The 121896-nt window shown below is 41.0% G+C and overlaps 2 protein-coding genes across 3 annotated transcripts; both read left to right on the top strand.

Moving 5' to 3' along the window:
* The first annotated feature begins 3162 nt into the window (after nt 1–3162).
* Nucleotides 3163–16007, top strand: Hint3 (histidine triad nucleotide binding protein 3). Its single transcript, XM_052751284.1, has 5 exons — nt 3163–3522; nt 5870–5987; nt 9394–9463; nt 10902–11028; nt 12881–16007. Exons 1-5 carry the CDS (start codon nt 3346–3348, stop codon nt 12911–12913), a joined length of 525 nt encoding a protein of 174 aa, XP_052607244.1. The 5' UTR covers nt 3163–3345; the 3' UTR covers nt 12914–16007.
* A 5323-nt stretch (nt 16008–21330) lies between these two features.
* Nucleotides 21331–74504, top strand: Trmt11 (tRNA methyltransferase 11 homolog). 2 transcript variants are annotated; one of them, XM_052751282.1, is made up of 13 exons: nt 21331–21460; nt 24770–24835; nt 28786–28859; nt 33526–33607; nt 33695–33787; nt 34001–34135; nt 34954–35110; nt 44062–44142; nt 47672–47836; nt 49066–49138; nt 49259–49390; nt 60774–60894; nt 73468–74504. In XM_052751282.1, exons 1-13 carry the CDS (start codon nt 21389–21391, stop codon nt 73597–73599), a joined length of 1383 nt encoding a protein of 460 aa, XP_052607242.1. In that variant the 5' UTR covers nt 21331–21388; the 3' UTR covers nt 73600–74504. The 2 variants fall into 2 exon arrangements, with proteins under 2 accessions (XP_052607242.1, XP_052607243.1); XM_052751283.1 differs by lacking the exons at nt 21331–21460; nt 24770–24835; nt 33526–33607 and having other exon boundaries at nt 28833–28859.
* The last annotated feature ends 47392 nt before the right edge of the window (nt 74505–121896 follow it).

The raw sequence follows: 121896 nt of genomic DNA, 5'->3' as shown, positions 1-121896 counted from the left end.
ATTCTTTGTTTTATATAAATACCGTTCTAGTTAGGGTTACTATTGCTGTGATGAAACACCATGAACAAAGTAACTTGGGAAGAAAAAGTTTTATTTGGCTTACACTTACACAGCACTGTTAATCATTGAAGGAAGTCAGGACAGGAACTGAAATAGGGAAAGAACCTAGAGGCAATAGCTGATGCAGAGGCCATGGAGGGGAGCTGCTTACTGTCTTGCTTCCCATGGCTTGCTTGGCCCATCTTCTTATAGAACTCAGGACCAGCAGCCCAGGGATGGCACCACCCACCATGGGCTGAGCCCTCCTCACTGATCACTAAACAAGAAAATGCCTTACAGCTGGGTCTCAATGAGGCATTTCCTTAACTGAGGCTCCTTCCTCTGATGACTCTAACTTGTGTCAAGTTGACACACAAAACCAGGCAGTTTTGAGACGGAGCAGTGAGAATGAATATACATACTAAATCAAATGAATAAAATTTAAATATATGTAACATATTATTAATTAATTTTAAATATGTGGAAAGTGATATGCAATAGAAAAAAATAGAACAAGATAAAGAGGAAGGGGTTAGGTGGAGGTTGCAAGGTTAGTCAGCATTGACCTTAGTGAGGAAGAAAACACTTTGGTAAGGAACTAAGAACTAAAGAACTTTTGCCCTATAACCATTGTTTGCAAACCTCTACCCCAAGACAACCTCCACGAATGCAGACAGGTCCCTAAATGCCTAATTCAAAATACCAGGCTCTGTTGTTTGTTGCAACCAATATGAGGCAACCTGATATGAGGCTCCTGATCTTTACTTCTTTTAGCATTTCCTGAAAAGGACTTCTATTTGTGAATGTGCATCTCTCATAACTCAAAAGCATTTTTGTTCCTCTGGGATTTGAAAGTCTTGCTTTTGTTCATCAGATAGTGGTAAAATGTCTACTTATCCCTTTACACTGTGATAGCATCAAGAGTGAAGATTGAAGCCCCTGCCCTTCCCAAAGCCAAAGTTAACTCAAAGGCTTTAAGTGTCAAGAAACCCCTGCTGAAAAGGTATCTACAGCCACAAAAAGATCTTCACATCACCTCCCTTCCCATGGCCCAGAGGCAGCACAAGTACCTATGTACACACATGGAAAAGTACACACATACACACACACATTATATATGGTAAGGAACTGAGAACGAAAGAACTTTTGCCCTATAACCACTAATATAATATAATATAATATAATATAATATAATATAATATAATATAATATAATATAATATAATATAATATAAATTACATACACACAAAACACAAAAAAGCAGAGTGATATGAAGGTTTAATCACAGACACAGAAAACAATAATACTTAAATTTGGCAAGGTTTAAATCTCTAATTCTGAATCCTGCCTCAACTTATAATGATTATCCACCCAAGTGGCTAACTACAAAGTGAATGAAGTGTGTCTCAAGTGTGTATGTACTTTTGCCTAACATGTGCTACTGTTTTGAGTGACAGCATAATTCACTTAAAATCATTACTGAATTCAAAGTCACACTAAGTAATTATTAGTATTAAATCAACAAGCACCAATGTCACAACTATTATAATAAATGATTCTATGTAAAAATTCAGCATCAAAAGAGAAGTGTGGCCAGCACAGTACTAGGAGGTTTGAGGCAGGAAGATTCCCAAGTGAGGCCAGCCTCATCTACCCATCCAGATCTCATCTCAAAACAAAAGTGTATAAAAAAAAATGCTATGGATTCTAGAGTTAGTCATTTGAATTCTGTCATCATTTAGGTGAGTGACAAGAAAAAACTTTGAATCTATTTCTTTCTGTAAGCTGCAATAAAAAAAATTCAATCTTGGATGGCTTTCACAATTAAGAGAAACAGTGCATATTTGGTGCTCAGCCATGTATTGTAAAGAGCTGAGGTCAAATCACACCTAAGAACTGGTACTTTTTCTTCGGGCATGACTGCTGTGGGATGTTCTGTATGTCAAATGTGTTGCTGATTAATCAATAATTAAAACACTGATTGGCCATTGGCTAGGCAGGAAGTGTAGGCGGGACAAGGAGGAGAATAAAGCTGGGAAGTGGAAGGCTGAGTCAGAGAGACACTGCCAGCCGCCACGATGAGAAACAGCATGTGAAGATGCCGGTAAGCCACGAGCCACGTGGCAAGGTATAGATTTATAAAAATGGATTAATTTAATCTGAAAGAACAGTTAGCAAGAAGCCTGCCATGGCCATACAGTTTGAAACCAATACAAGTCTCTGTGTTTACTTGGTCGGGTCTGACGGCTGTGGGACTGGCAGGTGAGAGAGATTTGCCCTGACTGTGGGCCAGGCAGGAAAACTCTACCTACACATGACTGCTACCAAATGGTTTTTTTCTAAATTGTAGGGAAAACAAGAGAAATTGTTGCAATGAACCAACCAGATCAGACATACCAAAGAGGGGGCAGAGAACTTCTCAAGTACTGTCTTTTCTTTGTATGTGACATATATGTGATAGGAAAGACCCTTACTTTGATTTACTACATCCGTTAACAACAAAAAGCAAACAGATGTGAAGTTCAGTGTGGCCGTTTTTAGTTTCAGATCCTAAAATTACCGTGGCTGAACAAGTACACGGAAAACACTTAACACTGACTTCGCCCAACAAGGCTCTCTCTACGTTTTACTCATCCAGTTACATCCTTTAAAAAAAAAAAAAAAATCAAACTTTAATACTGTTTCTTTCTTTCTTTCTTTTTTTTTTTTTTTTTTTGGTTTTTCGAGACAGGGTTTCTCTGTGTAGCTTTGGCTATCCTGGAACTCACTCTGTAGTCCAGGCTGGCCTCGAACTCACAGAGATCCACCTGCCTCTGCCTCCCGAGTGCTGGGATTAAAGGCGTGCGCCACCACCGCCCGGCTGTTTCTTTCTTTTATAATGGCAGCGTGATAGACTATAGAGAAGCCAGAAACAATGTCCTTCGGCACTTTCCGCCAAGGTTGGCGACCACTCCCAAACGCCTGCATTCCGCCCGCAGGGCGCAAGCAGGGAACACGATGGTTGCGCGGCTGCTCTTCTGCGGCTGCGCCATACGTCATCACCGGCGCGACGCGCGCGGGGGCGGGGCGGGGCGGGCGGGGCGGGGCGAGTCCGAAGCGGCGTCCTCGCGCGCCCTCTCATGGCCCGCCGGTTTCCGGAGCGCCGCGCCGTCGCTTGGCTCCCTCTCCCGGAATCCGGCGCTGCGCGTGCGCCAACTTCCTGCCGCTGGGTCGGCCCCGCAGGGGCGGCGGCCACGACACCGGCGGCGCACGCGATCCCGGCCTTCCCCCAGCTCGGCTGGTCCTGAGGTCGCCCACCCGGCCGCCATGGCTGAGAAGGACTTCGCGGGGGAGCCGAGGCCTGCCTCTGTGGTGGCCTCCAAAGCAGGACTTGAGGACCTGGCCTCGCCTGGGACCTCGGAGTCCAGGGACTACGACCGCACCTGCGTGTTCTGCCGCGTGGCGGCGGGCCAGGAGCCCGACACTCAACTCTTGCACTGCGAGGTGGGCGGCGACAGGCCGGGGTGGGTGGGGACCCGAGCGCCCTGCCTTGCCCGCTGAACCCTGGCCCTGGGTGGACCAGACTTCTCTCTGGGACCCCAGACGTCAGCCGCGGGCCCCTTGGCTGCTCGGTCGGGGAGAGACGGTAGCGGTAAGAGCCCAGGCACCCTCGCCCTCCCTCCGCATGCGGTGTGCAACACCACTGCACTTCAGGGCCCTGGCTTTTGTCCTAGGGAGTCTTCCTCTTCTCTCGACAGTCGTTTTTTTTTTTTTTTTTCTTTTTTGTTTTTTGTTTTTCGAGACAGGGTTTCTCTGTGTAGCTTTGCGCCTTTCCTGGAACTCGCTTTGGAGACCAGGCTGACCTCGAACTCACAGAGATCCGCCTGCCTCTGCCTCCCGAGTGCTGGGATTAAAGGTGTGCGCCACCACCGCCCGGCGACAGTCGTTTTTAAATTCTGCATACTTCTGCTAGCGGGAGAGAGGAAGACAGCTGGCAGAAAAAATAAGATCATGGACGTGGTGAAGAAGTGTGAGGTTTGGTTGAAAATAGGCTGGCGTGGGGTTTCCGGGACCGGATCGGAAGTCAGAACTGTTACTTGATCAGCTCATGGCTTGTAAGTGGCTACACCACTGAAGAAAATGTCTCTTTCCTCTCCCATCACCCATGAGTCAGGTTCAGTCCTGTGCAGATCAAGGGCAGATAATCCGCAGCTGCTGCGAGTTCTAGAGTCCCACGGCCTTGCCATGCCTGGAAATCATTATTCCGTAAAACTCCCCCTTTCCTCTGGCTCTAACTTTTTTTTTTTTTTTTTTAAATCCCATCATCCCGAATAAAGAGTTAATCAGTCCTTTTAGAGGGATTAATCATCTTGCACTTAAAATTCTCAGTGCACATATATTTGTTGTAAACATCTGAACCGATTGGACATATATAAGGTGTGGTATACTTACATAATTAAGTATAGAGTAAATTATTTGAGTTGGAATAATCAGAGTTACCAGCATTATGAAGAATTTGCTTGGGAAACCTTCCCAACAAAAGACAGAGAAAATTTCCCAATTCACAGATCTCTGTATGCTTTTCTTACTGTATTTTTCAGAATTCATTTAAGCAAAGAGTATTACCACATATTCTTAGCGGAGAGCATACCAGTTCCGTTCCAAAGACAGTGTCTTACTCTTTGTGTATGAAACACAGGTGTACATGTAATATACATAAATATCATGGATGGCGTTCGTATCTCATGATATTGACTTGCATTATCTTTAAGGGCTCTTAGGAACAGCTGGGCAGTTGTGGCACAAGCCTTTATATATACAGAGTGAGATCAAGTACAGCCAAGGCTACACAGAGAAAAAGGGGGCGGGGCTCTTAGAAATGGGAAATGGAAAAAAACGAGAAACCCTAGATTAAATTTCGCCATGTTTGCACCCATGCTTAGCAAATATCTCCGTGCTGATTTAACTCCTCTTTGGTTAATCATAATTGTCTTGACACCTTAGATAGCATGGTACTAAGAGGGTCTTTCATTTGTGCTTCCTTGTTTTATACATCAAGGTACAATTACTGGGAAGAAATTATTGTAGCTATTTTAAGCCAAATAGCCCATGGTGTGGTGGTTTTATCTTAACCTTTTCTAAAATATTCCATTGATAGCCGTGCTTATCTGCCACTTAGGCTGAAATAAAATGGATCACAATGTAGTTTTTGTGCTTGTTATCTTAGATGACTAAGATTAATAGTATAGGTATGAGGCTCTCATGACATTGAATTCTAATTTCTAGAATGGAGAATGGGTGGGTAACAGTGTATCCAGGGAATTTTGCTGAGAAATACTGTTTATTGATTTAACTTTTAATTTTTACTGAAGAAAGCTTACAGTAGAGATGGGAAAATGTATAGTGAAATTTAAAGCCAAAATTTCTTTTTTTCTTTTTGGTTTTTCAAGACAAGGTTTCTCTGTGTAGCTCTGGCTGTCCTAGAACTCTCTCTGTAGACCAGGCTGGCCTGGAACTCAAAGAGATCCACCTGCCTCTGCCTCCCAAGCGCTGGGATTAAAGGCATGCACCACCACTGGCTAAAACTGAGATTTCTGGTAAAGAAGTTTTAATGAGTTTTACTTATAACTGTTCCTTGAAATTGACTTAATATAATTGATAACTCATGACAGAAGCTAAATCTTGTTTTTTGTGAATTTAAGTAAGGCACAGTCATAAAATTGCTCATTAGGCATAAATTGTAACATTAATGCCATTTTCCTTTCGTAGATTTATAGTGCTTAAGTCACAACAGAGCAGAATATGTTGAGACTTTTTTTAAATTTACTAACAAATATGCCTTCCTCTTTAGAATGAAGACCTAGTTTGCTTCGAAGATATCAAACCAGCGGCACTTCATCATTATCTTGTGGTGCCAAAGAAGCATATTAGAAATTGCAAGGAACTAAACCGAGATCAAGTAGAAATGGGTAAGATGATAACAGTATGCTTCGTGGCTATATCACATTGAATTGTCTTTAAATATGGCAATGACAGTTAATAAGAAAAAAGTCTAGTAAAATTATCAAGAAGAAACTAAGAACTTTTCAAACATTCCTTTTTTTGTTTGTTTGTTTGTTTTTTGTTATTGAGACAGAGTTTCTCTTTGTAACAGCTCTGGCTGTCCTGGAACTGGCTCTATAGACTAGGCTGGCTTTGAACTCACAGAGATCCACCTGTCTGCTTCCCAAGTGCTGGGATTAAAGGCATGCACTATCATCGCCCTGTGAAACATTCTATTAAAAAAAATAGAAATAAAAAATAACTATAATCTCCATGTAATTGTTACACCGACTTTAATGATTAACTTGTGGCCATGCTAGATTTGAAGCAAAGTTCAGGTATGGTAATGTTTAATTGTTAAAAATCTTTAAGAGATAATGAATGGTACTTTATATTTTGAGGCTGGCTCTCAGTATGTGGCTCTAGCTGGTGTAGAGTCCACAGAGACCCACTTGCTTCTGCCTCAAGAGTTCCGGGATTAAAGGTGTATGTGTGCCACCATGCCTGGCTTTACTTTATGCTTTTTTAAATGATAATTTTCTTGACTTTGAAATTGGAAGGTGCAATGAAAAATTCTAAACAAGTTCTGATATATTATGTATATAAGCTTACTTTGCCTGACAATTACAGATGCAGATAACCTAGCACTAGAGTCGAGTTTATCAGGTTTTGGGTTTGAACTTTTGACTTCTGAAAAGGAGATTTGAGTTTTGTTTCTTCCAGAATTATTCTGTATTTCCTACTCAATGCCTTCTTTAACCTTTTCTGATCTCTTTTCCTAAAACTTTTTTTCAGTTTATTTCAAGTCTTCTTAGTAGCCTTTCTAACTAACCCTGGTCTGGGATTAGTATTGTATGGTAGCCGACAACATAGCTACATTAGGCCAGACCTTCTAGAGGTGAATAAGAAAACTTTTAGATAGAAATCCTGATGTAGTATTATTGTACATGAGCATGTAGATGACTGAATTACCAGTTTTAAATGTGTTTCTAAATACTATGAAATTCTTTAGTTATCTGAAGTTATTTCCATGTGCTTTAGAACATACATATTTATAACCACAAGCTAGCATTTATGCTTATAGAGATACTATTAAGCCTATATTTACCTGACCGATTGATTGTGTATTTGTTACTAAAAGTCTCTATTTCATCCTTTGGCTATTTCTTAGAGAGCATGTAACCTCTTAGGAAGTTTAATCTTCAAGGCAGAGGTAACATTATGGAAAATAGAGGCTGCTGTAATTATTAGTAATAATTAGTAGTTATAAACTATTTATAGCTGATGCATATCAAATGTTATAAATATTGAAGCTGATAGGATTGGAATTTCATTATATTGTTCCCTTTCTCTGCTTTTGTTTGGATATTTTCATATCAAAGTCTTATTTGATATTTTTATATCAAAGTTGTTGAACTTAACTTTTATGTAAACTATAAACTGAGAGAAGTAACATAGATGTGGAAGGACATGGTAACAGTGCCAGATCCAGCCATTGCAATTGACATTTGCAGAGTGCATGCTTTTTAAGACATGTGCACCGAAGTAGGTTGTATTCTTAGCATCAAAGCTCGTAGCACTTAATGTATTCGAAATCTTATAAAATATATTATCTGAAGGCGATGGAATTAAATTAGATATTTGGCACAGCAGTAAATATTTTTAAGTTGAACAGACTTCTAAATAGTTATTAAATAAATATGTCAAAGAAGAATTTTTTAAATTTATTTTTATTTTTATGTGCATTGATATTTTACCTGCATGTGTGTCTTTGTGAGGGTGTTGGATCCCTTGGAACTGGAGTTACAGACAGTTGTGTTCTGCCGTGTGAGTGCTGGGAATTAAAACTGAGTCCTCTGGATGAGAAGCCAGTGCTCCTAACCTCTGAGCCATCTCTCCTGCCCTCAAAGAAGAATTTTTAAATAAAATAACACTTTTCTAAATAATTCTAAAATAAAGAAAATGCTGAGTTTATAAATAAATAAAAACACAATATAATAAAATTTGTGGAATATAGCTAAAGTACCTACAGGGAAATTTGTGGCTTTCAATGCTAATATTAAAAATAAGCATTTTGGGGGTTGGGGATTTAGCTCAGTGGTAGAGCACTTGCCTAGCGAACGCAAGGCCCTGGGTTCGATCCTCAGCTCCAAAAAAAAAAAGCATTTTGTTTTTTAAATAATTTATTTATTTTTATTTTATGTGCTTTGGCATTTTGCCTTCATGTTTGTCTGTGAGGGTGTTAGATCTTGGAGTTACAGACAGTTGTGAGCTGTCATGTGGGTGCTGGGAATTAAGCCTGGGTCCTCTGGAAAGAGCAGTCAGTGCTCTTTAAACACTGAGCCATCTCTCAAGCCCTAGAAAATAAGTTTTAAGGAGCTGGAGAGGTAGCTCAGTAGTTAAGAGTGCTTCTTGCTCTTCCAGAGTGCTCAATTTGTTCCTAGCATCCATGTTGGGTTGCTCACAATTGCCTGCAACTCCAGCTCCAGGGGATCTGACATTCTCTGTGGGCACCTTCACACATGCAGCATATACACACAGGCATACACACATAAACAAAAATAAACCTTTTTTTTTTTTTAAAAAAGAGAAGAAAGTGAGTTTCAAAATCATCAAATTAAGTGTCTACCAGAGAAAAGGGTGCTGTGGATATCACTCTGTGTAAATAAAATGCTGATTGGCCAGTAGCCAGGCAGGAAGTATAGGCGGGACAAGCAGAGAGGAGAAGGCTGGGAAGTGGAAGGCTGAGGCAGGGAGACGCTGCCAGCTGCCGCCAAGAGAAGATGTTAAGACACCAATAAGCCACGAGCCACGTGGCAGCTTATAGATTAATAGAAATGGGTTGATTTAAGATAGAAGAACTAGTTAGCAAGAAGCCTGCCACGGCCATACAGTTTGTAAGTAATATAAGTCTCCGTGTGTTTACTTGGTTGGGTTTGAGCAGCTGTGGGACTGGCGGGTGAGAGAGATTTGTCCTGACTGTGGGCCAGGCAGGACTGGAGAAAACTCTAGCTACAAAAGGAAGCTGAAGAGATGGCTCAGAGGTTAAGAACACTTTCTGCTCTTCTAGAGGACCTGGGTTTGGTTCCCAGCACCTACATGGCAGCTTACAACTATCTATAACTCTAGTTCCAGGGGATCTGACACCTATTCTGACCTCTGTGGACTGTCAAATGGTGCACAGACATACACATACAATAAAAAATAAAAGTAATTAATTAAAAAATATCAGAAAGAGACAAGCAAAGACAAAATAAATACCCAAAAGGAAGTAAAGTTTTAGTGAGCTTACTGTATCCCATAATATAATATAGTTTCTTTCTTGTCTTACAGTTGAGAGCATGGTAGCTGTTGGAAAAGCCATTCTTGAGAGAAATAATTTCACCGACCTTACAGATGTGAGGTAAGTATGCTTTGCATAGAAACCAACATTAGTTATTAATTTTTATGACATTTGTTTTCCATGAAATAGGAAGTAACAGTGGTAGCGTTTATACTTCAGATGCAGTATTCCTGGAAGTGAAAATGTTGTTCATTGAAGTATAAACTTAATAAACCTTCTGTTTATGCCTCAATATATTCTGAAAACCTTGACTTGTACTTTGGACAGACAAATGTATCTCAACAATAAGTAGGTAAAATAGAAGTCCCCTTTTTGTTCTATATCTTAATTCCTTTAAAATTGGGTAATGTGAATTTACTTATGCAAACTTTCATGGTTTAAAAATTCATTGTTGGCCTGTGTGGTGGTGGTGCATGCCTTTAATCCCTTTAATGCACTCAGGAGGCATAGGCAGGTGGTTTACAGAGCAAGTTCTAGGACATCTAGGGCTCCATAGAGAAACGCTGTCTTGAAAACCAAAAGAACGAAACAAAACAATAAGGAGATGGTTCTGTGAGTAACAGCGCTTGCAGTACAACCCTAAGGACCCAGGGTTGAGTCTCAAAATTCGAGTAGAAACCCAGCATGGCTGTAAGCTTACCTGTAGTTCCAACAGGTTAGGAGCAGAGACAGGAGGATTTCTGGGGCTTGCTGGCTGCCAGTCTATCTTCAAGACTCAGAAAAAAAGTCCTGTCTCAAGACAGATGATAGACCAGGACACCCAGTGTCATTTTCTGGAGATGCTTGAGTACACATACCGGCCACACATGCACACACATACACAACATTATTAGGCTTCTAGCATGAAATTAACTTGAATTCACTGCTTACTGAACTGAACTCTAGCATTTAACAAAGTTTGAGCAAACACCCATAATATTTAACTGATTTTTAAGAGTTTAAATGTTTTCTATTTAAAAGAATAATCTTATAAATGTTTTATAAGGCAAGAAATTATTGAATTATTAACAAATAGTCTAAATTCTTTTAGTATTTAACAAACTTATCTGATGACAAGAAGCTTTTTTTTTTTGGTGATGATCAGATTGCTCTTACTACAGAAATGTTGGTAACTGTTTATTTTGTTCGAGGCAAAAGCCTGCCATCTACTGGCTATGTCTTAAAGTAAAGGTCCATTACCTGAATGTCTAGTACATTTGCTTTGAGATTCATTACAGGAGCATATCTTTGCAGAAGTAAGCTTATGGTAAGTACCGAAGTGACTGGTGATAATGCAACTTCCACTTTCTAGAGGATGTGTGAGGCTTTCTTTGATAAATGGTGTGTATTGTCTATGAACTTCAACACGAGGGACTTGGGGAATACTCAAGAGTATAACGAAAACAAAAACAATCCGTGAATGGTAATTTGCTCACCTTTGGATAGTTTAATCTTATGTGATTTACAAGTAATTTAAAACTCCTCGAAAGTGATTTGTCAATAACCTCTTCTGTTTCAGAATGGGTTTCCATGTGCCACCATTCTGTTCCATTTCTCATCTGCACCTTCATGTCATAGCACCAGTGAAACAGTTTGGCTTCTTATCAAAATTGGTTTACAAACCAAACTCTTACTGGTTTGTCACAGTAAGTAATACAGTCAAATATTGTTATACCAGCAGCATACCAACGTATTTAAAGTGGTTGTACCTTTTTTTTTCTTTCTTGATAGCACTGACTAGACACACAGAGTTCTGTTTGGCTTGAACACTTGGAACAAACGGACATATCCAAAAATGTATACACTTATTTATTTATTTTGCATTGATGAATGTTGAACCAGGGTGGTCTTACGCTAGTAGGCAGGATTTTCTTCTGTTGATATATCTCAAACCCCCTACACCCCAATTTTGAGACAGAGTTTTGTGTGACATCCAGATGGGCCTTGAAATTGGAATCCTCCTACCACAGTCTTCTAAGGATCTGGGATTGCAAGCTCATGCTACAATTCCCACTTCCAAATAGTATTTTTAATTTGAGGGAATTTTCTGGGCAATCTAATTCTATAAGATGAGAAACAGGAAATATATAGAAAAACAGAGCTTTAAGAATTCAGATCTGGATATAAATGCAGGCTTTTCTCACTTGAAAGATCATGTACAGATTTTTTTTTTTAAAGCTCATATTCTTTTTGCTCTGTGGTACTGGGGGACTGAGTGCAGTTCAGTATTTTCATATTTCCTCTGCTGGTACATACACGCAGTCTTCGTCCTATCACATCCCTACCATAGTGGTCTGCTTATTGTCATCAGAGAACCAACACTGACACATCATCACTATCCAAAGTCCTTAGCTTACTTTAGGTTCCACTCTTACTGCTGTGTTTCCTATAGGTTTTGACAAATGTATGACATGTATCCATAATTGTAGGTTCACACACAATAGTTTTACTTCCTTAAAAATCCTCTTTGCTTTGTGTCTTAGTTAGGGTTTTATTGCTGTGAAGAGACACCATGACCACAGCAACTATTATCAAGGAAAACATTTAATTGTTGGGGGCTTACAATTCAGAGGTCCATTGTCATCATGGTGGGAAGTATGGCAGTGTGCAGGCAGACATGGTACAGGAGGGGTAGCTGGGAGTTCTACATCTGGATCTGCAGACAGCAGGGAGGTACAGTGAGCCACTAGACCTGCCTTGAGCTTTTGAAACCCCCACCCAGTGACACACTTCCTCCAACAAGGCCACGCACCTCCAATAATGTCACTCCCTATGAGTCTATGGGGGCCATTTTCATTCAGGCCACCACACTTTGCCTCTCCATTTTATCCTTCCTTCTGTTCCTTAGCTACCACCGATCTTTTTAATGTCTCCAAAATTTTTCCTCTTTTAGAATTTATTTCCTTCCTTCCTTCCTTCCTTCCTTCCTTCCTTCCTTCCTCTCTCTCTCTCTCTCTCTCTCTCTCTCTCTCTCTCTCTCTCTCTCTCTCTCTCTCTCTCTTTGTTTTGATTTTTTGAGACAGGGTCTCACTATGTAGCTCTGGCTGTCCTGGAATTTAGACCAGGCTAGCATTGAACTCACAGAGATCTGCATGCTTCTGCCTCCCGAGTGTTGGGATTACAGCGTATGTCACTACACTGAGTTTTCAGAATTGCTTATAATTGGAATCTTACTGGATATAACCTTTTCAGATTGACTTATTTCATTTGGTAATAATATGTACTTGTTTCTTATGTACCTCATTTAAGAAATCTTCAATATTGCATTAATTTTTCTTGTAGAAACTTCTTAATATTTAATTTAGCCTGTTTTTATAGAGTTCTTTTATTATATATTATAAAAGTATTGTATTTTCTTTTTGTAAGTTACTTTTTAAGAATAAAACTTGTAGTTCCTTGCTCTTTGATGTCACAAGGACACAGTTATCTAATAGAGGCAGTAGTAACTAGAAAGAACCATATGTTCATCTTTGTTCTTTTATCTTATTATTGTTATAGGTTGATCATTTGCTTGAAACACTAAGAAAGTAAAAATGCGAACCATGGACAAGTTCCTTAACCTGACTGAGGATGAGCTACAGTTTTTCTCTCTTTGGAGTCTAACTGCAGTCTGAAGGTTTGCTGCTATTCACAGCACTACAACTGAAGAGCCTTACCGTTTTCTTGAATGTCTGTTTTTTCAGATCTGTAATACAGTTGAGTACTGAGTCACTCATTTCTTTGTTTTGATGCTTACCTATGTAAGGTTTTACACTTGAGATACTGTAACTAAACGTTTGTTTAGTACAAATTTTGCTAATCAAGATGCATCCTATATTTTTTAAAGTTCAGGTTTCATTTATTAGTAGTCTTAATTTATGATGAGTAAATTGGCATAGAAAATTGAAACCTTTTTACTGTGAAGGAGAAAAAATTAGAAATCTTATGATAGTTTTATAGTCTTACACATACATTTTCAAATTAAAGAATACCATGCTACCAATATTCTGATTTGATTATAGAAACATTTATGTATGTGTCACTTTTTACTGGTTTCAGACACACACACAACACACACACAACACACACACACACACACTCATATAATATATTAATTTCCGTTAGCTATAGGGAAGATATTCTCTGAGTCTCTCAGTGAGTACCTGAAACCCAGGATAATACCAAACTATAATGTATCCTGTGCTTTTTCTTTATGTGCATACCTTAGACAAATAGTTTATAACAGGCATAGTAAGAGATTAATAACAATACTAATAAAGCAGTTATAAGAAGGTATAATTAAAATACTGCTGATGTTCTTGGTTGTGCTTTGTTGCCATATTAAGTTGAATACAACTACTATGATGCTGTGACAGTTAATCTGATTACTGTAAGTGGGTAATGCATACAGACATTGTGGATGATTCGTATCACAGGTGAGATAGAGTGGAATGGTGTGAAATTTCACTTTTCTGTTCAGAATTGAATACAGTGTAAGATGTATGAATTGTTAATTTCTGGCCCTTTGTCACTTGATATTGTGGGTTAGCCATAGATAACTGAAACTGTAAAAGCCAGGTCATAGACGGTGAAACTTTAGATAAGAGGGAACTACTTTCATGTAATTTTAAATGAATATAGTAACCAGCAACATGGTTATCTTAATAAAATTTATGTGTAATTTTACTTGTCAGGAGATAAGGAAGAAACACAAATTAGTAATGTACGAAAACTGACAGAAACTATTGTCATAAGGTATGCTTTTGTATCAAAGGAAAATGAAAGTAACTAGTGCTTAGACTCAGTCTTATTATGAAAAAAGACTTCATTTGAAAGAAGAAAGAGACATACATAGGGAGTTTATCTTGCTAAAATAGTGCTAATATTATTGGTATATCATTTAGTGAAGAGTGTTTATTGGGAGTTGTCCTTTGGCTGTGTCTACAGACACAGTAGTGACTGAAGGTAGATGAGATGTTGAAAGATGTTTCTGCATTGTTCCAGTGTCTAGTAGTGTTATGTATGCAGCAGGAAAGGAACATGAAGACTAATGCATTGTAGAAATCAGCTAAGATTTCTAGTTTATTGTTTCGGCATGATGTTAAACGATTTTAAATAACCAACCATTTGTTGCAAGCTTGATTACAATATCTGTAGTCAAGTGTTGTCTAGTTTGATTAAAATTCATTAATTCAGCAAATATTTTTTAATATTTAATAAGTGCCAAACATGATTGGTATCCAGAACTAAAGACATGATAAAGGTCATTTGCCAATGCTACGGGGTGAGGCAAAAATAATTCATTAGATTTTAGTGTGTTAAGTGTGGTCATATCCAGAGAAGAGGCCTTGAAACTGAGACCACTACTGAGAATAGGTAGTAGGGAGCCAACACCTAAATTCAAGACTCAGTGTTAGGCAGGCAAATAGTGGTGGAAAGCTGAGAACCTTGACATCTGTTTCCACTGTTAATCTATACAAACGTTTGAGTTTCAGATTATTCACTAAAGGTGGAGAAAGGAATTTGCATGTAGAGGCTACTGGCACCCAAAATTAGATTTTTAGGTTCTACAGCACTGCCTTGTATAATAGCTTTCTGATCATTTACATAGCTAACAATCACAATGTTTTCTATACAGTAGAGCTATGACAAACTTCAGGAAAGGTGCAACCTTTGAATGTTTCACTCTGAACTTGTAAGTGATGTAATTGACCACATGATGATAGTACTTGAAAGGTGGTCAAGGGACTTTTCAAATGCCTTTAGGGACCTTTAAAAATTTAATTAGTAGGTTGATTGCATTTGTATAGGTTTATCTCCTCTCATGGGGGGTGGGGGGCAGAGTGGGTAAAGGTGTTTACTGCCCGATAGTGAAACCCTGAGAACCTGTGTTTGAATTTATGTAAAGGTGGAAAAGAAAAGAAAGGAGCCTCCAGAGTTGTCCTCTGACCTGTACACATGACCTCTGTGGATCTCCCCATCCATTATAAATGCACTGATGATAACAAAATTGAAAAATAAAATCCTTGAAAGAACATTTTTAATGTTTACTTATGAAGATGAATAATCAAATTACAGTTAATATCCACTTAGCCTTTTTGATAGCATTTGGCTCCTTGTTAACTACCCACAACATCAATTCAAAGCCAAGCTAATTAATAATGTGTCTTAGTCACTGTTCTATTGCTATGAAGAGACACCATGACCAAGGCAACTCCTAGAAGAGAAAACATTTAATTGGGGCTTACATACAGTTTCATAGGTTTAGTCTGTTATCAGCATGGTGGCATGCAGGCAGCTCAGGAATAGTAACTGGGAGCTGCATCCTGATCTGTAGACAGAGAGGCACTGGGCCTGCCATGGGTTTTTTGAAACCTCTAAGCCCACTCCCAGTGACACACTTTCTCCAACAAGGTCACATCTATTCCATCAGGGCCACACCTAATCCTTATAATTCTTCTCAAACAGTTCCACTCCCTGGTGACTAAGCATGCAAATATATGAGCCTATGGGGTCCATTCTTATTCAAACCACCACATAACTTGTCTTTAAAATGAGATTATTTATGCATGTGATGCTAATGTGTAATAAAGCTATTATGATAAAGTAACTAGAAGAAAATGAAAATAAAAACGAAGAAGTAATATGTCAAATTTTCTTTCTCTGCACTCTAAGTATTACTAAAATTCAGAATTCAACTCAAAGATGTTTAATAAATTGGTTGACCTGTATAAAAAGTTTTATCATTAGAGATGGAGACACACCTTTTCTCTCATATAAAGAATCAAAGATCAAGAACTATCTTAGTTATTATTCTATTGCTGTGAAGAGACACAATGACCAAAGGAGCTCTTATAAAGGCAAACATTTAACTGGGGGCTTGCTTGCAGTTTTAGAGGGTCAGTCCATGGTCATCATGGCAGGAACCAGACTCGTAGGGTGCTGGAGCAGTAGCTGAGAGCTTTACATCCTGATCTTCAGGTAGCAGGCAGAGAGGGGGATACCCTGAGGCTAGTCTGGGCTATTCCAGTGACATACCTCCAAAAAGGCCACACCTCCTCCAACAAGGCCACACCTCCTAATTTTTCCTAAACAGTACTAACTAGAGACCAAGCATTCAAACATAAGCCTGTGGGGTCTATTCTCATTCAAACCACCACAATAACAGTATTTTATTACTTTATTTTGCAGTCAGATACTTTGGGTTTTAAAATTTCAGTATGTACTAGATACAAGTATGCCAAAGCAGTGAAATGAAGCTGATACTTGCTTTTTCATCTGTTTATACTAAATATAAATACAAAAAAAGATCCTTATTTCAACTTAAATTAACCTAATGAAAATGGCTGAGTTCATCTCTGATTACGAATCAACTCCTCACTGTTTGATTAGCTAGTTAAAACTTCACAAATAAAAATGAAGCTTTGTTCATTAATCATGTATTAATTAAACCACTGCATAAGCTAGATACCATTCAAGTAGTATTGTACTTGGATGTTTCCTATCCTCAATCCATTCTTTTGTTTTCCCTGTCTTTGCCGTTGACAACTGCAGTCTTTCAGTGCTCAAATCAGAAGTGTTGGACTCATTGTAGACTCTTTTACACCTATATCTAACCTAGTACCAGATCTGTTGGCAATATATTCATAATTTGGCCACTTCTTACCAGTGCTGTGATCATGGCCAGGTTATCATTTCTTACCTAGACTATGATAGAAGCTTCCTTCTGGTCTTCCAGCCTTTTTTCTTGTTCACTCTACAGTCTATCCACAGCATATCACACCAACAAACATAATTGTTTGCTTGAATGTTCTCTTATGTCTCCTAGCTCCCAGAGTCTTTGCCCTCAGATTTGTGTAGGTTTGGGTTCCGTGTATTGTCATGATGGGACCTGGACTAAAAGTTGGCTCATTGCTCTCAGTTCCAGTGTCTGTGTTTGCAGACACTCATCCTTTCTCTTTTTGAATATTCCTAGACTCATCACTGGCCTCTATGCCTCCACTGTCTCTCTTTGAGAGTTTTCATCAGAATTTTTACTAAATCAAGTGACTAAATTACTAAGTTGGATTTAGGGGTGTAGTTCAGTGGTAGAATGCTAGTTTAGTGTTACATGAGGTCTTCTGTTCAATATACACACACTCACCAAATTGATCATGTACTTTTCTTGCTCTTCAAGACTTTACTTTTTATCCTCAAGACTATTCGTTAGGCTTTTTAGCTTTATTTTCTGAACTTACATGCCACGTACCAGTCATTTTTACTGTTACAACAAAACCACTTCTTTGAAAATCATTTACCCCTTGAATGCCAAGTTCACACCTGACTTTGAGAGGTCTTCTCTGGTACCTTTCATTCCAAGATGCAACCATACACTTTTGCAGCTCCCATACACAGTATTTTATTTTCCTAGCATAGGCTTTCTATATAGTATAGCCAAGATATGATGGGGGTCCTTCTTGTCATTGGATTTTGACGTCTTTTTGCAGTTGAGGGAGTTACCTTTTTACTTTATCTTTCTATATCTATTACTTTAGTATTTCATGTATGTATCCCTTTGAGTACCTTATGATGCAGATAAAGTTACCGTAACACACTCAAGTTTTACTGAGGAGCCTACTATCAGTGTATTAGTTACTTTTCTATTGCTGTGATAAAACACCATGGACAAAACAACTTACAGAAGGAGGTGTTTATTTGGGGCTTATGGTTCCAGAGGGTTAAGGGTCCCATCACCATCACAGTGAAGAAGCACGGCAGCAGAGAGGCATGGCGGCTGGAGCAAGCTGAGAGCTCACGTTTTAAACTTCAAGCAGAAAGTAGAGAACTTGAAATGGGGTACATTTTTAAGTTCTTAAAATTGGTCCCCAGTGAGCAAGGCCACACCTCTTAAGCCTTCCTCAAACAGTGCCACCCCCTGAGAACCAAGCATTCAGATGCTCCAGTGAAGCCATCACAATCAGGTAACTTTCAACCAAAAAATCAGTGTGATAGCCTGCATGTAGGCTGATCTTCCTAGTCTTGTTTACTTGGTGGTATCCATATCTATTATACATTGTGTGAAACTGTAGAGTTTCTAAATCTAGCCACACTAGATATTTAAAGAATTTAATAACCAAATTGACAAGGCCATGGGCAAGTGTCATATAGCTCCTTCACCTTGCTGACTTTTCTTCTCAACATTCCTTTAGAATAAGTTCCTCTTTTCATTAGACTTGTTTTTAATATTCTTGGAAGCTTTAATTGTAGCCAACGTTCCTGGCCCACATGAAGTCATGATTTTGGAGAAGGTTCTTCCAGCTTAGCTCAACCAGACAGACATATTTGTAAATTTGTAGTCTTCAATTTATTATTATATTTGAATCATGGCAGAATTGATTGAGAGAAAGCTGACTCTTCAACTCCTCCTCCTCCTCCTCCTCCTCCTCCTCCTCCTCCTCCTCCTCTTCTTCTTTTTAACACACAGAACTTTCTTTACCAGTAGGGAATTATCAGGGTTTGCAGTGAGGGCCTCAGATTTGTTCTGGGGAGTCTTGAGACCAAGGGATGGGATTTATTGGCATGTGCCTTCATGCCTGTGTAAAATTTTGGCCCTAGGGCATATGAAGAGAACTTTTCTTCTCATTGGTTCTCTGTGATGCCCAATCCCTTTTCAGGTGTTGGGTGCTCAACCTGAGACACATGCACGCATGGTTTGGCATTACTTTATGACTTCTTTTTTGAGCACTTGTTAACTTTTTAGTTCTTTGATTTTGTGTCCTATTAGTCTCATAGCTGAAGTGGCATGTTATAATTACAACACAGACTCCTCTCCAGTTCCTGAGTTCTAATAGGCAGCTGTGCCAGGGTCTTCACTGATTATAGAATATCAATCTTGAAGAAGTAGTCAAGTTTCTAAGAGGACTGCTGTGTCTCCTTCCCAAATTCCCCATCTTAGCAGTTTAGGACACAAAGCCCTTATGTAATAAATACTTTGGGGCTCAAGACTGCCATCTTTTTCTAATTCTGGACTCAGTCTCTGTCTTAGGGTTTCCATCGCTGTCAAGAGACACCATGATCACAGCAACTATTATCAAGGAAAACATTTCATTGTGTATGTGGGGGGGCTTACAATTCAGGGAGCCATTATTATTCTGGTGAGACGTATGGCAGTGTGCATGCAGACATGGCACAGGAGAGGGAGCTGAGAGTTCTACATCTGGACTGGCAGGCAGCAGGAAGAGACAGTGAGCCACTAGGCCTGCCTTGAGCTTTTGAAACCTCAAAGCCCAGCCCCCCACCCAGTGACACACTTCCTCCAACAAGGCCATACCTACTCCGACAAAGCCATACCTAATAGTGCCACTCTCTATGAGCTTATGGAGACAGTTACATTCAAACTACCACAATCACATTGCTGATTACCTATATTGGTACAACTCTCAAAGTTCTGAGAGAAGCAGTCGCCAGCCACCACCCCAGGGAGAGGAACCTGGTGCCTCCTGCTCATCTGTGACTAATGAACTCCAAGCATCTAATAGTGATAGTGGGCCAGAATAGTCTGCTTCCCATACTGAAAATCATGGCAAGACCTGGAAGATGTCGTATGATATTGGGGAAACCCAGATTACCTGTTAAGGTTCTTGGTCTCATTAATAAAAGAATTGAAGGGCAGGCAAAACCCACAAGCTTGAGCACAAAAAAGGAGCTCAAACAGAACCTTGACTATTGACACTTCAAAAGAAAACTTACAGGCAAGTTGTAAGTCTTGAAGCCACACAGAGGAGAAAGGAGGTCTGCCACATGGAGGTAGGCAACCACGTGGTTGGGAGAGGAGCTTTAGGAAAAGAGCAAAGTAGCTCAAAGCATTTGTTAAGAGAGTTTAAAAGCATACTTAAGCTCTGGCCACCACCTAAAAGAAAAAGAAAGAAAGAAAAAAGAAAGAAAAAAAGGGAATTTTGCGAAGGCAAAGTACATACACCTCCTTGACTGCAGGTAAGCCCTCATCCTTGCTCCGTAAAGGATTTTCAGGTGTAGCCTGTTGGGGTAGAAGCACCCACAGTCATGTAAGTAAATCGTCACTGATGCTCTGGAAGGAAACTCAGTAAACTCATTGGTTTCCTAGAGTGAATTTTGGTGATACTGTGCCTTGATTGTTTCTTGGTATTTTGGGAGACAGGGTAGATGTTGCTTACATGCACCGTGTGAAGGAATTTTAGCAACACTAACAAACACAAATCTCTCTCTCTCTCTCTCTCGCTCTCTCTCTCTCTCTCTCTCTCTCTCTCTCTCTCTCTCTCTCTCTCTCTCTAAAGCAGGAATTCTCATTTAAACAAAACAACCAAAAACTTTCTCAATGCTATTTATTGACCCCATGCAATAGGCTATATTTTGAAGTGTGAATATTATTACACCTAATCCTTGTAATAGTCACTTGTAGGCGGCAATATTCCAGGTTTTATAAGAAAACAGAGGCTCAGGGATGTTACAAAATTTGCCAAGAGCACAGGGATGATAAATGGTGGAACTGAGGTTTGAGTTATGAGGGTTACCACACTTTGTGGACTGTTTTGAGCACTACCGCTAAGCATTGACTGTTTCTGACACATGGTGCTCTTGAAAAGTTTTTGCAAAAATCACAAAAAGCACACTCAATGTTAAAGCCTGGTGCAGGCGAGGCCTAGCACTTTGGATAGTTAGAGGAGTCTACACAGAACAGTGAACTTTCGGTCCAGTTTTGAGTTGGGTTGAGCAGGGAGTCTGAAGTACTCCAAGTGGAGCATCACTGGGAACCGCGCGGGATGACGGCGGCCGGCCCCTAAAACAAGGCACCTCTCCCAAAGGAAGCATCTCAAGGAGGCGCGGCCTCTGGGAACCGCAGGATCTAGGTCTGCCCGCTACTCCCACTCAACCCGAACCCAGCCCCGGGCCGTGCGCTCCAGGCCGAGCTTCCGCTTCCGGCCCTGGGCTCCGCTTCAGCGGAAACTTGGCTCCTGGGACGAGGAGAGGGCGGGCCCGCGGAAGCCGCGCAGGCGCACGGCAGCCGCTGCAATGGCGCTGCCGGGCTCCTTGAATAGGTATCTGCTGCTCATGGCACAGGAGCACCTGGAGTTCCGCCTGCCGGTGAGCCGTCCTGGGGTACCTGACGCGGAGGCTCGCACGCCGGCTTCGGGGGCCGGGGGCAGCCGCGTGCGCCTGGATTGGGGCGGGGGGTGAGGCCGCTGGTGGGACTGAGCTATCTCGGGCAACCTTCCGCGGGGACCAGACCTTGTCATTCAGCCCCCTGCACGTGCGCCCGGCGCCGCCGTGAAGCAGGAGAACCTCACCAGGCCCCCCAGGACTCTTCTTCCAACGGAGGACGCAGACATCCCCCGAGGGCGCTCGGTGGCGTGTGAGAAGTGTCAGAGTACGAAGTTGAGGCATGGTGCAAGGCTTGAGGGTGGTCCTTGATGCCAAGTTGGGAACCAGCTTTTTATTGATTCAAGACACATTTTTCCCAGAGCGCCCTTAATCGCGTGATCCGGGCGGTGAGGATGTGTTTAACTGATAGATAGCTCTGCCCTTAAAGAGCGTACTGTTGTTCATTTAGGCTGGGGGCCAGCAGACACCTAAGCACGATTGTAACGTTGTGAAGTGCAGGGATGGGGTGACCAGCACGGATGGGAGCTTTTAAAGAGGGAGTCTTATCCACTGAGGGACGGGGGCTTTCAGTGGTTTCGTTGAGGGGATGACTCTGGAACTCCAGAATTAGTTAGCTGGGCCAAGGAATTAAGCACAGTAGAAGTATAGTATCAGCTGTTGTCCATTCCTGGTCACCAGTTAAGTGGCAGAGAGTGGTGAGGAGAGAGGAGAAGTAGGTTGATGGACCAGAAAAAAGCAGGCTTGAGAACTCTGTAACTTGGAAGAGGGATTAAAGTGTTTGAAAGTAAAGGGACAGAATTAGATTGTTTTTAATAGAAAGCAAAACGGAAGGGTGGACTTGCGAGGAATAAGCCTGGAGTTGAGAGTGTTTAAGAATCTGTTGGAATGTTAAATAATTAAGAAATTAATCTAGTGTGAGCAATAAGAAGATAGGATAGAATGGTAGTGTAGGAGATGAGAACAAATCTGGGCTTGTGATAAACATTTGTGTTTGTTTTGCGTAAGAAAACTAGGAAAGGATGGGATTTCTTCAGCTGTAAGCTCTAAAAGTGGTGAGCCAGTGGAGCTGAAGAGATGCTCACTGGTTAGAGCACTCATTGCGCTTCCGGAGGACCTGAATTTGATTCCCAGTACCCCTATCAGGAAACTGGCCTACAACCATCTGTAATACCAGCTCTGGGGGGGACCCCACACTTCTAGACTCCGTAGGCCATTAGGCCTTCCTTACTTTTGTAAGTGTACACACAGGTTTAAAAAAAGTGGTTGGCCAAGTACAAATGCTTGGAAGCACTGACGTTAGCGGACACCTGGAAGAGGAGACTGCAGGGTGACAGACATAAGGGCCTCAGACATGAGGAGAGCAAAGCTTTAGAGAGCGGAGACCAGTAGCATTGAATGCATGTGCTTTGTGGTTCAAAAGGAAGTTATTCTCTGTGAAGGTAACGAGGGAAGGGAAGGTAGATGTCTCATATATCAGAATATAAGAAGGGAGAGTACAAGATGAGTTACAGTTTGAGGGGACCTAGGGAACAGACTGAAGGAGAGAACGGAACTTCAGTCACCACCATCTTGATTACCATAATATTTCTGATCTCTGCACACGACATCTACCCCGTTGGGTAGCTGTGATAATGTGCATGTGAAGAAATGGAGAGCCAAATGATATGGTAGTATTGAGAAGATCTGAAAATCAAATTGTAGTCTTACTCCCCATGTTTCATAATGTCTCCTATTCAAATTTGTGTTATTCATGTTGTAAAGGAGCCTTTGGGCTGTCTTCACTGATTTACTTATTGTCTGTGTTAGTTTGTGATACACACACACACACACACACACACACACACACACACACACACCTCTTAAGAATATTTTTATTCTTTGAAATTTTCATGCAATTTGTTTTGATTTTGTTCACCTCCAATTCCTGCTAAAACTCATAACCTTCTAATACAAGAAACAATTTGATGCATAGGCAAAGGAAAAGTAGAAGTAGCGTTTGTTGCTCCAATCTCCCATTCTTTTTGGTTTGGAATGGGACACTTGATGATGTGGCAGTCTTTCTCTCCTGATGGCTGTGAGCAGAGTTGTTAAGACCTTCCAGCAGGGAGGAAAGGAGAATGTCTGCAACCAGCAGCGGGAGCACTTAGTTCTTCTTAGTTACTTCCTCCCCAGGGCCACTGTAAAGGAGTAGAATCCATTTGCTATATATTATTTAAGGAAACAAATTGTCAGTGTTGCAAGGCAAACTATTTGCGTAGTCATCCTGTGTTTGTCAGTACAGAGGGATTCCTTAGAAGGATGTATGTACTGTTTGATCAGATTTCCTCTTTGCATGCATGTTACATTTAAAATATCTACTGTGGACAGGTATGGTAGCACACTCCTATGATCCCTACCTTTAGGAACTGGAGGCAGGTGAATCAGGAGGTCAGAGCAGCCTTGGCTCTAGGAGACGCTGTCTCAAAACATAAACAGACAAAAATAAAAGACTCACTGTATTAGTCATTTCTAGTTTTATTACTGTTGGGAAAGGAGGTTAACCATGAACTTGTACATACTGACTTCACAGTTATGCTCCCTAGCTAATTATTTCTTTTTTCAAACGTCTTCAAATCATGTTTAACAATTGATTTTATTTTAATTAGTTGATTGTCTTATTTACTGATCTGTAGCATCTGTAAACTTTTTCTACCTCCCAAACCAGGACAGGACAGTTTCTGATGAAATCCTTTTGCAGCTCATGTATAAAATTTCTCAGAAATTGCTTAATTATGGTTAGGATCGCAAAGCTCTCTTCAGAACCCCACATTTAATTGCCTGACGTTGAAACCTAAATTTCTCAAGTAGATCTCAGCCTACTCTTTTATTTCTATTATTAGAGGTGTTTTTCGTAGCAGCCTGAATTTGAAGTGCTTAACGTGCATGCGGGCACGCTTCTTTGTGGTGTACGAAATAGCTGACAGAAGTCACAAAATGGCACAGAGCTTTATTCTGACTCATCACTTGAGAGAGTCTAGTTGGAGGCATCGTGGAGTGCCTTAGTCTGTGGCGGGATTATGAGGAAGCCGCCTGTTCACTTGACACACACCAAGAAACCGGAACAGGTTGGAATCATGTGGGAATAATCCGCAAATCCTGCCTCTGAGTGAAGGACTTAGCCATCCTGCCCTCTAAATGTGTCAGCATTCAAAGCAGCTCCACAAGTTAAGGGCTGAGAGTTAAAACACAAGCCCTTGGGGCCATTTCTTAATCAGACAATAACAGTGTATGTTTTCTCTATTTTCAATGCAGGAAATAAAGTCTTTACTGTCACTGTTTGGAGGCCAGTTCACTAACAGTCAGGAGACTTATGGAAAGGTAAGATTTTTTTTTTTTTTTTTTTTTTTTTTTTTTTAAGGGAATAGGTAATTTATTTTGGAGCCATTTTGAATGACCAATGGCCTGAGAACCCAGATTTAGGTTATCCCAAATTCCATGTTCCAGTGTGGAAGCTTCATGGTTTTACAGAACAAAGGAAGTCATAAATCAAGGTGAGGTTAAAATCTGTTGGTCGTTGCATCAGAGAGGTGGTTACTTCAGGATGGGGGAAGACTCGCTGGAGGCCTAGAGTGCTGTCTGGTGCCGTTCTTAGTTTCGGATTGGTGGACGCTAGCAGTCTGCTGAGTTAATAGATTGCAAAGGGTTTCTATCGGTTGGCCACAGGATGTTAGTTTTGACACAGAGGTAGACCAGGCTAAAGCTAAGCCCAAGATGAGGTACTGCAGTTCCATTAGTACTCAGTTTCTGCAGACACAGCGTCTTCCAGGAGCTCTTCACAGTTGCCCCCGTTGGCCAAGCTTCACGTTTTTGCTCGTGCAGGGGCTGTATATTATTTATAAGTCCCTTTGTAGCTTGGAAGGCTCATTCCTAGTATCTGCTGTAGATGGGGCTGAGGAGTGGGCAGGACAGTAGTTCACGGGAGAGGAATAAGCTGGTAAAGACCTTTAAGGAAGAAACTCCTGGATTGTCTCAAAATATTAATCATCATGATCTGGATCTGAAGTGTTTCCTTTTACTCTTTCTGGATCTGGTACGACATTTTCATGTGACATATAGTAGGGTTCTTGTACCTAAAATTAAGTAATTAAGAGCAGTTTGGCCTAATGGAGCAGAGGTGAGAGATGAAGGGAGATATATTTAAGAATAACTAAAATGTACACATTTTCACCTAGATTGACTATGATTTCCCCTGCATTTACAGTTATTTGTGCTCTATGAACTGTCTTATATATATTTCAAAGTTAGAAATGGGTTAGAAATAGAAGGAGGCACTGTAATTTTATACCCCCTTTAAATTAGTAAAATAAAAATAATCATTTAATTACATGTTAATCCCTGCCACTCGTACTATAGGACATTGAAGATACTAACTAAATCAAGAACCGTCATCAGTACATGTTGTTATTAGAGATTGGTATCTTTTGTATAGTTTGGATAAGAAGAGCTAACCCAGATTTTGAGTATCTCCAGCTAGAGTAAATGGAGTTAAAATTTAATTTAATGACTAAGTTTTTTTTTATCCAAATTATACTGAACTGTGGAAATATACACAGATGCGCGCGTGTGTGCACACACACACACATACACACACAGATACAGACAGACAGACAGACACGGACACACACACACACACACTCACTCACAGTGGAAATACTTGAATCTTTTAAACACTGGTAGGGGTTTAGGGTAAGCAAACAGTCACAACAGAAAGACATGGTCAAGTGAAAGGACATGGTATCTTCATTTATAGTTTAATAAAAATCAAGATTTGCATTAGTTGATCACTTAGAAATCTGCCAGGAGACAGACATGGTGGCTCATGCCTTTAGCAGCTGGGAGGCAAAGGCTGGAGGATCTCTGTCGAGGCCAGCCTTGTCTACATAGTGAATTTCAGGACAGCCAAAGCTATGTAGAGAGACCCTGTCTCACCCCTCTCCCTCCAAAAAAGAAGTAAGCCAGGTGGAATATTAAATATCATAAACAATTAAAAAAGTTTGACTACCTTAAAATCAAAAGTTTTTAAGAAACAGAAAGTGAGAAATTTTTAGTTACTAGGATACTCCATTGGTTAGTGGCATTGAAGACGACTATCATCCAGCATTTTTTTTTTTTCTTTCTTTTTTTTCTTGTGGTTTTTCAAGACCAGGTTTCTCTGTGAAACAGTCCTGGCTGTCCTGGAACTCACTCTGTAGACCAGGCTGGCCTCAAACTCACAGAGATCCGCCTGCCTCTCTCTCCCGAGTGCTGGGATTAAACGTGTGCACCATCAACCGCCGGCCATTTTTTTTTCCCCTCCATTTTTTTTCAAGACAGGATTTCTTCGTGTACTTTTGGTGCCTGTCCTGGATCTCACTCTGTAGACCAGGCTGGCCTCAAACTCACAGAGATTCACCTGCCTCTGCCTCCCGAGTGCTGGGGTTAAAGGTGTGTGCCACCACCGCCTGGCTTCATCCAGCATTTTTGAAGTCCACTTGAATGTGCTCTCAGATGATGTAAGAAAGTTCAGGTAAGGTGGATTTATAATAGTCATATATAGTATGTGTCCACAACCTTTGGTGGCTGAGCTGTCTCTCCCTACATAGTAATTTTAAAATGCTAAGATGTTTATTTTGTTTGAATTATTTTGAGTAGTTCTGTAGTGTAGTGTCAATATCAGAAGAAGAGAGATTAAATATGACAGTCTCATCTTTTTTTTTGCAAAAGACGAGAGGCCTTAAATTGAAGCCCTCTGTTAGTGGCCTTTTGTTCCAGAGTGACTCCCTCACTGCAAAAAGAAGGATGGGGGGAGACTGTGTATATGATGTGTGAGAGTGATGAACTAAGGTCAGAGCACTGCTGTGCTTGGCCCAGTTTTGGCAAGGGGTTGTAAGGGTGGAGCTTACCAGCCTGTTTTTGAGGGTGTTGGGACAGAGGATTAAGAAACCCTTGCTGATACCTTAAATAAAATGATAAAATAATTGAAGTTAATAACAATAATATTCACAGGATGCCTCTGGCCACAGCTATTCAGAAAATGAGTGACCAGACTGAGCATGGTAGCATACCCCTATAATTCTGTCATTTGGGAAGTTAAGACAAGAAAGCGACAAGTTTGATCCTAGCCTGGGCAGCTTAGTGAGACTGTCTTTGAGAGGGATTGCCATAGTTTGATTTCTGTTGTGGTGATAAATAGTGTGACCAAAAACTACTTCTGGAGGAAAATATTTATTTGGCTTACACCAGCTGATCCTAGTCTGTCATGGAAGGAAGTAAGGGCAGGAGCCTGGAGACAGGAACTGAAGCAGAGATCACGGAGGAGCCCTGCTTCCTGACTTGCTCAGTTTGCTCTCTTATACACCCTAGGACCACTTGCCCAGGGATGGCACAGCTCCCAGTAGGGTGGGCCCTTCCATATCAATCATTTATCAAGAAAATGCCCAGGAGACTTGCCCTCTGCCAGTCTGATGGGGAAGCAACTCGGTGTGTCAGGTAGCAAAAAGCAAACCATATAGAGAGCAAGGAAAGAGGGTGAAGGAAGGAGAGATTTAGTAATTAAGAAATAAATGAAGGTGTATTACTTAGGAGTTACAATAATGATATTATAAGGAATGATTAGTAATAACAAAAATTCCAGGAATATATTCTGTCATATATGCATTACTTTTCTAGTCAAACTTCATAAAGGCAAATGAAAAGTAATCTTAACCAGATGTCACACAGAGGCTTATAATTTCAGCACTTGGGAGGTGGAGGCAGGCAGATCTTGACACATTGAGTATGAGGCCAGCCTGGAATACATAGCAGCGATTTTTTTTTTTTTAAAGTAACTTTAAAGTGTACTGATATTTTCATTTCATATTTTGGACTCATTTATAAAAGTGTTCTTGGCCTGGAGAGATGGCTTAGTGGTTAAGAGCACTGTCTGCTCTTCAGGAGGTCCTGAGTTCAACTCCCAGCAACCACATGGTGGCTCACAACCATCTCTAGTGGGATCTGATGCCCTCTTCTGGTATAAAGTTGTGCGTGCAGATAAAGCACTCATATACATAAATAAATAATAAAATCTTAAAAGAAAAAGAAAAGAAAAAATAAAAGTGTTCTTACATTGTAATATATTATCTTATCTACTAAAATAATTTACCTTTTTATTACCAGAATAATTTTTATTTTGATTAGTCAAAGCAAGCATTTTTACATTTAATAAGAATTTCTCCTGTTGGCTTCTTGAGTCAAAGCATTTAGATCTTGTAGCCTGTTAGTAGTAATTTGCGTGCCTTTTTTTCTTTCAGTCTCCTTTTTGGATTCTTAGCATTCCCTCTGAAGACATTGCAAGAAACTTAATGAAACGGACAGTGTGTGCCAAGTAAGAGAAACTCACGTTGTGCAGCGTGCATATATATGGTCTCACAATCACTATATTCTGGTTTTTATTGTGAAGGTTGAAGTGTTTATCTGATTATTCTCTATCAGTAAAACCTCAGGAGTTAGATATCGGGGTAAGAACCTGAATGATCAGAGAAGCGGCAGAGAAGCAACCAGTGACCTCTTGTTCCTCTATCCAAAAAGGCCGAGACTCTCTCTAAGCTCTGCCCTACTATTTCCTGTGTCTGTCTGTCCTCTGTCCTCCAAAACCTCTATGGCTAATTTTGGTCAGCTAGTAGCTAGCTCTGCCCTCTGATTTAGAGCAAACTTTATTGGCAGTCTCAGGAGCCTCAGAATATGATCAGAATATCCCACAACATTTCCTGCTTTTTGTCTAAATCAAAAGGGAAGGGTTTTAACTCTAATACAGTAAAACTATATACAATAAGAACAATTATCAGGTAAGAATTAGATTCACAATGTCCAGTCCATTTGCATTTGGCAAATTCAAAGAAAATACTCCATTATCTGTCTCATCTTGGTGAGCCTAAAGTTTTATATGTAAACCATTTTCCATCATAACTTGTATCATCATCCTAAAAATATCTTTTTAGACCTAAAAACATTTTCTTAGATAAATAACTTAAGCTTTTATGTTTCTATATCTCTTACATACGTTTTTTTTTTTCATTTTAATTTGGTTATAAAGAAAATTGTATGCTACCTAGTCTTCAATCCCCAACAGAGACATAAGAAGGATATAATATTACCTGAGTAAACAGGAAGTGTAGAGCAAGCAGCTTCCAAAACTCTAGAAATGACAAAGACATCTAGCTGCCTGGACAGTCACCCAGGGTTCCTCTGTAACATTGGGGCATTCATCTTTGGCCTACAGGCCTAGAATATCTGACAGACTTTTCTGTGAAGCAGGAATTTTGAAAGATTGTCCTACCTTGTCTTGGCAAAGTTTGGCAATCACCTTCTTTTGTGTCCTGCTCATCCAGTTTGGACAACATACTGTCAACAGTTGAAGCAAGGGCAGTTTCTTGCCTAAATGGTAGCTTTGCCACATTGAAAGCAAACTCCATATGGAGTTTCTTTGATGCCTATCATCTTCCCTGAAGTAGATTGGTGCTGCTAGGAAGAGATGTCTGTCATTGTCATGAAAGCTTTATGTTATTAAAACATGTTAAATGCCATATTCTGTAGATCTCTGAAGTGTTTGAAGACCATTTATCTAAAATATATCTGTTTGACCTTGAAAACATACTTAACATGGCCACTAGTTTGTTATAGATGACTAACTACTAACCTGTGTTTCTTAATTATCTTAAACAGTTTGTAATAATAGCCTTTAAGGACTAGACCTTTAAATTACATTTTAAAATGAGCTGCATAGGTTCAATACCTTAAACAAGAGTAGAAACATATATACAGTATATTAAAAAACTTAAATTTGTGTCAATATACAAAAATATCTTAAACAAGAGTAGAAACATATATACAGTATAACAAAAACAACCTTAAATTTGTATCAATATACAAAAGTACCTTAAACAAGTGTGGAAACATATATATATATATATATATATAGTATAGTAAAAACAGCCTCAATTTTGTATCATTATACAAATATCCATACCAGTGTAAAATATTTAAGACTAGTAGTTACTTTTTTAGTTTAAAAGTAGATTCAGTAATTTACCCTTTTATACAATCATTCCTATATCTCCCCCTTTTTCTTTTCAGAATGAGATCCCTGAATCTGATCTCCTTTGCTTAGTTTCTTCCCTGGCTATGACCAATAATAACTTGCATTCAACCCCCCTAAATGATAATAAACATTCGTAATCCGCCAAACAACCAAAAATCACCCACCCTACCTCTTTGGAACATGGGCATTGTGTTTTCTAGACACAGTGTCTGAGGGCAACAGCATCTTTAGGGAACCCTGAGAACACTGAGATAATGATCAAGTCCTAGGAGAGCTAGCTCTATCATTTGTTGTCCAGTCTCTGTGGAATGGGAAAGTGCAGGGCTTATCTGAATTCCTGACTTGACTAGTGTATGAAGATGGACCTTCTCAACTAGCTGCCTTGAAATTGTCCTGAGCAGTTTGTAGTCAAAAGCTGATCCTTGGATGGTGTTTGTCAGCTTAGTGGAGTTACCACAATCCAGGTGAATTGTTGTTGTTGGGCCCCATCATCTTTTTGGATACTTCAAAGGTCACTGTTAGGGATGGTCATAGTTCACTGAAGAAAACTTAGACATTTTAAATGTTATATGCAGCTGAATTTGGAGAGGTTAAAGGGCCACAATTTGTTAAGTACATCTGAGGTATACAGACTTAATTCCTAGTTACTTATTAAAACCTTTACTTTTTATTTAGACAAAAGGGGGAAATGTGGGATATTTGTATAGTAGATTAAAATAAATGGGTTAATTTAAGTTATAAGAGCTAATGGGACAAGCCTAAGCTAAGGCTGAGCTTTCATAATTAATAAGACTCCATGTCATTATTTGGGAGCTGGAGGTACAGAGAAAGACTTGCGACAGAAGGTGGTAGAGGCTAAAACAATTGTAGCTTGAAGTTATGTAGATCTACCATTGCATGGTGATGAGGGAACAGAGAGACCTACCTTCTGGAGCTGAGGTGACAGACACTTAGGTTTAGCAGGGGGATAGTGTGAAATGACATATTCTTACATCGAATGAATGCCACGTTTAGTGTAAAGAAGTTTTACAAAATCTAAATCTGCTTTTCTGCAATATATATATATATATATGTTAGAGAAATGAATTCTTTTTTTTTCTCCTTGGTTTTTCAAGACAGGGCTTCTCTGTGTAGTCTTGCTGTCCTAGAACTCACTTTGTAGATCAAGCTGGCCTTGAACTCACAGAGATCCTCCTGCTTCTGCCTCCCAAGTGCTGGAATTAAAGGTGTGTGCCACCACCACCGTCCAGCTGAGAAATGAATTCTAACAATCATATTTTTAAATTGTTTATTGCTTATTCTTGTTCCTAGATTTTTATCATGAATCCCTTATTTCCCTTTTCTTTAAATTTTTTTTTGATTGACACTTAGTTGTTTTTTTTCTCTGACGATAATGGCAGATTATTGAAAATATTTTTTCCTTAGATTTTGTTTTTAATAATGAAATGGAAATAAGAAAAAATATATATATATACCATGATTAGCAGTGTCTTGTAATATGGTCTGACTGTCACCTCCATATTTATGTAACTTTATCCTATTGGGAAGTGTGCTCAATTATAAATCTAATTCCTTAAACTGCAGCTTGTTAACAATCTTGTTATTAAATATAAATGACTAGAAGACAGAAACAACAAAAAAACGAAAACCACTATTTGTATAATTACTACTTTACTTTTCATATTAAAATGTGTACCTGTTTGAGGTATTTGCATTCCAGAAGCAAGAGATGTTAGGTTTAAAATAGCCACTTGAGTACTTGGTCCATATAGGTCTGCTGCATATGTTTGATGAATAGTAAAGTGAATAATTATACACTATTGTAATATTGAATAATTATATTGTAAAATATTAACATTTTACTTTTGGCTGTTCTTCATTTCTATGGCTGAGATATGCCGTAAGATACTGCTAAGTAAGAGTAGCATTACTTACTTGCTCTAAATTCAATAGAAGAGGAATTGACTTTTAGGGATTGTATTTGCAACCTACAGATAATTAAAATAGACTTACAAGGACATATTAAACTCATTCAGAATTTTCTACAGTTGAATTAGGCTTAAAATTAGTTTTAATATGGATTTTTAGAGGATTTATTTTTATATTTTTATTTCATATGCATATCTGTGTGCCTGAATATATGTGTATGTACATGTGTGCAGATGCCTCAGAGGCCAGAAGACGGAGTTGGATCCCCTGGAATTGTAGTTATTGGTGGTTGTAAGCTTCCTGATGTGGGTGCTGGGAACCAAATTGGATTCTCTGCAAGAACAACGAGCTCTCTTAATCACTGAGCAGTCTCTCCACCTTTACTATGGAATATTTTGTACATACCACAAAAAGTGAGACATATAGCAAACTCTGGATACTCACTTTGTTAGAACTCAAAATTTTGAGTAACTTAGTAAATTTGAACAAATCATAGCTAAATAGTAATGATAGGTTGTTTTTTTTTTTTATCTCATTGCTCTCCCCCTTTTTTAATGGGGAAGATATGAGAAAAATTTGATTTTCTGGAGCTTTTCTTAAAATACCATGTGATTTTATTGCATTGTTTAATCCAGTATAGTATATAATAAAAGGGCATGGAGTATAGCTCAGTGATAGGCAGCGTGCTTATCATGCATAAGACCCTGGGTCAGTCTCTAGCCCCCCTCCAATACATGCATATATATTTATGCATTTGTGTATGCGTATAATTGTTGAAAACTTGGAAAAAACTCTAATTTAATGTTGAATTTCCCTTCTTTCATGTGAGGTTCAACTTCTTTGTATGGTTTGGGGTTATGTTGCTACTTGTTTCCAGTGTACATATTTCTCATAAATGGATTAGAAAGCATGACCAATGATTGTTTTATTGTAGCAAGCATAAAGAACTAGCAAAATAACTATTATGTATTGCTGTGTGAACTAAGTTCTTTACTGAGGTTAGTACCAACCATTTATTTCCTAGGTCTATATTTGAACTATGGGGTCATGGAAAATCTCCTGAGGAGCTGTATACTTCTCTTAAAAATTACCCTGTGGAGAAGATGGTGCGTAGTGAAATGTGATTTTACATAGGCAGTGTGCATATTCTGTAGAATTCACAAGCTTACAGAACTTATCCGCTTCTATTTTAGGTTCCATTTCTACATTCAGAGTCTACATATAAAATAAAGATCCACACGTTTAATAAAACATTGACTCAAGAAGAAAAAGTCAAACGAATAGATGTAAGTGAAAGTAGCTGAAGCAAAGCCTGTGGATTGAATACACTAACTGTTGGTATATATGAATATAGAATATCTGTTAGACGCTTTCCGTGTTGTGTCTGTCTTGTAGAGTTCTGACACCAGACTCACACAGTATGTATGTAGATAAGCGCTGTTTTCTATGATTCTTTCTATCAGTCTTTGTAGTACATTAGAATTATTTTTTTTTTTAAGGCCCTTGAATTTCTGCCATTTGAAGGAAAAGTGAACTTAAAGAAACCACAGCATGTATTCTCCGTTTTGGAAGACTATGGTTTGGACCCAAACTACATCCCTGAGAGACCACACAACATTTATTTTGGTAGATGGGTAAGCAAGTTCTTTCTACCTATCTTACCCCTTTCTTTAAAAGCCAGATGCAGGGTGGGGGTGTAGTCAGTGGTAGAGCACTGGTCGAGCATTCCTGAGGCCTCAAGCAAAAGAAGCAGAACGCCACACCCACCTTTGTGTTTGATTTTTTTTTATATGTAAAATTTGGAAGCAAGTGAAGAGTCAGAACGGCTGTATGTATTAAAATTGCTGAAAAGTATGGGATTATAATTTGTATTTTTCCGGAGATTCCTGTGAAACATAAGGAGTTTGTTAGATACAGGACCTAGGAAAAGGGGGTTATACCTGACAAAGGAAAACAAGAGTTCCCAGAAAGGCAGGACTATCGTTTGAGTGACGCAGAGAGAGGCCCGGGTGCTGTGCCAGTTCAGCGATCTCTTGTGAAAATCTCAAAGCTAAGGATTCCGTTCTGAGGGGACATGAAATTCTAGAAGTGTTCTGCTCACTTCCTTGAGGCTGGACTAGGTAGGTGGAAGCTGAGAGCCATGTTATGGATTTTTGTCATTTCAGAGAGAGAGAAAAGGGAGAGGAGAAAACTCAAGACCACTCCTTAGAATCATTGTATTGAAATCTGAGTCCTACTTGGTTTGAAAGCACAAAGCAGCTACACAGGCATTAGAGAAGTAAAAAGATTTGACTCTGACCATCTCAGTCCTGTGATCTCTGAAGGATTAAGTTTAGAACAGTAGTAAGTGGAAAAAGTTCTCATTAGCAAGGTGCTGTAGTTTTTATTGTCAGTAATTATCTTGAGTCTGTTCTGTATAGCTAGGCTAACTTGAAAACTATCTCTGATCTAGATTGCAGATGGACAGAGAGAGCTAATTGAGTCATATAGTGTCAAAAAGAGACATTTTATTGGAAATACAAGTATGGATGCTGGCTTATCATTCATCATGGCCAACCACGCAAAAGTGAAAGAAAACGATGTCGTCTTTGACCCATTTGTTGGAACAGGTATTATAAAACGATTTGTTACACTAATGCGTAGACTTTGCTTATTTATAGCAGTGAAGGTCATAGTATGTTTTGGGTGAGGGATTGAATTGACAAACTAATCGTTTCTTGTATAATAGCTAATATTTAACACTTTGCCACTTGGAGGTTTTATTCCGAGGGAGCCACTGGGGGGAGCATCAGGCTTATTTTTTCACAGATGTCTTGCAGTATATCATACATTGTAGAAATGTTAGAGAACCCTATTTTTATTCATTAGGAAAACTCTTATGGGAAGAATGAAAAAAAAGAGAAAATATTCATGCTTTTAAATAAATAGCCATGTATTTGGGTAGAGGAAACACATCTGTGATTCTGTTTGTGGGAGTTTTTAAATAAGTGTGAAACTGAAGGTGACTAAGGAGCCATAGTCTAGAGTCTGCCTGCTGACACCACAACCCACGTTCTTTATTACTTCCCTGGGATGCTCTCCTAATTAGGCCTGTGGAAAGCCCGAAATTCCAAGTTGGCTTCATCTGATTCTGAAGTTTTCCTTGCCTCGGATTGCTTTCTTTCTTGATGTAGCCCTTAGGCAGGCAGATGTAGCCCTTAGGCAGGCAGATGTTAGCCCTTAGGCAGGAAGTACTCTTTATTTTATTTTGGTCCTACTCATTTGTTATTCTTGTTTAGTTAGGGTCTCTGCAGATGTCTTTCTCAGGAGCAATGGGGTGCAAGGCTAGTACCTGTTGAGTAAATGTGTCGGGTACTGTTGTACACTCAAATTCTGATGACAGCTCACATGAAGACACTTTGAGCGTCTTTCTGAGGAAAGGACGGTTAAGGAGAGGTTCGGTGACTGGTCAGGGTTACATGATGTATTGTTTTTGCAGATGCAGACTCCAGTAGTTCATGTATTCATTGCTTCTGCAGAGCTGTCTCTGTGTAACTTTGCTGGCCACCACTTGCACCTGAATTCACTTCAGGAGTGTGAGCAAATGTGATGAGGAAGAAACAGTCTCTGGTCTAGAGTTCCTAGTCGGTGGAAGGAGGTTTTGTAATCTGTTTTGAACTAATTGACCAGTGCACTTTTGCTGTACTCTCAGTGTCTCTGGGGACCCCACTCAGCATACAAGTTTGTTCTTCTCTGTCTTCATTTACCTAAACACGTTCTCTCTCGTGTGAGCTTGTTAGTGGAATTAATATCAAGTTTATTTACCAGTTATAAGAACAAAGAATATCCACATAGCCAACCCCAGCTTAAGCTTTTGTTTACATTTGGCTTCCTTTACCTTATTTTATTTATATTTTTTTCCTGGATCATTTGAAGCTTAACATTTATTTTTTCTTTTTAAAATTTATTTATTTATTTATGTTTGGCCTTACATGCATGTCTGTGTGACAGTGTTAGATCCCCTGGAAATGGAGTTACAGACAGTTGTGAGCTAACATATGGGTGCTGAGAACTGAACCTGGGTCCTCTGGAAGAGCAGCCAGTGCTCTTAACCACTGAGCCATCTCTCTAACCCCTGAAGGTTACTTTATTTATTTATTGCATTCCTCTCTCAAATACATCAGTATACATTCTTAAGAATAAGAGTTTCATATATATTTGCATTTATCTATTTATATTCTGTAGTTGGGTGTTGTGTTTTACTGTTAATGTTATTTTGATTTAGAACATTACTAACGCTCTTAAGGTTAAAATAGTTTTCATTTGAGTTGCTTGAATCTCACTCATTGGAATGAGTTATACCTTCCCACTCAAGATGTTGTATCCTTGTTAGGTCTTACATATTCTGCTTCTCTGCCTCGGTGGTAATACTAATTTTTACCAGCATGGTACTAATAGAATTTGATTTTCCATGTGTGATGGTTACTGTTTTATTTTATATTCTTGCACTTAATATAAAGCATTTGTGGGGAGGTACAGTAAGACCTTGTAAATATACTGCTCCTTATCCAAATGTTTCCTTCTCTTGACAAATCAGATTTAGCATCCAGTGATAAGACTCTCGTTTGAACCAGTCTTTCCTTTGATGATTTTTCCACTCTAGCACTTCTGTGTTAGGGAGCTGCACTCGTTATTTTGCACGCAAGAAACCTTTCTTCACTTCCTGTTGCCAGTTTCATTTATTATTAGCTGCAGGTGACTTCTGTATCCCTTCATTATTTCCATATTCACATTAGCCCAGCTCTACCTAGCCCTTTCACGTTGAGTCTGTCTTTGTGACCTGTCACTCTTTTTTTTCTTAGAGAACTTTTAAATTTTCTGACTTATCTTTTTCATGCCGAAGCCCTGGTGTCAGTCATTTCTCCCAGTAACCCTTGCTTCTTTTAGTGGCAAGTTGGTATCAGAAACCAAGGTTGGGTTTTAAAATTTCTCAGAGGCTAAGCGAAGAAATACACGTGTGCTTTCATGTAATGTATGTGTGAGTGCAAATGGAAATATGCATGCGTATACTCCTGTGTGTACACACACATAAACCTGCACATAGACTTACTAGAAGTCATGGGTTATGCATGTAGCAGGGATTTCTGTTGATCATCACAGGTTTATTTCCTCCCTATTCTGGTCTTTGTTGATGCATACCTTTGTCTTCACTCTGCGCCCTGGTGGTGACGCTCAGCAAGTTTGCTCTTCTGCTCATTTCTGTAATTCTCTAAAGTAGTCGACTGCTTTGCCCATGCCACTCGGGGGAAAAGAGTCCTGTTTGTTTTCCGTTGCTCTGATGAAACGCCATGCCCACGGCAAGTCATGGTGGAAGGGTTTGTTTGGACTCACTGGTTCCAGAGGGATAGGAGCCCATCGTGATGGGAAGAAAGCATGGCAGTGAGTGACAGGAACAAGGATGCTGAGAGCTCACATCTTTACCATAAGCACCAAGCAGAAGGAACAAACTGGAAGTAGAGAAGATCTTTTACCCCAAAGCCCGCGCCCAGTGACATACTTCCTCAAGCAAACTGCACCTCCTAAACATCCCCAAACAGCACCGCCAACTGCCGACCAAGTATTCCAGTTTCTGAGCTTGTGGGGGATATTCTCCTTCAAGCTACCACGCCTGCCATGAGCAGTTTAAGATGCGTTTTCTATTCTGTCCAAGCTTAAGGAGCAATGACGTCAAAGACTGTGCTTGCTTGCTTCTCCTTTTGAAGGTCACCGGTTTCATTCACTGTAGCGTGCTCGCGGTGTGAGATCTCTCCTCTGCTCCTGCCCTCACTTCTTTTTACTGTGTTGATGTTTGCACATGCAGAGGTTAACTGCACAGTCAGGTGCTCTCCCTTTTGTCCCTCCCACTGGTGACCAACCTTGTTTCCTAGTTGATTCTACTCTTTCCTTTTCCTGGTGATAGGCTTATATAGGTACAATTTCTTAGTCATGCTCTTTTATATAAAATGTTTGATACTCCATATGTTGTTTCTTGTTTTTTCTTGGTATTGTTTTCCACTTAACAGTATTTCTTAGAAAGCTCTTCCTGTTCAGAAATTGTCCTCATTCTTTTGTTGTTGTTTGTGCTACTGGAGATAATGCAGCACTCTGTCACTGAGCCACATTCCAGCCTGTTTTCATTCTCTCCTATAGTTTTAATCCATAAGTGTATGCTATAGTTTGTTCAAATAATCTCCTATACATACCTGGGTACAGGTAGTTCCCAATATTTTATACTTGAAAATAATGCTTACAGTGAGTAAGCGTATGAATATATATCTCTCTCTGTATATCTATCTATCTATCTATCTGTCTATCTATCTATCTATCTGTCTGTCTATCTATCTATATCTTGGTAATTTTGAGGCTAGAGCACTGCTGTAAATTTCTGGAAGTAGGATTGCTAGGTTAAAGGGAATATGTAGCTTTGCTAGATGCTACTAATAAATTCTCCTCTGTTGTTCAGCTGTGCATTTCTGTAGCCGTATAAGAGAGTTCTTGTTCTTCTGCAGTTTTACTACTAAGAATGTATCGTCAAGCCTTTGAAGATTTCCTGATTTGTTGGGTGAAAGTGGTATCGAATTACAGTGTAAATTTATATCTGATTATAAGTCAAGTCTCGGCTTTTTTTAAATAGACTTTCTTTTGAATAGACTTTCATGTCTTTTGCCTCCTACCTCTTGTAAAGATGTTTCGTAGAGATATTAGCACTTCCTCTTCCAATATTTCTGTAATAAATCACAATACTTTCTTCCAGATTGCCAGTTATCATTTGACTTTGACAATATTTGCTTTCTTGCCATATATTCAAGTTATAAAGGATTCATTCAGCTATATTTCTTCTAGGCCTTTTGAAGTTGTGTATTTTTGTTTTAGAACTCTCATCCATTTGGAATTTATTCTTTTGGATGTGAGGAATGGTTATAGTTTGTCCTTCTCTAGAAGCTCAGCTCTTAACTCTTAACTCTTTTTTTCTTTTATCTTTAAACATTTCTTAGTGTGTGTGTGTGTGTGTGTGTGTGTGTGTGTGTGTGTGTGTGTGTGTGTAAGCATAAGCATGCATGCATGTGCATGTGATGTATGTGTCTGGGTACAGGCATGCCACTGTAGGTGTGTAAGTCAGAGGACAGTTCTGTGGGGTTGTTGGTTCTCCTTCCACTGTTGTGTGGGTTTTAGGGAATCAGGTCATCAGGCTTATGCCACCAGCACTTTACCCACTAAGCCGTCTGGTTGGTTCATTCTTAAACTTTAAAACAAACAAACAAACAGACACACACACACACACACCAGCCCTTTTTATGGAGTAAAAACAGTTCTTTGGAATTATGTAATATTCGTGTACAGAATGACTAGTGTGCACACTTAGGGTACACCTTAGAGCTTAAAAAGGACATTGTCATAATAGGGGAGGGAAGGGAGTATGCTTCTCTTGATGCAGTGGAGCCTAGGAGTATTGTGAAATTCCATCTTCCCAGCACAGGGGGCTGGCTACCTTATGAGTGGTGAGGGGTAAGGATGCCTGACTGTGTTTGCTGTGCGTGGCTCCCACATACAGTAGACAGCTTGCTTTGATCACCTCACTGTTCACATAGAAGAGGAAGGTCAGACGATCGGAGAACCTTTGCAAGATATGCCACTAAAGTACATACTCATCTTTGTTTGTGGTTTAAGTGTGACTTCAGCATACAAGTCAGTTTTTGACACTTCTACTTTGAAACTGGTTATAACCCCTTATTTTGTACAGAAGGTCCTTAAGGGTCATTAGTTTCCTCACGGAACTACTGATTCACAGACAGCTTGTACCTTGGAAAGGACTCGAGAAACGGCACTGTGCCTTCTCCATGGCCATAGGGTTTTCCATCCTCTTGGATGATGGTTTTACCTTTGGCTTCCATATATTAGGGTTTATGTTGTTGTTGTTTTTAATTCAAGTATGTCTCTTTTAATGGTCCAGACTGAAATGTGGACAGTTTCCCAAATGCATTAGCATTGAACCAGTCACTGCTGTGGTTTTTCTCAAGGCTGCAAAACAGGTTGAGATCTTTTCTTGCCTACATATCTTTCCTTTTTCTTTTAGACAGTTTGCTGTTGCTCTGAGTTATACTCTGACTTACAGAAACACACTTTCCTTTCTGTTTTGGCAAATATATTCTCATTTCTGTCACTTTTAAAACACTACATTTTTTCTTTCATTTTCCAAGTAGAGAAGAAACATCCTATTGGGTCAGCTCTTGGTGGTAAGAAAATACACTATTAAAGTTAGCATGAAAATATACAGCACCTGTGCTGGTGTGCGCTGTCATTAACTGGATGTACAGTTTTACCTCATTTACGTAGTAACAGAATTTGCCTCTATTTTATCTAATGGATATGCTAATAAACTTTCTGTTACTCTAACGTAATCGTGATATAATTTATATTTCCTTTTTGCTTCACAGTTTTAGGTGGGCACACCCATTGCTTGTAGGCTCTTGTTGATGTCAGAAGACAGTGTTAAGGGGCACAGGGTAGAATTAACTGCTTACCTCATAGTGCAGAAGCAGAAGAAGGAAGGTCTGGGCTTCTACAGTCCTCTTCTTTAGAATAAACCTGTTGGCCAGAGGTCCCCCTTCTAAGCCTCACACTCTAGACAAACTCTCCCTTTCCAATAGAGCCACGATGAGGACCAACACTTTAACACATTCATCTATGAAGGGCATTGGACATCTAAAACTATACCAGTAATTTAGTATGATATAAGCTAATTTTTTTTTATTTTTTTAACTTCAATTGGTGCTGACCCCAGAGGAGGTACTATAGTATAAAGGAAAGAGTATGTAGTGTGAGTTTACTTTCCCAACAAGGTGACTTTGGACAAAATTCTTGTCTAGATGGCAGTTCCAATCATTTGTAAGTTGGTCATAGTAATACATTATGAAGATTAAGGGAGGTAATGTATACATATGTTAGAATCTTATTGAAAACTGGTAGACATTCAGTGGACTATTAGGCTACTATTATTGTTTAATGGTTACTTTCTTATGGACTTAGATACTTTTTGGTGAACCTGCTAGCTAATACTAAATAATGATGGAAAGTTTGACCATGAACTCACTTTCTAGTCCCCTCTTGGGCTAATTTCCCAAATATTCATAAACTGCTGCTATGGCAGCAGTGAGGGAATTGCAGCTTAAGTTTGTAAGTGTCTAGTATCTTGTTTATGATAGACTGATTGAGGTGAGCATGCATTCAGTGTCTTATGTAGCATAGAGCTCTGAAGCTGTGGCGTCGACTTGGTCTCTCAAGTGAGGGAGCTCTAGCAGTCAGAGTCCACCAAGGAGACATCGGAGGTGTGAGAAAAATGCTACAGCACCTTCTGAATTTGTCATTTCCGAGTGATAGACAAGGGTCCAGGTGAGGAAACTGGAGGATGGAGAAGATGCTGGGAAGTAGGTCTCAGTAGGTCGTTACAGTGTGTTCTGCTTTACGGTTTTCCTCGTTCTTCGTAGCTTCTTTCCTGCATCCTTAGTTCGTCTAGTTGAGTTACCACCTTGGCCAATATCCTTGTGCGCAGGCTGCTAGTTCATTTAGAGTCCTTTTCTGAGGGATAAAACAGTGAAAAATATTGGCAACAGGATTACCAACTTCTTTTCCTTTTTTCCCTTTAGGAAAACCAAAGCCTAGTCTCACATTTCCTCACAGATTCAAAGCTTTCCTTAGCTCTCCAGAGATGAGAATCGTAAGTTAAGTTTTATAGTGTGGAGTCAGTTCCGCTCATTGTACTCTTTTGCCTGTAAGATACTACACTAACCTTAAAATGGTTACTCTTTGGGTAACAAGAAACTGAAACACGGTGTTAGTCTAACTCACATATGTGGTATTAGTATTTTACTTTGGATAACTGAAATGGGCGAGTCTCTTTCCTACCTTCTCAACACTCACCCTCTGTTTTTTATTGCCCTATCCCCTCAAGAAAATGCCATGTTAGGTATAACAAAATGCAAAAACTGCTGTATTGAAAGAGCAATAGATGATTAACAGTGATTACCCAGTGATCAATTCAGAGAAACCAAGTTATTATGATTTTCTTTAAAAAGTTAAACACAAGTTGCAGGTGAGTCTAACAGATTATTCATCTCCTTTCAGCAGTGTACTGTAAATTGAGTCTTCTCAAAAGTCCCTCTAAGCAATGGATAAGGTTCTGGGTAAGGAAGCACAGGAAAGCTTTTCTGTTCCCTTTGACAACTAGTTCTTCTAGGTGAGTATCTGCCTTGATGGGCAGAATTGTAGTAATTCCTTGTGATTTGGGTGAAGTGACCTTGTGAGGCTCACGAGTCATCACATACAATACCTTTCCTAACTCCAGACTATCCTGTTTCTAGACTTAAGAATTATGAGGTCTCTTTTACACTGCATCTCACAAAAGCTTCAGGGGTTAGCGTGAGAAGACGTAGGTTTTAGTTTCCACTCCGCTTTGGGTCCAGCCTTCTTCTTCTTCAAGGGATACAGTAGGACACTCGTTAGTGCATTTCAAAGAACTCTTCCCTGACTCCTTTTTAAACGGCTGTAGATCTAGAATTTGTAGATTCAGACCCTGCGAAGACATTGCACACCTTAATTTTAGAGGTTACATTTTAAAAGGGTGGAAACAGAAAATCCCTAGAGTTTGCCCTTTGTCCAAGGCTGTGCTTACTTTGTAGTCTAAGAACGGATTTCGCATTTCATCTTGACTGTCATCTTTCTATATTGTAATTGGAGATTGATCAAGCACAATAAGCATTTTTAATTTGAATTCATAGAAATGTGCAGTTTAATGAAAAATAGTTATTAATGTTTTATTTAACTGAATTTTTTGTAAAATTTTAAAAATACTTGTTTTTCTTTTAAGGTATTTTATTTTTAATTGTTAGAACTTTACTTCATTTGTGAACCAATCATATCTGTCATATTCCTTAGTCTGGTCAGTTTATATTGGGATATTATTCTTCCTTTAGCCATAGCACTGTTTAATAGAAAAATGATATTATTAACGAGATAATTTACTCAGAAATTGATATTTATAGTTTATACCAAGAGATAATGACATGACAATATTTTAAGACAGGCCATGTTTTAGCTCGTAAAAGCTAGTATTACACATGTGAAATATGTTCACTTTAGTTCTTTGAAACTCAAGCCCAGTTATTAGTTTATTCTAGATCTTTGTGTTTGCAGACTTGTATGTTCACTTTTAAAAGGGAAGCAAAATGTTTTTTAATAATCTAAGATAACCTGAAAATGTCTAAATATGCATTATTTTGAACAAAAAAGTAGTGTTGCTTAGGTAGTGTGAAATAACAATGCCATGATATGTATCGATTCAAATCCCTGCTTTGTGGCCAATTTAGTGAGTTCAGTTTCGGGTTTATTTGTTCAGTTCTGAGCCTTGCTAAATTTAACTAGCTTGGTGTCATTCCAGGGTACTCTGCCTGCAGCTAGTTCATGAGACTCTGGATCGAATTAAATCAGGAAAGGAGCCCTGGTCTGGGACTCTCTGGTTAATAGTCACAGTTGTGTGGTTTTCCAGGTGGCCTTCTGATAGCATCTGCTCACTTCGGTGCATATGTGTGTGGGACGGACATAGACTACAACACGGTTCACGGCTTGGGTGAGTAGAACTTCGAGGTTCTTCAGTGTCTCTGTTCTTCAGCCAGATGGGCCTTGAAACTGATAGAGAGCTTTATGTGACATTTTAGTGTTTAAAGCACAACATTTTAGTGTAATTTTACCACAAAACTTCTTTGAGTAGCTACATTTTATGACATTATCACTAAAGGTATGCAAGGTGAACTAGAAGAATATTAAGATGAATTAAAAAAAAAAAATCTCGCCATCCCCAGCTAAGAACTTGTCATCCTAATAAGAGAAGTTTTTAAAAAAAGGCAAACTGAGGTTGTGAACCTCAGTGTTGGAAGGAAAAGGTGGAAGAGATGGAGTGGCCATTTTGTAGTCAGCAAGTCCATGTTAAAGAAATGTGTGTACGGGGGCTGGAGAGAGAACGGCTCAGCGGTTGAGAGCACTGCCTGTGCTTCCAGAGGACCCAGGTTCAATTCCCAGCATGCACATGGCAGCTCACACCTGTCTGTCACTCCAGTTCCAGGGCTTCTGACACCCTCACATAGACATTCATGCATGCAAAATGAACATAAAAATAAATTAAAAAAAAAAAGAAAACACATATAGTCTCTCTAGATTAAGATTACCAACATTGATTTACTCAGCAGTCATGCTTTGAGTATAGGTTGGATTTATATTTAGTCTTTGAATAACATTTAAACATTTAAATTTTTGTGACCAGAACATACTTGAAACACTTGAGGTGTCTACAAATTTAAAGATTCTGCCTTTAAATGAGGATAACTTGAAACATGATCCGCTTTGGTTTTGTGGCAGTTATGGAAGACATCTAAAAATTTCAAAGCTTCACTCCTGGTATATGATTGGATGGAATTAAATCAGAGTGAAAAAGTATATTTCTCATAATGGAATGGTATTAAAAATACCAAGTTACATTCATGATTCAAAATTGTTTGCCTCTATGCTAGTCTTCTACTCTGTTGTAACTTGAATGAGTTCTTAAAACAATTTACTTAGCTCAGTATAGGTTAATTTAAAGGTGAGGTTTTATGATACTTTACGTTGCTGAAGCTGCTGTGTGCCGTAGTAATAACTGGCACACTATTACCTTGACTCTTAAGGAGCTTAGTAATACTTACTGGGGGGGAAAAGTTATAGTTTTGAATGTTTTTCATAAATGGGCTAGCTAGAAGTTTGTTGTTTGTATTTTGTTAGAGTAAGTGAAGTCTTGAGACTTATTCTAGTTTATTGCTAGTAGAAGCAATATATTTGATTTAAGGAAATTGTCCCACAGAGCCTTTAAGACATTTTTATTTATTAAAGTTTTTTTGTTTTGTTTTTTATTTTTATTTTTTTTATTTTATAATTTAATTTAATTTTACATATCAGCCACGGATTCCCTTGTCGTCCCCCCCCTCCCGCCCCCCCTTCCCCAATCCCATCTCCTCCATGGCAAAGACTCCCCTGGGGATTGAGTTCAACCTGGTAGATTCAGTCCAGGCAGGTCCAGTCCCCTCCTCCCAGGCTGAGCCAAGTGTCCCTGTATAAGCCCCAGGCTCCAAACAGCCAACTCATGCACTGAGGACAGGTCCCGGTCCCACTGCCTGGATGCCTCCCAAACAGATCAAGCTGATCAACTGTCTTACTTATCCAGAGGGCCTGAACTATTTATTAAAGTTTTGAAAAGTTATTTCATAGCCTTCGGTCTACTGGAAGTAGATTCTAATTGAGGAGAGTTTCTTAGATCAGACAGTTTAGGGCTGCCCTCTGCTCCCCGTTTCTGATCCCTTAGTTTGTACCGTAGAATAGTCTCGTGTTTTTCCCAGTTGGCAAGTTAGGAGCCTTTTCTGTCCGTCCTATGGGGTCTCTTTAGCTGTATTTCCGTTTCCTCACCCTTTGCCCGAATGCTGCCTGAAAGCCTGCTCTCCGCTTTCACTCTCACTTCCTGCTTGTCTGTGATCCTGTAGCGCCTGCACCCACTGTTCAGCCCGAAACACCCACTAAGGGCGCAGAGCCCCCCTCTTCCACGGTGTTGAGTTTCATAAGCCTTCCTTCTTTCCGGGATAACGTCCTCGCTGGGTGCTGCTCTTACTCTTTTGAAGTTTTATTTCAGTTTCTTTAAGACCCTGGGGTTTTCTTTCATTTTTGTTTACATAATTATTTATCTCCTAGCATCCAAATTTTATGTATTTATTTGTTTGTTTGTTTATTTATTTATATTTTGGGGTTTTTGAGATAGGGTTTCTTTGGCTGTCCTGGAACTCTCTCTGTAGACCAGGCTGGCCTCAAACTCACAGAGATCCATATGCCTCTGCCTCCTGAGTGCTGGAATTAGAGGTGTGTGCTACTACTGCCTGGCTAGCATCCATTTTTTAATCCCTGTTTCCATCATAGTGAATGTTGTTTGGAGTTTTTCCATCCTTTTGATTTTTTTTTTTTTTTGAGTTTTGTTTTACTATAAAATTGATCATAATACAAAAGTGTATAATTATGTAACAATAATTGCTGGGCATGGCGTTGCATGGCTTCAGGAGGCAGAGGTAGGAGGGTCGCTATGAGTTCCAGTCCCTGCCTCAAGTTTAAGAATAATTCTAGAGCAAGCCCTTGGGTAGCTTGCACACCTAGGTTAGAGTTAGATTCCTTCTCACCAGCTCCACTTGTTTAAATGCCGATGGCTCCAAGTGTGTGCGTTCCAGAGTTCACCTGCCCGATGATTATCTCTTTCCGCTAGTACCATCTTCTGGTTGTGTGTATGTGGAGTGTGAGTGTGTGTGTGTGTGTGTGTGTGTGTGTGTGTGTGTGTGTGTGTGTCCCTGGTAGTTATATATCTCAAAATTTGCCATTAAGCTGTTTTTTTCTTCAGGTGTCTTCGATCTTACCACTGACATGATCATCATCATCCACTTAGGTCTCATATGCTAGGCTTTTGAGCTTCTTCACTTTCTCTCTATGTACACTGACTTCTCATTAGCAGTGTTTCCACTTGTCTGTGTTCTTCATGGTCAAAAGCTGCTGTATTTTACAAGTTAGCGTTCTTCATTTCTGTTTCATTTATCTGATCAAACATTCATTCAGCATGGAACTCTTTACTGATGTGGGAAAGGTCCATATTCTACTCAGTATCTCCCCCCCCCCCCCCCCCCCCCCCCCCCCCCCCCCCGAGACAGGGTTTCTTTGTGTAGCTTTGCGCCTTTCCTAGAACTCGCTTTGTAGACCAGGCTGGCCTCGAACTCACAGACATCCGCCTGCCTCTGCCTCCCGAGTGCTGGGATTAAAGGCGTGCGCCACCACCGCCCGGCTCCAGTTATGTATCTTACTTAAGAATACTTCATACTTAGAAAGTATTGGCCATTTTAATAAGGTGCATTTTACTGTTCAAAATAATATGGTGAAATATTTGTGTAATTGTATGCATACAGTTAAGATTACAAATGAACATACATTTTATGTTGGTGAATGTGGGTTAGCATGAGCATAAAAGTATTTTCAGCTGAACTAAAGAAAAGAGTAATGCTCTGTTTGATGGAATAATTTTCTACCTTCATTTTCTTTCTCTTTAGGAAAAGCTAGTAGAAAAAACCAGAAATGGCGAGGACCAGATGAAAACATCAGGGCAAATCTTCGTCAGTATGGCTTAGAGAAGTTTTACCTTGATGTCTTGGTTTCAGATGCCTCTAAGCCTTCCTGGAGGAAGGGAACGTATTTTGATGCAATCATCACAGATCGTGAGTTTATTTTTATACAAAGTAGGAAAGGGGTTAGTTTTCTGAAACTGGTATATTTTAAGTACAAAATATATCAACACATGTAAGAAGTGCCCACTTGTACTAGGGTTCTTCCCACTCTTCTTCAAAAACAATACAAAAAATTATGACTAGATAGCAGCTTGTTAATTGAAGTACTTAAGGGTTTCATTTTAGTAAATATATTTATTTTCTGTCTATATTTATAGCTGTATATAATTTGCCATCTATTTTCTCTTCCGCTTACCTTTTGAGGCCTGTATTTTTATATTGACGGACTGGTCATTAGTATAGCACCTAGAGGTAGTGTTATTTATGGGTACTGTGTCAGTCTCGGGGGGTTCAGCAATCTCACCTTCTTCCACAGGTGAGCCTCTGCAGCATCTGTTTTCACTGGCATCTTCTTTCTGTACGTAGAAAGATTTGGGGTTGTGTTAACCGCTGGGTTATGCCCCAACTTGCTCCAGAACACTACATGAAAACTTAGGTTCTGTGCTCCTGAATCTTGAGTATTTGACGTGACGCATCAAAACAGATGTGCCTTTTCCATAGGGTTGCTAATAATCTTTGTAATAATTTTTGTAATTAAAAATCTTGGTAATAGTTAGTAAGTAGTGCAAAGTTAAGACCTTTTGTTAAGACTCATTTTTTTGTTCTTTGACTAGAGGATTTCAAATCTAAAAAGAAAGTTCTTAGGCACTAAGATGTCATTGTGAATATGCATTATGACAATTTGGACCTTTTATTATTTACTGTTTGTTCTTCCAGTATGGCATTTTTACTTCTATACTTTAGTGTGGATTTTCTGAGTCAAGATACTTAGCTGCAGTGTAGCAATCAATTTTAAAAATTTATATACATATATATATATATATATATATAAATCTACAGTTTGTTAACTAGTTTTGTCAGTTGGACCACTTATTTTATGAACTGTTGTTTTCCTTGAATGCAGGATCCACTTCAGAGTCAGGCATTGCAGTTAGTAATTTGGGGCCTCCATTACTTATTGGGTCTTTATACTGTGGATGTTTTTGAAGACATAGTTTCCCTTCCCTGAGCATTTTATGTTAAATGTTTTTGGGTGGAATAATGCATGGGTGAGGTTTTTTTCCTTCTGTGGATGTCACATTTGCTTGCACACGATGTGTGTCTGTCCCTCATTGGCAACTGGTTGACTTGACTCTCCTGCTCTTTTTATTCCTGCGTAGCTCCATATGGCATCAGAGAATCTACAAGAAGGTCAGGTTCACAGAAGCAGATACCAAAGGGAATAGAAAAATGGTGAGTGAAATTTAAATGTAACGAGTTATTACTTTGAAAAACTTGTTGATTTTTTTTTTTATAATTACTGTGAGCAATCTTAAACTTTTTACTGATTTTGTAATGTTTGTTCTTTGTTAGTCCAGAAAGCCACGTTCCTGTCTCCTTGAGTTATCACCTGAGTGACATGTTTTTTGACCTATTAAACTTTGCAGCTGAGACCCTCATACTAGGTGGAAGACTAGTCTATTGGCTACCTGTATATACACCAGAGTATGTAGTCTTTATTTTTAATGTTGTTTTCTACTGTATTTGTACGTTTTAAGCATTCTTGTTTCCTCATCTCTAACTTTGCTCATAATTCTATATTTACTATTTATTAGTAGCCTTGGTTTACTTATATACTAGTAAAACATAATATCCTTCCCCTTATTAGTTGGATTAGTTTTTTTTTTTTTTTTGACTTTTTAAAATAAGATTGGCAAACGACAGCCTTTGGGCCAGATATGCTTTGCATACTGTTTTTATAAGATGGTTGAGCATAACTACCTTTTATATTTTTAAAAGTAATGGTTAGAAAACTCACAAAAGACTATGTATGTAACAGAAAATCTGGGCATGATAATGCATGTTTGTTATCTCAGAACTTGGAAGGTAGGTAGGAGGTCAGAATTCAAGGTCAAACTCGGCTACCTTCTGAGTTTGAGGTTAGTCTGGGCTATATAATGTTTCAAAAAAAAAAGTTGAAAGAAATACATGTACCCACAAAATCTAAAATCTCTGCATTCTGGCTCTTTGTCTGAAAAGTTTGCCAACTCTTACAGACCTCTTAGCTCAGTGTCTGATATATCATAGATGTTCAATAGCTGCTGCCTAGTATGAAAACACAGGTGATTTTCAAAACTGTACATGAGTAACTCATATGTGTACTACTCCAATGCTGGCTTTTTACAAGCCTGTCATGTGTTATGGCCACCTTAAATGCAATCAATCTTTTTTACAAGCCAATACCAAAGTAAAAAATATGCATATATTTAAAGCTCTGTTTTATGTTGAACATGATTGGCTGTGTTACTCAGTAACTGGTATAACTGCTGAATAGAGCTGTGTACATCAATGATAGAAGACAAGGTATTTGAATAAGATGTGGTATTAGAGGGGCCTAGAGAGTTTCAGTGGATAAGTCAAGCCTGATGATTTGAGTTCAGTCATTGGGACCTACATGGTAGAAGGAGAGAGTTGACTCCCATGAGTTATCCTCTGACACACACTTTTTTTAAAAAGAATGGAATCTTAAGTTTGAAAGACAGTATTAAGATTATGGCTTAGTTATTTCTAATCTGCCGTAGAAATCTCTTTTTAAAAATATTGTAATACTTGTCTTTGCTATATATACTTGTTCAAAAGCTGTTGAGGACACTGGTAGCAATGGTGGGTTAGGTGCCTCAGGATTTGGAAGATATGTAGCTTTTTGTTTATTTTATAAACATTGTATTTGAAGTGACTTTGGCCTAGCTTTAGTTATGCATTTGTTTATCAACTGATAAGTACATGTATCCAGATTCCTTAACACTGGCTTTATGTTTTCTTAGAGGGCTAGAAATTCTTACAGAATACCCAGGTTCAAGTCTCAGCCAGTACTGCACATAGGTGGCATTGTATTACAAACCTCACTGCAGCACTGTTTGCATTGTTTACAAACCCCACTACAGCACTGTTTGCATTGTTTACAAACCCCACTACAACACTGTTTGCATTGTTTACAAACCCCACTGCAACACTGTTTGCATTGTTTGCAAACCCCACTGCAACACTGTTTGCATTGTATACAAACCCCACTGCAACACTGTTTGCATTGTTTACAAACCCCACTACAACACTGTTTACATTGTTTACAAACCCCACTGCAACACTGTTTGCATTGTATACAAACCCCACTGTAGGTAGAGTTTTCCTGCCTAGCCCACAGTCAGGACAAATCTCTCTCACCTGCCAGTCCCACAGCTGCTCAGACCCAACCAAGTAAACACAGAGACTTATATTGGTTACAAACTGTATGGCCATGGCAGGCTTCTTGCTAACTGTTCTTACAGCTTAAATTAATCCATTTCCATTAATCTGTACCTTGCCACATGGCTCGTGGCTTACCGGCATCTTCACATGCTGTTTGTCATCATGGCGGCTGGCAGTGTCTCTCTGACTCAGCCTTCCACTTCCCAGCTTTATTCTCCTCCTTGTCCCGCCTACACTTCCTGCCTAGCCAATGGCCAATCAGTGTTTTATTTATTGACTAATCAGCAGCACATTTGCCATACAGAACATCCCACAGCACTTCCCCCATTTTTTTTTTCAAAAAGGAAGGTTTTAACCTTAACAAAATAAAATTACATATAATTTGGGAATTTGGGCGTAGCTTCTCTTACTACTTCCTGCTGGAGGGGGACGCTGTATCTTATGGGGACACAAAGAAAATTTTAGGATCATAGAATAGTCCATGAGGCTGTATTGTCTGAGCCAGATGCCTTCAAACCATTCTGGATGTTGGATCATCTGGGCCATATTGTCATCGGAGACCTATCAGGGGGTCTTGGCTGGTCAAACCTGATGTATCTTAATCTGGAACAAATCCATAGCCTTTGGCTTTCTGTGGGAACAAAAGCAGAGTCTCCTTTCCAAAGCAACATATCCTTATATCCAAATTTTGAAGTCAAGGTACCTTTAAAATATACATTTTGGCATAACTCAACAGCTTTTACAATCAAATGTTTTTCTGCAGTTAAAAATCCCAAAGACAGCCGGGCGGTGGTGACGCACGCCTTTAATCCCAGCACTCGGGAGGCAGAGGCAGGCGGATCTCTGTGAGTTTGAGGCCAGCCTGGGCTACCAAGTGAGTTCCAGGAAAAGGTGCAAAGCTACACAGAGAAACCCTGTCTCGAAAAAACCAAACCCCCCCCCCCCCAAAAAAAAAAAAATCCCAAAGACAACACAATCCAGATTCTCTGCGTAATATTCATCTTTACGTGGCTTTTTTTTTTATTAATTTTACTGTCTCTTTAAAGACTTTATTTTTAAAAACTATGTATTTCTACACTTGATCTTAGCCAAAAGGCCGGATCTCTGTGAGTTCGAGGCCAGCCTGGACTACCAAGTGAGTTCCAGGAAAGGCGCAAAGCTACACAGAGAAACCCTGTCTTGAAAAACCAAAACAAAAAACAAAAAACTATGTATTTCTTTATATAACTGTATAATTCCTTTTTCTCTCTCTTCCAAGCCTACGTATATTTTACACACATTGTAAACTATTACATCTGAATCTGTCTTATTGTGAATCTATTGCTTTAAACTGTAGCAGCTGTGGCTGCTGGCTCCGCCCACCTCAGCTTCCCAACATGGCGGTGGTTTACCACCAGCTCTGGGAGCTATCGTGGGTCTATGCTTTTAGCCAAGCAGCATGTAGCCCAGAAACCTCTTTTTTTTGTTTTGTACTAGAAAAGGCTAAATCCACCGTGCAACTTAATGTACCACTTGCAGAGGTCTCATTCCCGCCATACCGCAGCAGGTCGAGTGCGCAGGCTAGGAACCCACCAGTTGCTCAAACCGGCAGCTGCCGCTCATTTGAGAGAGACAATTAGGAACTGTTTTTAGCTCCATTTTAGAATCTTTGCTCAGTTTTTAGGTGGAAACTCTTGCCACCACGTTGGACGCCATTTGTAGGTAGAGTTTTCCTGCCTGGCCCACAGTCAGGACAAATCTCTCTCACCTGCCAGTCCCACAGCTGCTCAGACCCAACCAAGTAAACACAGAGACTTATATTGGTTACAAACTGTATGGCCGTGGCAGGCTTCTTGCTAACTGTTCTTACAGCTTAAATTAATCCATTTCCATTAATCTGTACCTTGCCACATGGCTCGTGGCTTACCGGCATCTTCACATGCTGTTTGTCATCATGGCGGCTGGCAGTGTCTCTCTGACTCAGCCTTCCACTTCCCAGCTTTATTCTCCTCCTTGTCCCACCTACACTTCCTGCCTAGCCAATGGCCAATCAGTGTTTTATTTATTGACTAATCAGCAGCACATTTGCCATACAGAACATCCCACAGCACCCCACTGCAACACTGTTTGCATTGTTTACAAACCCCACTGCAACACTGCATTGTTTACAAACCCCACTGCAACACTGTTTGCATTGTATACAAACCCCACTGCAACACTGTTTGCATAGTTTACAAACTCCACTGCAACACTGTTTGCATTATTTACAAACTCCACTGCAACACTGTTTGCATTGTATACAAACACCACTACTACGCTATTTGCATTGTATCACAAACTCCACTACTTCACTTTTTGCATTGTTTACAAACCCCACTGCAACGCTGTTGTGGAAAATGATAAACTGTTCATCATTTTTATGCATTTGTAGATTTGCATCCTACAAGAGTCTCCCTTTCATTTACTCATTTATATTTAGTGGTATAGAATCATGGATTACTGTGTTCAGCTTACTAGATTATTACATACTCTTACGACTAGGCATTATACTAGACTCTTACAGTCCAGTTCTCATATGCAATCAGTATCAGTGGTGAAAGCCTGTTGTGTGGGGATCTTAGGGTCAACAGTCATAGGGAAACATCCCATTCCTGGTACTGGGATTTTGTTCAGTGACCTTAGGGCTTCCAGGTGTGCCTTTTCTACTCATACCAGATGCCTTTGTTCAGACTCATTAGCCGTAGTTTTATGTTTATAGGCACAGACTGTTGTAGGATTTTCTTAGTCACTCATTAGATATCACCTACACCTTGTGTAGCTATAAAACACCCATGAATATCATTGCAGATCCAAGCCCTGCACCTTGTCTCAGTTATTTCCCATCCTTGCTCCTATGGGGTGTACTTTCATGTCTTTCAGATGCCTCTTTAAATCTGTAAAACACTCAGGTTAGCACTATATAATGAGACCTTTTTTACATAGTGTAGGCAGGATCCCTGAGGGCCCATTGCAGTCCATTCCAAGCACATGCCTACTAGGATCAATATACAATAGCTAAAAGGTTACTAAAAAATAGTTTACAAGGTCCAACACAGCACAGAAAGGCCCCATTACTTGTAGCAGTTCTTTGCTCAGAAGAACAGTGTTCACAACAAGAACACTGTTCTTTAAAATCTGTAATCATTCTTTGTGAGCTATCCCAACTCCTCCCTCTGGAGTATTGCTTTTAATGTACATTCTGTCCCCCCTGCCCCCAGGGAAAAAAAAAGAGGAACTGGCTTGTGCTTATCACCTGGCCTGGGGCTCAGGGGAGCCACGGTGTCTTCTCCCAGGGTCTGACTGGCTCTGGGCTTGTGCTGCTGCCTTCTGCTGCCTCTCCATGGACCACACTTGGCTGCTGGAAGGATCCAAGGCTGGCTGAACAATCTCCATCCCTAGGGAAAATTGCCCACTCTTAGGACACGCTCAATCCTTTTCACTTACACCACACGATCTCCATGTCCATTCATTGATGCCTGTTACTCCTAGTGCTTTTGGGGTCCAACAGCAAACGGTGTGTACCTGCCCCCATCATCCATCTAAGAATAGTCTGCAGTTCAGCATAGGACCTTCATTTGCATTGTCTTCTGCAGGCTTTCTTGTCTACCATGTTAGGGAAGAGGCTGTGAGGTTTCCCATCCCACAGAATCTACTTTGAGTAGCAATTGTCATAGTGGGAATCGTTGGTATTTCCCTGTTATAAACCCCTTTGGTAAACTGCTCTTCAGACTATAGGGACTTAGAAAAATTATAAGCACGTTTGGTTTTCTGTAAGTTTTTCCCCTGGGAACCCCAGCTCAACACAAATACTGCCATATTTGCTCTTGATCTGGACACAACCTATCATCTGCTCTGTTTTTCCTAATCCATCTTGACTGGTGTAGCACTTATGACCGCTTAAGTCACCAAGACCCCTCAGAGTCTCCTACATCATAAAGATCAGATATACTGTGGGGTTCAACAAAGCCACACACAGTCCAGTGCCTCTGCTGGATTGACTAATGTCTTACGTTCCAGTGGATACAGCCCTGTCTTGTTTGGTGAACTGGGCATGACACAGTACTTCTCTCACTCCCAGCTCTCTTACCATGTCCATCTCATTGCCACTGTCACTATTTGATTCTTCCCACAGGTTCCAAGGTTTGGATCCCAGGAGACACTGATTAGTATTGGTGTGACATGTACTCTCCAGTCTGTCCCTTCCCACTCAGCTGTAAGAAATGGTGAGGCGGTGCCTCCATTTCATCTTCTTCATCCAGTTCACCAACCAAATGGGGGGCAACCATGAAAGATGCCAGCCATCTGCCCATAGCCCGTTACAATGCCCCTTTTTCTGGAAGACAGCCAAGCCGTGGTTAGATGTCTTATCAGCTATAGCAGGGACAATGCAGCTTCTCCTGTACTGAGCTTTGGATCTCTCATGTTCCTCTTAAGTGCCAAGTATTGCATTCCTTTTCCTAAAGTCCTGGTATGACACCCTCAGAACAAAGAAGTGATCTTGGTGAGGGAGCATTACCCGAACTGATCTGAGGTCTCTTGTGGGTCGTTGTGTGAACTTTTCTTTCCGAGGACATGAACAAATGTCTCTTTGTCCCAAACATGGTCCCAGCAGAGCATAGGAACGCTCTATGAAAAGTCTAGCTTGGTAAAAGCAATGATTTTAGTTAGGGTTATTTATGGAAATTTAGGCAACTTATGTACCACTACACCACTGAATTAAAAACGTCTCCCACAGCAGCTCTTAATTGTCTATATATCCTTGGGGGTGGGGCCTCCTAAGCCCTCTACTCTACTAACCATTGCCTGTGAGTCTTGGGGAGATGTGGGGCCCTCCCTCTGTGACAGAAGGTTTATTGGTTCAGTCTTGTGCCAGCTGCTGACTGGTGCAGAGGCCATGGCACATTGTGCCCACAGGACAGTGTTTCCTAATGTGAGAGTCACAGCTTCTGTGATTTCTAGAGGGTAGTAGGCATGTGTCATGCCGAGGACAGCTTTCACAGTATTTCACTTAAGTAAAATTCGAGGATTTAAGCTGAATGTATTTCTGAAGACCTTAAAAAGCAGCCACAGCATATTTCTTCAGTGACTTTTGTATTCTACTAATTTAAACAAGGAAAAATGTCCAAATACTTATAACTATAGGGATGTAGACAAAGGGCTAGGTATGAAGGCATCTGAGGCAGGAGGATCTCAAGTTCAAAGCCAGCCTGGACTACAAAGTGAGTTTTAAGTCATGCTGGGATACCTGGGTGTAAAACTGTATCAATTTCTTCTCTTTTGTTTTTTTTTAATTGAAAAAAATATTTAGACAATATATTCAGATTACTGTTTTCCCTTCCCGAACTCCTCCCAGATCTTCCAGATCTTCCCCAGTACTCCATCCCTACAACTCCATACTCTTTCTTTCTCTCTTTGGAAAACAAACACAAACAAACCATCATTTAAAAAACAAGAAAAAAACCCACAGGAAAAACACACAAAGTCCACAAAACACAAAATTGGAAACCATAGTATACATATAAAGGGCCAGTAAGAAAAAAGTGCTCACACAAAGCTGAAAATGTGGTATATTTACGCAGCAGAATATTACTCAGCTGTTAAACAAAATTTTGAAACTTGCAAGTATATGGATAGAGCTAGAAAATGTTATCCTGAGTGAGGCAACTCAAACCCCAAAAGATAAATAGTTCATGTTTTCTCTTATATGTGGATGTTAGCTTTTAAGCATTCGATAGGCACGCTACAAACTGTATAATCACAGAGTTAGGTATAGAGTAAGAGACTAGGGCACTGGTTCTCCACCTGTGGGGAATTGAATGGCCCTTTACAGGAGTCACCTAAGAGCATTGGCAAACACAGATACTTATATTATGGTTCGTAACAGTAGCAAAGTTACGGTTATAAAGTAGCAATGAAAATAAGTATATGATTGGGGGTCACCACAGCTCGAGGAACTGTATTAAAGGGTTGCCTCATTAGAAGGTGGAGAACCCCTGGGCTAGAGGGGAAGGTATGGGTTGGGGGGTATCTCTCCAGGAGGGGAAACAGAATATACAGACAGGGAGGGGGGAATTGGAGCAGGAGGGTTAAATGGGGAGGGGGTTGGAAGAAAGGAGGCAAGGGAGGGATTATTGGGAGGGCCAACTAACACTGAGGGCCGCCTGAGGGGACATGGTAAACCTGAAGAAGCTTATATTGTTTGCGTACATAGAAGAAGTCTAAATAGTCACCAAATAACAGGGAGACTATACCCCAACTAGACGTCTGTTGACATCAAGTGAAGCCTCCAGTACTAGGAATGGGATACCTCTCGTTGTTCATTTGCTTCTGTCGTAGACATTTCACTGAGGCACAGATTCTTCCAGCTGTGTGACTAGCACAAGTGGGAAGAGTACTGTGAGTTTACTGTCTGTACTGATCTGTACCTGAGTTATTTCCAGAGCCTCTGATGCTCAGGACTCAATCTTATCGTCTCTTCCTACACTCTGATATTTGTGGGTTTAGTACTCATCAGCTTCTACTGCCTGAAAATGACGCTGAACATGTTTGGTCTGTCATCCGAAGCAGAGGTGTGTTTGATGTCCTCAGACCTGCAAAGCTCCTGAGTGAGTGCGCTTGTTTGCTCAGATTCCACATGTCCTAGAGCTTTGTTATTCATTTTCATTTTGCCAGCTAACTCTGAAACTGGCTAGAAGCTTCCATTGTGAAAAGACAAAATCCAGCTGCTCCTCTTAGCAGTGACCATGATGGCAGTGCCAGCACGATGATTCAGTGGATTAGGGAGCTTGCTGCATAGGCCTGGTGATTGAAGTTTGACCCCCAGATCCCATGTGGTAGGAGAAGACTCACTGCAGCCCTGGGCCGCCTTGTGGCATCCTGGGAAACCTACACGTAGGTGACACACATACACATTTGTGCACTCTCACAAACGTTAATAAATGATGGCCAAGAAGCCCAATAACACATCTCAAATGAAGATTTTGGGAAGTTTATGGTGGTTCATATTATTGAAGAGAATGTGTTTTTCAACTTTATCTAGGAAACAGCAAAGAATGATTCCTTAAACGGTTCAGGATATCCAGTAAATTCACAGTTTGTTTTTCAAGTGGCAGGTGAGATTGATAACATTTAGAAAGAAAATAAAACATGAAATTTTACAAAGAATTGAGTGACAATGACAATTGATTCATGAAAAAGCTGGTGGCTTATGTGTACAACTATTTTGTAAAAAGTTGGAATGTAATTTGTATTCGTGCAATTCCCACTCGACACTTCTCTCTCCTGTGGTTTAGTATTTCCACAAAGTTGTGCAACTACCCCTACTATAAACGACACCCCCACTGTAAACATTTTCATTGTTCCCCAAAGAAACCCGCTGTGAACCACCCCTCCTGCCTTTGGTAGCCACTGGTCTAAATCTGTGTGGATTTGCAGATTTGAGCTGATTTCAGTTTTAAATAGATAACAAATCTTAGGGTAATAGTAGTAAAAACAGAATCAGGTATTGTTTTAATTGTGTAGGCAAAGTACAGATTTAACAGTTTGCAGACAGTCTACTGATATGAAAAACACTGTTAATATATACCAAAGATTTTTCTAAGCTGCTACTTTAATTTTCAGTGCAGTATAGCAAGTCACATTTCTATTGTATTGGGTATGTTGAGTAATCTAGAAATTATTTAAAGAATACAGGAGATTATTGGAGTTATTGCATATATCTCCTGGTTTGAATGACTCCCTGGATTATAGTATGGGAAGGGAGGTGTCCTACAACCAGTCTAAGATACAGAGGGGGACTGTAAGAGGCTAGTGATCAGTAATGTTGGTAGGCCAAAGAATGCTCCTTTATGGTTTTAAAAATGTGTTTGCGTGCTTTTAAAACAAATGCTATGGTTTGTGCCTACCAGGCCCCACTCAAAAAAGAAAGCTAGCTGCTGGCAACTTTGTTTAAGCAATATTAGCATTCATGTCATAAATATTACTTAAATTTATTTTTTAAATTTGGATTTATTTTTTTTGTTTTATAGTTATACAAGAGGCATAAGTATAAAGAGTTTGTATTTGTGCATGTTTAAGTGACATTTTAAAAACATAAGTCAGTGTCAATAGAGGTTTTTAAATTTCTTTAAAAAGTTAACATTCCTTACGTAGAAGGGACTGAAATATGAGTCCAGTTTGAGCTACATAGTGAGAAATAGGCTCCTCCCATACAAAACAAGTGTACATTCTTCAGTATGACAGGCACTGTTTTAGACATCCATGGATTTTGCTGTATATAAGCTTAACTTCAAAGTTAAATTTTCTTTGTTTCCATTTTGAAATTTAGTCTCAGTCATGATGTGAAACATTTCCTCATAACATGATTATTTTCTGTGGAGATTCTAAATTTGATATGGACTTGTTTCATTAAGAAGTACATTATTTCTGACTGTAGAGCAAGTATTAAAGACTTACTAGGTGAGGTAAAACTGAAATGGTCACAAGTTTCCTAAGGAAGAGCAAAGAAAGACTTCAAGAGAATTCCTTCCCCTGATAGTGGACCGAAGTGCAGCCTAACTATTGCTTGGTGAGTGAGTGGTGAAGGTTTGGAGATGTGATTGAGGCAGTGACGGGGAGATAGTTGAAGGTCAGAGAGACATGAAGAGTCCCCAAGAGTGGTGGTCAGAGTGATGGTGACATGTTAGAACAGCTGGCTGGGTTCAAGGTTCTTAGTCAGTACCTCTCCCGTTTTGAGTCCCAGGTTTAGGATCACCCATGTAAACACATGTGTGCAGAGACTAGAGAAAGACACAAAGGTCTGCAAAGGAAACTAACGCCTGCAGCCAGTGTTCTGCAGGTACCCACACGTAGCGGGGCCCTTCCTGCTGCTCCTCTTCACTCTGCTCCGTCAGGGTTCCTCCATCTCTCGTTTCCTCTGCTGGGCTCTTAACAGTGTGTTCACTGGCCTGCTTTCTAGGTCTCAGTCACCTCTGTTCATGTAGTAGTACATCGCCCTATAGCAACACTCTGCACCACCACTCAGTGTCATAGCCTCAGTGTTACTTTCCAGTGAATGTGACCTAGGGACTAACACAGTCCCAAGTGTCCATTTGTAGTTATTTGAATTATTTTATAAATAACCTTAGCCTTATTTTCATATTTAATGGAGGTCTCAAGATGTCATTAACGTTTTTTTAGAGATGCTTCTTTTCACAGTGTAAAGTATATGCATGCTGTTGTAGACTTAATAGAAATCTCCAGATGGTCATCCCTCTTGACTGTCGGGGTTGCTGTGGAGTGTACTTCTGTCTAATCTGCTTTTGTGGACCCTTTAGGGTGTAATCATCATCTTGTAGTTCTGTGGTTTGTTTGGTATGCTTCATTAAAACATATGGTAGACTCTCCCCTCCTCCCTCCCTTCTCCCTTCATCTGTTTCCCTCCATCCGTTTCTCGCTGTCTGTCCTTCTGCCCTTCCCTTCAAGGGGTAACGTATTGAACTACATTTTTGGTACCGGCACTTGTAAAATGCTTGTCAAGTACAAGTAGATTACTTAGGGGTTGCATGGGCACTGCACTTGGCGTCACGTGCCGGGTGCCTGCTGCCCGTGTGATCGCTCCTAACGGTCCGCTTTCTGCTGTCTTCAGGTACACTGAAGACATGGTGCCCTGGCACCCTTGCCTGAAGCTTGTTAGCAACTGTGAGCAGAAGCTTTCCAGTCACACGGCAAGGCGCCTGATCACAATGGAAAAGGTGAAAGACTTTGAGGTATGCTGCCTACGTGGTTTCTTTTCTTTCTTTTTTTTTTTTTTTGGTATAAATTCTGGGAGAATCAAAACTTGACCTTTCTAGATAGTTTTCCTGGAGTAGGCTTTGGAAATGTTAGTCTTGATTTTGACAGTCTAGGTGAGTTTAGGAGGAAACGGGAGTTGAAGAAATTTGTGGCCTCTGGCTGTGGCAGGAGTAGGAGCGAGGGGTTTACTAGAAGAGTAAACGAAACTCTCTGACGCCCCGGGCTTCGCTCATGTCCGGTTGCAGAAGCGGAGCTTCCCGACCGCAGACTCGAATGTCTGTATTTATCTACTAAGAATGTGTGTGTGTGTGTGTGTGTGTGTGTGTGTGTGTGCGCACATGTGCCATGGTGCATGAATAGATGTCACGGGACACCTGAGGGAGCTGGTCTCTCCCGCCATGTTGATTCCAGAGAGTGAACTCACTCAGTCATCAGGCTTGGTGGCAAGCACCTTTCCCGATGAGCCACCTCAGCAGCCGAACTGCAAGTTTAATCGAGACAATGATTCTCTATGTAAGGAAGCAAGGAAAATTTCGTCGTCTGTTAGAGTACATGTCAGCAATCATAATCTCTCTCTCTCTCTCTCTCTCTCTCTCTCTCTCTCTCTCTCTCTCTCACACACACACACACACACACACACACACACACACACACACACACACACACTATTTAAGTTTGAGAAAGAAAAGCCTTAATAACATTTGTTACTCTGTATCCAGATATGATATGAGTAGTACCTCATTTAATGAAACTTCAGTAACATGATGGGATGGATGTCCTTTGTGCCATCCTTCTCTGGACTGACAGGCTCTCAGATGCACTGGCTGTTTGGACAAGCCATGTCTGTACAGGGCAAGCAGAACAGGATAGCTGTGTCTGACTGTTTTGTAAGGCCCATCTGCACTCTGCATTTAGTGATTATCATCTAATTTATACCTTATAGTCTTTCACAGTGGTGATTTATGCACTGCCTTTTGTGTCTGTCACTTTGCATCTTTCATCCCTTTCCCATTTGCTATCTCTCTTTAATTTAGATCCTTAGTGCCACATAATTAGTTTACCCTGACAGATCCTAATCTCTCTCCATATCTTGTTCATATCTATTAAATAGATTTCCCTAAAATACTGCATTTATGTTTCTTTATGCAAGATTTTTTAGTTAATCATTTTTATTACTAGGTAATGTTTAGAAAGTTTTCAGCATGGTATAAATTATCCTCAGTAATTAGACTCCAACATCAAGACTGTTCAGGAAACTAAGCTATTTATCTAGATAAGTAGTTGGTGGTTAGCCACTAGATGTGTGGCTATTTCTGTGCTTGGGTGTATAGATAGATACATGTGGTATGATGAGAATGCATGGTAGTAGTTTAAGAAAAACAATAGCCACCTGTTCATATTCCAGCCTCATCTCCACAATTCCTATTCAGACAATAGATATCTTTGGAATGGACACGGTTTTCCAGTGTGCTAAAGTTTATCTGTGTACTTACATTTAAAAAGGGATATCAATACTAAACCATTATTTTATAGTAACAACTTGTCTTTCTTCAAATGATATTACACATTTTGTACTGGATAGTTTGCCGCATTAGAGTTCCTTGTGGAAATCAAATCCTGTCCCACATATGATGATTTACCATTAGTTGTTTAGAACATTGCAGATTCAGAAATCTCAGGAGTAGTTTCCATATTTATTGGCCCAGTGACAACCTTCAAAACCGTCAGTTGAATCCAGCAGAAGCCCTGTTACCCTGCTGTCCACTGCAGTGGATGAATCCGTCCTGGCCACTCCTCCTCGAAACCCACTATCTGATGATGGTGATGTGTTGGAGACTGATTCCACGTACCAGCTCAACGTTCTGTTTCCCCAGGGTTCCTTGTGCTGTTGTCAGGACTCTTTATCCCGGGTGGGAAGAGTACGGTAATTATGCAGTCTAGCTAAATACCCGTTAGACGAGTGAAGCGTGAGTGTAAGGATGGAGTTAATGTTTCCATAACAAATAACACGAGTGCTTTAGAAGACAAGATAAAGTCTGCTGCTCAGACAGGTTTGAGAACGTAGCTCAGTGGATAAGGACACTTGCCACAAAGTCTGATGACCTGAGTTTGATTCTTAGAACCCATATGGAAGAAGAGAACCAACTTTCCCAAGATGTCCTCTGATTTGTGACACATGCACCCACTCCCAATGAAATAAGTAAATGAATGTGGCTTTTAAAAAATATACATAAAGGAAGACTTGAGTTGGGAACAGAAAAATGATCACAGTTCAAGCTTCTGGACTCAGGTTGCTTTGTAAGACACGAAGTTCTTGGTTTACTTGATGCAAGACAGAACTGGGACTCTATAGGTGTGAATCCATAAAGGCTGGCGAGTCATTGTATAACTCATTATTTATAAGCAAATAGGGGTATTTTAGATTACAGAAAGTTCTCCCATTTGTGGAAGTGGAGAGTGCAAAGATTGGTTTCTAGAAGGTGAGACTGCTCTCCTGGCATCTTGGTGTCTACCTTGTAGCTCTGTCTTATACAGCCTTGTTCTTCAGCCTGCCTATGCTGTCTCTTCCTCTGTTCACAAAGATACCAGTTACATTGGATTAAGACGCACCATTATGACATCTTTTACCCTTAATTACTGCCTCAAAGGCCCTGTCTCTAACTATAGTTAGCTTGTGAAGTAGGCCTTATTTAAGTGTGTGGGGGGAAGTTCGTCCCTAACGCTAACCATTATCAATTTACTAGGACATCCTAGGCTGGTTGTCGTTAGAGCTGCCCCCCTGTCCAGTCATGCTGTCTTATGTATGTGTACATTTCTCTTTTGCTGTGTTAAGGGAAGTGAGGTGTTAGATCATTCAATAGTAGTTTTACAACTTCTACAGATTATCGCATGTAATATAATTGTGAGTTAGTAGTGATAATAGTAGCAGATGTGTTATGTGCCAGGACAGTAGAGGTAGTTATACAAAACAGCAATGTTACCTGTAGATGTTATAGTTTTAGTTCTTGTTAGCAAAAAGCTAAGTATGTGACATTAGCTTCCTTCGTGACATTGCCTACATAAATAGCAGTTCTGCATAAACTGTGTTCCAAAGAATTACCCAGATGTGAAGAAGGTTCTTACCGTTTCTATTTTTACAGAAATTGAAACAAACAATAAACTAGGGTCCTGTGTGAGCTAATTTCGTATATGCTTTCTCCCGAGTTGAGTTTAAGAAAGTCTGTTTTTCTTCCAAATTTATAATTCTGTAAGCAAATTTATTTCAAAGTCAAAGGAAAATGGGCTTTTGAGAGTTCTTAACTGTGTATTAAAATGGTAAGTAAGCTCACTCTCCTTTAGTGTTTTCAACCTGTGAAAACAGGACTGCTTCTGGGTTGGCTTCCTGTTTTCATTTGACTTTTGTTCTTGTTTGAAACAGGTGCGTGCGTGCGTGTGTGTGTGTGTGTGTGTGTGTGTGTGTGTGTGTGTGTGTGTGTGTGTATTGAGACAATGTCTCGCTGTACAGTCCCGCTTTCCTGGAGGAGTCTGGCCTCTGACTCAGAGGTGTGCCTGCGTGTGTCCCGGTGTTGTCCCACCATGCCTGGCTGAAACTGAGTTTTTTTCTTATTTTAATAAGGAAAAGCCTCCTCCTAATGGTCAGATTAGTGTGGGCTCACATTAGTAAGTCTTAACTAGTGTGGGCTTAACTGTGAATGTCTTGTAATGTGATCCTCTGTCCTGTTTGTCTTTAATTCATTGCTTCACTTCTGCCTTCCGTTTCCTGTGAGGAGTGTCCGCAGCTACAGCAGGATCATCGCAGCCCTTCCTAACACAGGTGGACGCAGACTTGTCAATCAGTTCTCACATGTCTGACAGATTGTTCTCAGACTTGTTCGGTGCTGTTGGCTTTGGCAGTGGATGAATATTAATTTTAGATTTTTGTACTTCCATGTACTATGACCTTTGCTTTTGACATGTCCGTTGTTAGGTCTGACTTCAGTTTAAAGTTAGGCTTACTTGAGACATTGTTAAAGTGTTCTCCCACCGTTTAAAATGTACAAATAAGTCATAAAAACTGTCGAGTGAGTGTGGATATTTGTATATTTACATCATTGGCTATAGTTTTGGACTTGTTTATTTCGTGTGAGTAGTGAAGAAGCTTTTGATAACTATGTCAGTGTTATGAAGATGCCTGATAAAAAGATCTGGGGTTTGTTGTTGTTATCCTTCATTGAAATAGCCTAGAAACTAAATGAATTAAGTGCCGTGTTTTCTCAGTGCTTGTTTATAAATGCTCTTATCTGTCTGAGTTTATGTCACCATTTCAGAGACGAAGAGCCTTCCTCTAGCCCCCTGATGACCAAGTGGTGAACAGCAGAGTTGAAAACAAAACTTGTCTTTGTCCTCGAAATTTGACCCTTTTCCTACATCACACTGTCTTCCACCTGGATGTCGTTCCCCCTTTAGAGTGGGTTCAGATACAAGGTCTGGGTATGCTGCTTAGTGACAGGCTGCTTGCCTAGCAGATGCCAGACCTGAGGGTCAATTCCCACTACCACAAAATAAATAGGCAGCAAGTGTTCTCAAGCACCGAATTCCTAGCCTCTTCTAAACAGACTCTTAATTTCCCTGTGAGTTGTAGCCAGTATGCTCAGGATACCCTGACAGGGCATAATGCGCTTTGCTAGGGTTAATTTTCCTCTTCTTATTGACACATAGTTAATGGTACTGTGTATAGTTGTGATAACTCTATGAAACATTTTTCTTAGGAAATTCATTGGATAAAAATATTTGATCTCCAAAAAATAAAAGCATTCTAATCTTCAGAAATCTCTAGATTAGAACAGATTGTATAAAATGGTTATGCATTCAGTGCAAGCTACCCAAAAGCAGTGTTCTCTCAATGGCTTCTGCCAGAGCCTACTAGAACCAGATGAAATAGTACCTGGAGTAGCTACTTCACAGATTTTTCTTCATCTTTTTTCTTTAAAAGATTTATTTTTATTCATGTATATATTTGTGTATGCATGCATACATGCATCTGTGTGTGTGTGCATGTGTGTCTGTGTTTGTATGCCATGTATGTATGTACTGGTGTCCATGGGGACCAGAAGAGGGCATTGGACCCTTAGAGCTGGAATTACAGGCAGTTGTGAGCCACCCAGTGTGAGTGCTGGGAACAGAACTCTAGTCAGAGCTCAGCAAAAAAATACGCTCTTTTAACCATGGAGCCACATGTCTCCAGAGTCTTGAGATTAAAACAACAACAACAAAAAACCCATGCAATCCTGTTCTGACCTATGCAGGAGCCAGAGTCTCATGTTCCTTTGAATTTGCCCCTAAGCAAAACAGTTTTGCCTGGGTTTGGTCTTTTTTTATACACATATACATCTTACTAATTTTTCTTTTAATTGATTGTGGAAATATTAAAAAGTCACTCAGGATCAATATTGTTTCAGAATTAGAGTTGAAAGTGTTTATTTGTATACAGAAACATGCCTTTGTATGTTATTCATCCTTTGCTCTTTAATAAGATAAAAGATTCTTGTTAGTTCTAATTAAATATAAAATGCAGTATTTAATTAATTGATGTTAAACTTTTATCTTGTATGTTGGCTGTTTTAATATTTGACATTCAGTTTTGCGTTTCCACATACACATGGAAAGCACTCATACTTCTGTATTATCATGCTAAGCATGAATGTCCACAATGTTCATTTTATACTTAGGAAGAAATTATGTGCTGAGTGTTAAATGCCCAAAGTTCATTTATTAATGATCAGTCATTTTGAGACTCTAGATAAAATTTTAATATAATTTCCTATGAAATTAGGCAACTTAATATCTTGAAGATAGTTTTATAAGGAACTGAATAAATGTGACTACATAACTTAGGGATAAAGATTTCACCTTTACTATGTTCCCATTAACAATAACACTACAGATTTAATGGTATTAGATACCAGACTTTTGACCTGCTTGTCCTTGGTTTGGAAATGGCCAAGTGCTGTTTATAGTTGTATAACTCGAGCACAAGTGGTTTCTATGGCTACTGTCCAGTACCAGATGTAGAACAGTGGAAAGCTTTGATAAGGAGAGCAGGCTTTTTAAACAAAAGCCGGACATGGGTAATTACCCTGAAGCTGAACTGAGGTCCATTATATTCAGTACTGTCATTCACATTTCTTTACTCTTTGCTGCTTTTCTCTTCCATCTCTTTGCCTTCTTCCTCACACTTGATTAAGAATCTCTTCACACTTAACTCTTTTTCTCCAGCCCTGTAGTCTTTGCTGACAAAGTGAGATGAGCACTCCGAGTTTGGTGGCATTTACTGTGGTGTTGGCACTGCTGGTTTTCGTTTCTCCTGGAGGAAGTTTTACAAGTCATCTGTATTCAAGGATTTGCCATGAAACTGCTGCTTTGTATAAACTCCTGTCACTTTGGGAATGTCAGTGACTTAATACTAGTGAGGTAGAAGAAGTTATTATCTCACTATCAGGAACTGTCACTTACTAAAAGACAGCTTAAACCTGACCTGCAGTTAGAGTAGAAGCCATTTGGTTTTCTGTTAAGTGACTTTAGCATCCTGTAAGCTTTTCTCCTGGATAGGGAGCTCCCCCAGTCTGTAGAACAAGCAGTGTATAGGTTAATTGCTGCCCTTAGGTATCTAACTGATGGTTCGGAGATTCTGTAAAATTAGCTCTTAGCAGTGAGACGCAGCATGAAGCAGAACGTTGTCTCTGGTTGGTGTGGGTCCTCAGTGGTGAGAGGGAAGAGGCTTCAGAGTGAAGTAAGCAGGAGCCACGGAGGTTATGTGTCCAGTGTGGGGAGGAAGTTGAGGATGTTTGTACCCGATGACTGAGTTTTTGCTGAGAGAGTAAACATAATGTCAATATTTGAGTACAGTGAAATTCTGGAGTAGGTGCTATAAGAAAAGAGGAAGTTGTCACTGAATATATCTTACATTCATTAACCTTTCCTATTTTTGTATGTTTTCTTTCCTAACTTGAATATATGCTCTCACACAGGAAGGCTTTGCATTTTGCATCAACCCACATTCGTGGGGCCTTATTTGTCAAGTATTGAGGTTAAGTAGACCAGGCTTAGTCCTTCTCCGTAAAGAGCCTGTTCTTAGTAGAAAGTCACCAAAAAGGGTTCCAGCTTAAGGTGATGGGGTTGCAGTGTTGTGTGAGAGGTGCTGCATGAATACAAAGCATTTGAGGAGGCCAGAGGTGTGGCCCCTGGGTAGGTAGGTGTCATTTTAACTAAGACAGGGATGAGAAGGCCTGTGAGATATGCTGGGCACTCTGATACTTCAGCTTCAGTGGAATGCTGGGCATCTGGGAGAGAAACAGCCGGAGACGACCTGAAGAAGCTGAGCTGGCCTCGTACTCCAGGTCCAGGTTTATCCTGTCAGTGGTGGCTAGCCTGCGAAGGATGTTCGTTGGTCGAGTGGCAGAAGAGTATGTATGCTTCATGCAGGGTACCTTAGCTTCAGTACATAGGTAGCTCTGAGTTGTGGGATGATAAGCTGATGCTCTGAGGAGGCTCCAGACATAGCTGCGAAGATGAGCCGTGAACCCGAAGTGGTAGGATGTGAAACTACAGAAGATGAGAATGAATGAAGAGTAGACAGACAGAGTGTGATTTGGTGATTGGATAATTGGTGTGAAGGCAGTGGAGTTAAGGAAGACTTCTGACAACTCTAGATTGGGGTGATTGAGTAGCTGTTTTCCTGTGTTTATTTATGTCCCCCTCTTTCTTCTTTCTCCTAAGAACCATACAGGGTAAGGTGGCACTTCCCTCGTTTATTCTAAGTCTCCCAACTACCCTCTCTACTTCTGCACAGTTTCATTCCACTTCATTTCCGCAACAGTGGCCAGAATAGTTTTCAGAAAGGGAATAGATACGGAAGTCTAGTCTTCAAAATTGTATTGATGACTAAATAAAATTACAGATTTTTACATAACATCGAGATGACCCTGATCACTCCTGGCACCGTCTCTAGGTGCCATTGGTGCCACTTCATCTGTGTACAAGAAACCTTAACCTTCAGCCTCCTTTCAGGTTCCAAAATGGACTCACCTTTCTGTCTTCAGTCTCTATATCGATCCTGTGTGTTGGGTGTTTCCTCCTCCCTGTGTGAGAAGGTTTACTTCTGTTCTGCAGCTCTGGGATACGTGCCCTTTCCTTAGAGAAGGCAATCCTGTCCTTCCCCTTCACCTCTTTATATTCCATAGTTGCTCTTTCATCCCACCATTTAATACCAGTGTGTAAGTGTGTGTCTGGGGGTACGGCATTTTACGTCTTTCTCCCTCCAGGGTCTGTGAACTCGGACAACTCCATTCTTTCCCTCACCATAGGCCAGTGTATATGGGACAAACAGTAACTGTCAGTCACTGTTTGGATCCCCTCATCTAAAATAAAACAGTCATACTGAACAATATTTAAACCATTTTAAGGAAGAGTAGGAACAGGTAATTAGAGCTAGCCAGATGTTTCCAGTTTAAATAATAATAAACCAATTTTTACCATTACTTTACTCTTTAAAAGTCACTGGGACACCATTTTAATCCCATAATATCTTGTAGGCTTTATTTTCCATGTGAAATAACCAAAAAGCAGCTGAGCTGGGAAACTGAACACCTTTCCTTGTTAGGGGGAGGTGACAGAGGAGAGTGACAGACTTCTGAGAGAAGGTGGTAATCAGGAAAACAGTTTACCTGAACAGGCTTCTCAGTGAAGACTCTTTAGTTCCTTTTCAGTCTAAACAATGGGCCGTATTTTTGGGGATACATTATTAAAAATGCATTCTTTATAGTCCAGAGTGTCATTAGTTCCACTTGAAATGGCCGTTTCAAGTGTTCCTGCAGGACATGTAGTTGTGTCTTTTCTGGATAATGTATTCTCCCTTAAATTCATCTACAAACTTACAAGTGGCTGAAGCACTTGCCTTTTAATGCCCTTTGAAGTCCTTCTATTGCTGCATTTTAGGTAGAGTTAAGTTGTACACAATTTTAAATAGAATTCTCTAGGTGTAATGGTGCATGGCTATAATCCGGAGATTATTCTGGAGGCAAAGACATGAAGATAGAGATTTCAAGGACAGTCTGGGGTGTAAATAGTGACACTCTGCGTCAGAACTGAAAAGAATACAACCCACATGATTAACCTGACCATAGGCTACTTTGTGAACTTTTCATTTCTCGTTCTACACAATGACTTGCAGTTCTGGTTTTGCACACAGATGATGGTGCCACCTTAGACTCTGAAGTGCATGCCTATTTTCCTGTGTCTGCATCCTTTACGGGTGAAATGATTGCACAGATGATAATGCCGTGTAAGTAACAAGGTCGTCCTGGACACAGGAGAGTTGTACGACTGTAGGTGTTCTGAACAGTCAAGTCCTGCAAACAGCACATGAAGCAGAGTGCTCCTGGTTGTCAGGGCTGCAGTCTTCTTAGCTGGAAACGGCTTCAGTCCACATCAGGCAATCCCATGAAGAAGGGCCGTCTGCATCAGCCAGCAGAGGGTGGTGTACACATAAGAGTCAGCCACTGGCCTGTGCGGCTCCTTTGGCAAGTGTTAGAATTCCTAGATGGCTTATGTTTAGAATTAGCAGCACTGATAGCCCAGCGGTAAAGGGTTCTGTCTAAAGTGGAGCTCTGAAGTGTGTGCTACCATAACGTTGCTGTTTCAGGAGGAATGGCCTCTAAATGTCAAACTCCATTTGAAAGGACCCACTAATCTACCATGTGGGAAATTGACTCAGTCATCTCTGTGTTCATATAACTTCGAGCTTTTAAGAAGGACAGAAGTATAATGAAAAAAGCATGAGCTTTTGATGTCTGACTCAGGCTACAGTCTGGCGGTACTGCGTTCCAGCTGTATGGCTTGTGGCAGATTGTTAAAGCTCTTTCAATCTCTCTTTCTCCATCTCCAGAATGTAGATGAAAAGAATGCAGAAAATTAAATAATTACCTTAGACAAGACTCGGTTGATAACAAATACGTAGTAGTTCTTTTTTGAATGAACTTGTCTGTGCCTTGTAACATTTACAGTTGCTGCCTGTCTTTGAATGGTGAGAGGTCTGAGAGCTGTTGGGTTCTGTGTTTTCCTGCTGACACTTCGCTCCTGGCTAAGAAGCGGCAGCAGACAGTAGTGAAATCAGATGGAACGCCTGGTTCGTTTCTGTCTGTCTGCTGCTCTCACCCATGGCTGTTACCACTGCATTGGGCACGTCTCTCCTCTCCTCTTCGCCACCGCAGTTTTCACTGGGGGGTTCCTATGTGCTTTTTTTTTTTTTTTAAAAAATTCATATACGTGCAGTATTTCATGTTTATTAAAAATGTACAGGATTGAGGTTCTGTGATATATAAATGACACCATGATTGATAGCTGTAGACAGGTTTGGAACTGTTAGAAAAACCAAGTCAAACACCATGCATGCTTGAGTGAATGAGGAAGCCCAAGGACTGTTGTTGCTTCTGGATACTCTTCTTTCAAAGAAACACGTTGGCCTTCAAGATACTGAGTTTAAAAAAAAAAAAAACAAGGGAAAACAGAAAACAAAGACAGCAAAAGAAAACTTCCAGATATTCCTGATGGAAATGGGCAGAGAATGTGAATAGAGAAGAGTAGTGAACAGTCATGGAAAATAGCTTCTCAAGTGTGAGTTTGGTTAAAGGGGACTCAAGATGGGCGAGGAGAGAAAGAGGAAACAAAAATAGAATTTGCTATTTGTTTCGAATTGTGGTGATGTCATTTGATGTGGCATTTCTATATATGTGATGATAGATGTTCCGTGAGGAACATTTTTCAGTTAGGGTGTTTCCACATAGGTGGAAACTTCAGCCACAGTCCCTGAACCGTCTGGCTTAGCTCAAAGCAAGACATAACTGCTGCCAGATCCTGGGCTGCTCAGGGGGTTTGGAGCTTTGGGGCTCCAGGAGGTTCTGCAGTGTTCTGCTTCACAGTCGGGGATAGTTGATCTTGAAAGTGGTCCTTTGAGCACGGGACTCATCCACTTACCTGACACAGATTCCTGGATATGAAAAGAATGAGGCTTTTTCCCGAGCAGTTGCATTTCAGTGGCTAATGGTCCTAGACCAACTTTTGTATGTCTTTGCTGCCTTGTCTCTGTGGCACTGAGGAAAATACAATCTTTTAGGGTTTATTTTGCCCTTACTGCGCAGACTCCCATTTTTTTGTTGTTGTTGTTGTTTTGTTTTGTTCTTGTTCTTGTTTCCTTATGAGCTCATATTGATTGTTCAAAATCGTGGTGTGACATTTTCATCTGTGCCTATACTGCACTTTGGTATTTTCTCATTCTGTATCGCTGGTTCGTCTTATTCATCTCTTTTAGTTCAATGGTAATTTACTTGCCAAACTATCTCTTTGGTCTATAAAGGAAGCCTGTTTCCCACAGTGCTTGACTTTTGTCTTCTCCCTCCTTGATGAAGTCATGTTAGAAGCTTGGGTCAGAGAGATATGCTACCTGGCTCTGTGGCGTTGTGCTGTACCTAATCCTCCTCACTGGGGGAGGGTACTCCATGAAGTTATGTGGGATGCTTTGAGAGGTTATGTGTGGCATGTATATATGTGAGAGTGTGTGTGCGTGTGTGTGTGTGTGTGTGTGTGTGTGTTATAGGAGCCATAAGGAGAATAGCAGACAGAAAAGGCAGGGCTGGGAGGGACTTGTTGCTGCTGTACTGATTCTTGTGCCAGAGAACAAAGCAAGATGTCATTCAGCAAAGTGATGTGTAAATGTAAACTAAACTCCCAAAAGTCCATGCATAATTGAATAGGAATTTAAAGAAATACATAGGACATCGGACTTTATTTTTACTTAGGTTTGTTTCATAACTTGAAATCGTTTACATAGGACATCGGACTTTATTTTTACTTAGGTTTGTTTCATAACTTGAAATCGTTTGTGAAATTGAGTGAGAGGCTAATGTTTCATGGTTTCTATCAGTCTTCTCTCATCTAAACTGGAATGCTGGGTCATTCTGACCCAGATTGACTTTTCCAGTGCCCGGTGACTATCTGTCTGAGTACCAGTCCTTGTTCGTCTGTGAAGTCTCCATCTTCTCCCTGTATCTGTCTGATCTCCTGTGTTGGAATCCTTTGTTGCACTAATGGTATGGATATAGTGTGGAGCTTTGTGTGATTTTACGACATCACACAACTGCCAGAGTGCCTTGGTCCATACCTTCCTCCTTGAGTAGAAACTTCTTTGGTATTAGCCCTAGCCCCGATGATTTCAATGTGTGTTAAACCAGGAATGACAAGGTAGTTTTAGTCTGACCATGTTCTCTGGAATTTTCTCTCTGCCCTGAGTGATGACATGGTCTCTTCCGTGCAGAGCTCTGAGAATCTGGTGAGGTGAAGTGAAGCTGCTTTGAATTCCCAAGTGTGATGCAGACGTAGACTGTGTGTTCTCACAGGAAAGCCAAGCAAATGGACCTTGGAGTGTGGCTTTGCTTAGAGTTATGACTGCCATGGTTAAAGGCTAACTGAAGAAATAACTGACATGTCTTTATATTTTGTATTTTCTATCCTATCAGAACCGGGACCAGTATTCACACCTGCTGAGTGACCATTTTCTGCCATACCAAGGTCATAATTCCTTTCGTGAGAAATATTTTAGTGGTGTAACAAAAAGAATTGCCAAGGAAGAAAAATCTAGCCAAGAGTGAAAATAGGATGTTGACAATCAAGAAAGAATAAGCATTTTATAGAAGAGACTTTTGGAAATGAATTTGTGTGTATGATCTAGAAAACCCTGTGCTGTTTTATATAAATAACTGCTATGAATCAAAACTGAATAATTTCAGAATGATCTTTGTTTTAGAGACTATTTTGATGGGCCTTTTGGACCTTGTTAAGTTTCAGGGACTGATACATATAGATGGACTTGGTGTTTATATTTTTTACAAAGAAAATATTGTTAACTTTTTAGCCATATCTGCCAGATATATAGTAGGTAATTAATAGTGCTTTAGAATATTTTCATTTTGTAAATTTGCTTGGTTTGGTTTTTAGTTGTAACTGTTTTTCTTTGCTACCAATAAACTTTACTGAGAATTTCTGAAAATTGTGTGGTACTAAGTATTTCTCGTCTCATCTCATGGAGAGCTTTGAGGGAAATGAATGTTTAACCATCAGTCCCATACAGGTCATAACAGCAGTGGCTGTTCTGCTGGGTGGCAGGCTAAGGCCTGAGAACTGCAGAGATTCCAACCCCAACACCTCCAAGAGCCTGTGCATCTGAATTTGCTCTTGCATTCCTAAAACTTGACTGTTGTTCAAGTTAACTAACTACCCCCAATTTTTGGTGTAGAAAGTAACTGATGGTTAAATTCAGGAACAACAGCTCAAGTCCCTGATGACCCCCTAGTGGTATGAAGCCTAATCAGTACTCTGTGAAACAGAAGCTGTATTTTTCTTGAAGGGGAAACTTTGCTGAGTCTACATTGTGTCCATCATGGAAATATCTTCTTTGAAAACCACTGTACCCATTAATTCTGGATGCTAATGGCTTTGCTTTTGGTGGTCAAATGTACCTCAGTGGGGCGGCAGTAAATGGATACTTTCTGTCTAACCAGAGCCTATTTTTATTTGTGTTATTATTATTATTATTATTATTATTATTCTTTTACTGTGACTGCTGAGTTTTATGAACTCACAATATTAACTTACATGGCTTAGGAGCTGCAAAAGACCAATGCTGCTGAGTGGGGTCAGGCGTTCCGCTGCGGTCCTGTCTTGTCATGCGTGCAGCGCTGGATTTCAGCACGTCTAAAACCTTTCCTGATTGTTTTGTTTGGGTTTCTGGATGTTATTTGTGGTACACTGGGGAAAATTTTAAAGTATTCAAGGATGATTTATTTGCAGTATTTCTGTTATACACCATCTTATTTTTAAGTTTTTGAGGTTATGTGGGGGATGGGTATGAAACTGTGTAGCTGACGCAGTTGGAATATGAGATTTTTTAGTTTAACCCCTTTTTGTGGATCGTCTCAAACTTCATCCAAATAAGTTCTAGAAATTCACATTAATTTTAGTCACTTTGTCCTTAAAAATTAACTCATAGTAAAAAAAAAAAAAAAAAAACCAAATTATTTCCGTTACTATTAATTGAAGTCCTCTGGACATCAGTTCTTCCAACTGTGAGGTTTCTTTTCATATTTATTAGTACGTTCAGCTTCCTATTCCTGAAGTGTCAAAGTTTAAGCATATGTAGTTGCTTTAAAATTGAAACTCGTAAGTGATGGAGACACTTGATAACTTCCAATCAATTTTGATTTTAGGATATAGGTCTTAAGTGGTCTCCCTCTTTTATAAAATTTTCTTTATTTATTATCATCATTATTATTAATTTGTGTGTGTGTGTGTGTGTGTGTGTGTGTGTGTGAGAGAGAGAGAGAGAGAGAGAGAGAGAGAAAGAGAGAGAAGAGGACCACTCTAGGGACTCTACGGATTCTGGAGATTGGGGATTGAATTTAGGTTGTTGGATTTGGGCACAAAGTGCTTTTACCTACTGAGCCATCTTGCTGACCCACAAGAGTTCTTATTCTAAAAATAAAGCCTCTATTTGCTGTAAGTTACAGATCGTTTTGTTTGGTAGGTACCCTTTCCTCGTGTGTTTTCCGGTAGGACTATCTCCTAAAAAGATGCCAGTGTCCACAAAAACCTATAGTTTGAATTTGCAGTATGTTCTGGAAGGGAACTGTAGGTGGTCTGTGGACTGGCCTACTTCATGTTTATAATATGACAAAGTATGTAATTTTGTTTCTGGCATATATTAAATAGCCATAAAATCCAGATGGTTACCTCAGTGGTGCCTCATCAGAAACACCTCCTTCCTGTCCATTTTGTTGAGTAATTTTTTTTTTCCTGTGATAGCTGTGGGGAAATCGTGGAGTAGGTGGTCTTGGGTTTGTTTAGCCAAAGTGGCTAGAAGATTTTTTTTTTTTTTTTACTTTAAAATCTGGTAAAATTTTCTCAACCTCTTCCTGCCCAGCATGAGCCTGTCTGAGCCAATTTCCAACCAATTTCCTTCTGACTAACTCTTTAAATACACGGACTAAGCAATAAAGCAGTTTGAGACTCTAGGCTCTGGGAGGTAACTCCAGGTTGCCACTGCTTCCCTTTTGAGAAACTCCCTCAAATCTTGAGGTCCCCTACACGTGAAGGAAAAAGGATTCTAATGAAAAACTGTTGAATTTGATGCAAAAAAGTAAAATGAGTTAATGTCACTGATTGTTGTACTGGCAATGTTATTTGACTGGATTGAAAATTTGAGTTTTGAGACATAGAAATACCTTTTTTTTTTCTTTTTTGGTTTTTTTTTTTTTTTTTTTTTGTGGTTTTTTGAGACAGGGTTTCTCTGTGTAGCTTTGTGCCTTTCCTGGGACTCACTTGGTAGTCCAGGCTGGCCTCGAACTCACAAGAGATTTTCTATTCGTTTTACATATCAACCACGGATTCTCCTGTCCTCCCTCCTCCCACCCCCCAGCCTCCCCCCCCCAACCCACCCCCCATTCCCACCTCCTCCAAGGCAAGGTCTCCCCTGGGGAGTCAGCAGACCCTGGTACATTCAGTTGAGGCAGGTCCAAGCCCCCTCCTCCCTGCACCAAGGCTGAGCAAAGTGTCTTAGCATAGGCACTATGTTCCAAAAAGCCAGTCCATGCACTAAGAACAGGTCCCAATCCCACTGCCTGGGGGGCCACTAAACAGTTCAAGCTAAACAACTGGAGACATAGAAATACCTTTTAAGGTACTGTGTTCTATACTCAATATACATTAAAAGCAGGGGGTAGATTTTCTTTTAGCATCAGGAAATTAAATGTTAACGCTGTATTACCTAGATGCCAATATAAGCAACTCTATCGTTTGAATAAGATGCTTTTGATGTTAAGTGAACTTCTAACATGTTATGCTGGAAATATCAAGTACTTCTTATCCGAAGAGATGTGGAATACATCATAATGTTTATTTATTTAAAATTAGAGATGATTGTTTGAGAAATTACCTTTCTATGCCATTTTATGTTCTCTTGAAAAGCACATAAAGCCCACATCAGTCATTCTTTTATTGTATTATGTATGTGTACATGATGTGTGTGTGTGTGTGTGTGTGTGTGTGTATGTATGATGCGTACACATGTGTGTTATGTGTGGGTATGTGTAGACTTCAGAGGACAACCTTGGATGTCCTTACCTTCCACTTTGCTTGAGACAGTCTCCTTGTTTGTCCTTGCATATACATGCCAAGCTGGCTTCCCTTGGAGCTCCCCGGGAGTCTCCTATCTCTTTCCATCTCGCCTTAGGAGGACCGGGATTACAAACCACTGCTAACCCCAGCTCCCTATGGGTCCTGTGTACTTGAACTCTGGGCCTTCCACTTGCATGGTAAGCAGTTCACCCACTGAGCCATCTCTCCAAACTTCTGGCAGTTCTTACAGTTAAAAAAACCAAAAACCTTTGTAAATAAAGCCGAACATAATAAAAATCAGTGCAGGGTAAGGATGGAAAGGAGGTGGGTGTTACCAAGGAAACTGTTGACCTTGTTGCTGACCTTTCTGACCAAAAGAGAATAAATTACACCAAAATGAAAACCTTGGCACTTACTTTTGCAAGAATATGGTTTTGCTCCATTACAAAGATACTTAGAAAACTAAACACTTGCAAGAAGCATTTCCCCCCCTTAGGATTGTATTCATAGAATAAGTGAAGTTCACATTCAGTTCCAACTCACCCACTCCCATTTTTCTCAGATATTTATCAAGTAATGTGGTTTATAATCCAAACAAAAAAAGTGCCTTAATCCAGAACATACACACGGCCACGATAACACTAGACTGATGCTGTTTGTACTTTGCTAAAACATTGAGATGTTCTCTAAAACAGAGTGGTGTGCACACATAAAGTCTAGAGTGTAAAGAATTATAACGGAATGATAAACATATCTGTGATTCTATCTAGCCATAGAATCAGAGAAACAGCACATTCCTGTCTGTCCTTTGGGGTGAACAAACTTAGAAAGAACCTGACTGTTCCCTTAAAAGAGGCCTGCCTCAGGACGTGCATATGTTTCCTTGTGTGGGAAAAGCACATTGACATTTACATGTAATTGAGGCCAACCTGGAATTTGGCTTTTATCCCTTCCTTCATAAGCCATTGTGGAAAGGCTCTTAGGATGGAGTTTAGTTGTTATGGCAGTCTCTTAAGAAGACTGAGTCAAAGAACAAAATGGAGCTTAATAGATGAATGTTAGGTACACCATCCTCCTTTATGTAACTCAGACCCCAGTTTCTTGGGGTATTGGGATGTGCTTGGTATATTTTTGTTGTAGACTTTGAACATTCTTACTAAGTTAATCATGTCGTCGTCACGATGAACTGAACTCCTTGAGGACAATGGACTTTGACATTTTAACCTATAACTTTAGGACCTCCCTCCTCTTCAGTCAATCCTCCTGAACCTTCCTAAGGGTTTATCAGGAGAACTATTGTAACTAACACGTCGTGTCGTCATCCATGAAGGTTAGCTGGGCCTGTAGGTGAAGTTAAGCAAATTAAAAGGAGCAAAGAAAACGGGAAATGTCAGTGGTACTTGTAATGTTGAAGTTGTGCTTTGATGGGCATTCAAGTTGTAAATTGTTGAAATGGGTCAAAATGCTCAGAATTGGACTGAATAAAAGCTAAAATCTGTGAGCCCCTTAATGTTCATAACTCATGGACTGGAACCCATATAGCTACACATACCTGTGATGTGTGATATGATACTAGTATTCTTGAAGCTGAGACAGGAGGATCAAGGGTTTGAGGCCAGCTTGGGCTCATAGTGAAATCTGGTCTCACAAATGAGACAACAATCATTCAGTCAATCATGGACTGAATATTTCACTACAAAGTGGAGTGCATTCAGAACAAGCAGCAAACAGTGGGAGTTGCAGGGCCAGTGTTGGTTTTGTTATTTGCATTTTTCTGTAACATACACTTTTGAGGAGCAATTCTCCATAGAACTCTTGCATTCTCTATGTCTATCTAAGTGAGGCATGTACCTAAACCATAATGAGCTGGGAATCTGGAAGAGAAGGTTTTCTTCGAGCTCCTCCTACTTGTCACAGAACAAAGGTCAAGTATGCACACAGTCTTGGAAAATAGTGTCTTCTCCCCAGAGTAAAAGCATGGTTACTACACTTGATTTAGAAAAATAAAGAAATGGCTATTCTAAATTCACATATTTTCCTTTGTAATAAAACCCACTGTGTGTACAAGTACCTCTTTGGACCTATTGCCCCTACCATCTTAATTTTCTACTGATTATCATGCTGCTTGCTGGACATGCATTATAAAATTCCTTGTACATGACTCAGGAGGCTCATATCTTCTGCCAGAATCCATGAAACTGGCCGTTAACTTACTGGGTTGTAAAAAGCAAAGTCTTGGACCCCTTACAATTCTGACAGTTGGGTGATGAGGGTAGGATGCCGACAGAGATGTTGCTCACTGGGAAAGGATGAGCTTTTTGGCCTAATAACAGGATTTGAAAGAAATCCACAGGGATTGCTAATAAGCTTCCAGGGCCAACCAGGTCACAGAGCAGTCTTTATTGCCTATTGATGAGGGTGGTGGTTTCAGTAGTAATGGCTCCCATTGGCTCATAGGTGGGAATGCTTGGCCACCAGGGAGTGGCACTAGTGGGAGGTATGTCCTTGTTGGAGGAAGTATGTTACTGGGGGTGGGCTTTGGGGTTTCTACTGCTCAAGCCAGGTCCAGTGTCTTCCGTCCTGCCTGCTGATCCAGATGTAGAATTCTCAGCTCCTTCTCCAGCATCATGTCTGCCTGGGCACCGCCATGGCGATAATGCACTAAACCTCTGAACTTGTAGGCCAGCCCCAATGAAATGTCTTCCTTTGTAAGAGTTGCCGTGGTCATCATGTCTCTTCCTAGCAACAGAAACACCCAAGACAAGGAGTGAGGTAGTAACTGCATGTCCAATATCCAGAAGTAGGCTCGGAGCCCCAAGGCCTAAGTGGTCCCCATATCTTTGCAGCTCCTTTTCTGTGATTAGGGCTGGTGGGATGTGGGCTTTGCGGTTTCCTCAGTGGTCTGATTAGCTCCAGGTCTATTACATTGAGACAAGACTAAGCTACAATCTGAGTGGGCTGCAGGTCCACCTGTAGATCAATCACACTTACACACAGTGATCTCGAAAAAGGAAAATATGATGATCAAGCAAGCAGACACTAGGTGAATGATTAGGATTCTGGCCATCTTCCTTAGGAACTAAGGTAGCAGGGTGCACGTGGCATTTTAAGGAAACATGGCAACAACTTGACTCTGTATGGCTCAGCCCCATCTGGCTGTCTTTCATGCCGCCCCCCTAAAAAAGGCCAGAGATGTAAATAAAAGTTGTTTTTCTTCCCTGTGACACAAATCTTAGATGGTCTTTTAGTTAAAAACCTGTAGCCAGATATCGGGGTGAGAGCTGAAAGAGCAGAGAAACAGAACAAGCCACAGCCAACCTCACCTTGCCAACTCTTCAGCTGATCCTGTTTTCATGACTCCTCAGACTGAAAGCCTCCAAGTCCTCACCCCTGAAGGTCTCAGTTGAACTGCTCTTAGTTCCCTGTCTCCTCACGCCTTATACACCATTCTCCACCCAGCCATGTCATTTCCTGGGATTAAAGGTGTTTGTCACCACTGCCTGACTGTTTCCAGTGTGGCCTTGAACTCACAGAGCTCTAGACAGATCTCTGCCTCCCAAGTGAGTGATAGGATTAAGGCTGTGTGCCACCACCGTCTTGCCTCTATGTCTAATGTAGTGTCTGGCTCTGTCCTCTGATCCCCAGATAAATTTATTAGGGTACACAATATATCACCACACTTCCCAATGGATTCTTGCCACCAGGGAGCTTTGGCCTCTCAGGGAGATACCTTGAAACAAACTCCTGGGAGAAGAACTAGGTGAGGCATTCATTCTGTTAGTAGGTACCTCTGTGAGTCGTTGGTCCCAAGTTTGACCTAACAGTCTACTACTACTGTTCTTCATTGAACTCACAGTGCTGATGTAGGTGGGATAATACAGAATGGGAAACTGATGCAAAGAATAAGTTCTCATGGCCCCACCTCCTAGAAAACTCTGCTCTTTCTGCTATAACCAGGTAAGAGTTCAGTGGACTTTTCCCTTTGTAGTGGAGTAAGAGCTGCTGATTGAAACTAATCCCTAAAAACAAAAGGCTTCACAGTGCTAAAATGGCTTCATTTTAGCATCATCGTATGCTTCTTCCTTTGGCAGAACAGAGTGGTTGAAATTTCCTCCCTTTCCTTTCTACCTTTCTTCCCTTTTCTTCTTTTCTTTTTCCTTTTTGAGCTGGAAACAACTGTCATTATTTAAACCAAGAGTCGGGATAAAGCCTTACATACTGGCATGGAGGCCTGTACTCTGTGTCTCCTCATTTCTCACACTTTAACCTGACCTGGGTTTGGTTAAGGAAGATATTTGGGATGGGACTAACATTTCCTTGTGGGAAAAGAGGCCATATATATCAAAGACCACATGCACACAAGTGGCGAACCCTGGAGAGGAAAGAGAAGCGTCTTCAGTAGGCGGAACTCAAGATTGTCTTCACAGCCTTGATCAGTGCCCTCCTCAATAATCTTAATTGTGCTCTCACTTAGTGTTTAGATGTTGCTGGACAGTATGACTTGATCTGCCATTCAGAAAGCTACCCTGTCAGATTAATGACACCCATGTGGCTTCCAATGGTAGGAACACATGTGGATGCTAATAGAACTGTCTAGGTCGTTCTATAGAGATCCATTCCCTGAAGAGACTTACTAGAATCAATCTGTAGAGTTGGCCATCACCAGTCGGATGTGTCATCCCTGGACCAGACATGGCAACACACTCACAATTACAGACATGACACAAAGTAGATTTTGTGTTTCTGATGCAGCAGTTATCATTTGATACCAGACTTGGGAGTCCTGGTTGCCTTGTGGGGAGCAACACCATGCTGCATGGGGAGTGTTTCCCTCCTGCTCCTGGAAGATTGATTATTTCTAAACTTTGCTTTCTCTTTAGTGCTATTGGTCTGTGTCATCACTACTGACACCTTCTCAGATGACAGTGGTGTCGTTCCAGTCAGATCAGCCATACCACCTTGGCTCTTGAAACTAATTCATTTCATGTGTGTGGCCTTCTGGACCATTTGGGATGACAATGCTATATGTTTTATTGCAAAAGCCACTCAACCGTGGGCAGATAGTCAAGGCATCTGATGGACTTCTCATGTTCCCTGCCGTCCACAGGCATCTGGAACTTTGGAGCTTTGTGCGTGTGCCCTGTTTGCTCTGTTTTCCCTGGCAGAGCCCTTTCCCACACCTTCTCATCAAGGCTCAGCCCATTGCTCCAGTGTTAGCTCTGAATAATGCAGTGTTTTGTCTTTTGCCAGATGCTTGTCTTTCAACGGGTGCATGGGTTATACCTTGAGTCTCAAGCTTAGAAGCTCCCCCCACCCACCACCGAAACCACAGCCCTAGAGGGAATAGTGACAACTATTTCTCTTTTATTTTTTCCCCCCTCTGGCACGCTTCATGATTCCTGTTGAAGCAAGAAGTCAGTGTTCTAGTTGCTCCGTCTTTAATGGGGTTATTCTTCCCCTGTATCAGTTGTATGTATTACTCTAGTGGTTTTGTTTGTTGTTTTTCTTTTTTCCTTTTAGAGATAGGGTCTCACTTTGTACCTCAGTGTGGCCTTCATTTAACTGTGTAGCCCAGGTTGCCCCTGAACTTAAGGTCTTCCTGCTCTAGCTTCCCAAGTGCCAGAGCTACCACTGTGTGCCAGGGTTGGTGTCAGGTTATCTTTTTTCGTTTTTTTCTTTTCTTTTCTTTTCCCAAGACACAGTTTCTTGTGCACCCTGCCTGTTCTGGAACTCAACCTGTAGACCAGGCTGGGCCTCGAACTCTGAAATCTGCCTGCCTCTGCCTCCCGAGTGCTGGGATTAAAAACATGCACCACCACCACCTGGCTCAGCTTTTCTTTTAGACCACTTCTAAAGCTGGTCTGTTGGTGATTGGTGCTTGTTGGAGTTCCACACGTGGGTTCAAATCATCTGAAATGAAATAGGCAGTCTCCTTGGAGAAATGAAATTTGTGCGTAAACCCATAAAGCAAAATAAAGTGCCAGTGAAGCTTCTCCTGATTACCACTCTGGATGTAGTGGGTTAGGAAGATAGGAGTTAGGAACAGAGGTGGGAATGTTCAAGCCAGGAAGATTGCTCAGTTGTAGTAGATCCTGAGTCTTCCATCCCCAGCACCACACATGAAGAAGAGGAGGAGGGGTAAGCATGAGGTAGAGGAGGAAGAGGTAGGGGCAGGGAGGGAAGAGCACTAGTCTGAAGGTTGATGAAGTCCTCTGGGTTATGGAGGCATCTGAGTTAGAAAGCATTGGAAGGGCTTGGTTGAAGATATGTTTAGAAGGGATCAGGTCACTCTAGGGCTGGGCCTTGGGAGTTCATCATGGCAGGAAGTGTGTGACCAAGGGAACCTGTTCACTTCACAGGGGTCCAGAAGCAGGGAGAGAGAGGGGCAGGGTTCCAATATCTCTTTCAAGGGGATGCCCAGTAACCTCATTTCTTCTGGTTAGGAAGCCCTGTAGCTTAAATGTTCAGCCACCTCCCCCAGAGTGTCACACACTAGTAACAAAATCTGCAGCACATGTCCTTTGGGGGACATTCTGTATCAAAGCAAAGACCAGGGCCAGATGATGATTCCTAATGTGAGGAGTGGAAACATCTTGTATGGATGTTTCTCTGTAACTCTTAAGATTCATGCTGTGGCATTTTTCTCCCTACATGATATGTGTCTTTGGCAAACAGACTTGACATGACTCAATACTCATGAGACCGGATCAGGCGATTCCAAGTTTATTACAAGAAATTTATGCTCAAATTACTAAGGGGATGAAACATCACTGCAGGACTTGAAGTTGCTGAGAGTGTTAGCTTTGGGGCAATGCTTTTTTTGCCCCATATAACACACCCCATTTGTTATATAAGTGAGTATGTTATATCATGGAGTCAAGACTTAAATGATAAGGTTGTCGTGTCTAAGAAAAATAAGCTACTGAAGTACAGAGGCCACTGCTGTTTGAACTCAGGATATAGGGAAAAAAGTCTTCTCTCTTTTCTTATTTCTTTAAATTAAAAATATAATACCTTTCCTCCTCCTATTGAAAATACTACATAATAGGTACTGGGCAGCAACACAAAAATTATAGTCAGTCAGAATATGGGGACATTTCTAATTGAGTCTGAGGTTTCATCTTCTTAATTTATTAAAAATGTTGGGCCAAAAACAATCTTAATTCTTCTTCCCTTATTTATATATCCATGTGCATTTGGCAGAGTTCATGGCAGTGTCTTTCCAGGCCTGGACTAGCCTAAAGCCTTTTCTGAACTCCCTACTAACTTGGATTAAAGCTGACTAGTTAAAAGCTGCACACAGAACTACTGCCAGAAATGTCACAAGGTCCCTTGACATTTAATTCTGCAGTCTTATCTTTGGGAGAAAAATAAATGAACAAAAATGTTTTTGATCTCAAATTTGTTAGCTTTTTTTTTTCTTGCTTCACTTTGGAGAAACAGATCAAGAAATTTAGAACAGTGCAACCTTGTTTTTGCTTGAAATCTGGCTTTCAGAACTAAAAGAAAAGACCCTTCACGATGATAAACGGGTCCCTAGGGGCAGAAGGAGGGTGCCGTGCAGTGTCGGGGGAAGACATGATCCACTGGGCTCACGTAGCCGGGAGGCTCAACCTACAGCAAGGAATGTCACCTAAAGCAGTGGGTCCCCAGGTTAGACCAGGAAGCCTATCAAGTTGATCTCTCCGCAATGAATGACGCAGTCCCTGTCCTCAGTGAGGTAATGGCCTAAAAATTAGAAGTGGGAGACAAAATCAAAATGTGCTGACTCCTTTCATAGGGCACATTCCTGGTGATCTAAAGTTGCAGCTAACCACGTTCAACTGTGGTAGAGTGCAGCAAGCACGCTCTTCCGACGTTTTGACCTCCAGACCTTTGCTGACCTTAGAGATATGACTCTCCCTGAGACTAGCCTGTTCCTAGAGATTTATGTTCCTTGCTTGTTGTGTCTTTCGTATGTACTCTACAACATTCCACCTCCTTTGACATCCTGGACCACAATTTCCCTCACTTACTCATACTATGGCCAAATATAAGGCAACTAGAGAAAATACCTACAGCTCAGAACCTGCTAAAATTCTTTTTATTTTTTTATTTTTATTTTATTTTATTTTAATTTTTTTGGTGTGTGTGTATGTGCATGTGTGTGGGCACCTCTATATATGGGTGTAAAGTCCTCAAATATCTTCTTTGAGTACCCTTCACTTTATTTATTAAGACAGGTCTCTCACCGAACAAAGGGCTCACCAATTCTGGAGAGTCTAGCTAGTGAGTCTGCCCCAAGGATTGCCTATCTCTGCCTCCAGAGTGCTAGGGTCATAGATAGGAGGTTGCCATACCCGCCAGGTTTTTACCTGGGTTCTGGGAATCCAAACTTTAATTCTCACACTCACATAGCATGTGCTTTGTCCATTGACCCTCTAGCCAATTCCCAAATTCTTTTTTTTTTTTTTCTTTCCGAGACAGGGTTTCTCTGTGTAGCTTTGCGCCTTTCCTGGAACTTGCTTTGTAGCCCAGGCTGGCCTTGAACTCACAGAGATCCGCCTGCCTCTGCCTCCCGAGTGCTGGGATTAAAGTCGTGCACCACCACCACCTGGCCAATTCCCAAATTCTAAAATCTAGTTAAGTTCTTCAAACTAAGCCAACCTTCCTTCCTTCCTTCCTTCCTTCCTTCCTTCTTCCTTTTGTCCTTCCTTCTTTCCATCTATCTATCCATCCATCCTTCCTTCCTTCTTTCTTTCCATCCATCCTTTCCTTCCTTCTTTCTTTTCATCCTTCCTTCCTTCCTTCCTTCCTTCCTTCCTTCCTTTCCTTCTTTCTTTCTTTGCATATTTACCCTTCCAGGCTGATTTGCTTCGGTGTGCATTCATTCATGGTTCCATGATCCATCTTTTGAGATCTGTAGAGAACAAACAAACCGTCTTGCCAATGGCAACCTTTTTCTGGTCGATTGACTAGGCCATACCTGATGAAGAATTGAGCCTGCATTATAAAAAGGGATGTGGGAGAGAACCAGGTCAAGAGAAGGTAACATCTAAACTGAAGAAGACGTGACATTGCCAGACGATATGAGACAGTGAGGCCCGGAAGGAAGGGGTTCTAGGCGGAAGGAGCAGTTTCTAGAAAAGCACATTTAGTTAATGGTTACGTCATTGTGTGTTTGAAATTAAATGTTGATGATGAGAAGAAATGAAGCAGGAGGAGCCTTGCTGGCTGGATCATAAAGGATTTTAAAATGTGCTGTATGATGGTTAGAGGTAGAATACCTGGGGGACTAGCCTGCAAGGATGTCTGTAGGGTTTTATCATTGATGTGAGAACACCCATCAACTGTGGGTGATAACATTCCCTGGCTGTCCCTGGACCTCGGACTGTGTAAGTGAAGAAGAGAGTTGGATAACAGCATTTATTTGTCTGACTCTTGACTGTGGGTGCAGTATAACCAGCCACCTCAAGCTGCCGCTGCCTTGAACTGTGTGAGCCAAAACAAACACTTTCTCTCTGAAATCGCTTCCCCGTCAGGATATTCTTATCACAGCAACAGAAAAGTCACTGAGAGACCCTGTTACAAAAATCTGTTCAGAATCAGGGAGGTTCACTCGCTGTGGCATTCCTGACCTGTGGTGATGTCACAGCTCTTCTTAAGGAAACTTTAACTTCTTTCAAAATGGTGTCCTTGCCTGGAGAGCTTGGCTTCCGTACTAAATAAAGGCCTACTGAAAAGCAGTTGGTAGCTTTGCCACTGCCCCAAGTCCGTTTGTTTCACCTTCTGTTTGGGGCCACAGTTCGCGACCTCCTCTACTGGCACTGCATGTGCCACACACTTCAAGCTGCTCGAAGCAAAGCGTTGGCACCTTGCCCCTTCCACGGCCCTGTCTGTAAAGTTCTCCTAGATTCCCAGTTCGAATGTGTAAGAGATTTCTCGAGGAATTGCAACAGAAACCTCCCTGACCCTGACTGACAGATACTTGCTCCAGAGCCAAGAACCAGTCTGGAGCTGGCCTCCTGCAAGCAAGAAGATGTTGGTTTTGTTTTTGTTTTTTTTCTTATTGATTTCGCTCTTCACACAGAGCTGACGGTGTAGGCCTGCCGAAGAGCAAGCGGCTGAAAACAAAAATGGTGGCCTGCCAGCTCGTGTTTGCCTTGATCTCCAAGGAGGAGCACAAGCACTCCCTCAGGGAGCTGCTCTTCCGCTCCAAGACAAACGAGCTGTTGACGTGTCATGGTTCTGAAATCCTGTTGATACACATACAGGGTGTTTTACTGGTCGACCTCAAGTGATCTGTCATACATGAAAAATAGTTCGTGCTGCCCGTTTTAGAACTTGGCTGTGGGGCCCATGGTGCCGGGTTCTGAGGAACGGAGTCCTGAAAGAAGAAAAAAAAAAAAAAAAACTGCATGCACTGGAATTCCCAGGCTTTCTTTCCCCCAGAGCCTTCAAGGAATCTATCAAGGACGGCCAGCACGTTTCCAGTTGCCATGTTGGAGGAGCCTTCTCAACACTTTGACTGATGAGGATGAGGAGGGCAGGGGAAATCCTCTGGTCCCTTGTCTGTCCTGGTACAGCTCCTTCAGCATCTTCTTTCTGGGTCCCTGCCTGGCTTTCCTCACCACTACCTCCTTGCCACCACATGCCGACTCCTTGGACCTGAAAGTGAACAAAACACGTGTTTCTTAGACTGGAAAGGTGCACATCATCCTTGACTACACTAGTTTCTGTTTTCAAAAATGTGATTATTCTGCATCCCTTGAGTGGCACTTTTAAAAGCAAACAAGGGGCAGAGCCGGGCGGTGGTGGCGCACGCCTTTAATCCCAGCCCTCGGGAGGCAGAGGCAGGCGGATCTCTGTGAGTTCGAGGCCAGCCTGGTCTCCAAAGTGAGTTCCAGGAAAGGTGCAAAGCTACACAGAGAAACCCTGTCTCGAAAAACCAAAAAAAAAAAAAAAAAAAAAAAACCACCAAACAAACAAGGGGCTTGGAGAGGTGGGTCAGTGGTTGCAAGCACTGACTGTTCATGCAGAGGACCTGGGTTCAGTTCTCAGCACCCACATCAGACAAGCACAACTTCCTGTAAGTCTCCTTCTAGATGATCCCACACTCTCTGCTCTGTGAAGGAACCTCACAAAGGCACACATATTTAAAAAAGACTTCCTACATGTTCTCTAAACAGTGTACTGAGTGAGTGTGAGGATGGTAAAGGAAGTTTAATATCAAATTTTCTGCTTTTGTGTATGTTACTTCTCTTTATGCCTAAATTTTTTTTTTTTTTTTGAGACAGGGTTTCTCTGTCTAGTTTTGGTGCCTGTCCTGGATCTCACTCTGTAGCCCAGGCTGGCCTCAAACTCACAGAGATCCGCCTGGCTCTGCCTCCCGAGTGCTGGGATTAAAGGCGTGCACTACCACTGCCCAGCGCTAAATTATTTTCTTTTAATGTTCATTTACTGCCCGGAAAGTTCCACTGCCACCTCTTCATGCTCCCTCGGTGTTCCCTAAAGTGCTACAGTCACTTTGGAAATTTTTGCTTAAAATTTTTGAATAGGCAATAAATTCACATGGTTTAAAACTCAAAACAGTGCAAAAGTGGACCTTGGATAAGAAATTCACCTCTCTCCACCTCCCGGACCCAGGGAATTGGCCACCCAGCTTCTCTGTCTGGAGACATCCACTGTCATACGTGACTTGGCTCATTGCCGAATAATATCTAGCCCAAGTATGAAGCTGAAATTGCAACACTCATGTAGAGCAATGGCAAGAACAAAGATGGACTGAGCTGACACATCCCAACGCTAACAGGACACTCCGAATTCATCTACAGTCTTATTTCTGGTTGTTAACGTAAGATTCTCTCCTTTGCTGTCTTCTTTAGAATAAGAATCTGTAGAGATGGTATGGATGAATGTGTTTTGAAGTCATTGCAAAAGGGTTATAAAGACCAGGGAGGAGAAAACCCCAACACCGACATGAATCCTATCAGTCAAAGAATAGTGGTGAGGAGGTGAATTGCTCAAGATGTTGCCTGAGAAGCATTTTCTTTCAACATTTCCACTGCTGGAAGAGGCTGCTGGTTCCAGTAGGGAAGGAGAAAAGGTTGGCTTGTTTTCTGTAGGTTTGCAGATCTTTTCTGGGGTTCTCCCACCACCTCCCTTGAAGTGGAGGCTAGGTGCATACCTAAGCAAAGAATGGGACAGCTTCTGTAGCTGCCTGATCTGTCACCTTTGGGATCAGCAGAAGTTTATTTCCTGGCTGCTAGATGCCTTTGTGACTTGTGGAGTGGTTTCCCATCTACTAGAGATAGGGTCAAGCCGTGTGAGTTGGGAGGAAATACAGACCATGGTGGGGCTCCAGGCTGGATGTCCCAGTGTCCTTGGGCAGAGCTGGCCATTTACTTCAGAGGATGTTGCACTGGGGAAGGAATGCAGACTCTAGTGCTGTTGAATGTGCACACGTGAAGGGGACTGGCCTGATAGCCAGGGTCTGGAGCCCGCTTTATCCACATGAGATAGGAAGCAAGGGATGAAGATAACAGCTCTCGAGTCTGCAGGCCTGCACCTGGCCTCAGAAAAACTGCTGGAGAGATAGAAGCCTGGAGTCTGGTGCGTTGTCACACTTATCTTGCATGATATAGTAATTATGGAAGGGACCAATGCTCTTTTAATCGATGAATTCTCATGCAATTTTATCAATGGAACTTCGAGCTTATGACGTTGACAGTGTTCATCCTTTTGAAAATGACAGTCATTATTTTTATTATTATTATTGCTGAGAATCAATAAACAAACTTATTTTGTGTATTGTTTTCCCTGTACAAAGCAGTCTGAGCACAGCTCAGGAGAGGGCCCCGGGTTCCCAAGCCTCTGTAATTCTCTTTTCTCCTTTTCTTTCTTTTCCTCAGCCACTGGGCAAGAAGGTATTACTTCACACATAACCGTCCGATGGTTTCTGTGCTTGCCTTGACTTTCTGCTGGTGGGAACTGAGTCCTAAGTCTTTGGTTAACCCTTGAGCTCACTTTTATCTTTAGTGTTGGAGAGATAGTCAGACACTGCGGAGCTGCATCTACGTGGGGGCACGGATTCTGTCAGCTGCTCTGTTTGGAAGTCTCAGGAGATGGTTAGAGTGCTCCATTGATCTGATTTAGGCCTTCTGGCAAATGTGCAATTAAGTCAGCATTCTTTGGAACACTGTAATTCTGAAAGTAATCACACTGACCGACGAACCAAACAGGCTTGTTGGGTGTTGCGTTGATAGGAACACTGCTATCTGTCTCGTCTTTGGGTCCTCGACAGGGAGACAAGATGTGCTGTTGACAAAGACAACAAGAATGCAAGGGGCCCCTTCACCCTTCACTTTACTCTCCAGAAGAGTATCAGCATCATCTCCCGGGGGTTGGACAGATGGCTCGGCCAGTAACATGCCTGCTGCACATGTGTGCTGACTTGAGTTTAGATCCAGGCAAATTCTCTCCCCAAAGAGAAAGTCATTCATAAAGTTTTCCCACCATTCAGTTCGTCTGTGATAGAGTACAGACCAAGCAATGTCATGGCATCTACAGAGTTGGGTAGCTGTGCTCATAGGATGGGGCTCGTCATCCCCGGAGGTGAGGATAAACTCAGGGCTCTACCTGGAAGGCATACAATTGAGGAATCTCAGAGCTTTGCCTTGTTTTTTTGATTGAGAAATGACTGCCCTCCCTCAGCTCTGCTGACAAAGGGTGCCCCCTGTGGAGGCCTGGAGGCAAGTTGGTTTATTAAAATTCTGAGTCTAGCAGCAGTTTGAGAAGGAAATATTGGCCTCCTGCTTGCTTTAGGATAATAAGACAAAAGCATTGTCTGTGAAGTGTCTGTGCTCAGAGCCACGAGATCACTCGGATAAATGAAATGTACACTGCGTTGAAGTGGATGATTTCAACCTCCTTGCCCATCAAGTGTTTCTAAAAGTTGCCAGGAGACTAGTAGTCTCTTGTTACTGGACATACTGATGAGTAGTCCAGTTGTAATGAAGGATGGCTTAATGTACGTGAAGAGTCACAGATCTGCAGTGTGTGTGTGTGTGTGTGTGTGTCTGTGAACCAGCATGGTGAACACCACCCTTAGTTTGCAGAAATGAGGAATCTAGGGCCCCATGCCAGGCCTGCCGAATCAGAACCTGGGCTTCAACAAGATCCCCAGATGAGATTTACATGGACATTAAAATCTGAGAAGTGGGGCTCTACACTCAAGTTAACCATGTGTTACTTCTCTGCTAGCAGAGAGAGGAGATGACCGAGGTCATCAGCAAAGTTCTTAGAGCCTGTTATCAAGGTTAATCATTTGTTTATTTTAGCTAACATGGCCTATTTCCTCTAGAGTCATTAACTGTGCTTCTCAGTAAATCTTTGCTTTTAATTCATGCACTTCCTGATTTCCCGCTTTCTTGACAGTTCTCAATGAATTAAGCACCAATCTGTCTATTCTTTCAGCTGTTGGTTTTCTCTTCCATTTGGAAATAACACTGTCCTTTTCAGATGCCTGGGGGCCACAAGGCTGTCAGCCAAGGTCTGTTTCCCTCCAGTGGCTGGAGTGACCATATCAGGGAAGTGTGTTGTTTTCCGACTGAGATGAAGCTCACTTATTCTATCAAAATAGCTGAAAGGTCCAGGAACTGCATAGATCTAGACCTTTTGGCTTGTCACAGTTAGGTTCCAAACTCTGAAAGGCAGACAATATGAGCCCTCGACTACAACCGCCACCTTGCCAAGGAGTTCTGTTATCCTCTATTCCATATTCATACTGTTTAGTTCATTTTTATTTGCCTACAGAAGCCAGAATCCCTTCTGTTGAGTTTAAGCCAAAGAACTTCAGTAAGCCAGACTCTGGAGACACATATCTGTAATGTAACCCCAGGACTTGTGAAGCTGAGGCAGGAGGATCACGAGTTCAAGGTTAATCATGTCTAACATAGTGGAGACCCTGTCTCAAACAAACAAAACAAACAGCAAAAGATTTCAGGGGAGCAAAGGGGTGTAATGTGTAAGCAAAAGTGGTTCCTGTTTGGAAGACTCACCGTGCTGTTATCAGTGAGGGAGAAAAGCTTTACATGTTGTCTCAGCATGGATTATTCTCCACATTCGGTTATTATCAAGGCGAAGGTTGCTTCAGTCTTCAGTCCAGTCCTGAGGTAATTTATACTTGACCTTATCAAGTTTGTGCTTTAATTTAGGTTTTTAAACTTGTTACTGGCCTTCTTCAAGTATTTGTCGTACATTCTAAGAGAGTTAAAAGTTAGCTCCAGGACCAGAATGAACACATTCAGCTTATTCGTCTATAGTACAAAAAGTAATGATATTTGCATAGACCAGCCCACTTAATGAGAGATTACTTAAATGACAAGTTACTCAAGAGAGATTACTTAAATGACAAGTTCTACTTTATTCATTTAGCTGCATACAATTATATACAATTTCCCCACACATGTATTTCTTTATAAGTAAGTGATTAAATTGAGTCCCTGAATAACAAATGCATATCTCCCATCATGTATATAAAATGCCTTAGCAAACAAAAAAAAAAATTGAAATGGATGCTAGTGACATATTAGCTGACCAAAATAACCTAAATAATGGATGTTCATGATTCATTAAATAAATTGTGGATTATTTTTAATGTTTATGCATTTACTATGTTCTTAGTTGGGGTTTTTATTGCTGTGAAGAGACACCATGACCATGGCAACTCTTAGAAAGAAAACGTTTATTTGGGGCTGGCTTACAGTTTCAGAGGTTCAGTCCCTTATCATCGTGATAGAGATTATGGCAGCGTGCAGGCAGACATGGTGCTGGAGCTGAGAGTGCTACATCTTGCAGGCAACAGGAAGTCGACTGACCCAATGGGTGGTATCCTAAGCATAGGAAACCTCAAAGCCCGCCCCCACAGTGACACACTTCCTCCAACGAGGCCATACCCACTCCAACAAAGCCACACCTCCTAATAGTGCCACTCCCTATGAGATTATGGGGGCCAGTTACATTCAAACTGCCACATTATGGATAAATAAAATAAAAGGAGTATATATTAGTGGCTTTCCTCTCGTTCTGATAAAAGACTCAACAGAAGCAGCTGGAAGATAGGAGGGCTTACTTCGGCTCACTGTCCGAGGGTCCATCACGGTGGTGAAGGCTGGGGTAAAAGTGGCTGCAGCTGGGGCAGCCGAAGTGTGATGCGTCCAATCCAGCTGCGTCCGTGGTCAGAAAGCAGAGATAAAAGACCTTTATCCACTTTCTTCCTTTTGTTCAGTCTGGAATCCTAGTCCATCCGATGGTACCATCCGCATTCAGGGTATCTTCCTACCTCCATTAACCCTTCCTGGAAACACTCTCACAGATCCACTCAGGGGCTTGCTTTCTAGGCTATTCCAAGTTGATAATCAAGGTCAATGTTATACCGTGCAGAAAGTATAAGGGGTAATCTACAACATTTTAAAAAACATCAATTTGTTTTGTGTTTGCGTGTTATGGAATCACAGCCATGCCACAGCCCTCATGTGGAGGTTAGAAAACAAATTACAGGCATTAGTTCTCTTCCTGCCTTCATATGGATCCTTTTCTTTCCTATTAAAAAGATGGTTTGCAGGCTAAAGACATGATTTAGAGTGCTCACCTAGCGTGTGCAAGGCCCTAGGTTCAATTGGCAGCACTGCAAAAACATACAACATAAACCCCTTGTTAGGGCTGGAGAGAGCCTAGCAGTGAAGAGTGCTTATTGCTCTTCCGGAGGACCCAAGTTCGGTTCTCAGCACTCACATTGGCTGGCCTACAACATCATGTAACTATAGCTCCAGAGGATTGGATGGCCTCTTCTGCACACCTCTCTCTCTCTCTCTCTCACACACACACACACACATACACACACACACACACTCACACACACATCAAACACATACATCACACACACATCAAACACATACATCATACATATATCACACACACATCACACACTCATTTGTTTGTGTTAATCTTAAAATTAAACCAAATAAAAAGGAACTGGATGTGGTGTCTCCACATCCCAGTACTCAGAAGGCTGAGCCAAGAGTACTGCCATGAACCTGAGATCAGACTGGACTAGCTGGTGAGTTTCAGGCTAGCTTGTGTTACAGAGTAATAATCTATCAAAAAACCAAATTTTTATAACACAAAGTAGCAAAATATTAGTTGCAAGGTTATTCAGCTCTATATATTAATTAATATGCAAGCTACGCTAAAGTATAGACACCCAGACCAAACCCTTACCAAACAGAGATGTGATGGGGGAATGTCTTTCTGTACACTATAAATATGTGTTGCTCTGATTGGTTGATAAATAAAGCCATTTGGCCTATGGTAAGGCAGCTTAGAGGCAGGCGGGAAATTCAAAGAGAGAGACAGGAAGAAGGCGGGGAGATGCCAGCAAGCTGCCCAAGGAGCAACATGTAATGGGATGCAGGTAAAGCCACGGAACATGTGGTGATACATAGATTAATAGTTATGGGCTAACTTACGATATAAAAGCTAGCTAGCAAAAGGCTTGAGCCATGGCCATGCAGTTATAATTAATATAAGCCTCTGTGTGTTTACTTGGGGGATGCGAGTGGGAGAGATTTGTCCCAACCATCGGCAGGCCGGGGCACAGGAAATCTTCTGACTACAGAGATAGTAGAAACTCTAAACTTCCCTGAGTGTGTGGGAGGAATCGTCTTTGTTTTTATTTTCAATTAACTGAATTCAGGAGAACATATTAAGAAATATTTCTGTGGCAGTTCTTTCTGATTTTGTAAAGATGTCTTACAGTTGGGATTTGAAAAGAAGGAATTTAATGTTATATTATGACAGACATTTCTAGACTGGATTCTCTCCTCTAAAATTTTAATGTGCAGATGAATGCCCCGGGGACTCTTCTGAACGTGCAGATGGGTCTGTGTAGAGGCTGAGATCCTCTGTCTATGAGATGGAGCCAGATGCTGTTCCTCTGAGTGGCAATGGTCTGTGGACAGGGCCCTGTCAGTCTTAATGATGTTGGCAATCACTCCGAGCTAAAAAATAAACAATTATTGAGCAAAAGCTTTTACAGCTCTGGGCAGAAATCTGGGAGGATGTGAGCCTCCTGGACATGGGACTTAAATGTTTCATCACACTGGAACTGATGTCAGATCTAGAAATAGGAGTGAGGGGTGGGATGGTGGATCAAACTGTGGAGGTTAGCCAATGAGGGACCTCTGGTTCATAAGACCATGATGCTACCGTGGCTATGTCTATTGATAAAGTTTGATATTACATTCCTGAAGTTACAACTGCAGCTCTCCATCACTCAGGGGGTTAGAAAGAGCTAGAAGCAGGCAGCTATTGTAGAGGGAAAGAAGGGAGTGAGCCCGTGGGAATGGATGGAAAAGGAGATGTGACGCCTGCTGATTCAGCGAGCGAAGGTAGGCATGGGTTGGAGGGCGAGAAAGTGCGAGCATCATCATCACCTTGAGACTCTGGACTCATGGTGCCTCTGACAGCAGCCCAGAGGGCTCTGAGAAGTTCCCTTGTCTGTCTGTTGCTACCTCGATTAAACCAGAGCTCGTGGTCCCCCTTTGAGAACTTGTAAAGAGTTCCAGGAAGATTAGAACATTTTCTATGCTTCGGTGGTTTTACAGTTTAACTCTTATGATAGTGGGGATGCATGGCATGGGACACATGCATGGAGCTCAGAGGGCAGCCTTTATGGGGCCCAGTTCACCTCTATGTGAGTTTCAGAGACTGGATTCAGGTCTGCAGGCTTGCCCTGCAAGCACCATGACCCATCGAGCGGCCTCAGCTGTCCTTCTCTCTCTGTAAGACAAAGTTTACCACAGAACTGTCAAGACAGCCTAGAGCTGTAGCAGACTGGAGTATGACTGCATAGGGACGGAGGCAGGGGCTAGCGCATCGCTCTTCCCCATCGACTTGCATTCCGAAGGTGGAGAGGCAGGCCCATAGGAAAGTAATTCATTCGCCCACATGATACCATGAAAGTCACAATGAAAGATTAGCAACAGTCTTTTGACAGTTGTATACGCAATAAATCGCGGCAATTGCTGACAAGATAACAACCTCCGATAAACCGTACAGTGCAAATTATACTTGGAGAGCAAAAATGTCAGGCCCAAACTGTGGCTTTTGTAAGGAGAAAAACTAACAAAATGGTGAGGTGCACCCAGTCCATGCAGGAAGGGGTGCTGGATTTGTGCACTGTGATCCTTTCGAATAAATGGTTAGATGTCTGTGCTAATGTCGCTATTTCTTTAAAAGAATCTGCAGCGGCAGGCCATTCCTCTGGTGAGTAACTTCAATCTTCACTTTCAGCTCTTAATCTTTCATTTAGCAGGCTTTTTTTTTTTTCTTGGTTTTTCGAGACAAGATTTCTCCGTGTAGTTTTGGTGACTGTCCTGGATCTCGCTCTGTAGACCAGGCTGGCCTCGAACTCACAGAGATCCGCCTGGCTCTGCCTCCCGAGTGCTGGGATTAAAGGCGTGCGCCGCCACTGCCGCCCGGCTTCATTTAGCAGGCTTTTTTTTTTTTTTTTTTTTTTAAAAAAACAAACTCGTTTACCTACTGCATTGGTGTAGAGCAGGGTTAGTTTTAAAAAGATAATTAACTGTGATTACCCGACATTACAAGCTGCTTTTACTTTAGAAGTAAAATCTACCTATGTGATCCCCTAGGTAGACGGCTCACCTGGTTTGAGTCAGGGAGCATTCAGATTCATTGCTTAGGGCTGGGGAGACCTCAGCACTAGAGTACTTGCCTAGCGTGCTGGCTGCCTGAAGTTTTATCCTCAGTCAAGCTGGACAACTGGGGCACCTGAAGAACCTGCCAAGCTCCTGTCATAACAGAGGAGGGCAGGAGCAGGAGCCAGGTCCTCAGCCTGAGAGTTATCACATGGAATCCCACTATCAGGCAGGACACCACTTTATGTTTTATCTATTGAGAGTGACATGCTCCTGAGCTATCTGGAGATTCCAAATTTACACCCCTAAATAACTCTCACCCTTTCTTTCTAGGCAAAAAGTCCACGTTTAAGAAAGCTTTTTCCAATCCTGACTTCTCAGTTCACTAGGACACCCTTCAGCAAAGTACCGGCTTCTTAGAGACTTGGATTTCTCAACGCTGAAACGAGACTGATAGAGAGGTCAACAACCTGTTGTATAGGTGGTTGGAAGGTCTAGAAAATGTGTGCACTCACATACAGTGTCTGGAACAGCCCTTAGTAACTTAGTACATGGTAAGTACTCAGTAGATTATATGTAACGGAAATTACATTGCTATTATCCATTGGCCATACAGTTTTGGGCAAGATGCTGTAGTTCTCTTTATTTGGGAAACTGGGATAATGGTCCCTTTTCCCGCAGCCGCTGTCTGAGCCCCGGAGGTTGGCTCAAGGGAATCTCTCTGGGACAGAAGTCCCAGCATGGGGAGCTGGGGAGGTTGTCTGTGTCAGTTTTCCCTTCGTCCTCCACAGCATCATCTGTTCTCGTGTCCCAGAATGCCCAAATTTATGCTATGTCAGCTGATCCTTGGTTGGCTGGGCGTGGTCATGCAAATAAGGTCAGAAATGGGCCAACCAGGGAAAAGCTATCTGGGAGTTGGCAAGTCTCGGTTGTTATGGTGGTCTCTGCAGGCTGTAGCCCGCTGCTTTCCTACCTTGGTTGCTGTTGGGGTCCCTCCTGCATCAGGGTTTTGTTTTCTTTGTGGCTCTCTTGCCTTTGGGGTTTGAGTTTCCAGCCTGTTGTCACAGAGTGAGAAGTTCCACATCAGGGCCCCTCCTACCCATCGCTGCTTCTTATGCAATTTCACTGGGAGATAGGGTTTCTGCATCACATTTAGGAGGAGGTATGGGGAATACAAACACAGAGTCTGTAACATGAGCTGAATTATGCATGCAGTCAGCATAGTCTAGACTTTTACCTAGATATGCTGGTAATTATAGGGGAACTGACCCGACCTGACAACAAGGCAATGGGCAAAACAAGAATAGGTTTGACTGAGAGTCATCTATGCAGACATTCAGAATTCTGGCTCCTCTAGCCTTGGTAAAAATCAAGAGTGACCCTTCTGATGGTTGGACTACTGAAAAGAGGGATGGATGGAAGGTATGATAAAGTGGGCCAGCGGTTTCTGTTCACTCCATCTCTGGGACAGCACTTGTGAAGTTAAATAGGACCAAGGCCCATTTGACTTCATGGCCTGTGAGGGGGGCAAGGACTAATGTGGCCAATGACTCAGTATTTGGGATTTCACACATGAAATGAATAAATGAATCTGCTGCCCTGGAAGTGAGGAAGGACCGCAACAGTATGTCAGTGAAATGCAATTGGGGTTTTTATGAGCCCCCAAGAATGCCAAGTCGAAGAAGTTGTTGAAGTTCATTCCCCTCCCTCCCTCCCTCCCTCCCTCCCTCCCTCCCTCCCTCCCTCCTTTCCTGCCTTCTCTTGGTTTGCTCTAACTAGCTCTAAGGAGACCGTTGACTGAGTCCTCAGTTCATTGAGGGCATTGATACTAGGTATTAATTAAATTAACACTAGGTATCAAGCTAAAGTGGTCTCTTTTTGAAGAATCAAATAGAGGAAGCAAGGTATGGCTATTTCCAGTTGAACAAGGAGTTGGGATAGTTCCATGGAACGGCCAAAACAGAATCACATGAATAAAAACCAAACCAAATATACCGATAACACATGACACAGTGGCCATGGGCTACGTTGGCTTTTCTGACTTCTCTGGACAGAGGGTAAATACAGGAAAGAGAGATTAATGTCTGGGGACAGTGATCCAGATGTGCTGCCCCTTAGAGAGCCAAGGACCCACCCCTTTTCTGCTTTCACTCCAGGATTTCCACAGCAGGATCAAGGTTCACTTTGGTTTCCAGCTTTCTGTGAGTGGTCAGGGCTCAGAGGACTTTGGAGGGCTGCCACACTGTCTGCCGCGCAGACACGCTTTCCTGGGCCTCATGTCTTTCTGCCCATTCCCATGTGCCTAAACCACCTACACATTGTCTTTCTCCAAATCTGAATAAAAATTACTTTGGGATCTTACATTATTCCTAAAGCAGAAGTGTTTGAAAAGCCAAATTGGCTCATAAGAACAGAAGCCTGAAATAAAGAATGAAGTTCCACAGAAATCAATTGGTCGGAAAGTTCTGAATGTTTTCTTCTCTTTCCTTTCTCTTACCTTCTTTTTTTCTTTCCTGTATAGCAACTAAAACATTCCTTATTCTCTAGGAAATTGCATTCTGGCTAGTGACATGATCACACATAAACCAAATTTGAATGCTCACGATGTGATTATATAACAACACCACTTTCTAGGCATTTATTTAAAAACAGAATCAAGTGTTTGTATGTGTGCTATTTCATATAATTCTTAAAAAAAATCCATGTGTTTATAGTGTTCTCCACATTCTTACGGATGAGAAAACCGAGGTTTAGAGAGATGAATCTTCCCGGCACCCCACAAAGGACTGAAACCTATTTGATTTCCACCATGATGCCCCTTAAGTCACAATGCTTACGTTTGCGGGCCACGGTGACTGCACCGTAGAAAAAAATTAACCCTAACCAGGAAAGTTTGGGCAGCTGATCGGACTGAACTTGTCTTTGAAGGCTGTGTGGAAGACAAAGGGAGATGAATACAATTTGTGGTCTTATTGTGTCCTCGCCCTGGTACCGCCTCTTTCAAGACACTGGTCCTTCTTCTTCATACATGAGCAGTTAGAGCGTGGTAGTTTTCCACACTGTGTGGAAACTGGTTATCATTAATCACTTCGTGCAGCGCTGTTTTCCTCCAGGGGGCTCCTTCTGGAAGCTGATAAATCTTTCTAATTAGCTGTAAAACTCACGAAAACGAGACGTCATGTTTTAATCATAAGACACTTGGGCCATCGGCATTTTGTGTCCTGGTTGAATTTTTATTTTTGTTTACCAAATTGGTTTGAGCTTATAACATTTTTAGTATTTCTCTTATAAGTCCACAGAGCTTGGGATTACAAAGGCTATGAATTCTTTTCAGTAATGAAATCACAGAAATGCAAAAAAAGCGAGGGGGGGCATAGACACATTGTGAGTGGTTGATTTGCCCATGTGTTGGTGGAATAGTAAAAGATCTCTGAGGTCTTCTCAGATAATTCAATGCAGGCCCAGTTGAATAAAGGCTGGAATAAAGGCCAGTGTCCTGAACAATGAGCAAGAAAACAGGCTTGCTTTCTGTTTTATTCTCAGAAGTTTGAGTGAACTCTCACAAGAGCTGCAGAGAAGAATCAGGATTAGATGTCCCACTGAAGAATGGCGGTCAATCAGTGCAGAAACTCACAACTGGTCTGAGTATAGATAATATATGACTGTGGAGGGCTCTGCCACAGATGGGATACCTGTATCAAATCCTGTCATCCCTCTAAGGCTCAGGATCCACACAGGGAGAAAGAGAGAGAGAGAGAGAGAGAGAGAGAGAGAGAGAGAGAGAGAGAGAGAGAGAGAGAGAGAGAGCGCAAAGACGGTAAGAGCTAGCAGTCAGGGGGATCAGAGAAGACAGTGTCTTCTGGATGTGGCAGGAATACTGGGCCAATGAACTCACAGCAACTGTTGTTGCCTGCACAAGACCTACAGAAACCAAGCTAGTGCACACCCAACACAGAGGGAGAAAGGGCTCATCAGTTCCTATCCCTAGTTGAGGAACTAGTAATGGGTTAATGGGTTTTGAGGGAGGGAGAAGAGTTGGTTTTCGTTAAGGGTCTGGCCCCTGGTTGGTCCACCACACTCCCCTCAGTGGCCCCACACCCATGAATATATGGGCATCACAAATTAGAACCAGTGGGCTATAAAAAAATTTAAAAAAAGAGAGACCACAAAGTTGGGAGAGGTTGGGGTAGATCTGGGAGGAGTTGGAGGTGAGCATGAACAAAATACACTGTATACATGTATGAATTTCTCAAAGAAATTAATATAAACATTATATTAAAATGAATAAATAAAAATGTAAAAAGTCGTAGCAACAACAGGAAAGAGAAGTTACTGAATTTAGTTTTTAGGTAGAGGATCGGCATGGGATCAGGAGGTCATGTCTGGACTAAAATGCTCTCCGTATTGTGATATCTGGTGTCTCTACCTTCAGCATACCTCAGGATTGTCCAGAATCTTAGTCCAGCACAAATTTCTGGGACCCCCTCCTTCAGTCTCTGACTGGGAAGGTCTTGACTAGAGCCTGGGATTTTTATGTTAGCAGGCGTCTTAGGTGACGCTGGTACTGTTGCCACCCCAATGTGAGAGTCTGTCTTCTGTCCCGGCTCAGTACTAACTGCCCATGTGGTCTGAGCAGGTCTTCCTCCCTTGGGCAAAAGTTACGATGGTCTTCAGTGCTTTGACAACCACTTGGTAAAAGTATAGACTGGAGACCTTGCTGATAAAAATATTCGATTCATTTCCTCTTACATTTGGAGTCAGATCTACTTCGTTGAAACAGTGGTGCGGACTTTTGTTCTGAAGTGCTCAGGACATGAACTAACACTGTTCTTCTGAGCGTGACTTTTGCATGCACTTAGGAGTTCCTACAGTGAACCGTAACCTGATAATTTCCTCCACTGCCTTCCCTTTCTCCCCTTCTTTATAATTTCTTTCAGCATTGGAATTAAAAAAAAATACTGTTACTTCTGTGTAATATACGTCTGTGTATATTGCACATGTGTTTCGTGGAGCTGAGAACTGAACCCAGGGCCTTGTGCATGCTAGGTCCACAGCACCAGAGAGCTGTGCCTTCAGCCTCTCTACGTGTGTTTTCCTGTCTTCTTATGCCCCACAGCACATAACAAAGAGTTCTGTGCTTTGTTAAGTGTTCAAAAAAATAAATTCTTACTGAGTTGAAACACTAAATTTTAAATGAGAGTAAGTTGCCAAAAGTTTACACCTAAAATAGTATCTTTTGAGAAGATTACCACAATCACAATCATACTTCCCATGTGCATCTTAATTCTGTCGAGGTTCCTAAAACAAAAATCTCAGAGTGGGAGGGAGTTAACCAACATAAATTTATTCCTCACAGTTCTAGAATCTGAGAAGTTCAAGATCAAGGCGCAGGCAGACCTGGTATGTGTCAAGGATCAGCTCCCTGTTTTGCTGACTTTTCATTGTGCCCTCCCACCACAGAAAGCAGAACTGCATAATTCACCTCCCTCTTCTCCCTCTTCCCCACCTCTCTCAAGTTCTCCATATGTAGCCCAGGCTCTCCTGGAACTCACGATCCCCTTGCCTCTGTCTCCTGAGCCCTGGGATTACAGGCCTGCGCTATCTCGAAGGCCTTACAGCTTTCTTCTCCTCCTAAGAGGGTAAATGTAAGGAGAACACAGACTTACAGGAACAGAAATGGGACTAAGAAGTTCAACAGAGCTGGAGAACAAACAATACCGTTTCCTTCCACCTTCATGAAATTTGGATATAATAACAGAACTATTTGGGCTCAAGTCTCGGGGACTAGCCCGTGGAAGATGGTGTAGGATTTCCCCTACTAGGACTGCTGGGAGCAACTTCCTAGCTCTGTGTCTGAGGGAGGCATTTTCCTGGCAATCCTGCATGGCTTCATCCCAGAGCTCACTGAAAACATAGCTTTCTGTAAGCACAGGCATGCTATGAGGCCCAGGTCCTCTAAAGGGACTTTGCCCACTCTGAGATCAGGACAATATGGTTCTTTCCCTCTTTCTTGACTCAGGAAGAGCGATCACTGGGCATGCATTCTTTATTAATTGCAGTTTGAGTTGCTGAACTCTGCAGACTGACTTTATCTTGTTATTTCTCTCTTTTGTTCTTTGATTTTGAGATAGGATCTTGCTATGTAGCTCAAGCTGGCCTGGAACTCAATTCTGCTTCTACTTCCCTAGTGCTGGGATTATCTACACCCACCACCATCCTTAGCCATAATACATTTTTAACTGCTGGAGAAATTGCTTTCTGAAATTCTAGTTAATAAATGAAATCCTTTTAGTGGGAAATTGTGACTTGCTTTTGTTTATTCATTCTCAAATGGGAACATGAATCACAAAGTCACAATGTAAAACCACTTTGGAAATAATTACTCACCTACTTTCCCAGTAACCGAACATTTCATGGGATAGAAATAGAAAGTGCAGTTCCCCCTTGGTGCCTGTGGGGTGGGGAGGATTGTTTCCAGCACCCATCTTCTTAGATGCCAAGCTCCATGGATGCTCAAGTCTCTTATATAAAATGGCATAGCATTTGCGCATAATCTGCACACATCTTTGTATGTACATAAAATAATCATTAGGTTACTTAAGATACCTAATGGAACATTAATGCTGTGTGAACAGTTTCTATACTGCATTATTTAGGGACCAGCATGAAGGACAGGGAAACAATATATATTCTGCAAAGTCACAACTATTTGTTTTATAGAGTATTTTTTTAAAAAATATTTATTTATTTATTTTACATCCTGACCATAGTTTCTTCTCCCTCGTCTCTTTCCAGTCCCTTCTCCCACCTCTCATCTGTCCCCCTCCCAGTCCAGTTCTCCTCAGTTTCTGTTTAGAAAAGAGCAGGCCTCCCATGGATATCAACGAAACATGGCATATCAAGTGGCAGTAAGACTAAGCACCTCCCCTTGTATTAAGGCTGGGCTAGGTGACCCAGTTGAGGACTAGGGTCTCAAAAGCCAGTAAAGGAGTCAGAGACAGCCCATGCTCCCACTGTTAGGAGTCCCGCAAGAGGACCAAGCTACACAACTGTCACATATGTGCAGAGGGCCTCGGTCAGTCCATTGAAGTCCGAGATTGTCAGTTCATTCTGTGAGCTTCCATGAGCCCAGCTTAGTTGATTCTGTGGGTTTTCTTATGGTGTCCTTGACCCCTCTGGCTCTTACATTCCTTCCTCCCTCTCTTCCACAGGATTCCCAGAGCTCCGCCTAATGTTTGGCTGTGGGTCTCTGCATCTGTTTCCTTCAGTTACTGGATGTAGCCTCTCTGATGACAATTGGGCTAGGCACCGATCTATGAGTGTAGCAGAATATCATTAGGAATCATTTCATTGGCTTTTTAAAAACCAGTTGTGTTTGATTCTATCCCAGGTCTCTGGGCTGTTCACCCTCTGAGTTCTGGCCTTCGAGGCAGTGTGGACTACCTCTTGTGGCCTGGGTCTCAAGCTGGACTAGTCATTGGTTGGCCACTCACACAATTTCTGCACCACCCTTACCCCAGCACATCTTGTAGGCAGCACAAATTGTAGGTCAAAGGTTATGTGGCTGGGTTGGTGTCCCAAACCCTCCACCAGAAGTCTTGCCTTTATAGAATGTTTTTGTCTGTTGAAGTCCATAGATGTGGAACTCAGGGACACAAGGGGCCAAACATAGCTCCTATTTTATTCTTCAATTTATAGCCACTGCACATCAAAAAGATGATTGGAAAATGTGTCAAGGTAACTTTCAAACACCTCTAAGTATATTACAACATTATTTTGTAGTGTCTCAAGGAGAACTGTGAAAGGAGTTAAAAAATTATTAGTATCAGGGAAATCAATATTTTTCCTATACTTTTTGTATTTTAGTGTCTCTCATACAGCCCAGGTTGACTTTGAACTTGCAATGTAGCCAATGATAACCTTGAACTTCAGGTCCTCCCACTTCCGCCACCAGAGTCTGTGGATCACTACATCTTGTTTTGTGGGGTGCTAGGAGGGAACCCAAAGTTGTTTTGTGCACAGTGGGCAAGCACTGTACTAATTGTACTAGTTGAGCCGCAATGCCAGTCCCAGATATTTTCTTTTAATCTTAATATCAGTTTGTAATCAGTGAAGTTTCCCTTTTCATGTCTCTGTAAGGTAGGTTGATTGGGCAATATTTGTGACTCATCTACCTGAAGTATGCCTAATTAGGGCTGAGGGTGTAGGTGAGTGGTAGATTCCGTGACTTATTTTCACATTAAGTAAACAAACAAAAAACCAGGTAAATAAAATCATTTGCTGTGGTGTTATATGCTTGATGTTAGTAATCCCAGCACTCAGGAGGTTGAGGCAGGAGTAGGGAGGGAGACAGACAAACAGAGATTTATTAACCTGGGACTCCTCTTGGCTTGAGCTACACACACACACACACACACACACACACACACACACACACACACACACATACACATACACACACACCCCTTTTCCAATGACTGAAACATTTAGCAACCCAGGACCCCCATCTGCACTGACCTATGCCTCCCCCAACAAAGCAACTGACTACCTAATAACACTTAGAACTTAGTAGGGTTGATTGCCTTTTGATGAACTTTTAGGGAAAAATCCCCTACTTACTATCTTGCTGCTATGCATGTTTAAAATCAGCATAGGACAAGATATGCATAAAAGGCTTATAAAACTCAAGCCTGTCTATCAAAACAGTAAACCATCCATACCTCATCCCTAGCAACCAGCTCTTCCTCTTCCTGGTCCCACAGAAGGAAGATGTGAGAGGTAACCTGAGGCTCTTGGGCAGTCTTGCTGGGGGGCTTGGCTCCCTCATAGTTTATCTCCTCTCTTACTTTGCCTTTGAATACAATCCTTTGTGGCTTTGCCATTTGTGTGTGCTTCTTCAGTTCTTTGACCAAGATGCCAAAAATTTGTAAATATGATCCAGACAGCAACCACTGTGAACAGGAGGATGGAGAATTGGAGAACAATGAGTTTGAGGACGGCTTTGGGAATACACAGCTAAACCCTGTTTTCAAAAACAAAAGCAAAACAAAGCACACCAAGAAAGTGAACCCAGTAAGAGATGGTTCTGAGCTTTTTGCCTCTGCATATGTATGTTTCTTTCTCATCTCTTTTGTAAAACAGATTTCATAATTGTCAAATAGCTTACATTCCATATCTTAGAATATATGGAAAATATGGATAAGTGAACACAAAACCAACCAACTCAGAATACTTTAGTGGTTTTTTTACTATGCATATGCCCATCTTTATATATTTTTTTATTTGAACACAAAAGCAAGTTTGTGTCTGTAATGCAACTATGTAATCCATTTTTCTTTAAAAAGCATGTGTCTCTTAGTAGCTATTATGTTTGTATGCCATATATCTCTAGTAACTACCCAGAAACCCATTAAAACAAGGAAGAATAGTGGCATAAATATTCAAGTTATTTTTTTTTTAAAGCCTGTGTCGGGGCCTGGACAGGTGGATCAGTGGTTAAGACCTATCCTGGCTCTGAGTACCTGAGTTTCCAGCTGCCTCTGCCTGAAACCTCAGCTCCAGAGTATCCGATGCCCTCTTCTGATGCAGAGGGCACTTACACTCACATGTGCAGATCATCCACCACACACACACCAGACAATACATATGCATAATTAAAATAAAAAAAAAACCAATTGAGAAGCCTGCATCTGGTGACTTGAAAGAGATTGTTAAGAAATGAGAGAGACCAAGTGAAAGGTGAAGAATGAAATGAATTCTCCTATAGTTTTCTTAAGGGTTGTTCTTTATGGCAGAGAACTGTGCTCTTCTTAGAGAATATACTGCTCTTCATATAAAATGTGCTATGGACCTGCTCTTAAGCAAACATGGTCATAAGGAAATGAAGGTGGCAGACTTGCCCCACCTTAGCTACACGTGGGTCTTGATAATGCTAAGTAAAGGGCTCATTTGTAGTCTAGAAATTGAAGGTAGCTTACAGGACCTTGCAGATATTAGACCCGAGTCTCATGCTAGAGGATTGAATCAACCAGTTCAACCTGAAGGTCACTGTCTGCCTCTGGCTAGCTTCCTTGGGATTCTTGACCATTCTTGCAGGGGTAATAATGTGGACAATGTGTGTCTCACTTCCTGGGGTGAATTTGTGTCCCACTAGAACTCTCAATCCAAAGATCCCTATGACACCCATGAGTTGTCCTTCTGAGAGAGAGAGAGAGAGGACACAACTTTCTTGGTTATAAGTTATGTCTTCTTAAAATAAGTTTTATAATCTACCTGATAATCCAGTTGGATTCCTAAATATCTTGACTATGTAGAAAATTACACCAGCCAGTCCAGTTTTACTGGCCTCCTCCTGTCTAAGCTGAGGTCTGCGGCTGGAATGACCTTTGTTCACATTTGTAGAAGGCTGGTTCTCCCTGGAAGCTAATCTGCAAGTAGCATCCTTTTCTCAGAGAGGCTTCTTTGAATTCTCACACACTGTGTGCTTACGGCTCTCCTAGTATTTCATACTTAGTGCGCTGTCTCTGTGAGTGTCATACAGTTTAACTTCCAGGCACAGAGTTTACCTGTGCATAAGCAGGCAGTGTCTAGATTTTTCTTATCATGAGTGCCTTCTTAGAGTGTGGATGGGGAGAACTAAATGAAAGAAAGATCGTCAGAAGAGTCATTAAGATTGAGAGAAAGAACACTAGGGCTTTTGAGTTATTGCTTTATTATTGTTATCATGATTTTGTTAGTAATGTTTAGTTTTCTACATTTTTAGTATGAATTGTTCTCTTTGATTCTTTTCTTAAACATTAGTATTATTTTGCTGTTGCTGTGATAGAATTCAAAACTTTGTATGTGTTAGTAAAACTTCTTACCGCTGAATGATACCCAGACCTAAGAATTTTTATGCCTCTTTTTGGGCTTTTACATACATATTAATAAATTTTCTGCATTATGATCATAGGTTTCTGCCCGCCAATGTGGTAAGCCAGATCAAGCCTAATTGAAAAAGTAAAAGAGCAGGTTTATTTGAGCAAAGCAACTCCTAGGTGAGTCCTCCAGCCCCAGAGATTGGGCCAGAGAAGTCATGTGCCTGATAAAGCCGGGAGATCATATAGATTGTAGGTGAGGCGTGATGATGTGTCCACCACAAGCTGGATTTGTGCCCAAGTATGGTCAAAAGCTGAGCACTTTCGGTGGAGTCTTGAACTGCTGGCAACTTCAGGAGAGGAGCTGCCACAGCTGCCAAGAATGAGGAACTGGGCTTTTTGGTGCCTTCCCTTTGTCGGAGATTCTCTGAGAGGGTGGGGTTTGGAGAGAGAGCAATGGGGCTTTCCGGATCAAGCAGGAGTGAGCTGGAGGTTCCAACTGAACACATATCTATGCACATTATAGAGATAAGGCATCAAAACTGAGTTTCTTATGTATTTGCTTTTAGGCTAGCATGCACACTAATGGGTTTCATCATGTCTCTCCCTTTCTGTGATTATGCATTTTTTTCTTTCCCTATAGCCACTACTTATATTCTCTCTCCACCACCATCTTGTTTCTTTTCTTCTCCCAGTCATCCCCCCTTTCCACTTCCCTATGATATGTATTCCATCACCTTCTCTATTTGCCATTTCTCTTAAGATTTTTTTCCTTGCTCATAATCCCCCTTCCAGCCTGATGTCCCACAAACACACATATATGGAGAAACACACACACACACACACACACACACACACACACACACACACACACACACACACACACATATATATATATATATATATAAAATTTTTAACCTAGGTTCCATATAAGAAAGTAAACATGTGCCGGGCGGTGGTGGCGCACGCCTTTAATCCCAGCACTCGGGAGGCAGAGCCGGGCGGATCTCTGTGAGTTCGAGGCCAGCCTGGGCTACCAAGTGAGTTCCAGGAAAGGCACAAAGCTACACAGAGAAACCCTGTCTTGAAAAAACCAAAAAAAAAAAAAAAAAAAAAAAAAAAAGAAAGTAAACATGTAACATTGGCCTTTCTGAGTCTGGCTTATTTTATTTAACATCAAAGATTTTCAGTTGTATTGATTTTCATGTAAATTTCACTTTATTCGTGACTGAATACAAACCTATTGCATATGTGTACCATGTTTTCTAAATCTGTTCATTTGTGGATGGACCTCTAGCCTGGTTCCATTTTTTGGTTGCTGTGAGTAGTACAGCTATAAACATGGATGTATAAGCATTTCTATGGCATGCTGACTTAGAGTCCTTTGGGTGCATACCAGAGTATGTAAATCATGTGCTAACTCTATTTTCATTGAAAATTATTTTTTATTTTATTATTATTATGTGTGTGATATATGTGTATGATATGTGAAATATATAACACTCTGATCAGAGAGAGAGAAAGAGAGAGGGAGTATAAACATAACACTACAAGTGTGTGGAGGTCAGAGGTCAACATTCTGGAGTCACTTCTTTCTTCTGTGGGTTCTGGGTTCAAAATCAGGTTGTTGGGTTTGCACAGCAAGGCTTTTACCTGCTGAGTCAACCTCATTCTTTGTCTCTGCCCCCTTTCTCCTCCCCCTGTCTCTCTGGAGGAATCTCTGTGCTGATTTCCATAGTTAGTATGAAGGTTTATATCGTCACGAGCAGTGACTAAGGTTTTCCACACATTCTTACACTGCATTGTCTTTCATTTTCTTGGTGATGGCCCTTCTGACTGAGGCAAGATGGAATCTCAAAGCATTTTTAATCTGTATTTCCCTGATGATTAAAGATGCTCGACAAATATTTCTTATTTTGATGACTCCAAGTAACATTAGCTTATTTATTGATTGGATGATTTGGGTTTTGGTGTTTAATTTATCCAGCTATGTATACATCCTGCATATCAGTCCTCTGCCTTGCTTTGTAGTTGGTGAAGAATTCCTGCCCCCTGTGGTCTGTCTCTTCATCGAGATAATTGCTTCTTTGATGTTTTTCTGATGTTTCCTTTGCTCTATATAACTTTTTGAATTTCACACAATCCCATTTGTCAATTCTTGGATTATTTCCTTTGCTGTTGGAGTTTTGCACAGAAAATCCTTGGTTATTCCTTTATCTTAAAGCATTTTACCCAAGTTTTCCTCTAGCAGTTCAGACATTATAGTCTTTGATTCACTTTGAATTAGTTTATTAGTGTAGGGCAGGTGAGAGATCTAGTTTCATTCCTCTACATGAAAATACCCAGTTTTCCCAGCACTATTTGTCTAAGACCATCTTTTCTCTGATGCATATTTTTGTCAGAATTGCCAGAGATAGATGGCTCTAACTATGTGGGTTTACTTCTGGACCGTCTATCCATTCCTTTGGTCTCCATGCATGTATTTGTGCCAGTGCCATGCTGCTTTTGTTACTATAGCTCTGTAGTATAATTTGAAGTCAAATATTGTGATATCTCTAGCATTTCTCTTTCTACATGGGATCACTTTACCTAGTCAAGACCTTTTGTGCTTCTGTATGAATTTTAGGGTTGTTTCATTTATTCTGTGATGGCTATTCACTGAGGTTTTGTTGGGGATTGCATTGACTCTGTGGACTGCTCTTAGTAATACAGCCATTTTCACAGTGTTAACTGCCAGCATGTGAGCATGGGAGGTCTTAGATCTTCCAGTGTTTTCTTTTATTTCCTTCTTCAGTATCTTAAAATTTTCACTATAGGTGTGTTTTATCTCATTGGGTCAAGCTTATTCCTGTTTCTGTGGTTGTTGTTGCTAAGACATCATAAACAGGACGCCCCCCATTTCTATCTTGGTGAATTTGCTATCTTTATATAGAAAAGCTGATTTTTTTTTTTGCATGCTGATTTTGTATTTAACTACTTTACTGAGGGTGTTTGTCAGGTCCAAGAGCTTTCCGGTAGAGTTTTCAGAGACTATTGATGAAGCCATGTCACCTGTCAATAGTGATTATTTGACCTTTTCCTTTCCCAATTGTGTGTCCCTTTTATTTTTCTCTTTTCTTATCACTCGAAGGAAATCTCTGTATAGTATATTGAATATAAAGTTGGAGAGAAAGGACACCCTTGTCTTATTTTAGATTTCAGAGGAAAGAAATGTGCTCAGTTTTTTATATTTTTGTTTTTGCTATTTAGTACAGTGTTAGTCACAGGACTGTTGTACACAGCACATTGGCAAAATATCCCCCTATCTTGGCTCAGTTTTCTGCTGCTTTAGCAGAAGGCCGGAGAGTGAAGACTGAGTAAAAGCCTTTTATTTCCACAGCTGTGGAGGCTGGGAATCTCAGGTGGTAGGGCTGTGTCCAAGGAAGGATCCTTTTTTTTTTTTTTTTTGAAAACATCTTCTGCATCTTAGCACCATAGAGGGCATCACATGGCCAGAGCAGGAGAGATGAGATCAGGAAGCAGGGCGAGAGACTAAAAAACAAACGTTGATAAAAAGATATTCAAACCTATGCTCTTAATAATAATTAAACCATTTCTAAGATTAACCCATCCATCCAGGTGGAGCCTGTCTGATCTAATCACCTCCCCAAAATGTCCCACATCGTACTAACATTATGGTAGTAAGTTTCATGAGTCTTGGAGGGGTTCTCAACCTATTTTTTTTTTTTTTTTTGAGACAGGGTTTCTCTGTGTAGCTTTGGAGCCTGTCCTGGAACTCACTCTGTAGACCAGGCTGGCCTCGAACTCACAGAGATCCGCCTGCCCCTGCCTCCCGAGTGTCTGGATAGCATGCTGCTAGTGTGAACGAGGGGCAGGAGGAAGGGAAAAACCTAGGACAGGAACATAGTGGTGGTCTGTCACCCTCATTGGTAGCAGAGCCCATATTTCCTTATGAGAACCACCTGGCCTCTAATGTATGGTCCTAGAGCTATGGCTTGCCCTCCTCCATTCATTCCGGGGCTGGGCATGTATCCTATTTTTGACCAGTCAGACCGAGCTATCTAGGACACAGGAGGTCTCCTTTCAGCTTTAAGGACTATGCCAGTAGTTGTGACAAGGCAGTGCCGCCAGCACGTGTGTGTGTGTGTGTGTGTGTGTGTGTGTGTGTGTGTGTGTGTGTATGTGTGTGTGTGTGTGTGTGTTATTGAAAATGAAGTCAAGGGACTGACAGACAAGACAAGGCAGACAAGATCTCAGCATCCAGCAGGATCTGTTCCCGTCTTGACTTCCTTAGTTACGGCAGCCTGGCATTTTCGCAGTGTGAGTGAGGCTCAGCTAATTAAGTGCGTTACTTCCAACTACAGAAGAGAAGCTGCCACTTGTGCCTTCTTGCGTCTCTGTTGAAAAACCCAAGTAGCAGCTGCCGAACAAGGTATTAGTAATCGTAGCTGACGTAGTCATCGTATAATTGTTGCTTTGTGTGTCTACATGCACACGGATGTGCAGACATATGTGTGTGCTCGTGTGCACATGTGCGTGAGTGCAAGAGTGTATCTGTTTATCTAGAGGCCAGGGGTCAACCTAGGGTGTTGCATTGCAGGGAGTACCCACCTTTTTTTTTTTTTTTTCTTTTTTGAGACAGGCTTTCTGACTGGGACCTGAGGCCCCTGAATTTTGCTACGCTGACTGGCCAGTGAGCCATGGGGATCCATTTTGTCTTTGCCTCATGCGTGCTGGGGTTAAAAGCATATTATTGTGCTAAATTTTCTTCTGTTTGGGTTGTGGGGATCTAATTGAGGATTTGTGTTTGCTTTTGGGGCTGAGATATCTTCCCAGTCCATAATTAAGGTTTTTATGATATAGGTGCCATATTAATGGGAAGTAAGTAATTGTCATATATATATATATATATATATATATATAATGTCACTTCTAATCCTAGGTCAACCATTAGTAGAGTCTTCACAGTTACAATTATAATTATTAGTTGGCTGATTATTATCTTAATCAAATGAATTCGATTTTAACAGTTAATTATTTCCACCTGTAAAGAGAAGAATATAACAACTGGGCTCAAGAATATTAAGGGAGAAACTGCCTTTTGTTCCCACCACCTCATCAAATGTCAGTCCATTAGTTGATAGGAAGTTTTGCAAATTTCTAAAGCAAACCTGGGTAATGTTTGTTCTGGATGTGGCACAAGAGAGATTTGGATCCTATGGCCAGGTCTAAGCTCTATGGAGTGTTTCAGAGGATTGGGTCAAATTACTCTATTTAATCCAACACTTCAAGAACAAAGGCTGAAAGAAGGTACATAGTGACTTACTGGTGCCTCAAACTGTGGTCTCCTCTGTCTCCAAATCACAAGCTGTTTTCTTTCTTTCTTTCTTTCTTTCTTTCTTTCTTTCTTTCTTTCTTTCTTTCTCTCTCTCTCTTTCTCTTTCTCTCTCCCTCCCTCCCTCCCTCCCTCCCTCCCCGCCCTCTTTACCATAGCCCAATCAATTATTTGTCTTTATTTAGTGTTGAGAAATCAGGAGCCAAAAGAAGTTGGAGCATCTGGGGCCAATTTTTAAATTTCAAACTAACAGAGCAATTTAGCTGTCTGATGTTGAGGCGAAGAGTGACTTTCCTTCAATGTTGTCATCGCCACTACGCCCAACCTGCTCTGCTTCAGATATGCAACATCTGGGCTCTGAGACGTGTGGGTAGGAAATCAAACCAGATACGTGGGCATCCAAAATGAGATGAGACGCTCTGGCTGATCGCGTCGTTCCTTTTCTGTATTCTTTCTTTCATCTTACTCTGTCGACGTGTTCTGGAAACCTCTGTCTGGAAAACCGAGTATGTTCTCCTTCCCAAGCAAGGCAACAAATGGAAGGTTTTGTTGTCCAAGGTAGTTGAATGAGCTGAACAAGAAAACACGCGAAATAGCCCCTAATTCCTTCCTCATCGAATATCCTTAGATGATTCGAATTCGTCTCATCCCTCTTGCTCCCGGGTCTAAGGGCATGCTGGTCCCAGCGGGATGGGTGCTATATAGGAATCAAATTTATTTTCCAACAGGAAGTTTTTGTAGTATATTTGTTTTCTTTTTTCCAGAATGATGGGGTAGCTGTACCTTAAACACATATAAATACTTCCTTCTATATATGTACACACACACACACACACACACACACACACACACACACACACACACATCCCTATATTGAGGCTTTAACAACCTTGATGACAAATTCAACTGACAATAATTGGTAGCTAGCAATTTTGGTTGGAGAAGCCCAAGGTTAGGTTTTATGTAGGACATTTCTGGGTTAGAAAGAGGTCATCATTTGACTATTAGTCAGTTTCTCTTATTAACAGTTTTCTTTGTATATGATTAACAATTCCATCCTCCCTAAAAAAACAACCCCTGAAATTACGTAACCTTGAGCTAGTTGTCTTAGTTGACTTTTAGCATAGATACCTTGAGCAAACACAGTCTTGTCAACCAATCACCCGCTAGTTGTTGAGGATAGTCTACGATCAGGTGCCAAAGTGGCTTTTGGGCTACATGCATGACAAGTTTGCTATGAATGCAATGCAATACATGTGTAGATGACAACGTTATGTTGCAATGTCAAAAGCTGGGCATCCCCTAATCTGCATGCCCACATGATGTGACGTGACTGGGAGCTACAGATCAACTCCATCCTTAGTTTAGATAATCTCAGCACAGATTAAACAATGGCTTTTAGGAAAAGCCCACACACCGTTAATACCAAATTATTAACTTCAAGTTTAGCTACAGACTAGCACCATGGGAGGAACCCAGAAAAGAGGCTGCAGTCATGCCTCATGCCCATGAGTGTGAGAACAATTGTTGTGACATTTAGTGAAGAGGTGTTTGTGTCTGAGGCATATGTGTGTGCAGGTGCATGTGCCCTCATGTGATTGTGTGGAGGCCAGAGGAGGAAACCAGACTTCTCTATTGTCTCGGCCTTTTTCACTTAACATAGGAGCTCTCTGTAGCAGGACTTTTTTTTTTTTTTTTTTTTTTTTGGACAGCCAGCTCCTAATTAATGACATGGACACTTCTTATTAATTATTAAAGCCTGGCCTTAGTTTAGGCTTGTTCCCAACTAACTCATAAAGCTTAAAGTAACCTGTTTATATTAATCTATATTCTGCCTCATGGCTTATTACCTCTCCTCAGTACAGTACTTCCAACTTCCTCCGCATCTGGCTGGCAAATCCTGCCACATCTCAGATTCTTTCCTGAGTCCCTATCTCTGCCTGGAAGTCCCACCTATCCTCTCCTGCCTTGCTATTGGCTGTCTAGCTCTTTATTAAACCAATGAGAAGGCACCTTAGGCAGATGAGGTAAAACAGAGACACATTTTCACAGTGTACAAAAAGATTATTCCACAACAGCTCTCACTGAACTTGGAACTCATCATTTTTTTTTTTTTTAAATAGGCTGTGGTTAGCAAGCCACAAAGATCTTTCTGTTCTTTACCTTTCTGCCCCATACTGGGGTTACAGGTACATGTGACCACTATTGGCTTTTTATGTGAGTGTTGGGCATCAAACTCAGGTGCTCATGTTTGCACAGCAAAGACTCTTACCCATTGACCCATCTTCCCAGCCCCAAAGGAAACACTTAATCAAAGGTTGGGCATCTCACTCCTACGTGTGCCTGAAAATATGTATCCTTTGTCACAATGGACTGTCTTCTGGGATGTGGGTACCCTGTGCTGGTGTGTCATTTGCGTTGAGGAAACAGGATTTATAGCCTACTTGTTATGGCTTTGTTATAGAAGGACTTTGCTCACTGGAGAGGGCATTTATCCATAATCTAGTCCATCCTTCTTTATTCCGATAAAAGAGGGTTCTGAAATGTCATAGAGTCACTGTCCTGAGGGAAATACAGGGATTACAGTGGAGTGGGCATGTTGAGATCAGGAGAATTGCCTGTGAAATCAAATTTAGGTAAAAAGATAGCCCAGCAGCCATATGTAAATAGTTCCCTTATGGAGAAACAATAGTTTGCGCTGGGTAATTCAATAGAAAACATTAGCCATTTATCATCCTTAATTATCAGTCATCTCTAGCTGCATCTGGTTTACATTTTTTATTAGAAAGCCTTTTTTTTTTTTTTTAAGTTGGACCAGGGCATTTTTTTTCCTTCCATTCCTGATTTCCTTTTGTTATTCTTTTTAAAATTCCATCACTAATTCCCATGATGCGAGGAGGTTTGTATTTCCTAAGACACAATAAATCAAGCAGCTCTAACATCGTCTCACTTGTATTTATCACAGGCCGCACATTGCTGAGTTTACTCAAGGTTAGAGAGTCAAGCTGCTTTGAGGACAGACTCGGGCAGCACTGGGGGTATGCACGTAGCCCAGCTGAGGAGAGGAAGGTATAAAACTTGGGTCAGTTTGAGCGGGTGCAGCTGCTCGAAGAAAGTCAAGCGGCAAACACTGACCCTGGGACATTGTGGCGTTGAAGGGCTCTCATCCCAGGACTTCGGACAGTATTATGATGCACGTGTTAGACTTTTGCATACAGAACTGGTGGCATGTAATATTATTCTCTTGTAAGATAGTGGCAGTTAATATTTATTAAGCATTTCTTCGGACTGGAGAGAGGGCTCAGTGGTTAAGAGCACATACTGCTCTGGCAGTGGACCCAAGTTTGCTTCCCTGAATCCACGTTGGATGATTTCGAACCACCCGTAACTCCAGTTCTAGGAGATCGAACACCTTCTTCTGGCCTCCCCAGGCACACACATGCATATGCACACATGCACATAAACAAACACATGTCAATTTTTAAAATGAAAAAAATTCCTGTGCACTTTGCATCAGGTGATGTGCCTTTATATGTTATCGTGTCCAATTCTCACAGTAATCCTCAGAGGGAGGTAAATATTCTTTGTGTCTTTTTGATGAGCAAACTGGTACCCTCAAGGTAATGTTGCATGTTGATTTCCAATGAGCTATAAATATAAAATAATAAATAAAAACTCCAGATCTGCCTGAGATAGGCCTTTGTTATGTCTCTGAAGAGGATCATTTTAACAATTTAAATCCCAAGAAAACACAGGAAAGAAGTGTTTTGTTTCTCTGTAGTGGGAGGGTTCCTTTTCACATAGGCTTTCAGGTTCTTTTTGTATGTTTGATTTTTTTAAGTAATTGTTTAACACTTGGTTCAAAAATTTCTGAAAAAATATTTAACACTGGTCTTTTGAGCACATACCGTGAGCTATGTGTATCTCAGGATGATGCACGACAGCTTCCAGGAACAATGAAGGAATTCAAAGGCTTAGGATTGGGAATGGGTAGGCCATGCGCAGACTTCACACTTACTCCAAATGGAACACTCGAGAAATCACAAGAACACCTCCTTCACCATGATTCAGAAGGAAATGTCATTGAGGGGAACACTTGTGTTCTTGCAACATTTTTTGGACCCACCTGTTTGTAGGACAGACATGTCTGAGACAGGTGGCCTGCTTTCAAGGAGGATGGCTGTCCTGTGGATAACACAGGTGAGGCAGCAGCACCAATCCACCAAGGTCACAGTGGGTGCACACTTTATAAAGGCAACAGAGGCACACTGTGGACCAGGATACATTAGGCTGCTGAGGTCCATGGCGGTGTCCAGTGCATCACAGCATTTCCAGCAAAGAAAAGAGATGGGCAGTCTGTTAGATTATTAATCTACCTAAATCGTAAAGAAACTTCAAATTATGTTATCCATAATTCCAAGCGTTGACATAATGGAGAGCTGAGGCCACCCCTCAAGTACTCATCCATACCTAATCAATTTGTTGCTGCTGAGCTCTGATTGAAGAAGACTTCAGGGCTCTTTGAAGAAGGATCCCATCATCATTCATTACAAGAGAAGACCATATATTTCTCCAGAAGGCATGAAGCTATTTCTGCACTATGGAAAAATGTAACAGCTAGGACTATGTGGGCTCAGTGACAGAGCATTTGCTTGACATGTATGGGGCCCTGGGTTTGTGTCTTAGTACCTGAAAGAAAATAAGAAAAAGGAAAGAACAAGAAAAAAAAAAGAAAAAGAAAAAGACAGAAAAGGCAACCCAGAATTCTAGGTCTTTCAGAAACTACTAAATACTTACTCTTAATTACATTAATTGCCATGGTCTAACTGGCCCACAGTAGTTCACCAGTTCGTTAAAATGAGAGCTTCGAGTGGTTGAGGACACAGCTCTCTTGGCCCAAGCTTTTAAGCTACTGGAGAACCAGTTATTGTTGTAACTCCAGTGTGTAATTGTATACGATCACTGCCAGAACCCTCACCTTTGCTCTTTGACCTGTAAAATGAGGGTCATCATAGCTAGATGGGTATCTTGGAAACCAAGGGAATTTCTCATTCCCACAAGGGTAGTAAACAAAAAAACAATATCTCATGGGAGATTGCATAAATTGATGTCACTGCCCAATCCTGGAAATTTGCTGAGTAATACCTATAATATTCCCATTTAATCCAGTCCCCTGATCTGTGAAGACTTTTAATGGATCTTGGAGAATAACTATGAATCACACATCTATAATGATGGCAATCATATATTTTTTATCTGCTGTCTCATCCATGATACCTTTATTGGAACAAATAACCATGAATGTTGACACCTGGCATACAGGTATTGACCTGAAAAATGCCTTTTACTATTTACAAATTTGGAAGATTCGCCAAAAATAACCTGCTTACAGTCTGCTCTGGCGGCATTCATCTTTAAGCTCTGGAGACAGGACTGTACCTGTGTCACTGTGCACTCTAACAGTGTGCAGAGAAATGGGTTGTCTTGATGCTGTACAGAACATCGCACTGGTCTTCTATATTAATAATATTATATTGATCAGATATGATAAGCAAAGAGCAGCAAAGTATATGCCTTAGAAATACATAAACTAAGAGGTGGGACAAACCCACAAAACTTTAGAGCTCTTCTACTTCAGTGAAGTTTCTGGGGGTTCAGGTCACTTCTTAGAAAGAAAGATGTGAAATCGGTTCATCAAAATGGAAAGAATACAGTGGAGCTTTGAAGAACCCGTCCCCCAAATTTAGCTACAAGCATAGCTAAAAATAGGAAATGATTCAAAGAAATGCAGGATCAATGGAGGAGGAAGGTGGGGATGCTATCTTATAGTGGTGCTGATGCGAATCTTCCCCTCTTCTTCATCCTTCTCTGTTTCCTCTCGCTCCTCCTCCATCTGCCTTGCTTTTGAGTCTTTTTCTCTACTCCTAGGTGGCCTGGTATATGCTATGTGGCTTCTTTTTGATCTCCCAGCACTACTCTTGCTGTAGCCTCTCAAGTATCAGGAGAACAAGGCATGCCCCACTGTGCCCCACTGGACCCATTTGTGTGTGTGTGTGTGTGTGTGTGTGTGTGTGTGTGTGTGTGTGTGTGTGCACTCATGGGTTCCCGGAGGCCAGATGAAGACATTGGGTGTGCACTCATGGGTGCTGAACTATTCTCCAAGATTTTCTCTTGAGAAGGTCTTTATTTGGGCCCGAGGTTACTCTAGGAGTCAGAAATCTTCAGTCCTCTTGTATCCATTCTCTACAGTGTTGGGGTCACAGGTGCACACGGCATGCCCAGCCCTTTACATAGATGATGATGATTTGCATTTAGATTCTCATGTTTACACATCAAATGTTCTTACCTGATGAGCCATCTCTAGACCTGTGTCTTCTTTACGATTTATACTGTCTAGCATCTTGTCATATATCTGTTGACTATTTTTATGCATTTTTTGGAGAGGTATATATTCAGATTATTTGACTAGTTTTCAATCAAGTTTATTTTTTCTGTCCACTATTGAGTTCTATATAGATTTTTGGATGTAAACCTCTTATTAAACACATACTTTGCAAATATTTCCCCCAGTGCATAATATGCTATTTCATTTCATTTTCTTTGCTATGCAGAAGGGGTTCACTGTAATGTAGTGCTATTATTTTTGTTTTTGTGAGCAGAGATTTTTGGTGTGAAATGCAAAAGTCATCGCCAAGACCAATGTCTGCAGGAACTTGCCTCTGTGTTTCACATTCCATTTGGAGTTGATTTTTGTTTCTTAGATTTGATTGTTACCTTTCCTGTTCTTCTGACCAAATACCTGACAGGAAGTCACTTAAGGAAAGAAGGAGTTGCTTTGTCTCACAGTCGGAGGGGATACAGGCCATCATGGTAGGGACTGGATGGCATATTGCATCCTCAGTCAGGGGGCAGAGATGGATGAATACTGGTGTTCTTCGGGCTTTCTTCTCTCCCCTCTGTTTTTCATGGTTTCATCATTATTTAGAGTGGGTCCTCCTGGCTCAATTAATGCTCCTTGGAAAGGCCTTCCAGGCATGCCCATAGGCTTATCTCCTAGATGATCGAAAATCCAGTCAAGTTGACAATGAAGATGAACTAATCACATGACTCATGATCAGAATCATTGTGTCATTTTTTTTTTTTTTGGTTTGGGTTTTTTAGTTATAAAAAGAGGTAAAACTGCAATCTGTGTCTCCATGAAAGAACACAGAGGACCACATAATTGGTTGAAACAAGCCAGAGAGAAAAATACTGTGTGATCTCATCTATATATGGAATCTAAAAAAAGTCAACCTAATAGGGGCAAGGGTATAGGAAATGGAGAGAGAGTGTGCTCAGAGGACACATACATTCATTCTAAGGTGAATGAGTTCTGGACACCTAGCATGCAGCCTGGGAACTGTGGTTAATAGTAATCGATTCTGTTTTCAAAATTGTCTTTGGAGTTACATCTTGTATTTTAATCTCCCCCCCTGCTCACTGCATAAGGCATGCTTGGTTATGATAACCATTTCACAATGTCTGTGCTTATATGAAAGTATCACTTCAAAAAGCTTGCATGTATACTTTTTATCAAGAATATTTTAATAAATCAAATAATTATTCTCATAAAAATGTCTATTTTCACTATGGTACATATCCCCAAGGGCAGGAGTCTGACTTGATTCCTGAAATACAGTGTTAGTTAACCCACAGCTGTCATTGTTCTGGACCATTTGATACTTGTGGAAGAATAAATTTTCCTTTGGCTTCTTGCTGTTTCAAATTCCTTCACATTTTAACACAACAAGCATTTGAAATGTTTGGTAAGTATGGCAGCACAACATATTTTAAACTAGGAAAATGTTCCGTTTGTCCTGATTATACTTTAATGTTTTCCAAGTATTCAGGAAGGATTCACTAAGCAATACTAGACTAATCATTGACACAATGTGATTCTGCAGCCAGTTGCCATCCTAGCTGAATGTATGATGATGACTGTAGAAAAGTCTCTTTTCTATATTCAGGTGTTAAAATAATTGAGTAACTTAGAGCACTAAAATATATTTAAGATGCTCTAATGATGGAAAAATGTCACTGTCCACACAGTGTACACACAGAGAATGCACAGCATCATGGCAGAGTCTTAAAATAATGTGGACTTTGGGTGATGTAGTAGGACAGGCTCATAGGCTCCAGAAAATTGGCTCAAACCAGTTGCCAAGGCACACACATAATGCATTTTCTTATGAGTCAACCTGGAGTCTGCCTGAGGGTCTAGCAACAGGTACTGTCAGAGTTCCTGATCATGCCCAGCCAATGAGGGATGACCACGCAACACCACCAGATTGGGACATAGCTTGGGTGCTGGGAGGAGGGTGTATAAGGCCTTTCCCATTATTGGATAAATGAGTCTGTTGTTTGCCTTCGACTGACTCCCAGTGTCTGTGCTGTGCCTTCTCAACCCCTCCCCCAAGAGAGCCGTTAGGATCCAGCAACAGGGTGACAATGATGTGCCAATGTAGGTTCATCAGCTGTGGCAAATGTATCTTTGGGGATGTAATAATAGAGGAGATATTGCAAGTGGGAGAAGAGTGAGTGTATGAGAATTTACCATACTTTTCCTATAGTGGTATGAACCTAAAACTGCTCTAAAAATAAAATCTTTAAAAAGCAGTAATAATATGAAACAAAAAATAGCATTAAAAATGTTATCAAATGTCTATGATTTAAAAATTGGAAGAACATGTCCTCAGACAATACATTTTAAATGATGCATTTTCTCGTTTATAATTTTTGTGCTGTTTTATTAAAAAGCATTAGAATAAAATTACAAGGTACCTTATTCAGATATCATACAAATGTAAGTGCAAATGAAATTTTGTACATTGAATTGTGAACAGGATGCTT

The sequence above is a fragment of the Peromyscus californicus genome, unplaced genomic scaffold (genome assembly GCF_007827085.1).
Source record: "Peromyscus californicus insignis strain IS unplaced genomic scaffold, ASM782708v3 Scaffold_22__1_contigs__length_63687245, whole genome shotgun sequence".
Lineage (NCBI taxonomy): Eukaryota > Metazoa > Chordata > Mammalia > Rodentia > Cricetidae > Peromyscus > Peromyscus californicus.
Note: the sequence above shows the minus strand (reverse complement) of the source record. Positions and strands in the feature narration are given on the sequence as shown.

Coding starts and splice junctions, on each gene's coding strand:
- Hint3 (XM_052751284.1), top strand. CDS start 3,346: ATGGCTGAGAAGGACTTCGCGGGGGAGCCGAGGCCTGCCTCTGTGGTG. Junction 9,464..10,901: donor ACCGACCTTACAGATGTGAG/GTAAGTATGCTT, acceptor CTTCTGTTTCAG/AATGGGTTTCCATGTGCCAC. Junction 11,029..12,880: donor ACTCTTACTGGTTTGTCACA/GTAAGTAATACA, acceptor TTATTGTTATAG/GTTGATCATTTGCTTGAAAC.
- Trmt11 (XM_052751282.1), top strand. CDS start 21,389: ATGGCGCTGCCGGGCTCCTTGAATAGGTATCTGCTGCTCATGGCACAG. Junction 21,461..24,769: donor ACCTGGAGTTCCGCCTGCCG/GTGAGCCGTCCT, acceptor TTTTCAATGCAG/GAAATAAAGTCTTTACTGTC. Junction 44,143..47,671: donor CAACACGGTTCACGGCTTGG/GTGAGTAGAACT, acceptor CTTTCTCTTTAG/GAAAAGCTAGTAGAAAAAAC.